Source organism: Diadema setosum, chromosome 1 (assembly GCF_964275005.1).
Source record: "Diadema setosum chromosome 1, eeDiaSeto1, whole genome shotgun sequence".
Lineage (NCBI taxonomy): Eukaryota > Metazoa > Echinodermata > Echinoidea > Diadematoida > Diadematidae > Diadema > Diadema setosum.
Genome location: NC_092685.1, coordinates 14295489 through 14424766, shown reverse-complemented (window position 1 = coordinate 14424766; position 129278 = coordinate 14295489). Strand labels below are relative to the sequence as shown.

Sequence of the window (129278 nt, the reverse complement as noted above, 5' to 3'; positions counted from 1 at the left end):
AATGGCATGGCATCCCAACTTCAGAGAGCAAGCAGAGGCACACTTTGTTACTGACTTAACAGACACAGGAGGTGCAAAGTCCAACTCTCTACAGATGACATTGAGCATTACCAAAGACCTACGGAATAAGGCCGACACCTGCAATGGTGGGTGGATGCCCTTCCTGGTATGGACGGTTTCCGAGGGGATGGCTTCTGTTGAGGATTCCACGGTAAGTAGTACTTCAGCGGTAGTCACCGGAGACTGCTCGTCCGAATCTGACTGAAGATCTCCAAGAGTCATCCAGACATCTACAGGGTTAGGCGCAGGATCTTGGCTGGCATCATGGGAAGAGGGAGTTGGTTGAGAGCTGAACAAGGATGGAGGGTCGGTTGCTGAGGGATCCAAGGTGGACGATGACACAATGCTGGAGTGTTCAGAGATGGACTCTGGTGTGTCGGATGTGACGTCAGCTGATGAAGAGGACCAATAAGCAGTAATGACATCGTCTGTGGAGTATGAATCTTCATAAGTATGTGTGTCAGAAGGGGTTACCAATGCAGCTTGGTCAGATGTAGACTGGTCAGTGGATGATGATACCATGTCCAAGTTTTCAGAAAAGGAAGGTGTGTCAAATGTGACATCATCTGATGAAGAAGACGAGTAACCAGTGATGACTTTGTCAGTCGAATACGAATATTCATATGTATGTATGTAAGAAGGGGTTGACGTTGAAGCTTCATCAGATGCAGATTCGTCAGTGGACGACAATACTGTGTCCCAGTGTTCAGAAAAGGAGGGTGTGTCAACTGTGATGTCATAGGATGCAGAAGACCAATAAGCAGTGATGACATCATCTGTGGAGTATGAATCTTCATAAGTATGTGTGTTCAAAGGGGTTACCAATGAAGCTTGGTCAGATGTAGACTGGTCAGTGGATGATGATACCATGTCCAAATTTTCAGAAAAGGAAGGTGTGTCAAATGTCACATCATCTGATTCATCTGATGAAGAAGACCAGTAACCAGTGACGACATCGTCTGTCGAGTACGAATATTCATATGTATGTACATAAGAGGGGGTTAACATTGAATCTTCATCAGATACAGACTTGTCAGTGGATGACAACACTGTGTCCCAGGGTTCAGAAAAGGAAGGTGTGTCAAATGTGACATCAACTGATTCTGAAGACCAATAACCAGTGATGCCGTCGTCTGTAGAGTACGAATCTTCATACGTATCCACGTAAGGAGTGGCCTCGGATATGGAGGAGATGGGTTTGGAACTTGACGTTGATACCGATTCCCAGAATGAGTTGACTGGCACATCAGATGCACTGACTTTGGGAGAACTGCTGGTGTGTGTTCCTGTCTTTTTTGGGTGTGCAGTACTCATCAAGGGATTGAGGGGCAGCTCATTTGATGGTGTGGTGGGAGAGGGAGACTTGCCTGGGATGGTACCTGAACAATTGTACAATGGGAATGCATAATAAATGGGCGTTAGTTTACATTCTGGAGGTACATAACATGGAGGAATACAATTGTACAAATGAAACATGGTCTAATGTGTGTGTTTGTGTGTGTGTGTGCATAATTGTGTGTGTTTGTGTATGAATATATGGAGAATTGAACACACACACACACAAACACACACACACCCACAACCTCTCACACAATGCGGTGATACCAGAGTCCTGTGCATGAAAAAGAAGCATCTTTTGTAATATCTTGTCTTGAATATTTCAGTACAGCAAACATTTGGGGATTGCATACTTTTAAGATGGATCAGAGTGATGAGCATCATAGACCTATTGTGTTATTCAGATAAATGGCCTGACCCCTGGCACGCCTGGGCAATGATTTGTATATAGCCCATTTTTAGTATTCCTAAATTATCACAAAAGCTGCGATCACGGAAACTGGAAAGTATGTGTGCTCATTGAAACTTTATGATCGCTGCTGAAATAAAGCAAGGAAGAATTCCAGACCAGTTAAACATTAGTTTGAAAAGAAAAAAAAGAAAGAAAGAAAAAAGGTGGGTTCACAAAAACAACTGTGAAAAAACAAATGTATAAAAGGAAATCAGATATAGGGAAGCTGTGAAATTGTGAAGTTTTGTTCATTTTCTTTCATTTTCTGTAACACTTAATATGAATATGCAAATGAGTGAGTTGAAGATGTCATGGCATCACAACTTGCCATATGTGGTTTGTACATATAAATCTGGAAATTTCCATTTTTTGTTGCTTCTCATTGTCAAAAAAAAAATGCAATTATGCCCAAGTCTTGAATCCTAATATTCTGACTAATCATTATTTCGAAGGTACTCGGCTATGAATAACTTTGTTTTACGATTTTATTGCCAAAAAAAAAAAGAATTTTAATCCAAATTTTTCTTACATGGTCAATTGAAAATTAAGAGATAATGACATCAGCAGCTTGTTTACTGTGTCTTGTACAGTGATATCTTTTGTAAATATTACCGAATCTTAACAGTTAACATGTTCCTTAGTTTTAATCATAGTTTGATTAAATTTTCATGTTTGTGCTTGTAAATTATTTCTTCTTTTTTTTTAATTCAATTAAGTTATTTTTGTCCTAGAGTTGCATGGGTGCATGAGACTGACTGACATCAACCAAAATGATATTCGATAAGCATAATGTTTGAGTCCCACACAGTTCAACAAAACATGCATACATACAATGGCGCAACTGAAATTTCATGAGAAAACTCCTTAATAATATACGCAAATGGACAGAAGGCACGCAAACACAAGGCAGGATAGACAGGGATAAGGGAGAGCAGTGTGTTTGCAGATCATATCGCCTGACCGTATTGAGCAATGATCTGGCGTGAAGCAAACGCGATTCTTTGACATCTCCGATTAATGGAATATACGGCCCCCTTGTAACTGTTAATAATCAGCGAGTCAGTGCAAATTTCATGCGATCTTATCTTGTGAGCAAGTCAAACAACCCTGGACAAAATGACGCTTATAATGGTCCTGATAGTATCCGTATCCACATGGTTTACAATACTGAATGACAAACAGAAATTTACTTTATGATGTGGATATACGATACCGCCACGATCTCCATTGGACCTTTTCTCAGTCCTGGCGTGTTTCCGTATATATATATATATATATATATATATATATATATATATATATATATATATGTAGTATATATATATATATATATATAATAATATACATACATGTAGGCCTTATATTATAATACCGCATCTTTTCCACTAATCTAATGACATCGTTCTTTCCATTTCACAATACTGTGTGAGTACAGCGTATAAACCGATAACCATCAAAATGACCCTCTCCATATTAACATACAGATATTAAACGAGATCGGAAGCGTGCTAACAGATGAAAACCTGTGTTTAGCTCAAAAGGTGATGTAACTGACGTCGCGATATACTAGTAATGTGAAATTATGGAAAATGACAATAAACTGGAAGATGGTGGTGGCGATATTGATAAACTTTGAATGATAAAAGAAGGCGATTTTACCAGCATTACCATCATTTTTCCTTGCCAGAATACAGTAAGCAGACATTGCCATTTACAGTGCATTTACGTAATTTATCTATAACTATGATACGCTGCATTGAAAATGTCATGGCGGACAAAATCAATTATGAAATATGATTTTATTCTTACCTTATAAAAATAGAGCATGTGATAGAGTGTTTTAGTGAGCCCTTAATTGAAATTGTTTACAGCGGAAGTAGTTGAGAAACTCGAGCATATTTGTTGGAAATAATTACATGTATGATCAAAGAATAAGAATGCTTTTCACAGAATAATAGGCCTACGTATCCAATACTTGCATGACGCATTGACAAATTGTGACTTCGTTTCATCGGTTTTTCCAAATATCATATCGTGACGTGTTAAAGGTAACTGTTACGGGTGATGTTCGGTATTCCAAAACACACAAAATCCCTGTATAACTATGGTTCGTTAATTCTGAAATGACAAAGCGTTCGTTAACCCGAGCATTTTTGCGGCGTTATTCCAAAGCTTCGGTAATCCGAAAATAGATTAAGGTTCATTATTTCGAAAGTTCGTCAATCCGTAATGACATAAAGTTTGTTTATCCGAAAACTGAAAAGAAGATGCGTAATAACGAACTTACGGAATTACGAACCTTATTTCGTTGTCGGATTAGCGAACCTTCGTAATAACGAGGCTGATTTCATTTTCGGTCTAACGAACCTCCAGAAAAAAACAAACCCTGGGAATAATGAACTGTAACCACATTAAAACCATAGTTATATGCTTCTTTTCGTTTTTTTTTTTCATTGTACGTGTGAGTTGTGAAAAGATAATTACGACGAACAACGATGATTCGTTTCATAACTATACACAACACTGATCATGACATGAACGACTCAAAATTGAAACTTGATGTTAAAGAGCAAGATAAACAAGTCATTACAAGGTAAGCATTATTATGATATAATAATTAGTCCAGGCTAGGCTCCATAGAAAGTGCACTTAACCTTGTTTTTTGATATATACAATGTTTTTGATGGTTTCTTGTCAATTCAAGGGTGCTAATTCCAAATCCGATTGATGCCACTCGCGTAACCTTGAGCATTTTCGGCAAAATGCAAAAATCCAAAATGGCCGCCAGATATGCTAATTTGGCCATGATAATCCCAGTTATGTCAATTGTATGACCAATCATTCCATCATTTTTTTTTTCATTTTTGTTCCTTGAGTGATTCTACTTGCACATGTAAGAAATTTTTCATTTGAAGAGGTACATTTAGTATTTTAAGCTTATTTTCAATTCAAAATGGCCGCCACTCCTATACTCATGTACTTGTTTTATAGCAAAAAAATATGCATAGAAATAGAAGACGAATTTTCAGTCACATACCTACGCTTTTATCAAGTTTTGCATGTGCAATGCAAATCTGATGAGTGCCACTAGCAAAACAAGGAAACAAACAAGCAAACAAACAGAAAATTTATTGTTTTTAGGCTTATTATAATTCTTCTTAATACAAAACTTCAAAAAGGATGACACTCATATACCCCTGCTCAATACGAACGGCGTACATGGAAAGTGTACATGGAAATAAACAAAATTTCTATTTTTTTCCCCTGTCACTCGGGTACACTGTTTATCAATTTGTGTGCTGATTATAAATCAGAAGGTAGTTAGTAACAAAAGCTGTTTTATTTTTTGATGCAAACATCCAAATTTGCTATATAGGTCAATCTGAATTTTTCCCTAGGAATTTGGAAAAATCCACCAAAGCTTGAATTGACGCCAACATCAAGATTGTTTATATGGACATTTGATACTTACTTGCCATGAGATGTTCAACATCATAATATTCACTCTAATTTACCAAATTAAAAGGCTGAATTCTAGATGATGACACAAATGAAATTTCCAATTACCTGTCCTGTTCTACATTATCTAAAAGCTATAGTATACAAACTTTTCAGTCCCTTTCATCAGAGAAAGAACATGAGGCAGGGGAAAGTGGAAAAAAAGGGACCACCTCACTTCCTGTCGTCAAATCTCTGAAAGGAAAACAATGCCCAAAAGTTTTTCATATTAACCCAGATGAATTATATATGGTAGATGATTATTTTACCACCAGTTACAACTCCTTGCTGGAAAAAAAAAATCTACAATGTAAAGGGTTTTTAGTTGTGTCATCAATGTCCGATGTGTTTTTGTCTGCAACCATGTATCTCTGCACTTTATATGATTTTTCTGTACTTTGTTAATATATGGTTCAAGGGGAATGCATATTAGAAGCTTCGCTTTCTAGCTTCCCCTCCATTTTCAACATTATTTGATAAATACCATGCATCTAGGCTTCTTAATATATTGTGTTAGTATTACATTCTTATATTCAACCTGCATGTAGAATATGATGGTATATTGATTTCTTGCGAGACGTTTAGTGAACGTATATTCGTTGTTGAGACAAAATGAAATATATAAGAAATTGTGTTAAACATCGTAAAGTTTATGAATATTAAATGCTCAAATATACATGTAGGCCCTCTATATTGTAAGTGACACCCAACATATTTGTATTACACATGCAACACTTTATGACAGCACAGGTACGGGACTGGAAATACAGTAAATTTGTTCTATATTTCCATGCATATGTTTTGCCATTCACATAGTACATAAGCATAGGAATGGCGACCATTTTGAATAAAAAATGAGCTTTAAATACCAAATAAATCTATATGAAATGAAAATTCTCTTGCAAATGCAAATGGAGTAACTCTAGGAACAGAAATGTACAAAGTTTGGTGGAATAATTGGTCATATAATGCACATTATTGTGTTTATCACGGCCGAATTAGCATATCTGGCGGCCATTTTGAATTTTTGCATTTTGCCGAAAATGCTCAAGGTTACGCGAGTGGCATCAATCGGATTTGGAATCAGCACCCTCGAATTGACAAGAAACCATCAAAAAACATTGTATATATAAAAAAAACAAGGTTGGGTGCCTTCTAGCCTGGACTAAATTATATTATTGCGACAGAGCGCATGGAAACTGATTACAAACAGTGAGATGGCTGAAATGTGAAGAAAAATAATGAACGGTGTATTCCTTATAATTCCACTTACAACATACATTTGATTTTGGTTCTTGTTGGTTCTGTTGTCTTAACTCTGAAGGGAGCAAACAATTCGAAATTGACGGACGAAAGGACAATCAATAGGGTCCACCTTTTCATCAGTAAAATCCCAAATATAAAAAGGACGCTTAACACGATCGTCAACATCTATGAATTGACAGTGGAGAAAGACATCAAACTGAAACATTAAGACAGAATTTCACAAAATCGTCGATATCGACTTGCTTGCTTCTCAAGTCCCTTCTCCAAAAACATATTTTAGAATTACTCATCCACAAGCTGTGATAATGTCGAACAGAATAAATTATTAAGGATAAACTTATATACTTACCAGTTAACAGTAAGAGGAAGCAAAACACCGAATGATGTTTGCCTGCCAGAACGTCCATGATTTAAGTGATCTTGCGTTGTTCTTTGGGAGTGATGAGTTCACGCGCAGGTGTCAAACATAAATGTTGCGATTAAAGTTGGCTTTGCAGAATAATTGTGAGATTCGGTTGCGTTACGTTGCGACCGTAGATATGGCCCTCCAGGTTTAGCGGGAGAGCCCAGCAACCAGCAACGCAGTAATTCTTTTGGAGCGGTATCCCTCCCCGTCTTCAAACATCAGCAAACTCTCCCCAGTTCTCTTTTTGTTACGACTGATGAAATTGAAGAAATTCATTAAATGCTTTCTTGATCTCCCCTAAGCGTAAAGCCGAATGGAAATCGTTCTCTCCCAATTTCAATCCCAAACTATACTTATCACGATAATATTGTATGTTACAGGAAAAGCATCTGTTCATTTAAACAAAATCAATACTCGCAGTTCATCGACTATACTAACTAAACTGCCAAACTGTTGAGTGGTGGTCGCAACTGCAAGTTCGTGGGCACAAGTGACACTGAGAGCATGTACTTGATGCTGCTGCTGATGGATGCTTATGATGATGACGAGGATGGTGACAACGACAATGATGATGATGGTGATTGTAATGATGAATACGTCTGGTGGCGCTATTCATGTTACTACTACAGTGCTTATGTTACTATGCTGTTAGTGCAAAATAATGTATTCAGCTGAAAAAAAAAAATATTTGTAATGTGTCTCGCTAATTCATCACAGAAAGAGCGCATGGTCCTGCGACAGACTGATGCATTCCATTTCAGTTTTAACTAAACTTACACCGAAATCAACGTTTCATTGACGAAAGTCGTGTTTAGGAGTCACAAGTCCGATTTCACACCGTCATTACTCCGGCGATGGTGTTTACAGGTTGTGTAGGCTAGCAGAAAATATCGAGTAAAATCTGAGCAGACTATTTGAGTGTATATTAATATACCGTATTATACCCAACAAGGCAAAATTTCGTGTTCTTCGGCCGTTGATGAAATTACGGCATTATCCGATGATATCGCCATTAGCAAATAATTCGCTAATTGAGAGGGTTGACGCAAACGTATGCATCGCTTGATTATACCCTTCTTTAACAAGATTATCCAAATGGGTCATTCGACCTGCCAATTAAAAAGTTGGTTTGTCAAAGTCGGACTTGTATGAAATGCATGGCTTCTTTCTACACTGATATTCATATAGACACATAAATAATGAAAAGGATTCTTTAGAAAATATATCAATACCGAGAGGGAGCATTTTAGTTATAGATCATTAATTTGTTCGATTATTGAAATTGGTATAGTTTATTAACGTCTATATGATACGCTTTAGTTTGTGTTTCTGTGCTTCTTATTTCTAGATCCAAAGGCATAATAGTCTAGATTAGGATTTGCCATCTGCTCTCTCGTATAAGTATTACTACAATGTCAAAAAAGTATAGTCAACTATAGTCATCAGCAACAGTACTATACAGTAGTCGATAAACACTACCTCATTGTGGCTATTGTTAGCAACGACTATTATCATCTCATCTGTCATGCAAAATGGTGGTTTGGAGCAAAAGTTTCTCAAAACACTTCGAACTCTTGCTGTATACCCACGGAAAATATTACATGCACTCAAAACAAGGAGAACTACACACAAAACTTTTGCGTGAAGAATGTGAGGTATTCAGATATTGCCACCTTTTTATTGAGCTCATTTTTAGACATGATTATCATTTTTGGTATTGGATAATTGATATTATGATCCAGCTCCCTCGTGGAGGCGATAATGAGCTCCCTCGTGGAGACAATAATTAATGAGCTCCCTCGCGGAGACATAGTATATTTAATATTCTTGTTTAATATCTCTAAGATCTATCATGTTTGTTTTATGTTAGTATTGTCTGGGGCAAATTGTTTGTATATGGCCCCAATTTTTCTCACTCTCTTTATTTTTCTTTAAAACAACAACAACGTATTATACATAAAACGATCCAATAAGCCAGTTCGGGTCCCACTTTGAGCAGATAAAAAAAAAGTAATTTTGTACCAATAGGGCATGTTGGTTTTTACATTCACTGAGATAAGCATCTGTAAAGTAATGATTATTCTAGAATGGTATTGAGCAAAAAGAAAGGTCATTTAATTTACTTACATATTGTGCACTACATGTGCACATGAGCTGACTTATTTCTCTCCGCTGAAACGGAAATTCCGAATAAAGGATGGTAACTGCATTTTATCGCGGATGTCATCTTCAGAAGACATAGGGCCTATTTACACTATTATCATAGAGTGCAAAATGCAAAGGAAAAGATCATGTAATCGCTCATATACGTAGCTCTTTCCTCTTCTTGCAACATTTTGAAGATAAAGTGTGAAACTAATCGACCGCATGCCCTAATATGATGATACAATCGATTATAGGAAGTTACATCCATTTGCTATCTTTCTTTCTTTCTTTTTTTATCGTAACTTGGTCTGATAAACAAAATACAATGACAGCTGAAAGCCACATCCTTGATCTTCAATTTTCCATGAACTGTCGGCATCTAAGTACAATGTAATTATCTTGTAACAATTTGAAAAAAAAAAAATCGATCCTTCTGTATAAAGGACATCGAGAAAAGCTTTCTCTGCGAATGCAATGCTGTATTGAATGTATATTTGAAGGAACTAAGACTTGTTATTACATTAATAATTATTTTTAAAAACATAATTCATTTAGAAAATTCTGGATTGAAAAAAAGGACAACTTAACCAATAAATAATACTAGTCGGGACTGCACAGGTGTCGATATGCGTGTACATTATTATTTAGTTCTTTCTTTCTTTCTTTTTAAACTATAATTACGCGAATATCGCTAGCGTATCACATATCAATGTCAGACAGTTTATTATGAATTTGGGAAAATATCAAACGAAATATGATCATCTCATTCTCGGTGAATCATCACATGACTCATAGCAGCCACTTCAAAACATGTCTTGGTCACAATATTTTGTGACGTCGCTTTCACGATTTTTCGTATTTTTTTCATTCTTCTGTTCTGATTCTTCCAATCGTTGGCCCCGCAAAACAAAACAAATTTGAATCAATGGATTTTCTTTCGCAAAAAATGCAATTTTGTAAGGGTGACAAATATGATAGCTATCTGACCGTGTGACCTCAACTGCAGCAGTTTTGGATCCGTGTATGACTCGTATACTTATACTGGCACTTAACAATTTTGATTAGATATACTATAATTTGAGCAATGTCTTGAATCACCTCGCTTCGGGTTTTTCTTTTATATGCGAGCAACGCATTGTTATGATGAGCAAGTACAGAATAGAGTCAACCGTCATTCGCAATCTTGAAATCAATGTCACTTTCTGAATTTCACAACTAAAATGTTGGCAGCATCTTAAAAAATATTGCTGAAAATGAAATGTATTTAGCCGGTGTGTTTGGAAGTGAACATCCAAACTCCCTAATCTTTACTTTATTTAAGAGACCGCCTAAGAATCCCATGGGAAATCTTTATTTATTATGTGTATGTCATGTTATAAATTCAATAATGTAATTCATTTCAACCAATTTGGTTTTGCTATTAATACAATTTTTTTGTTCCTCATGGAAGGAAGTTATCACTGCTACGTTTATCACCGACGGCAAGCCTTTGCAGCCTTTACTGTGACAACCATAACATTCGCACCCTCTGTATCTAGCACATCAGAACAACAGACAGGTCTGCTTGGCCTGGGGAGGGTTGATTGGATTGGATGAGTCATCGACGGATTCCCATTGAAGCTGCGCGTGCGTCGTATGTGTAACAGAAATTCTCCGTGAATGTACACACACGGCGACAGCGATCGGGAGAGAGAGCGTGGGATCGGAAGCGCGAGCGAAAGTTGACATTAGGGAGTTTTCGATTGGGTGAACGAGAAGGACGTGCCGCCGAGCGCAACCGTACGTCAAGGCGTCACGTCTGTACGTTGACCCGCTGCTAAAACACATTTCGATTTCGGGCGCCGGCGTCACGTCTCGTGGCGTGTGCAGGAGGCAACCAGGCCCTGTGCCTTGCGTGCATATAAGCGGAATTTGTGACTCGTTTCTGTACTTGTAATATTTATTTTGTCTTTGACTAGATGCGTATCCTGGGAGGAATTATGTGGATTTTAAAACATGATGCATGGTAAGACTACCTACTAGGCAAATGCACTGACTGCACTAGCTAGGCCAAAAGCACCAAAATCTGTTTGCGTACAGCATTACGTGTAAATGCATGTGTGGGACTACGGTAGGCAGTTGCAAAGTGCGAAACAGTGAAAACGGGCAAATAAAGTAGGTACCAGAGGCTGTAGTTTGTATGTCAGCGCTGCTACTGTGACGTATCAAGATCATAAGCTTTCATGTAATTAGAATATAAATATTCTCTCGAAAGAAAAAGGAAAACAGGTGAACTGAGAACGCATTTCCCGAGAGTCATCGTGCTCTTTCGCACGATACCCGAGAGGAGTGTGACGTCATAGCAAGGGTGGGTTGAGCGCGGCGCAACCGATTTGGGTGGACGGTGATAACCGGGGTGAACGCGTTCGAAATTTGTGCGATGAGCCGAGGGTCGACCCTCGCGCATGCGCAGTACGTAAAAACTACGTCATAACAGGGTGACGCCTGGCTCAACGTGCAAATCGAAAAGTCCCTATTTGTGTACATTCCCGACTCGACTGGAGCTGTGTCCTCAGTTGAGGGACTCCGCTAAATGATACAGGTAATGCTGTATTTTCCGCATCCCCTGTCTTCCTTCTGGAGAATTGAGCCTTGCAACCCGCATAGTCCGATAGGAGTATAAAGAACCGGTTTGATATTCAGGCACACATCTACATTGATATTTTTCTCGTTTTTTGGGACTCAAATGCGCAAAATATGGCATCGCACACCGTGCGAAGTGCGGGGTCGGAGAGCTCTACGGCCTCGGGAGGGGGCCAGCCCAGCGCAGAGAGCGGGGTACCCCCTGTTGTAGTCGGAGATGTGGATTGGAAGGAACGGTGTAATACTCTGGAAGGACAGTTGGAGAAATTCCGTCTGCAAGCCACCAAGATTCGATCTGTCCTCGGTGATCGGGTAAGTCTGTCGGGCCCTCGAAATTTTAGATGGTGCTCGCAGAGCAGAGAAATATCATCTTGTGGGAATATGATGAGGAATAGCTGAATTCAGTGGACTGTTTACTTATATGCATGCTGTTGGAAGTGTTGCTGTGCTAATTGGATGATGATGCAACAGTGACAATGATAATGAGGACAATAACAACGGCAACAACAAATGGCAATGATAGTATTGAATTTAGGCTAATACTTTTTTTTAATGTTTTAAAGTTTTAATGATTTATAAACATATAGATTTAATGATATAATTCTGAATAACAATATATCATGAACAACAATGATGATTCTAAATTCTAATCAATATTATTGTTCTAACAGTTTTTGTATTATTGTTTAGATAGGCCTATATGCTATGTTATCATGATTGTACATTGTGCTAAAATAATATAATGATTATAAATTACGATGCCTACAACGACATACTTATATCTCATATTTTGGTCTCTTCTATGGCTTTTTAATATGGATGCATGCTGAAAATATGTGAGGGGAGTTTGTCAACTATGATTTCAGTGTATTTAACTTGACGAGTATAATTACATACCCCTTGTATTATAGCAGGTTAATTTGCCTGTTTACAGCCATTTACATGTATCACTACACAGACCTGGTACTTAACCCATTTAATATTAGACAAGTGTAGGCCCTATATTATAAGGAAACCGATGTGACTGATCATGATGGGACAGGTGCACACAGGGGGAAAAATACAAACAACCATTTGATTCCCTCCCCTCTCCCCATAAAATTCACCTGACTTAGGTACCAGCAACTTATAATGCTGTGATCAGGGAACTACTGGTACAGTACTGACTATCCCTACTCTAATGTGATCAAAACTGCCATTGTGGGCCTGTAGATCTAGTTGCTGGTAGAGAATGGCACCCCACCATCCATATCCCGTATCAACAAGACGAACTGTATTGTATGTACTTTTGCTGCTGAGGTAGGGCGTCACATGCTAGTGTAGACACGGTGCTTCATTTTGGTTTGAAGGTCGCTATCGTACGAAGTAGTGAGAAGATGTGCTTGGTAACAAAATCATGATAATGAAACTCTATAGGGATATCAAAAACTGAAATAGTCCCGATGTACTTGAATCACTCTTGGAAAGCATATCCTATGTCAAGAAACATTTAAAGAGCATGTTTTGTTTCTGAGAGTGTGGTTCTTGTGATCCCAAAGGTCATTTTAATTTTTTCTTAAGTTGTTGTGCCCTATGGGATATGAAAAGATAATGTTGTCTTTTCATAGTATTATGTGTTATCATGTAACAACCTGAATGTAATTATCATTCTTGGTTATATTTCTCTTATATTTGTTTTCTCCTATAATGTTTGTTTTTTTTTAGATTAATATCAATGCAAGGTTTAGACTCATGCCAAAACCTGTCTTTATGCCTCTTATTCCTCCAGGAATGATATCAGAGGCAGTTTTATCTCTCCTTTTTTTTTCTTTTCTATTTTATTTATCTCTCTTCATGCAGTCATAGATGAACTGCAGTATTAACACTGTTGATATAAAAAACGCTGCACACTGGCACTGGTCCGATGGTCAGGACCAGTGAAAATCACTATCGGACCAGTAACTTTTTCAATAGACTTGTAAGAAATGGAAAAACTGGGTACCTACTGGTCCGATAGATGGGTCAGACCAATAGAAAAAATGGGTTAGTGTGCAGCCCTGTATTGTAGTATGAAATTCATTGAGGAATATGTAAATATATATTCAATAAAGTGCATATTGGCCTCCAACACATAATGGAAAAAAGAGTATGTGTGTGTGTGTGTGTAGGATATTAATTAGGAAGTTAATAGGAATAAAGACGGAATCAAATACAAGAGAGAGAGAGAGAGAGAGAGAGAGAGAAAGATAGAGATGAATGATACAGGAGATTAACTGCTTGGTACAGTGGTAACGAAAATTGTACTTCTGCCATAATAGAGGGAACTGCTGTGTATACTCATACACACACTCTGATTTATACATTGGCAGTATAACATGCAAATAACTGTTCTATAGTACGAATTGTACCTTGACCATAATTTCACCCTGTAAGTTTATCCCCTTTACCTGTTTAATGAGGTATAGCATGTAAAGTTTCTTGGTGATTCCCAGATGTGCATGAGTGATCTTGTGACTTCTGAAACAGACATGGCTGCTAGACTGGGTGCTGGTCACCCAGCTCTGTTAAATCCTGGCTAGCAACAGAGATCCATCCTGCCAAGATGATGTCATGGCTGGGGGGAAACATGGCCTACAGCTATTTGGTTGATGAAATATGAATACATGAATTTTTTACGAGGTTGCCGCAGGCAAACACAATCCTATTGTATTCTCTTCTGCTGTGACGGGGACGTGTTTTCCGGTTGCATTCCCTGATGCGGAACTTGGTCAAATTATTCATAATGTGGGGTTATGTATGCTGTGGAGACTAGGCCTGTATTTTGTAAACCACAGTATGCGATGATTAGAAAGCCCGACTGGTCATTGAAAAGTGCGATAAAAGGTCAGGGCTGTACACCTAGTTTTTCCCCGTATACATTTTCAACTTCATTTCTAATGATTATTTCTTTATTTATTTTGACTTCAACGGAGGATTGAAAGAGAATTGTATACAAAGTACAAAGTGTAGACTTTAAAGGACAAGTTCACCTTCATTAACATAAGGATTGAGAGAATGCAGCAATATTAGTAGAACACATCAGTGAAAGTTTGAGGAAAATTGGACAATTGATGCAAAAGTTATGAATTTTTAAAACTTTTGTGTTGGAACCGCTGGATGAGGAGACTACTAAGGCTTGTGATGTCATATGAGTACAACAGTATAAAGAAAATGTAAAGAAAATTCAACATATTTTCACTTTTTTCGCGTAATAAAAGAGTACTTGACTTGCCTCTTTCTAAAGGCAGTGGGAATAATATTACCCATAACATATGTCAGTAATGAGTCAAGGGAATGTGCACTTTTTTCAAAAGATGAAATTTTGTGAAATTCTCTTTATATTTTCCTTATATGGTTGTACGCATGTGACATCATACACTGCAGTAGTCTTCTCATCCAGCGGTGACTGCACAAAAACTTCAAAAATTCATAACTTTTGAACGGATTGTCCGATTTTCCTCAAACTTTCAATGATGTGTTCTACTAATATTGCTACATTCTCTCAGTCCTATTGTTAATGAATTGTCCTTTAACAGTACAAAGTTCAAGATATGCTTTGAAAAATACAAAACTAAAATCATGGAAAGGAGAAAAATCTGAGAATTACCTGAACACTTCTCCCCAATGACTACTGTTACGTTTATGTTTGGTGATGCACTTTGTACAATTTTCTGTTAAAGGCATTATTTGCCATTTGCAGATGAAACAAAAACCCAGCCTTTAAAGGACAAGTTCACCTTCATAAACATAAGGATTGAGAGAATGTAGCAATATTAGTAGAACACATCATTGAAAGTTTGAGGAAAATCGGACAATCCGTTCAAAAGTTATGAATTTTTGAAGTTTTTGTGCAGTAACCGCTGGATGAGAAGACTACTGCAGTGTGTGAATAACTTAGATGTCACAACAATATAAGGAAAATATAAAGAGAATTTCACAAAATTTCATCTTTTGAAAAAAAGTACACATTCCCCTGACTCGTTACCGACAAATGTTATGGGTAATATTATTCCCCCTGCCTTTAGAAAGAGGCAAATCAAGTGCTCTTTTATTATGCGAAAAAAGTGAAAATATGTTGAATTTTCTTTACATTTTCTTTACAGTTGTACGCATATGACTCACAAGCTGTAGTAGTCTCCTCATCCAGCGGTTCCAACACAAAAATTCTAAAAAATCATAACTTTTGCATCGATTGTCCAATTTTCCTCAAACTTTCACTGATGTGTTTTATTAATATTGTTGCATTCTCTCAATCCTTATGTTTATGAAGGTGAACTTGTCCTTTAATAGTGCTTTAAAATAGTTCTAAAGTGTTAGTTAGGGATAGAAACAACCAAAGTAAAAAAGTTAATCAGTATTATCAATGTTAAGGATTGTTAAATGTGGATACAAAACATGAACAATAGTTATGATAAAATTGCTTCTAGAATAAACCATCTACATTTATGGTTTATTGAGAAAAATACTGATACATCTCCTTATGATCATTGTAGGCTTTAATGAGAAAAATGTTATATGGTAGGATGTTTTGTGATACAACTGACCCACACATATGCATCGAATTTGATAATTTGAACATTTTTTAAAGGTACTAGCCCACATTTGCAAACCCACGAAAATCAAAACTGCATAAAACAGGTCCAATATGACTTCAAGTACAAGTTATAACAGTAACATACCTCACCTGTTGCTCTTTGTCTATACCATTCGATAAAAGAGGGAAAATCATCGTTTTAAAATCAATTTTCAAACCGGGTCAACCCGACCCAAAATCGAATTGCGAGTGCGGGCTAGCTACGTACATTAACTTACACATGTAGCGCATGCATGTAGTACGCGCGTGGACCGGAGCTAGCGAGCGTTTTTATACGCATGCATACGGTGCATTTTCATTTATTTTTATGAAAGTAATGGACTAATTGGAACGAAATTTTGCACAGGTGTTACTGCAATCATACCCAAACTCCATGCTAACTATGAGACCAATTGCTGCAGGTTTACAAATGTGAGCTAATACCTTTAAATCACTGTTCCCAATGATGATTAACTGTACCTTTAACATCCCATGCTATTTTTTTTTTTTTTTTTTGTATCATGCTATTCCAATTAGTTCCAGAAAGTGCACTAGCTCTACTGTCTGTAACATTCAATTTGTAGTTCATACTTCACTGTGAGAATGGCATTGATACTCGTTGGCACTGCCTGAATGTGTGTCTTGCGTAGTAGGCAGTCATGCACTGGTGTCCTTTTGTTTCACGAAAGAAGGACCTGATGCACCCATGGTTGAACATCCCACAATAATATGTGGGCGGCGGGATGCATTCCTCATTAGCCAGTGAGGTGTTTGCCAAGCTCATAGTCACCTACGGGCGAGTTTGGAGGTCACGAGCATAGTGTGTGCCGATTATGTCACACCCTTGCAGTACAATGACCTTATTATGTACTGTAACTTGTCTGTATTTATGTGCATCCATGTTCACAAATTCAATTAGCTTGATTTTAATTTACCTGCATATTTTTTTTTTCATTATGCAGTGATAAATTTGGAGAGAGAGATTTCAAGCAAAAGGTTGTTACACTTACACTTTCAGTATAAAGATTGTCTTGCAGACCAATTATGTAAACTAACAAGTCTGAATTATTTTGGTTTTTTTTATAGGTTTAGAAGTTACCAGACCTACAAATCTGACCTCTGGAACTTTTCCAGTCTTACATTTTTTGTTAAATTTGCCATAATTTGTGCAAATCTTATGTTTCCTGGGCACTAATATCATGCATACATGATCATATACTAGGCACTATAAGTTGTAGTATTCATTCAAGAAGACTATGTGCATATAGTCGTGTGTACATGTATAGTATGTATGTACAATATGTGTTCGTTATATAGTTACGTGTGAATACATGATTAATGTATTACCAAGGAGCTGTGTTTTCAAGCTCCTTGGTATTATGTACTGTATACATGTGTTTTGCAGACCTGTATGCTGTATGTATGTATGTGTGTATTGATGTATGTAGATAGTTAAGAATAGGGTTAGTAAAATCAAATCTAACTTGCTGATATTTGTTTTCATAAAAGAAAAGAAAAGAAAGAGATGAGTACCAACACTTTCAATGCATTGACAAAACACAGTGCAGTTGTATATTGTAGAGCTTTTAATTCATCTGCCATATTCATTAATCTTCATTTCCAGGCAAATTTGAATATTTTCTTTCTGTCGATATCATTGTGAGATTAATCATGAGTTTGTCAGATCAAAATGCTCATTATCAAAATGCTCATTATACATGTATCTAAAACACTGTCTCTTGAATTGCTAGAAGGGATCTTGGTGGTGGGTTATTATTGATCAGTACAGAATAGAGGGTTAAAGGACAAGTTCACCTTCATAGACATGTGGGTTGAGTGAATGCAGCAATATTAGTAGAACACATCAGTGAGAGTTTGAGCAAAATCGGACAATCCATTCAAAAGTTATGAATTTTTGAAGTTTCTGCTCAGTCACGGCTGGATGAAGAGACTACTATAGCTTGTGATGTCACATGAGTACAACGATATAAAGAAAGAATAAAGAAAATTCAACATATTTCCATTTTTCTCGCATAACAAAAGAACACTCGACTTCTCTCTTTCAGAAGGCAGGGGGAATAATATTACCCTCAACATACATCAGTAGCAAGTAGAAGAAATGTGCACTTTATTCAAAAAGTAAAGTTTTGTGAAATTCTCTTTTTATTTTCCTTATATAGCTGTATGCATGTGACATCATACACTGTAGTAGTCTTCTCTTCCAGCAGTGACTGCGCAGATCCTTAAAAATTCGTAACTTTTGAACGGATTGTCCAATTTTCCTCAAACTTTCACTGATGACGTGTTCTACTAATATTGCTGCATTCTCTCAATCCTTATGTATATGAAGGTGGACTTGTCCTTTAAGGGTTGTTGTGGAAAGATGTGCAGAGAGGTATCTGTACCAGAGTAGATTATGAATGGCTAAGGGTGCTTAACCCATTGAATACTAGTCCTGATTATACTCGGGCAGGTGAGGTGGGAAACACACATTATATCAAACCAGCTTGTCTTCAATAGGTAATAGAACAGATCTTGGGAGAATGATGAAGAGTGGGCCTGAAAAAGGGGTAATGAGGTTCATGATGACATATAACTTACAGTGCAGAAGTAAAGAAGACACAAATAATGGAACTCTTATAAATTTCGGCTGTGGCATCACAGTGAAGGGATGGGGGTGGAATGGTTGGGAGGTATAAAGTAGAGTCGATGATGTCATTCCACAGAGCAGATGTAATGAGGCCATGGCATGTTATGGAAGTGTAGGGTTTGCCATTGGCCGCTCTCCATCAACATCTGCTTTGACCTTCTCCTTACTCACCACTCTCATTGGTCTGGTCTTCATGCCAGTTTTCGGAGGAATGGTGCCCCGTGGTACCGTGTAGCCTTTATTCAATGGCTGCAGCTGTGTGTATGAGTGAGAGAGTTCCAGAAAGTGATCTGCCATGCAGCTGAATCCGTTAAATTGCATACTTATGAGTGTATGAATTATGTTTAGGGTTAGGGAAATCAGAAATGCATGTTGTTAATTTTCTTTTTAAAGATGCATTGGGAGAAAGAAAATCATGTTGATACTTTGGTGTTTAGCATTTGAAGTAGACTTGATGTTAAGATTTTTGTTTTATGACATTGAATTCTTTTGGTGTTTCACACAACACTCCTGCATGAATAGCCATCATGCTCCTGTGCTAGCATGTGATGTGAAAGCTGCAGACTCTGCAGAATATGGATGGTAAAGTCTTGAAAGAAGACTAATGCCTATGAAATGAGAATGATGGCTCTGTCCATCTGATGGAGCAGCAAAAATAATTTGACGGTGAAAAAGGGGAATAGGAAAGGTGTACGTTGGGTTGCCATGTGTGATCCAGTGTAGGGCAAGGGCCTGAAGCAAAAATCATTGTGAAATGATGATAGAATTGTCAGTTTCAGCCTTTTTGCAATATACTTGTCACCTTGCACACTTTCAGGTGAATAAATTATATTTAGAAATGAGATTGTCAATGGAATATATGTGGTAAAAACCTCACATGAGAAATTCAAACCACATGAGCAGACATGTACACACAGATGTGAGAAGCTTGGTAATATAGAAATATGGAGACTATTCACATCCCATGTAATGGAAAAAAAAATTCATATAATATTCATGCAATAGTACAACTGGCTGATGTCTGTGATTACACAGCGACATGAGTCATAGATGTGCGAATGTGATTTGTAAGCATTGTTTAATTAACTGCGTCGTACAATCATTCCATGCAAACTATGTGACATGACTCAGAGTGGTCTTACAATGTTCATAAATGACATTCAGTCTTTCCTTCATATAAAATAAGAGGTTTGGGGTTTTTTATGCCTCTGCCATGAAGTGTTGCCAGAGGCATAGTGTTTTTTTTGGTTGTTCGTCCGTCCGTAATCGATTTTGTAGACACCATAATTTCAGAACTGTTGAGGTATACATCCAAATGAAATTTGGCATATGCATATCAATATGTATAAGAGGATGAAATTGTGCCTATCAACTTTCAGATGTGCATGCTCAAGGTCAAAAGTCAAGGTCAAATTCTTAGATTTTCACTGTTTTCCCTACATTGTATATTTATGCAATGCCTGAAGGTGTTTTCATGAAACTTAGCGTATAGGCCTACGCATGAAATGCCAGGTAAAGATTCTTTAGAGAAAGTTTTCGGTCATGGGTTCAAAGGTCAAATGTCAAAACTAAAGTCAAGTGAAAATGCTAAGATTAGGCCCACACTGTTTTCTTCATACGTGTATCTTGGAAATGGCTCATGTTATCGTACAGTAAGCATGTACTCTTGAAAATTGGGGGGAAAAAATAAAATTGTAATGTTGTGATGTCACTTTTTTCCCCATATTTTGGAAATAGCTCAAAGTATTGTCATGAAAATTTGATATTACCAGTTACAGTCAGTCCGCAGCACGTATGCTAATGAGTCGATCCGGCAAGATTTATTCAGCACTCTCGTTGACGATCTTTGCGTTCGAAAAGTGTCTCGTCGTGCGAGATTTTGCGAGAGTTTGACAGGGCTATGGTTTTCACAGTGTAGCGACTTGTACATACATCCGTCATGGCTACAAGTCACGGTAAAGTGTTCTCCAGACTTTGATCTTTATTTCAATACTAAATTTGCGTATAATATCGGATCTTATCATGACGATATAATCAGTTGAATTTGCGTAAATTTTACCTGCTTTTCACGGAAGATTTTGTAGTCTAAAGTTCGTTTTTGGTTCCTGACCGGATTAAGAAACTGTTGTTTCTGATTTTGGCTTTTTCGTAGAGAGGAAATTTAGAGGCTCATCATATATTGGAGTCAAGGAGACGCAAGCAGGATTTATACTAGTTTTTCCGTTTTGAAATGTCTGTAAAATTCACTCCTAAGCCGGAAGTATGCTCCACACAAAGTGTACAGTGGCGCGAAAGAGCTCTCTCATTGGACAGCGCTTGCATTCGTGCGCGCTGTACCAAGCTTCTAGCTTCTGTCCAAAGTACAGAAATCTACACGCGTGCCTATGCAAGCATGCGCTCTGCACGCACATGGCATGAAACCGTGAGCAGCGTAATGACGTAATGCAAGTGCTGAATGCAAGCGGCAATGGTGAAGGGTCAATTGAAAATGCTCAAATTCCCAAATACTTGCTTCTTGAAACAATTTAGCCATCCAAATGAAATACGATTCAAGGTACATGCAGGTATGCATAAAAACAATGAACTTATTTAGGATTCAAAACATCAAACTTTCCAACATGTCATTGATTTTTTACCAATCATATGAAACTGTCATCTGTCACTGTCAAGATGTACAAAGTATACAACAGACCTGTAGTATACATGTGAGGGAGAATAATGCAATATGGAGGAGGCATCCCAGTCGCCATAGCAGCATTTTTAGTTTTAGAAATGAAATTTAAATACATTGCACATCATCCTGTGATTAAAAATAATACAGTTCTTTGATCACATTATGGATGTAAACACTATTACTGCATAAAAGAGCAATCCTTGTACTAAACCAAGAAATGTAGCATGTGTCTTTATTAGAATGTAGAAGGTAACATCATCAAGGGAAAAAAAGAGAGAGTTCATTGTAATGAATGGATGGCAGGACTTCAAGATGATTGTTTTGAATATGATACCATTTGAAACACAAAGTCTAGAGTTTGTTAGACTCTAAAATTAGCTTTGTGCACCTGTCAGTGCTGTGGCCTATCAAGCCGATTATAACAACCACACCTGGCCAATGTTAGCTCGGAAGCTAAGTTTAGGGAAGGGTGTACCAGCCTCGTTATTTATTTGCCGTTGTTGTTACCTTTTTTATATAGTTCTGTTGTGTCGAAGGACAAGGCTTTCCCCTCCTACCAACAGGAAACAGGATATTGGTAATTGCACCTAACATGATGAAGGTGATAGATTGGCTTGCTTGAATGGTTACCTTTGGTCCTGCGGAGGTGGGGAAACCCTCATTTATTTTGAGGTTGATTGACTGTATTGGGCCTTGTGTATAGTGAAAGATAATCGGAAGCTAATCTCTCTCCATGGCAGTGGTGTTTTATCACTGTAGTTCTGTTTACACGTGATCTCAGACTTTAAGAAATCTCATGCATCAGGTTTGAGACTCACACCTCAGAGCTCTTTCTCATGCACACACACCTGAGAAGTTTTTTCCTCACATCTCACAAGAAAGAACAAAACAAAACAGAACAAAACAGGGATTTCCAGCAACCCAAAATAAAGTAACATTTTGGGAAAAACTTTTCTTTTTTATCAGAATAAGTAAAAATATTATATGAATTATTATGCACTAGTTCGTATGATCAAAATCCTGAATAATGCTTCACTCACTCATGTGCCACAAAACACGCCTACATGTAACTGCTCTCTGGCCGTGGTATCTGTATAATATAATAGGCATGTGCAGAAAGCATTGATTAGTTAGAAAGCAATGTGCAAAAACTTGGCCTTTCCATCTCAGAACTTCCAGTTGTCCACAATATTGTTTTAAGTAATTGAAAAGCAGGGTTGAGTACTAGTCCTGGATACCGACATTTCTGTCAGCACCTGTTAATGGGCTTTCCTGTGCCTTTGTTCTGCAGCATAGTTTGATAAAGTTTATTTTAATTTCTCTTGACGAGATGATTTTGAAAAGGAAATCTGCTGGAGGAGCAAATTCAGTGGTTTCTCAGAAAAATAGGTTCAGGGGCCCGTTGCATAAAAGTTACAACTATGGTAACTTTGCCATCCAATGGTAACTTCCATGGATTTCTTGATTTTGATTGGCTGTTGAGTATTGTTGCCATGGTAGTTACCATTGGATGGCAAAGTTACCATAATTGTAACTTTTATGCAACGGGCCCCTGGCTTCCAAAGCTAAACCTGACCCTTCCGACCAAAGAAAGGCTTAGGGGTGTAGATGCTAAAAAAAAGCATTGCATTTTACATTTTCATTGATAGTAGGGAAGATGGTATAATACAACTAAATGAGGATTGTCTTTGCAGCTTTTATCACATATATGAGTTCTTTTTATTGTAAAATTAAATAAAATATGAAAGCTTAAGGAGTATACCTGTTGCAATATCATTCCCTATGTCTTATACATTGTAGCTGTCAGTGTACAAAGCATGCTTCAGTGAGATTCTTCCTCTTTTTTTGTTGACTAATGGCTGGCCTGACAAATAACAAGTGTGAGGAATCGTGTGGTATGTACTGCATGGTAAACCATCCAGAACACATTTCAAACAATAATTCTCACTACATGTGATGTGTAAATCACAGTAGTGTACAACACAGCAGCGTGATGCATTGCCAAGGGAAATGGTGCATTCACATGACAAATTGAAATGGCGACTTTAAAGAGATTGTCACCTGACTAAAAGTGGGGTGGTATTTTATCAAAATGATGGAAAAGAGATAGAAATTAAATAACTAGTCATGGTTGGGAGCATAGAAGACCAACCTATTGTGTGGATTGCTGTCACACCTATCATACATCAGTGAAAAGTATGCCATAGTATCATAATTATCACCTTTCTCTACCAATTTTGCTGTTAAACTTTCTGTAATTTTGCTTATTATATATGCTTGATGGCTTTGTGCTTCAGTATATATGTGTTATTTCCTGGGTATTCCCTTGTTATACTGTAATAGACTTATTTGTTTAATTGTATTTGTATGTTTTTAGTGTTGATATGTAGCGTGTTGTTTAGATTAAAAATATTGGGAAATCTCCTTTGTGTTATGACTTAACACACCTTGCATATTCATTGTAGTGTGGGCTCAAAAAAAGTGGAGTATTTTATTACTTTATACACCAGTAAAGGCAGTAGGTATACTGATATAATGTGCAGTAACCTCATTCAATTAGTGAGCAATTTGGCTGTAATTAGATCAGAGAAATATTTCCCTCGACCCATTCCCCCATGGAAATCAACGTTCGGAAGTACAATGTATGCTTTGTCAAAGAGCTTATTGATCCACAGGCATGGTCATTATGCTTTGACCATGGGTCATTGTCCTTGCACTGACAAGGCTGAGCAGAAACAAAGGGAGGTAATCATTGCTGAAATTACAGAACATTTCCAGTATCCAATTACCTACCAAGATGAATGTGACCATGCTTGTTGTAATTCTCTCTTTTTTATGCCTCCGCCACGAAGTGGTGCCGGAGGCATTATGTTTTCGGGTTGTCCGTACGTACGTCCGTACGTCCATACGCCCGTCCGTCCGTCCGCATTCGTTTACGCGATAACTTGAGAAATATTGACTGGAATTTTACCAAAATTGGTCCAAGTATAAAGTATGATGGGGCAATTACTTGATTAGATTTTGGGTGAAATTGGCCAAAGGATAAAGGTCAAGGTCAAATCATGAAATTGTATCCGTTTACGCGATAACTCAAGACTGGATTGAGCAAATTTCACCAAACTTTGTCTGAGGATGATGTTTGATGGGACAATTACATGTTAGTTTTTTTAGTGAAATCGGACAGAGGTCAAAGGTCAAAGATCAAGGTCAAATCTTAAGATTTATCTGTTTACGTGATAACTCAAAACTGGATGAAGTATACCTTTCACCAAACTTGGTCCAAGGATGATGTATGATGGGGCAATTAGTTGAGGAGATTTTAGTGACATTGGCAAGAGGTCAAAGGTCAAAAGGTCAAGGTCAAATGCTAAAAATGTTGCTATTTCCCCCATATCTATGCAATGCCCGAAGGTATTTTATTGAAACTTAGTGTAGACATGTACTACTGCATAAAGATTCTCCAGAGAGAGTTTCATGTCATAAGGTCAAAGGTTAGGTGAAAATGTTGCAATTTCACTTTTCTCGCAAATGGTTTAATGTATCTTCATAGAACTTGGTACATATGCATGTACTGACTGGCAGGGATTATCTAGGGAATTTAGGGGTCATGGGTCAGTATGTAGTCAGGGGTCAAAGGTCAAGGTCAACTCCTCAAAATTTTACTGTTTCCCTCATATACTAGTGTATATTGCATTATTAGTTTTAAAACTTAATATATACATGTTGTATTACCTAATGGAGATTCTCCAGGAAGTTTCCAGAGGTCAAAGGTTAAGGATCAAAGGTCAGGTTTAAATGAAAAAAAAATCTATTTTGTACTGTAATTACACTCTTTCTTCATACCTTGAAAAGTACTCAATGCATAAACTTATAACAGGGTCGGTCAGAAGTCAAGTAAAAATCCTCAATCCCCCAAATATGTGTACCTGCACTCTTAGACAATTATAGCAAACCCAGTTTGAGGAAAGTGAACATTCAATACATTTCTGACAAACCTGTCATATCAGTATTTTGCCAGTTATGTGAAACTGTCATCACACATTGTGAAGACATTGTACTATACACCTATTGGGAGAATCATGCATTATGGTGGAGGTATCAGTCACCATAGTGACATTTCTAGTTTAAAATGTGATTTTCAGGGTATTGGTACACTTTAACATAAATGCACAGGAAGGATAGTACACTGTTAGCACAATTCCCGCCATGGTGTCAATCTTATGGTAGTGCTCTGATCCAGCACCTTACAATGCAGCACATCTATATGAAGGTCTTGGTTTCACTTTATTCAGACTTCGGGAATTTGTGATGATGTGTGCAAAGGAAACAAGCCAAATAGCTCTAACACACACACACACACACACACACACACAAATCCAACTCAATAAATTGTTGATGGTTTTGCAAGCTCTGTTTGATAGCCAACTGTATGTTTTTCATCTGAAGAGGGCTGCATACCTCTACAGAGTTCATAATAACAAGCAATGAGTCATTGAACTGTACATGTCTTTCAAGTATTGTTCTTATGGTGAGATCTTTCTCCATTGGCTGGTTCAATCAAGTAGCATACTGTACACATGAATGTATGCCATTTATACATGCATAAAATTTGCTATATATGAATGACTGCAGATCTGACACTGTAACAGTTAATGCCTGATCACATTTATATATTCATATATAATAATATTTATATTCACATACATTGTATATATTCATATATTCATATAATCATATATTCATATATTCATATAATCATATAGTCCTATATGGAGTATGGACCTGTCGATCATTTGTGATTATTTGCAATTATTTGTAATTATACAGTTACAGACAAGCCTGATTTCACATAGACCATGTACAAAATACAGCCGGGCCAAAGGCGGGGCCTAAGGCCGGACCCAAGGCCACGGGCCTTAGCCCGTAACCAGGGGCCCAGAGCCCAAGTGGGCCCAGGCCCAGGGGCCCATAGCCCAAGTGGGCCCAGGCCCAGGGGCCCATAGCCCAAGTGGGCCCAGTGGCCCAGAGGCCCACGCGGCTCACGGGGCCCAAGGCCAGGCCGAGGCCAGGAGCCTAAGTGCTGGCCCAAGGCAGGGGGCCCAGCCAGGGGCCACCAGACTGAGACCACTAAGAGTACCAGTCATGACTTGCTGTGATAATGATGTGACAGGCCTGTGCATACACATATTATGTAAATACACTGTACAGGGCTGTGCATATTATGTAAATACACTGTACACTAACTATACACAGTCATGACATGCTGTGATAATGATGTGACAGGCCTGTGCATACACATATTATGTAAATACACTGTACAGGGCTGTGCATATTATGTAAATACACTGTACACTAACTATACACAGCCCAGTTGCTGTATAAATTGCGACAGGGCTGCACCTGAGCAGCCCACAACACAGAGCAAACACAAAGCAAATTTTACGATTGCATTTAGTTTTGATACTTGACATCATTTTTTGTCACCTCAAATGCATCAAAGACAATCTTTATTAATGAGACTTCATACCGTACCTGTTTTCCTGGGGTTATTTGTGGGAATTCTCCGATCTGGGTACTATTCGCAAATCTAACAACATGTGAAAATATCAACATGCATGTGTACATTTCTGTGTTCACTGCTGTATTCCATGAACATGAATTCAACAACTACTGTTATCCTGTAATATGAGCTGCCAGGACAAAACTCACATATGCTCTGATTCTGTATAGCAATCACTTTCAAAGCAATGTATTGATACATTTCTGCCAGCTAAAAATTCTTAAATGTCGATTCACCCATGTGAACGGGTACAGAAACTGAAGCCTAGGTGGTGGGTTAAGCAGAATTGCTGCTGTCCTTACAGTCCCACTCATATGTTTTCATGTTAGTCTAATGCTAGTTTGTGGCAATAAGAGAGTGTGCCAAGCAGTTTGCCTAGCAGGGATTCAGCTGGATGTCGAAAGTGATTAGCCATTCTGATACTTGAATTTAACAATACCATTTAACAATTCCATACCACCTAAAACCCCAACCCTATCAAATTCTTTAGAATTTCTGCTATCAAAACAGTGATAGGATAATCTGCAAATAAAGTAGATTTTTTCTGTCACAAATCTGCTGTTACTGTGTTATTACCTCCGCCCGGGGGAAGGTTATGTTTTCGTTGCCGTTGGTTTGTTTGTTTGTTTGTTTGTTTGTTAGTTAGTTAGTTTGTCTGTGTGCAAAATAACTCAAAAAGTAGGTAACGAATTTGGATGAAACTTGCAGGAAAGGTTTAGATTGATACAAGTAACAGATGATCAAATTTTGGTAGTGATCTGAGAATTTTGGAGGAATTTATGAAGGATTTTGGATATTTTGGCAGGTAGGGTCAATGAATTTGGGAGTTCAGGCTGCGCGTATTTGAGGTTTGCATGCGTGCACTAGTGCGTGCTCTAGTTTCTGCAAGGGCGAGGCGCGCCGTGCAGCTGAGGGTTTATGATGTAACAAAGGCTTCTATATTGGGAAATTGGGCGACTTTCAGCACACAATGCTATAAGTATGTATGGGTGGAAATCACTTCTATGGAAGAACAAGATCAGTGGTGGAAATGAGCTGCATGCTTGGCGGAGGTCTGCGCTCTCAGAGTGCTTCTGTAGTTTTGAATGTCTTCCTCTGTGAAAAATGTGAAATCAATGAAAGGAAAAAATATGGTACCTGGTAAATATTAATAGCTGTGCACATTATTCACACATGTACTATACAATGTATGACAGTAGCATATATTCACTCACAAAAAAACAATGATACATGTAAAGGAGTTAAAGAATCAGCAGACATAGTTTTACAAGATGTATTGCAGAGTTCAATTAGTATTATTGTTATTATTATTATTATTAGTAGTAGTAGTAGTAGTAGTAGTAGTAGTAGTAGTACACTCTGTAGTAGTAATAGTAGTAGAAGTAGCAGTGATAATAATAATGATAATAGTGGCTACTTGTATAGTGCACAGGTCCGCTTTTTAGTGCTCATGGTGCTTCATAAATGAAAAGATAGATATAACACATGTTCAAGCATGACAACAGAGAAGAAAATGGCAAACAACAACAAACACATACCAGATAAAGAATACAATTGTTCCGAACATTATAGACTGCAATTATAGTCCTCAGTGTGAGAGGAATAGGTAGCGTTTTTAAGTTTGGATTTGAATGTTTCTGTAGATGACAATTATAGCTGTACACACAGAGAAAATGTTCCAGTTAAAGAGGAACGTAGTCATACAAAGTGTATGTATTTCACATTTTTCAGTATTTTCAATCTTTCATATCCATATGCAATGGGCATAATGGACTCATTTGCATATCATTTGCATAGTATGCTATCATGGGGTGTGAAAGTATGCTGAGTGTTGACATATAGGTCATCCACTCATTGTATCCCCCGAACAGAGTTTGGAGGAGGTCAAAGGTCAAAAGGTCAAAGGTCAAGTGAAAGTGTTGAATTGCACTTTTTCCTCCATATCTCAAAAGTAACTTAAGGTATCATCATGAAACTTACATATTTATGCATGTTCAACCTAACAGTGATTCTCTTTGGAACTGTGAGGTCAAAGGTCAAAGGCCAGGTTTAGATAATGCTATTTTCCCATTTGATACTGAAATTATACTTTTTCTCAATACCTTGAAAATTGCTCAATGCATAAACTTATAAAAGGGTCAAAAGTCAAGTAAAAATCATCAGTTCCCCAAATACCTGCACTCTGACATTTTTAATCATTCATCCAATTGAACCTAGTTCTAGGAAAGTGAACATTCAGCACATTTGTGGCAAACCTGTCATTTTAATATTTTGCCAATTGTGTGAAACTGTCATCACACATTGTCAAGACATTGTACTATAGACCTATTAGGAGAACCATGCATTATGGCGGAGGCATATCAGTCGCCGTAGCGATATATCTATTTCCCTCTTTTTTTTTTTTTACTGATTATTTGTGAGTATGATACTTTAGCCAAGTGTAATGGACATACGAATACACTATATAAAGATGTAATTAGTGTTCTTTAATTACACGTATCAAGAAAGGATGAATCATATAATGGGAATGTTAACAGTATCTGATATGCCAATTGGAATATATGTCATGGAATATGAATGCAAAATTAAATTGTTATATTCAGGCAAAGACATACATGTAGGTGTTTGGGGTTTTTTGTGTGTGTATAAGTGTGTCTGGTAGGGCACCTAATTGTAGTTACTCAGAAGCAATATATTTACTCTTTAGGAGGCCCTCTGTAATGATGTGCTCAACCAAAGAGGGCTAAAACCAACACATATCTGGTGGATCTTATCTGTCGAATGGCATTTCACAGCAAGGTGTGTGTCTCTGCTGAGAAATTCTCTGAGTTTTAAAAAGCAAGCTAGAAAGCAGCTTGGGATACCTTCGTCATTTACACACACCCTGGATGCAAATAATGCTGAGGAGGAGACGAGATGCTGAGTGCATTGGTAATAAGGAACAATGGCAAGGAGACGGTTGCTAGGCACACACACACACACACACACATATATGAGCACACACACTTCATGTATGTGCGTATCAGTGTGCTGCATCTTCCAATGTGTGAGCAAGTGTGTGTATATTTATATGCTAGCATACATGTTAGATGTACTATCAGTCCTGTGTGTGTGAAGCCATCTGCTGCGTTACAGTGAACACCTCTGTATACAATTTCACAAATGAAATGGGAAGTGGCGAAGGATTGGGGGGGGGGGGGGAGGAGGGAGGAGGGGGAGGGGGGCTGGAATTGGGGTGCAAAGGAAGGCTTTGTTCTGTTATTGGCAATGCATTGTGCTCTGTGTGGCAGGATGTTGAGTGGTAAATGGAATAAAATGGTCCATCCTCTCTTCTCTCTCTCTCTCCACCTCTGTTGTGAGGGGTAAATGGATGACAGACAGAGCATACATAATTCGGTCAAACACGGTTCACCTGGAGGGCAGAGTGAAAATTGCCCGAGGGAAAAAAACTGTGCTTTCATTCACTCATGTCTCATGTTGAGTGAATAGCTTATGCGAATGATGTTCACATGGAAGAGTACACATTGAAATAATGTGGTGTTTCTGTAGCATTGCTTGTTTCATTCCATTCGTAGTCATGACCATTATTACTGATTTTTGACAACATTTAAAACTTGAAAATCCTACAAATTTTAATATGCAAATGTCTTGGTTCCATCAAAGTTCCTAGTTCCACCTTTCTCATTATTTGGTCTTTATTAATTTATACTTGTCATTCATTATAGCAATATTGAACGTGGGATGGAATTACACTGAAAGAAAGGAAATCTTGCCAGCCCTTATTGTATCTATAGACCTATGTGTTTTAGTCACTATGTGTACCCTAACACATTCTGTGTGTATGTGTGTGTGTGTGTGTGTGTGTATGGAAGGGGGGTGGTAATTGGTCATGTGTGCCCTAAATGCACACACACACACACACACACACACACTAATTCCTTAACCGGTATGAATGTATTAGCTGTTAGCTCTGAAATGTTCTCAAATTCAATATTCCATTTTTGTGTAGCAAAATGTGATGATTTTTTTTTTTAGTTAGTATTGATTTTATGTAGAATATCTATGACTGAGAATGAAGAAAATACAGTATAAAACAGCATTACAAATGTATTGTATATCCATGTAGAAATGCAATGTGTTGACCTACTATCAGGCATAATGATGAATATACTGTTAGATGCAAGGAGATGATTAATTGCTTTTGTGTGCAGGGGGGGGGGGGAGCTTTTTATCAAAAATGTTGCTGAGCATTTTTTTCCCTTTTCTCCCTTGTAACAGTGGGATTTTAAGGAGTACATACAAAGCCCATAATATGAAGCAAATCAAACATGTTGAAACCACAGAATGAACCTTTTAAGCCACATAGTACTACAGATTCAGTCGTGCATATCACATTACAATTCAATGAAAAAGAGGAGCCCAAATTTCCCACGTTTCCGTCAAGAATGCACTAGTTTGTGATACCACCCACAATATGTCATATAAACTTCCTTTCCTGTCACATGTCATTCATTCTTTTTTTTTTTGTCTTATATGCTGTGTGTCTTTCTCTTCTTTACATACACACAATGAGATATATACATACACGCACATGTATGATAAGGGCCCCAAAAGGAATTCCTGTTTTTGAATGGCAGCCTCCAAAAGTTTCATTTCCTGTTAATACATGTGTCAAGTGCTTCCTTGTACCAAAAGATTAGTATAATTCATGCCAATCGAACATGAGAAGTGATTTGGAGTGTCGTAATAGCAAAGACTGAACCAACGATCATTCTTTGAATCTTCCTGACAGGGGAAAGCAATTATACTATTATCACCCTCAGGGAAATGCAAATGTGGTGAAAACCACGATTAGTAGAGAGTGAGTTTAATCCATCCAAAAGATGCATTCTCATTAACTGTGGTATTTTGCACCTTGGAATGTAATATGAACACAAGTACACCACAAAATATGTGTACATTTTGAAATACCATGCTATTTGGGGTGGCAATTCAAATTCTGCATGAAATGTGCATGTGAGATTAGTAGAGTGTGAATTGCATCACAAAATAATATCAGTCACACAGCAATGTGTTTCTCACATGTTCAGACTCACTTCCTTTCTTTTACCTGGTATCGTGGGAGATATGCATATGTATGCATGCACATCGCTTACCAGAAATAAATGTGATATTTTATAAAATTAGAATGGTACCGTGTGATTTACCACAGTATCTATTGTACTGTAATATTTCGTCAATGAGAATGCTGCTTTAGAATTAATGTGGTATTTAATACTGATGTAATTTAAATGTGAATACACCTTTAATCTTTCAAGAGGGTTAATCTCTTATAAGTTTGTCTTAAAAAAGAATAAAGTGGAGCAAAATTTGTCTCATGACCCTTTGCTGCTTTCCACTAACCTTTGAATGATTCAAAATCAAAATAGCTCCATTCTCCTTCTTGTCTGCCTAAAAAAGTGGAAAAAAGAAAAGTTATTTTCAGTCCTTTTTCTGTACTTGTCTGTATGTGACCTTCAAGGTAGAGATTATAATGAGTAGGGTCAGACCAAAGATGGGTAAATGACTGTTACACACGTGCTCTGGTCTTCTTGCCAGTACTGCAGACAGGTCAGCATGCAACCTCCCGCCATGGAGGTCCATGCTCCCGCATATTTTTATTTGTGTAGTGGCTTACAGGATTGCTGTCACTCCGATGTCATGGCATTGACAGGCTCAAGGAACATGGAACTTAATCCACTTGCTGCTAAAATTATTGAATTCCCTATAGACTTGACACAGGACAACATACGGTTCTGGCAGGCAGTGTGTTAATGCCATAGTGCATGGTAACACACAAGAATATTAAGTTTTTCTCTTTTTTGTTGTTGTTTTAATTGAAAAGAACTAAAGCGCTGCTTTAAAAAACACATCAAAACTTTCCTGATCTACCAACACAACAATACAATGTACAGTGAAAGAAAAATAATCATGATAATGATAGATAGATAGATAAATAAATAAATAAATAAATAGATAGATAGATAGATAGATAGATGGATAGATCAGATAAATGAGTGAATAAATAAATAGATTAATTAATAAGTTTTCTTTAGTGGAATGCTCTGTCATGGTTATGACACAATGTTACAAGTCATTTGTGAGAGAAATGTGTCCAGCTGCTAGGAATGAACAAAATTGTGCTACACAGTTGAATGGAGAGAATAAGTGATATATTTCTCATTGCCAGAATCAATATGCTGATTTAAGAATTATCTCTGTTGTGCAGCATAAACCCGTACTGGTATACGGATGTCATTATCTGTGATCAGGTACCGTGTAGAAGAGAAAGCATAAATCTATCGGATTAGTGAATGTAAGATACAGATATTCCGCATACTGTCACTGCCAGAGTAAAAAAGGAAAAAAAAAAAACCCTGTACATAGGAATTTTTCTTCTTTTTCTTTTTAATCGATATAACCAATGTGGTGAAAAAGCTGCAGGATTACTTCCTCTTTTATCCGCATCTGACAAAATGTGGGAAATCCTGAAAAACCACCAGGCCAGACCCGCAGAAGCCTACTATCGGGACCAGGTATCGACCAGCGTTACAATGATGGAAGGTTTAATACCCCGTCTTTGTGTGAAGCTTTGGGGGGTTTATGATTAGCACAGGAAATATGGAGGGCTCTGCTAATTACAGTGGATTTCCGAGTAGAACGTGTACCCTGCTTTGCATGATCTGAAGGCTAGGGTTACATGGTGGACTTTTATGATCCATATTATATTTCTCTTCCTATGTACATGTACCAAGATAGTGATTTTCCCTAGAGTCACATGCTTGGAAAAGATTGCATGAGATTGGGTAGCATCTTATGCCTCACACAGGAATGATGTGATACAGCAATACAATGGGAATGAAATTTGGAGATTGGCAGGAGTTTGTACTTTTTATGATAATTTTTCTACCACGAATCCTTGCAGAAAAAAAAAATGTGCATATTGTCTGGAAAGAGAGAATTTAGCACATTGGGAAACACAAAAAAGAAGAAGTTTTCAACTATGTTAGTCTAAACTCTATTATCAGTGCATTAAAAAGTAGCATAAAAAAAAAGAGAATATATCGGTAATACCTTTCCATAAACAGTAATACACCTATCATTTATCACGTCAGGATGATCTTATGAAGATTGAAAAGAATTAGTGCATCAAAATACTGTAGATATCACATTAGTTTGAATAAATGTAGAAGCATCAAACTGGTTTTCTGCCGCGAGCTTTTGAACGAGTGTGAACAAGGGTGAATGAAACTTCCACTCAGAGTTTCATTCACCCTACTGTCTCCTCCCCCTCTACTCTTTCTCTCATGTACATTGATGTATGTACATTGTATGATATTGTATGTATGTATGTATAGATAGATAGATAGGGTGCGTTTATCAACTCTTTTTCTCGGCAGAAACAGGTTTTTCCAAACGGCTTTCAGGGAATTTTTATGAGATGATAAATGCAAAGCTGTTTTGATTATGGGGTTCAGAAAGCCTTTGAAAGCCGCAAATTTGTACTTTCAGAAACAGGTTTCTGGAAACCTGTTTCGGAAACCTGTTTCTAGAAGCCCTTTGAAGCAAGATAAATGCAAAGCTGTTTTGAAACTGCTTTGTACTGCGATTACAGTATATGACCCCTTCTACTCGGGTCAAATTGCGCGATGCAACTGCGAAGAGACAAGGCCAGTTTTCGTGTTCGCGATGAGTTGATAAACGCAACTATTTTGGAAGCCGTTTCTAAAGGGCTTTGGTAACGGCTTTTAAAAGCCATTTCAAACAGGAAAGATGATAAACGCAGCCATAGGTAGATAGATAGATACACTGTAGATAGATAGATAAATATATAGATAGATAGATAAATATATAGATAGATAGATAAATAGATAGATAAATATATAGATAGATAGATAAATATATATATAGATAGATAAATAGATAGATAAATAGATAGATAGATAGAGGTATATACATACTTACACAGGGATAGAAAGAAGTAGATGGAGTTGAATATATCACAGAATGAGGTAACAGTAAGAGCTTGGTCAGCAGCGTCAGAGTGGTTCTGATGAAGCATGCTACGGTATATGTCACATTGTGGACATAGTGTTATCTTCCCTCACGTATCAAATCGTGTTTGTATTTAAGCCTTTACCCCACAAGGGTGCCATAGACATCATTGGAATACTGACAGATATGTACAATGTGTGTGTGTGTGTGTGTGTGTGTTTCCCATGTTAATATTGTTTGCACTATACTCTTCAGGCATGGAATAATAATATGTAAATATTCTATCAAAACCAAGTTTGTTTGTTTTTTCACTCCATGATATAAACTAAGGGCATCATCTACTGAAATTGGGGGGGGGGGGGGGAATATCAGCGAAATGTATTCTAAATGATTAATTCATGTATGGTATTGTGGAAAAGAATTCTTTTTACTTCTAAAGCTCTGGATGTTAGAGCCTTATTGTCATCTCTTTGTTTGCTATAAGTTGAGATTGAGAAAAATATGTAGCTATCTGCGTAGATATTTAGAACCATTCAAGGCATAAATCAGGCAAGGTACATGTACATCCACTGTAGTCTGCTATTTCCATTATGAGAGCATGGCTTCCATCACATTCAGTGTGTATTATCATTATTACAGTTATTACTACAGGTATTTTGGTGCTGTGTGCTGTTGTGAAGTCGCAATTGCAGCTATCTGCTCAGAAATTGGAATCGCTCTGCTGTCCAGATAACAATCAGGCAGTGGTTTCTGCCGCAATCTGATATTTGCAGTGAAACAGCTCGCATCACATCCTGCGAATATTAGAGCTTCCAATCAAGACTTCATATCGGCGATCGATCGCTAGGCCTATTGATTTCCGGCTCATTGCGATGAGAGAACGGGGAAAAATCTACTGTTGACGATGATTACGAGAACCGAAGCTTATCCTCTTGTGTGGCAGTAATGAACCCCGACAGTAAAACCTCTTGTCGTCAGCATCACTGGGAGGATGCAGCTATTGGGCTCAAGCAGCCTAGCACCAGTGATTTTCTTGCCATACGCCCAATTAGGTTCCAGTGGCTCACATCGACACACACATGGGTTTACCAACACAAAATCAGTGGTCTGTTTCGGCGGAGGGAGCGCCATGCAGAACTGAGTGATGCTGTTGATGGAAGTACTTCCTCTTCCAGTTAAAAATGTGTGAAAACTACAGAAAATACATGTTTACTGCAGAAAATACAGAGTACTGTAAGTACATTGTAACTTGAGACCTGTATAGTCTTCCTTTCAGGCAGAACTATTGTTTTGCAGTGGATGAATTACTGTGTGAATGATCTGCAAATTATGAGTTTGACAGTGCAGGGAAAAGAAAATTGACTTTTTGAATTCAGAGTGATATCACATTATATGTACGGACAGAAAGATGATATCTTGGTACTAAAATTTGACTTGAAATGTCACCAAATGATATCTTTAGGAGATAACATATGATTCTCCTTGTCATACAATATTTTTCATTTTAAAAGATCCATTAGCGTGGGGAGATCATCAATCTTCATTCACTGCCCACCAAGGTACATTTGAAAAAGTCTGTGAATAATGTCCATCAGTGAACATGTGCATCGAGGTGTCCACTCATTCGTAATGGTTGACTCCACAGTCAAGATTCTGTGTGTGTACTTACATAGGCAGCAGTAATAAAGCACTTCACAATTTTTTACAGGGATTCTCAATATATTCAAGCCAGGCTAGCCATTCCACTCTATGGTATCCCCATGCCACCAGATCTCTAAACTGTATAACAGAAAAAAAAATAATGTGAACATGTTGCACTGGAAACTAATGTTGCAACCATCAACCAAGATTTTAACATGTACATACAAGTAAAGTGTGCAGTGTAGCCAATCATGAAAAATAAATTTGAATTTGATTTGTGGCGACATACACTTGTAGAAAACAGTGACATGATTGTATGAATTGCTCCAAAGGCATAGCGTACATCTCCAGAGGTTAATCTACATTGCAGACTGTTGCCCGAAATAGCTCCGAATACCGCAGGTGACAAGGAAGTCTCTTCAGGTCTCGGCTCTGCCGTGCGCGCCCCACCTTTGTCAGAATCCGCGCCTCGAGTGTGTGAAAGTGATAAGCCTAGCCAGGGCTGAAGTTAATCTGGTCCTCACGCAAAGTATGCGTCCCCCTCTGTCTCCTTTGGCAGTGCATTCCCATCGCATCCCCTATCCCTACCCTGATATGACACCGCTCTCACACACCACGATATCATACTTGCGCAAATTACACTGACAGTGAAATATTGCAACGTTATAGAAAACTTCCAGCATTGCGATGAGTGGCACCAATGCAATGCTTTCAAAATCCATCAGAAGCTCTTCCTGAAATATTGCACACAAATACCGCAGTCATTTCCCCAACTGAATGTAAAATATCCTGCATTGCAATATGCAGTGAGAACCAACACTGCAGAAAATGTGCTATTTGTGTCAGTCGACTTTCACTTGCTGTTTGGATTGCTGGGACCTGCACTCACACTTATGAAATGCATCTGACCAGCCAGGGTACCCACAGTACTGTTAATACAACCAAGGAGGAACTACATTTGTAGGCAAGCTTGCCTAGCACATCTATAAAAGTGTATGTGACCATACGCAGACTGCCAAGCCATTCACTCGTGTGTATTACTGTTGCAAAAAAAAAAACACAAATTATTTCTTAAATTTTCTTTCTGTGGTGACATTGCTGATATTTGTTGCAGCGTCAATAGAAACAATCAATTATTGCAAAATTCACTAAACTGAGTACATATTTTTTTTTTCCAGTGAGTATGGGCCATATGATAGCGTTTTCATCCACAGCTTTTATACATCTGGCCAATTCTAACAAAAAATATATACATATTTGTTGCCATGAATCTTATCATACCCTTCATGGAAACATTCCTATGTCATGATATTTAGGAAAGTTTGTATTTTTTTGTTCTTCTTTGTCTACTTGTAAATGTGGCAAGGTTTAATGTGGTCATCACAATCCAGAAAATCACAGCCTACCTGTCAGTGCATACGTATTGCTTGTAGAGGTAAACCAGAGATATATATGTCAATTTGATGTAAGAATGAAGGGCACAATGAACAGTCACACTTAAATTGTAGCACAAGCTATTTCAGTTCAGCTGCTGCTTCCTAGCTGAAAGTGTATCCTAATCAGCAGATAAAAACAGAAGAAATAATTTGTATATTACACTATGCATATTGTGTGTCATCCATGTGTTTGACTGCATTTGTACTTACCTTTAGACAATTAAAAACACAGTTGTATTAACTCTCCATGTCTTACCTAACCTGCCTTCCCCCCCCCCCCCCCCGAAAAAGACCAACAATGACGCATTCCTTGGGGATGTCCAATTTTGGTCGCTGGTCATACTCATTTTCTGTCTGTTGTTTACATCCTGAGAGTGGTCAAAAATATTGTTTTGATCTGTCAAATCAGTACCTGGTCCAGTCTTTAAGTTAATGAGCAAAATGATCAAACCTGCTGACTTGGGGCTACAACAACCTTCAGACCATCAGCCAAGGTCTTTCATTGTTTGTATTACCAGATGTTTTTCCAAAACAACAATAACTTCTGCACACAATTTTCTCATTTCCTGTCACTTGCACTTCACACCTCTACCGTGCAAGAGGGTCAGTAAATTCAAAATTGAGTTTTATATGTTGTTTGAGTGTCAGTGTGATGTTTTTTTGTTTTTGTTTTTGTTTCTTTGGGGGGAGCAGACAAGATGAAGAAAAATTGCTGTAAATAGCACAGTCTATATTTCGTATCAATTTGAAAGGGAGCCTTGTGTTTCATGTATCTTCTACAAGAATCAGCTTCTTTCTTTTTTTTAGCTCAAGATCAGCAGTTTGATAATCATCCAATGGGAGGGATGGGATTCAAGTGTGCATCAAAATTACAAAACATATATACTTGATGAGCATGTTATGCTTTCAAGTTTGTTTCCAAGCAAATAAAGTGTGAATGCCCTCTCCCCTCCCCGCTTCCCTTTCCAGTTGAGTTTATTTCAGTATTAACTTCTCAACTCCTCTCTTTCCTTCTGCTGAGCTGTGTGCCTTTAATCTTTGTCAATATTTTGATTCCATTCACCTGGACTTCCTGATAGCTATCAGATAGGATAGACTTGTTTTGGTTTGTTTTGTTTTGTTTTTACAGTGTGTGTGCTCTAATCTTGCCATTAAATGGAACAAGTTGTGAAGGAAGCTCTGCCATGTTGTAATGGTAAACAAATGATAGCATGTGTACTGTGTAGGTGTGAAGTAGACTCTTTGCAATAGCATGCAGTATTGTTGCACACATCTAAAAGGCATGGCTTTAATTAAAGGCCATGGAGCACAGGGCTATTAAAATCAATGTCTGTCAAGATTGCAACAAACAGTTTGAAGCGGGTGTTGTTCAGTGGAGATGACGTTCAGGAAGATATGGCATTAGTGTGCAATTACACTAGGTTTCTATAGCAGAGTTTATGAAAAGGAAAGGGAAAGAAATTGGAACTATGATGAAGAAGTGAATAGAAACATGTATGTGGAAGAAATAAAAGATTGTAATATTGATATGCATTGTGAGGGTTATTTTTGTAGTGTTTTATCCTCTGAAATACAGAGCAGTTTTCTTTTTCCCGTGCTCAGCTTTTTGCACTTGCGATGCTATGTAGCTCATAATGCAGTAACTTTGGCATAGAGTCATCTGCATCAGTTTTTTTTTTCTTTTTTTCCAGGAGAATAAGCCTGCAATACCCTGATAAAGAAATAAGTTCAATCTCTTGGGAAAATAGGCAGAACAGTACCTATCAAATTTGAGATGTGTAGACCTTCCCTGAAACAAAAACATGTTGGCATGAATTATATCCCAGACACGCTCATCTGCATGTGCTAGTGATTAATGTCCATTACGCTGTGTCACTTTTGGACAGCTGCCATTAATATTTGATGACAAGAATCAATAGTCTTAATGATGCGAATCTTTGGGAATATCTGTCAGACTTTTATGTGGAAGTGAGCATGGTTGTATCCTTTGAGGACCACGAGAAGAAAGTAGGTTACTGGCGATGAGAAAAAAAAAAAATCTGGTTTGTTGTGGCAGGGCAATTTCATGATGCTGCAAGAGTGCAGTCACTGGACAAGGCAAGTGGACTTCCACTGAAATGTGGAAAAGTGCATGTCACCTGCGTGTCACTCTGATGGTGTCAATGACAACGCTCTGTCGGAATGTGACAAGCGGTCATTAATATTTAATAAAATCAATATATGCCAATATACACCAGGGCATGTGGTAGATCTTACAATAACATGCATTCAGAAGGGTATACTGGCAGGGTTTGGCAGTGGGCTGGGGGGGGGGGGGGAGTTGAAGTAATAGTTGAAATTTAACTAGAAATAAAGAAATGTGATGTGATATTCATGGTCAATATTTTCCAGAGTACAGCAACACAGATAACCTCAGACATAAAGAGAGCAATATAAATGCTATAGGGCAGTTTGTGATTTGTGCAGTAACACACAAACTGAATTACTCTTTAAAAATTGAGAGATCAATCATTATAGCTAGGCCTGTAAAAATAGGTTGTAGTTCTCATCATTCACCTTTGTGTATCTTTCATTGCGGCAACAAATTACATATTTCTGAACAAAAAAAAGTTCTGGGTGATTGACTCTATTCTCCTCAAAACAGTCTTGTGTTTGTTGATTATTTATTTATATCATGCACAGGTAAATCCACATTGATTTTATTTTTCCTGGCATAACGAAGACCTGAAGAGGGATAACTATGACCATCTGCAAATTGGCAACTCTTACAGTACTTACCAGACAGTTTTTTATGGTATTCTGACATTATTGACAAGTAGATAGGTGAATGATGCTGTGCCATGTATGAGTGACTTTAGTATAACACAATTTACACACCAGCTGCAGCAAATGATTAATGAATAATAATAATAACTAACATTTTTACAGTGCTTTTTCTATACAGACTCAAAGCGCTTCAACAGTTTTAACAAAATAGAAGAAATCAACAATATTTACCAAACAAAACAGAGAAAGGATGAAGCAAAACAAATTAACAATGACTTTAATCTTGTCAGATCAATTATATATTCAGTGCCAGGGGTCAAATACTATGCCTTGACCCATTTAGGCAGTGACAGTCAAATACATTGAAAGTTGGCACATGACCGAGTTTTTGATTAAAAATCCATTCCAGTGCAGGAATATGATTTTTCTTTTCTCTAGTATACTCGCTGCCTCTGCTAGAAGGATTTATATAAATGATGCTAGACGGATTTCAGATCTGGATATAATAGTCATATATGCTGGTTTCACAGATGTGAAATTTAAATGTCTGTTTTGTCAATGGAATTCTGCATTTTGCAGAGCTGTTTACTGATCAGTCACCAAAACACTTGTGAAATAATAGCCACACAACAGCAGAGAATGTTTCTAAATTTTGGAGGTTTTAAAGTTTTCTTCTTGCAATTATGATTGAATGTGTGATGGAGTTACAAAGAGCTGATTGCTGCGTATAATCAATGCACCTGTTAATTCCAAATCACCCTAATTGCGCAGTGCTGCAACCATTAATATTTCAGATGTCGTCACTATTTGATTATTGCTGATCAATACTGGCGCATCCGGGGCCACACTATAGCCAACCCCTCCGAAGCTATTATGGTCGATTCCCGGCGTTTCCTGACGTCGCTGCGCATCTAATGTATGAGTAATGCAGCCGACTGTTGACTCATTTCATTTTTTATAGCCGGCCAAGGCAGGTCGGAGATGGCAGAGCATAAAGATCGAGACTGGGATGATGATGATGATGATGTTGATGATGATGATGATGATGATGGTGGTAATGTCTACGATGACGATGACGATGCGCTTGTGGAGACACTGGTAATCATAGCAGAGTGTGTCATGACGCAATCCACCGGGCAGATTTTCTCCGTGGCCCAAAATATCTCTCCCTGTTGGTTTAATGTGTCTTGGCCTTGCCCACAATTTCCTGACGTAGAAAGTGGGCAACTAATGAAGGTCTGTAGACAGGGACGACACAAAAGTATTGTTTGCAGTCGCTGCTGCACTGCACTAATTAACTCATGCTATGTGCTCGTCATAGTATGTTTGGTGGCATTTGAATAGAGTCTGTGCGTCACTTATTGTGTACAATCGGGATGGGGTGGGTGTAAAACATAAATTGCATTTTCCATGACATGTTGAGACATTTTTTTTCCTCTCTTCCATCCTCCTTATATCTCCCTCCCCCTCCCTCAAAAAAAGGTTTAATTTCCTGCCGAGATATCTCATTTCTCAATGCTTTTCACATGAATGTGTCTGACCAAATAAATAACAGGGATGGTAGACAGAATTTCATGATATCGTGTTATCAGTGGGATGTAAGTGCATATTGGAACATGTGATGATTCTTATATAATAAAATTATGCACTTTTAAAGGGACTGTACAGTACTGGTTGAGGTGGGGATTCATGTTTTGAACATTCCTAAGTGAGATAATGAAAAGCCTCTTATGAAATATGAAAGAGCATGTAATTTTAAGAAGGATTCAACGTTCATTTGATGAAAATTGGTTTTCAAATGGCTGAGATATCCAAAAAAAGTGCTAATAATAAAAGGCGACATGCCACAACTTTATTAGGATCTCTTTGTTTCACCTTGTTTTTGGATATCTCAGCCATTTCAATACCGATTTTCATCGAATAAACTTTTGATACCCCTTAAATCTGCATGCTCTTTGACATCTCATAGAGTGGTTTCTGAATATCTCGCAAAACGTTAAAAGCTAAATCCTCACCTCAACCAGAACTGTACACACCCTTTAAGATATGTAGTATTCGTGTAAGGGTATAATTATTGAACCTTGTAATAATATTACACAGTGTGTAGTGTCAAGATGGAGAAGGCATGTGAGCAGTTTCTGTGGACTGAAAAAGAAAACTGCTGTTTTTAGGTAAACATATTGCAGCATGAGTAGTAAATCTTCTACACTGTCATTCCCTTTACTTTAGATTATTGTTTAACTCACACAAAATAGGAACCAGTTATATTACTTTCTGTCTTAAAGGTCCAGATTACCTTTGGGAGCAGTGATTTCAAAAATTTTCAAGATATCATATTTGATGCATATGTGTAGGTCTGTTGTATCATAAAACATCCTACCATATGAAATATTTGCAATAAAACCTAAAATATAAGGAGATATCAGGGTTTTTCTCAATAAACCGTAACTGTATACGGTTTAGTCTGGAAAATTTTTTATTATAACTATTGTTCACATTTTGTGTATTTAACAACACTTAACATCGATTATACGGATTCAAATTTTGACAGCGGTTGTTTCTATCCCTAACTCACATTTTAGAACTATTTTATAGCACTAATGCTTTCATCTGCAAATGGTAAATTATGCCTTTAAGCACAGATCTAAACTGGTATGTGTGTGTGTGTGTGTGTGTGTGTGTGTATGTATGGCCGTTTCACCGTGATGCTCTCAGTTTCCAATGTGAAGTGACTGTACATTCGGCACGCAGGGGATGAATGATGCTGGTAAAAACAGCTGAAGGCAAATAGACGCATGAGGGAGGACTGCACCATGCATTTATGCACCCTCCATGCATAACATTCTCAACCCCATACACTGCAGCTTCTCTATGGGCCGCAAGTGCAGATGAAATTGAGATCAATCGAAAGATGGGAGGAAGAAGGGGGAAAAAACACACACACTAATATTCTCCAGTAAACCTTTCTTTCTTGAATCAACAGCTGCGCATCTTTCGTTTTTGGAATCCGCCTTCGCGGAAGTTGTTCACATGCAGGGAGGAAATTGAGGTTGCCAAAATTGCCGGTAGCAAGTCGACACAGTGTGTTACTAGTGTGACAAGACAATTAACCTTTTGATCGCCATCATCTGAAAAATTCCATTGACATGGCATTGAGATTGCAAAGAAACAGGCTGCTGATGGTTATAGTGACAATTAAGTAAGAAAAGCATGCATCTCTCTCAGACAATTACAGTGTGTGTGTGTGTGTGTGTGTGTGTGTGTTTGAGTAGGGAGAGCTGCCTTTTACTATCATTCTGTAGACATAGTGGCCCAAATTCAAGAAGGTGGTACAAATGAAACCATGGTCTAAAACATGGACAAAAACCATGGAGCGCCAAGTGTCGCATGGAATATTTCGTCACGAAATCAGTCATTTCGTCGATGAAATGATTATTTTGTTAAGAAATGACAACATTTTGTAACTAGATGAACATTTCGTCCACGAAATGATAATTTCGTTAACGAAACGATCATTTTGTCGACGAAATGATCAATTTCGTAACGAAATATTCCGTGCGACACTTGGCGCTCCATGTTTTTTGTCCATGGTTTAAGCCATGGTTTCATTTGTACCACCTTCGTGAATTCGGGCCAATATGCAAGCATGTGTCTTCATTAGTGTATATACCCACATACAGTACTTACATTGTATGATGAGGCGGGTCTTTGGGGGGTCGTTTTTGCATCATCGATTCTGGATATTTAGATATCCATTGTCTGAATGAAGAGATCTGTGGATGAATATTATAGGTGGGGAAACAAAGTCATATGTGCATGAAAGCGGTACATGAGTTGTACAAATCACATCAACTGGCAAATGTAGACAGAAGTTTGGGGGGGGGGGTTAATTCAACTATTAAAGGTAAGATAATAATCAGGAGACAAGATATAAGTTGTGGCAGTTTAGAAGCAAAACAAGTTAAAGAGAGCTAGACTGCAGTGGGACAATGGAAGGCTTGCCATAAAGGTAATGGCCGCAGATTTAACATCATCGTAATAGTTCTTTAAACGGAATCAATGCACTGTATCCTGAACACTGCAGCTCTCCTGAAAATATCATATTGTTTGCTTCTTAAAAACAAAACAGAACAAAGCAACAAACTTGAAAACATCAGCAGCTTACAGAGCGTATGATCCTCTCATCTAAAAAAGAATATGATTTAAAGCTTTCATCTTTAAATCTATTCATTTTGAATCATGAAGTATACAAATTTTATATGAAACCAATTGTTTGATCTTTGCCAAAAATGGGTGCATATGTGCCTGTTTTGATGGGAGCAAGATATATATATATATATATATATATAAGAGAAAGAAAGTGAGATGGTATTGGTAGAAAACAAAAAGTGGACTGATGGAAAGACAACCAACAAAATGCAGACAGACAGAGAAGGAATGAAAAAGGAAGGACGGAAGAGTGAAAGGGATGGTGGCGGAAAGAAAGCTGATCGATGGCACGGAACACTGGATTTGGCCAAGCTGCAGAATCTGTTGACATCTTGCCTAGATGCCTGCGCCCCTAATGAGCTCGTAATTCAGGGGTCAGGGGAGCTCAGCCGATCGGAGCCGCTTCAATTTCTCCTTCCAGCGTGCATCCAAGACAGATCAAAAGCCCTCCGGCTGCCGCGACCAAAGTGTCGCTCAGCCAGAATGTTCTCCGGGTTCCGATTCCTCTGCCGCGAGACTTGGAGCCCGCGTCACTCCGAATTCTCGTCTTTCTCCCCCATCTCCATGAGCAATGGCTGCAGTATCCCAGTATCTATCCTAGTGCATTGTGAAAATGTAGTGGCTGCACTCCCACCTTTGAACGCATTGCGCCAAGCCACACGCATCAGTTATGTTATACAAACTTCATCTAGCAGACTTTCAAAGACTGTAAATTATGTTAACTTGGAGAGATGCAATTTAGACATGGAACTCGTGGTTCTGATCTTTCAAATGTGCAACTGCAAATCGTATGTGAAGGGCTGTCAAGTGTGATAATTATGATCATGTTCAAAATTGCAAATTCTCTACAGCATGTTGCAAAGTGAACTACACATTGTTTTTGGTGTGTGTTAATTCATTCAACTGTTACTAGTTGTCCTGCATGAAGGTTAAACACTTTGGCTGTGTATCAAACATCATTTTTCTCTTTCCTGTTCAATTGACAATTTACTGCTGATAATCTAATTCTTTTTATGTTTTTGCAAACTTCTTAAAAGCTGAAAGATTGTGCTGTGTGGTCATATCATTATCATTATTTTTGCAACCAAGTTTCATGACAGAAATGCTGGTATAGGCCCTGCTTATGAAGAATTGAAGAGACTATTCACACACCTCATAATGGACTATCTGAGTCTCAGTGCAATAAATGAATACAAACAAAGGTATGATTGAACTATCACAGTGTAAGCTGGTCACAGGTTCAAGATGCATGCCAACACAGGCATCCTGTGGACCATACAAATAGCTAATTAATTACTTTTCTTCAGCTCTGCTATTCATATGAGGCTATAAATCATTTGGCATGCATCAGCTATTCAGATTAGTAAAGAAGAGGAGTAAAACAGCAACCAAGGAAAAAAATTAATGAAGAAAAAGAAGAAAGAAATAGGAGGAGACTGAATTGAATTAATGATTAATGTGCATTGCTTTTTCAACTCAAATTTTGGGATAGCCAGGTAACATGGCTTCACTCATTGATGCATACTCTGAGTATAACTTGTCATATAAACCGTGTTGACTATAAGTGTTTTATTGATGATTTACGTGATAAATGACTGTACTATCATTTTATCAATTTGATATGGCAGCCTGGCTACATGTAGTTTCAGCATAAACGTGTGTACCTTTGCTTTCTTTTGTAAAAATGAGTAGCACACTCAGACTCTTTCTCTTCTCATACTAAGTCTAATTATATCTTTATTCTAAGTTTTACAAAAAGAAGTTTATACATCAAAGTCTCCTTCTTTCATTGAAAAATCATCTGTAACAATAGCAAAAAAAAAAGAAAAAAAGTGACATGCCGTACATGCATGAGGATATGCACCTTTTCCTTTGCAGCAGAAAGTTAATACAGCCTGCAGACTTCAAATAAACTATTCTTTCATCAAGGCCCAGTGAATGGAAATTCTTGGATCATGAAACGTTAATTACATAGTGTTTCACCATTGGAAGCATTTATTTTCTTGCAATTTGAGCAGTTTGTTGATCTGATGCCCCCCCCCCTTTTTTTTTTGGGGGGGGGTAATTGTGAGTGTGTTGGATTGATTGTTGTCGTGGCACCATTATACATGAGTTTGCTTTCAAAAATGTTTGATTGTTTCACTGCTCAATTTGACTCCCTTCCCTTCTTTCAATCTGCCCTCAGTGTGCAATTAAATGTAAACAAGAGCATGGGAATAGACTATATAGCAGCATACCTAAGAGATTGTAGCCCTGTTGAGAGAAACACACGTCATGGGCGTAATGGGATATTCCTCAAAGGGAATTCTGGGGCTTCGCTAATGAATTAAAGGGAAGGAGAGAGGGGAGGGGTTGGGTTTGACAGAAGAGACAAGAGACAATCGATAGAAAGAGAGATAGATAGAGAGATAGATAGAGAGGGGAGAGAGAGAATACAGATGATCATTATGATCGTTTCCATCACTTAATAGATGGGAACATGGTGTCTGTTCGCATTTGACTGTCCTAATTTGATGTGATGATCCATTCAGAATGATTTTTTTTTTTTTTTTTAGTCGGCGGCCTGACGTGACTGCTGAGTTGAGTTGGCTGTGGCACACGGCTGCCTCACTGTCTCCCTCTCTGTCTCTATCTTTCTCTTCCTCATCCTTTTTTTTTTTCTTCTTCCTTTCGATTCGTGGCAGTTGAGGGAAGATAGATGGCTTGCTATCAGTATTTGAACTTGTCAAGGCAAATCATTAACTCTCGCCGAAGATGAGATATGGGCTTACTGCAAGACTAGACCATATTTTTTTTTCTTTTAATGTAGGGTGGGATGGAAATGGACTGACATCATCTCTTAATCTATGACGAAGCTAGGCATGAGCTCTTGAGTGCTTCTTCCAATCTGAGGCGGGATTCACGGGGGAAACGAACAATTTATGAATGTTTACATGTCCCGGACATCGAAAATGTGAAGTTGCTGGGAAACAAATTGTCTTTCCTAAAAAGGTGTTGTCTTGCACTACCGCTGGAGGAGGTAGAAAGGAGAAAAAGTCTTCTGCATTGTATGAATTTCTGAGTCAGTTTCTGATTACTGGCAGAAAGAGATTTCCATGTGAAGAAGGAAAAAAAAACCAGAAATCAAACAATCAGATGACAAGAACATTGATTGAATTGATGCAAACCTTTCATGCACATTATTCAAATGAGGGAGGAAAAATCTCTGCTAGATGTTTAAAGGTCCCCTTTACCTTTGGGAACAATGATTTAAAAAATTTTCAAGATATGACATTTAATACATATGTGTAGGTCTGATGTACCACAAAACATCCTATCATATAAAACTTTCGCGATAAAGCCTAAAATTACGGAAATATCTGTATTTTTCTCAATCAACCGTAACTGTAGACGGTTTAGTCTAGAAACATTTTTATTATGATTATCTATTTTTCACATTTTGCATATTTAACAATACCTAACATCGATTTTACCGATTCAAATTTTTACAGTGGTTGTTTCTACCCCTAACTCCAATGTGAGAACTATTTGAAAGCGCTAATGCTAGGTTTTTGTTTCATCTGCAAATGGTATATTATGCCTTTAAATGCCTGTTTAACCCTCTGCATGCTTTGAGTGCCATTTGGTACAGAAAACCCTGTACACAGCGTAGTACAAACTGTCCGAAGTCCTGGCACAGAAAGGATTAATAGTCATATGAAGTTACATGTTTGATGCCGCTCCTTCATGGGCAGGAAGTATTGTTTTATGTGTAGTGAACAAAAGCATCTCTTTGAGTGCTTATTTTCCAAGTGCTTTATATAAATGTGCATCTATGTGTGCACAGGATCTTGTAGAGTGCATCCACTTGCCAGATTGTGACTAATGATATGGCTCAAAGAAAAGAGAGCCGGACACCCCCCTCCCACTACCCAACAATAGTACACAGAATTCTCTGCTTTCCGTCCTTTCATTCTTTCTTCTTGCTCCACTGATGAATTTCATTGGATGATATATTGCCATGACTCCTCGGATGCAGGTGATGATGCGATATTCCTCACCGGTATAATGGCTCCCATCATGACTCAGGAGGTTGCTAGCTGGCTGGCTGGCTGGCTGGCTGGCTGGCTTGATGGCTTGATGGCTAGCTGAACAAACCTACAGAAGCCTCCCCGCTGTATTAGAGTGCTCGGTGGCTGGCTAGGAGGGGTGTATTGTAAAACGCAGCGGACGAGTGGCAAATGTTTGGATGACGTTAGACGATTAGACATGTGATCAAAGATTCCTGGTAATTGCCGAGTCCCAGTGAGTCATCAGCCATGTAGACCATTGGTCCATGTTCACACACACACACACACACACACACACACACACTCACATGCAGACGCATGCACCTACATGTGTAAACACACACACACACACACACACACACACACACACACACACACACACACTCGCTCTCATCCACCACCCCCACCCCAGGCATAGTCTTCCCCCTTTTCCTGTCTACTTTGACATGGAGACAAAAGAATGAGTTTTCTCAATCAATAGAAAACTGATTATCTCCTTACCCCTCCAATCCTGTTATCCATTTTTCTTTTCCCCACAACCCCTTCCCCCCCCCCCCACACACACACATACACACGGTCCATTTCTGTGTCATCATCCAGATAGACAACAGGTTACATCTGGAATCTTTCCCCTTTGCATCTCTGTATCTATGTCAATAGGTGTGATAATCACTTTTTGTGGTAGCCTGCTGACTCAGCAGATGTCGTGAGAATGAAATAATCTTATCATTGTCTAGTAATTCCAACAGGGTAAGACAAAGGAGTGCTTTCAGGCCTTGTCATTTGCATTGCTACTATATGTGATATGCATTCTCCATCTGTGAATTTCGGATAGTACAGTATCAGTAATATAGCTGTTATATCTTAGGTAGATGAGAATGTATTTCTTATCTCAACTTTGTATGTGTTTCTTATTTTGAAGACATACAAATCTAGTGTTCTCTCAAACTGCTCTTAACCAAGGTGCAATTTGTCAATATTCCTGAATAAAATGAGGTGGGCTAGTTTGAATGTGTGCCTACCTTCCTTAGCTGTTCAATAGTTTGCATATGACACATGTGTTTTATTATAATTCTTGCCCATAAGTGACAATGTTTATATAGATCATGTCTTGTACAGTAATGCAAACATAAATGAGATATGACAAGTATCACCATGATATTGCAGTCATTTTATACATTATTAAGTCTTTATTTCGTATTCTTTGTCAATATTTGCATATAGTTTACATGGCAGCATAACATTTTTAATCAGGTGTGTAATTCTGTCTGAGGAGAAGAAATGGAGAAAAAGGGGAACAGATTTTGAAAAAGATACAGTACATAAATGCATGAAGTGAGAGTGAAAGAAAGATATTGAGTATCAATGTGTGTGTGTGTGTGTGTGTGTTTGTGTTTGTACATTTTTTTTTTTGTTTATCATTCCCATCAAGACACAATGGATAGAGCTTGGATAGGGAGGGGCAGGTGATATTAGGCATGGATGGGAAGGGGTTGGGGGGGGGGGATGGGAGGTTGGTGAGAGCATGCAAGGAGAGAAAATTGCCTGAGATGGGAAATAGTCTCAGATTTCACGTTCGTATGTCGTGGTGGACTTCGGTTTCGCAGACAATGCCCCCTTCAAGAAATCAATCCCATTCACCCCCAAGATGCCTGATGGGGAGCGTAACAGGGGTGATGTAGGGATGAATGTCTGTTCCTGAAGTCCGTGCAGGCTTCCCACTCTCGTCTCCCAATCCCACCCACTCAGAGTCTGGATGTACTCATTCCCTCTTTCTTTCTTTACTCTCTTAGGATTAATTTCTCAACTCCGATTTCTCTCCATCTTTGTCTTCTAAATTTGCTCATTTTTTACCCTTTTTTTTTCCTATTAAAGTCATCCACTCTTCTACGTTTTGCTGTCTTGCTTTCTCTTCTCTGTAACCATATCTCTCTTATGGATCTATTTTTTACGTACTAAATGTCCTGTAGGACTGTGCAAACGGATGTACTGTATGCAACATATATTTCTTAGGGTTTTTATTCTTACAATCTTTTGAATCAGGTGCCATTTGCAAATTTAACAACATGCGATATAAATACCATGTGCACGTGTTCAATTTTCCGTTCATTACCGTACTCCACGATCATGAATTTAACCACTCACAAAATTGTTTGGAAATTTAGTTATCCCAACCATGAAAAATCACTTGCTGAATATATGTAGTATACAGTCATTGTCATTTGGAAATCACAGGCACCAGCTATTTAAAGCAGACTATTTGGATTGATAGAAGCTTGTCCCATATATGCTTATTTCTCTGGGGTATCATCTTTCTAGTATTCAGTCAGGCTTTTTTTCTAATATCTTAGGAGCATATGAATCCCTCCACTAAATTGAAAGCAAAAGATGAAAGAGTGGAAATGATACTATTCACATATACTCATGGAGCTTTAGTTTTGCAATGTCTAGATCAAAAGCAGTGACTAATGCATGCAGATATTTTATGTGGTCACAGGTCTTGAAATTGATACAAGTTTAGAATCATCAAAGCTGTATGCTATTTTGTAAAGCATTGGCAAAACTTTATTTCATTGCATTTACTTTGCCTATATTTCATATTTGCAGGTATACAATACTATCACAGCCAGGGCATCATAGTGCAATCGAGAGTTATACCACACAGTCATGTGACTTTTTATGTAGGGTTATTCTAGGACTTCTCAATATCCTGAGACAGTCTGCCATATATTGCTGGTATTGTGTGACTGGTTGCAAACACACAGTGATGGTATCAGTAATATTCACTAGCCAGGGAGGAGTCCAACATACTCTCCTCTTACAGGCTCTGTCTCTCTCCCTCACTCTTTTCATTGTAATGAGATAGACGGATTAGATTTCTTCTGCTTCCCTTTCTGTGCCCCACTGCGTGAACCAACACAAATTGCAGTATGTGGGATCATGGGATTCCCATGGGTGTGCTTGGATGATCTGAATGCAATATTCATTTCGACGTCCTGCAGCGTGTGACTAGAAGGGGAAGGAAATAATATGCGGAGGAGTTGAGAGAGAGAGAGAGTGAACGAAATAACCTGATAGCACGTTGTAGATCATATTGTCAAATCTGCTCAATGCATCGTGAAAAATGATGACCTTATTTTACAAACACAACAAGCTGAAGACAAACATGCAGGAGTTTGGCTGCATCAGAATTTTGAAAGACATTGACTGTTTTTCCAGTAGTTGAAGGTTGTGTATTGAGCTCTGTGATATCAAGTGTATTTTATCTGTGCTGATTACAGGTTAAAGAAGTACACCTATTTATGATATCTGTCAAATGATATCCATGGTAGCAAGAAAAGGCTTGGAAATAGTCGCGTACAGCATGACATTCAATGCATAGTTCAAATTATTTGCCATTCATGTGGTCAGGTATTTCTCTTTGATTGTTGAATACATAACACAAACCCTAAACATACATAGAATATAACATTTAGAGAACATTATTTCTCATTGGTTTCAACAAATGAAGCAACATAATAGGCGCGGTCAGACTGGCAAAAGATCAAGAAGTTTAAGATCACGAAGTTTGGACCATTGGTACGCACGCAAGCAAGAGTGTGCCGTCTGATGGCTAGTGATTGTGACGTAACAATGCACATCTGTACATGACAATGGCCTTACGCTTCGGAGGCACTGCCCGCAAACAGATCGAGAAGTTTTGTGGGAAGTTTGCGGTCACACTGGCAAAACTTCGAGATCTTAAACTTCGCGATCTTAAACTTCTTGATCTTTTGCCAGTCTGACCGCACCTAATGTTACTACTGTTGTAGTGAGTTATAGAAGGGAAAGTATTTGACAACATGTATTTGATGTGTTTTGGGATTTGTTAAAGGCAGTTGCTAATTTCAGTGACCATAGGAAGTGAAGAGGCTATTGTTTCAGAGTGGTTGGCTCATCAAAATGTCATTTGAAGAGGATGATTTAGATCTTCTGTTCAAAACATCTTTCTTGATGGGGTCAGGAGGGAATATGGTAGAGAATATTCCCATTAACCCCTTCCCCTCCAAGACATGATGCTCACCCATAGATTTCATGCACAGACTACCATGTTCCCCAAAGCATTGGGTTTATGAGCAATATCATTGATATTTTGTGCATGTGTGCACGTAAGTATCTCACTAATTCATTGCTTTGTGTGGAATATGAACACAGAGCAATGGAATGTCTAGTAGTCAATATCAGTAGGCCAAGGAGGTGTTGATCATGCCTTACATGTACATTGTAAAACACAGTCTATTTTTCTTATGACATATATCTCAACTGATCTCAAATATAATTTAATTTGTCTTCTATCATCTTATTGCATGTGCCTCAAACATGAGCAGAGATGCCAACTGATGCTTTAATGCACAATACTGGGGTTTTTTTCCTCCAAAAAGAAGATTGTATTACTACACAAGTCTATTGCAGGAAAAGAGAAAAAATACTGTGTTTCCAACAAATATCTGCCTTTTCTGCTCTTAGAATACTGCAGTGTTGGTTATGATGTTGGCCTGTCTGCACATGTTGACTGGACTTTTTGGCATACTGAAATCATCTAGCCATACTAACTTACAGTACTGCTATTCCCTACAGGGAATCTGAAACCTAATGTGTACTTTACATCAATGATGCACCAGGTCTACTTTCAATGAGTTGATTAATGTATGTGTATCAAATGTACTTTTCAGATGCAAGAGCTGGAGGAGAAGGTGCAGATATCAACAAAGCGAGCTGAGCAAGCAGAAAAAGAGGTAAGATCATACATTTTTATTTTTTAATTGTAGGCCCTACAAATATCACAGGTTGAAAGTTTTGACATAACCTTTTAAAAGTATACAGACAGTTGAAGTTCCCAATGTACAAATAGAAAGTTTGGAGATAACCTTCTGAAAGTAAACAGAGAGTTTAACTTTCCAGTTTACAAATGAAAAGAAAATGCTTCCAGCCCTCCTGCTTTCTTCATTGCAGTCTAGTCTATAAATGTGTTAATATTTTGATTGATGCATTCCCAGAAGTTAAAGAAAATGCTTTAAACTGTTCTTCTTGCTATGATATAAATCAATCATTAAATGTTATAATCTCTTGATTAATGCATTGCCTTTGTGTGCTATGGACATTATCAAGAAATGAAAGTGAAACAACTGTGTGGGATTGTGTGTAAAAACAAAATGTATGACTGCAGCAAATACATAACAAAGGTCACTCGCAGTTGTTTTGAATGTGAAGTCATTATTTTGACGGCGACTCACAAAGTTGCTGACACATATGTCAGACTGAACCAATCGTTGCGAGGACGACAAGATGGTGGGACAACCGAGTGGCTCCTTCGTGTCAGTTGTCGTGACAACTTTGCACTTTCTGCCCCTGATGTCAGGTGCGTGGTGGCGGACAGGTGGCACCAAAGTTGGTGCGGTTACAGTTTTGCCCCAGACACTCTTCTGTAGTACACAAATTTTTCATTAAGTAGGAGAGAATCTGCTAAACTGTTAAGCCGTTTCAGATGGTGCAGCATTCAATGGGTGCAGTCGGGTGCTGTTTAGGTGGCAGACCACTGGAGGAGCTAGCTGATGAGATTTGGGGTTCATATTTTCAGGCTAGGTGATTTTCATTTTAGCATGAGTAATTTATTATTGATAGGCTAGAGGATCTGCCCTGTTTATTTTATGTAGAGATGAAAAGGGAACCAATTTGGTAAGGTCCAACTGAAAAGAGATACAAGGATCATCAGTGACAAATGCAGAGTGTATGTTTAAACATGCAAGGCAATATACGGGAGATATTGAGTATATTATGCTACAATCCCCCCCCCCCCCCCCAACAAATGTCAGCATTGAAAACATGAGGATGGGATGTACACCCGTACTGTATGCTGGAAGATGCTCCCTCTCTCCCTATCCATCTCTTTCTGTGCCATCTTGAGTATGGGTTACACCGGTATCTGGTACACTAGCTTGTCTTCCGACTGTTGTAGGTCAGCTGTAACAAGCATCCCCCTCTGGCATTGAATCCCCTAAGTCAGCCTTGTATAGCCTACCTTCCAGTCATTCCTTTGATTTGGGGAAAGTCAGTTTTGGGAAGATGAGAGGCTGAATATGGTTTGTGGAAAGGAGATGGAAAGGGAGAAGCTGTTTCCAACTTCTTGTGATTGCAATGAATACTCATAGGTAATGTTTTTGTAACTATTGTAACCTTGTTTGATTTTTAAATGCATGTTTGCGCCCTATCTAATTTTGGAATGTTACTACAGCGAACAGTATTAATGCAAGTTAACTGAGAGATGTACCAATGTGAATTATTTTACAGCTACAACAGCTACTATACAGACATGCATTGCGAGTATGTTACTTTTCCGAAATGAGAGAAGGTGCATGAAGAATATAATAATCATTCTTGCATAAAAAAAAGAAATGAATCACTACTTTTGCTTTGGAGGGTGTGGAAAAGACTTGAAATAAAGTCAGCATGTAGGCTGTACTCCAAGAGCAAGTTTGATTATTATTGGATAGACAATCAAGCAAGGCTTTTAATACAGAATAAATTCTTGCTGCTCTAGGAGAAATATGAAGAAGCTTCTCTCCAGAGATAGACGTTACAGATAGGGGAGAGAAAGAGAAGGAGAGGGAGTAAGAAGCAAAAGTGAGAGAGGACTGCTCAGGGAGTCAAGAGCGCTAAAGTTTCCCCCTAATGATAGCCCCACTCTCTGCCAGCGTAATTTAAAGATGGCTGGCGGTGCAATAAAAATGCTGTCCATGCCCTCGCCGACTACATGGTAGAAACATCACCCCACGTTCTCCTTTGCCTGACTGTGCAGGCCGACTCTCCGAACGCCTTGCCATTCCATTTGATTCTCGCGTGCAGCAAGTAATTCTGCACAGAAAACAGGTTCTTCCTATTAAACACTTTGGAGGCGTTTTTTTTTTTTTTTTTTTTTTACATCAGAGGCATTAACGTAAGGGTGGTGATAAGATGTTGTGTGACAGGGATTGAATATATTGCCTCGGAGTTCTCTTGTTTTCGACTCGATTGGAAAAATTCAGGATGATGTGAAAGTGATAGAGATATTGTCGGACTAATGATAATTATCTCCTTGAATCAAAAGATAATAAAACTGAGTGATAGGTGTAGGTCAGTGTGTATTTTGTAGTAGTTGTTCTGTCTGAATTGTGCCAGGAAATAAGATTGCCATCTATTAAACAGCGCATTAAATGTTTTGATCAAATCATATCAGTTCAGAATTATTTGGGGATCGGGCAAAAGTTTACCATGACTAGTGCATTGTTTTCATCAATACGATTACAATTCTCATCATTTTAGTCTTTTCTCTTAAAGGCCAATTCTGTGAGCAAGAACTTCTGGAAAAAGAATAATATCTGGGGCAAATATTCCCCCTCCAAACTGTTACTGTTGTAAAGATTCCTGGATAAGTTCTTGGTCCCATTTATTTAAAAACCTGATGAATATATTTCTTAATCCATTGAGGATGGGCTGATTTTGCTACAACACGCATTTACCACAGACACCTGCCCGAGTATACTCGGGGACTTGTCTTTAATGGGTTAACCATGTTTATATCAAATTGTGGGACTGAAATATTTCATTCATTGATGGGCATTACGCATGATATTAGCGCACTTTTGCTTATTACCGGTACATGATGTCATATTTCACTTTGTAGTAACAGATTTTCGTAGGAGAGAAAGTTTTTATAGACCCACATTTTGAAGGACACAATTTGAAACCAAGGGGGGGGGGGGGGGGGGGGGGGAGTTGATTCTTCAGTGAAAGTGAACTGCCATCGGCTTCCACTGTGTCATGTTTCTGTGGAGCTTGCAAATTGGTAGGACACTAATTTGTAAAGTGGAGACAGTTTCCCTTTTCTCCCTCTCTCAGGGGACAGTTGTCCACATTCAGTGAAAAGCGTCTTTATTCAGACAACGACAAGAAAAGCGAGGGGTTGAAAATGACATATATGTCTCCAGTAATCTTTGTCCAATATCGCTCTCATGGGCTGACTGGAGATAAGGCAGAATTGGAGAGAGATGGTTCCATGTGGTGTTGTTGGTTTGTTTTGGTTTTGCCTTTTCATCTAATGGATACTTCAGAAACATGAGAAAAAGGAAATAGGAAGGACCTGATGGCCATAAATACACATAAACCTTGACACTACAAGGCCCCAGTATCATGTTTTATGAAGATTAGACTCTACTCCTCTTTCCGCATTGAGCCAGTAGGCACCCAATAAAATCCACCTGACAGTGAAAATCCTTGAGGACTTAACTCATGTAATATTCTTCTTTGTGCTTTTAAGTTTTTAATTAAAAAAGAAACCCTGCTCCATGCAACCATGCAACCTTGGGTTGCTCACAGCGATGATTTGCAGTGTTGGTCAGGAATGAGGAGGACTCCCTTGTGAGTCATGTTCAGACCCAAGGACGGACTGTTCTCTTTCTTTCAGGAGCGCTCTCTCTCTCTTTCTCCCCCCCCCCCCCCCCTCTCTCTCTCTCTGTAATGTGGTGACAAGAATTAAGAGGTCTTGTTTGGTATGACTTTAGGGCAAGTCAAGGCCACTTATTTGGTTCTTTTTATGCCTTCCGCACCTCCTCCCCTACCCCCCCCCCACATTTTTTTTTCTTTATGATCCATCTGTCTCTCTGTTTGTCCAGATATCAGAAACACTGTCAAAGAAAAATGATTTCTTTGTGAGGTGTAGATGAGCTGAATAGGTATTGCCAAAATGTAAGAGGTCATTTGAATTTGGGCCAAAAATCTCATATTCTTGGACATAACATCAGCAAGAAATGTATAGTGGTATTAAGATTTGGTTCAAGGAAAGAAATAAAGAGGAAATTGAATTGTTTTACTATACATTGTGATATTGAGGGGCAAAAAGTGAAAGAGCAAAGTCCAAGATCCCTTCAGTTTGGCAAAGGATGCCATTTTCTGACTATGACATCAACTATGATGATCAACACTGGACTGCGATTGACCAACAAAAATAGTTATGAATTAGGGGATTTAATCTCTTTCATCTAACCATAGATCAAGATTAGCAACACCATTGCAATCCAAACAAAAAGCTGTGTTTGTGAGTTGGATATAATGATAACTTGATATGATGAAAGCAGTTGGTATCTCTCAGAATCGAAATGAATCAAATGAATCGAAATTGTTCTGAATAAAGTAAGAAGTTGTAAAGAATTAATCATTTTGATATGATAGTGATGTCCAGAGAATGTAAAAAATGAATGTAATTCCTTTTTCTTCTTTTACTTCTTCTCTATTATCATCACAAAAAAGGGATGTTACCTTGCAATCCAAAAGACATGATAATACAAAATCTTCTCCACTTGTGGCAAAGAATATCAGATAAGATATGTAATTGCAAAATATCAGTCGAAGATGTGGGTATAGGCTTTAAAAGCAGTGACATTAGTGCCTCGCCTAATTTACATATAATATGGTGGTTGAGAACCAATCAGGCTGCTTAAACTTTTAAAATCCCTGAACTCCCTTGTTTTAAGTCCAATTTCAATGAAACTTTTTGCTATTACGTTTGTTTGACTCTGCTTTACTTACCAAAAGTAACTTGAACATTATACAGTGGCATTTCACTTTAAGTCCTGCCCTGTGGTTGAAACATGGATATCTCATTTGGGTCCTTACGTGGCAGACCAGACGGGACTGACTGCCTGGATTCGTGGGGAAAGGTTAACTTAATTACCTGACTTGGCCCTGCAGACCTTCTCGGCCCTGCCGCTCCTTGTGGAAAGTGCACCTGCAGAACGATATTTTCTGACACCAATTTCAGGCCCAAAATAGGTGCTCTGATTATTCTGCCAATATTAGCCCTAGCCAGTGACATGCGATTAAAAAAGAATTTTTCAAGAATCAGGATTCTAGAATATTTCTATTGTCAGATTACAAATCACAGAAAAATTTTCCTCCACTGGCATACATAATGGAAATGATAAAAAAAAAACAGCAGTAACAGACTGTTAGGAATGAAAATACATATACTTATATTAATTCATACTATAACAATGCATTCAAAAAATATATATTCATTAAATCCTTGTTTTCCTTCCCCTCCCTGTCACCCCGCTCCCTCCATTCCATCCATCAGATAGTGTAATAGGCAAGAAAATAAACAGAAGTACTCAGTATGTAGGAACAGAGGAAGGGAAATCAGTGAGACCTTAATACTGTGAGTGGGTTGTCTCCTAGAGGGGGTTCAAAAACCTGCTTGAAAAAGTGGTCTCTTGTCTGTTTGAACTGTGTGAGCTGATTTTACCCAAAGCAGGCCCTAGTATGCTCTCGCAGGCCCTGCAGGTTCCTTTCCAATGGTAACTGAGTTCCCCTCAGTCTTTTGAAATCATATTTTACATAACCACAAATGTGATTGAGCTAAAAAATGTGCAAGTTGTGCAGCGTTTGTCATTTGTCAGCGGTGGTTGGTCATGATGGCTGGGCTGTTTACGTGAGCTGACGATATCTTCAGTGTAACTTCTGGGATGACAAAAAAGCGGCTTCTTGAACCCATCCCGTTAATACTGCAGCCAAGGCTCTTCGAGGCTGCCATAGCAGGCTCTGAAACCACCCCATGGAAGTGGTTTCAGAACCTGACCTGACTGGACCTCCTTTTCTGAATTCTGTCTGTTTATACTGAGCTGAAAGGCTGCATGAGGCTGCTGTAGGAGGCTTCAGAACCCCCCTTTTTTGGTTAGTATGAATGGGGTATCAGAAAGAGAAGGCAGAGGAAGAGATGAAGGCAGAAAGAGGGATAGCTGACTGTGAGAAAGGGAGATACATAAAAACAAACTATAAAGGGTCACTAACCAGCCACCAAAGTGTATGGAAGCAGGCAGAAAATATGCCTAGTGAGCAAAGGAGCAGGGATATTTTGGTTACAAGGCTTGAGTCAGCTGTTTGGGTATAGTTCTGGAGGCAAAAGAAATAGTGAAACATTCACCTAATGTGTTCACGGCTGTAATCAGGGACTTGTTACAGTTAAGAGACTATTATCGTTACTTCTGAACATTTTCATCACAGTTACATGTAGCAAATTAACTACTAGCCATCAAAACCAGTCATAACAGAATGGTAACAAAATTGAAATAAGGTGGTTCTTTATGGTGAATGTTAGACTGTGTTTGAAATTAATAGCTGTTACCAGGTATGAAGTAGATAATGCATACGACTTTTTCCAGCAATTACAGATATTCATGTTAGGACTGTACTATATCACAAGTTTGTATGAAATCACTTCTCTTTATTTAGGCCTAACAACTTTGTATGAAATCATTTCCATTTATTATGTGTAAGAAACAACAGTTTGTTTTGATGAAGACATATCAATTCTGGATATGGTGAGGAGATGAAGCCCTGTTTGCCCCCATACATGAGGAAGAGGATGACGAAACAAGAACACCTCGTGTGGAATGCAAAGGTCACAGCGATTTGGTGACATCATCGCCCAGGGATCACTTCAGCCGCTAAGTGCTCTCTTCAGTTGTCATTTGTAATCCACATGACATGGAAACATAAACTGAAGTGAGCGCTTCGTTCATCACCTCCCATCTTCATGGGCTGGACATCCCATAACAGAGTCTCCCTGTCTGCCTGGCTTCTGGGAGGCGCATGACCCCTGACCCCAGCTGGGCAATTAAAATTCAGTAATGGCTGACCGGTTATTATGACAGTTGCGGCCAAACAACATGGGACAGTTGCAAACATCCAAAGAAACTCTGGAGGATAAAGCTTGTTTTAGAGCATGGAATGTAGAGAATGCAGAATGTCAACACATTAAGATAGGGCTTTTGGACAGATGAGAGCTGCTACTAGTGGCATGTTGTGACTTCTGTAAAGGTTTTTTTTTTTTTTGAACAACTGAAACTTTGCATTTTCTGTGCTTATGATGGGCAGCCCCCATTAAAGCTTTACGACAGGCGAGATCTATTTCTACTGTCCAGTGTATGCCATATATGATACCAATCGTCCCTTACCCCACAAACAACTTAAAATGATAAGGTGTATTCATGTATTTCAGATAATGATGATAATAGCAATAACAACATAATGATTATAATAGTAACTAGTTTATTGTCATTATCATTATTGTGAGACTATGCCAAAGATATGATCTTGCTCCCAAACTGCTGTGTGAACTCCCCTAAAGATGACTGTCTCTCCCTGTCTGGAAGGAGGTAGCTGTTTCTCGGAATACCACCCACCTTTTTCAGCGGTCCTTTCCCCTGGCGATAGCACTTCATCACATCCTTCTTACCCTTCCACGTTATATATATATCTCTCCCTCTCTTTCTCCTTCTCACTCTCCACTTTTTCATCCCTCTACTTGCTTTGCTTATAATTATTAGTTTTTGTTTTGTTTAGTTTTTTTTTTTTCCGGGACCTGCATTATTGTCAAGCATATCAGAAGATTTTGCAGCGCAGAAGAATAGCTATGTACATAAGTTTTTCCACTTTATGAATTGATGTCATGAATTGATATCATAAATGTTATCTTATTTTACGTATACTGCATAGATATTGTGTGAAAGCCTAACAGCTGGGGTGAAGGTCATTCAGAATGAAAGGCTTCCAAAGCTCTTTCCTTTCAGGAATTTTTCCTTTAAATATTATTGATTGCTCCAACAAAACATATACTCTACCATATATTTATCCCATCTGTTTTAAAAAAGTCTTTTTTTAATAGTCACTTGCTTATATGATGGTAGCCACTATCAGAGGTCACTTAAAACCAGAAATGTTTACATGCATTTTCTTTTTGATTTTGTGAATTTTGTGAAAGTGAAAGACTGGTCACATGATTGCTTTTGGCCAATGATTTGAATCGGACCCAGATCCCCATTTTATAACATATTTTATGTGATAGTTAGGAGAGGGCTAACCATAACTGGGAAAGAAAAAAAAAACTAAAACATGACAGTATTTGCTCTATGTAAACAACATTAATCAGTATCCATTACACGAAAGGAAATTTGGCTCGATTACAACGATTTAGAGGAGCGAAACAAACCAGGGCCCAGCCATGGGAAGTGAGTGCCTCCTCTGTGCCAATGAGCCGCTGCATCCTGCATATAGGCAAGACGCGTGAGCTTACACTATACGTTAGCAGAAACACGTGCGCAAGCATGCCGTTTCCCATACGGCACACATTGCACATATGCAGCGTGGCTGTGCAGACGATGACGTACAATGGACATGGGCAGGAGACAGCTCAGGCCTACTTCAGGGCATGCAACAACAGAGATGCCAACTGTTACTTTTTTTTTAGTTTTTTGTTGTGTTTGTTTGTTTATTTGCTTGTTTTTTGCTCACAAATACTGCAGATTTCATGGAAAAATACTCTTTCCCAGAATGTATTACTGAACATGTCCATGGCAAGAAAAATGAAAATATTGTTTTTCCAACAAAATTTTTAGTCCTCAGAATACTGCAGTGCTGTTGACAACATCAGAGACTCCAACTCTCCTGTTTTCGACGGGAGATCTCCCGCCAAAAGCCCATTTTTGCACAATCTCCCGTTCTCCCGTTTGAGATTTGATTTCTCCCGCCCTGGCTCTCTGTGTCTCCGGTGGAAAGGATTTCTTACTCATTTCTATCATATGTTGAAAAAATAAGCCTTAGATAGCACCAGAGAACATCTAGAATCCTAGGAATTTCGCGCTTCTCACACATCAACTTGGAGTCTCCCGTTTGCTAGGGGTTTCGGGTGGGAGAATCTCTAGATCAGAAGGTGCTTGGGGTTGGAGTCTCTGCAACATTGGCATTCATGTGATAGTATGTGTCTTTGTGTCTTTAAGATCTGATTGTCAGGAATAGGGTCATTTCAAGATCCCCCATAGTTGCTTCTGAAATAAAAGTTCACGAATTCCTTGTTTTAAATAGAGTAATACAACATGAACACGCAGTACATGTACTATCATCTTGATTTTCAAAAGAATGAATGATTTCACAAAAGAAAGATATTTAGTCACAATGGTAAATGGAAATGACATAAGGGAATGATCTCATCCCTTTACCAGTTTCCCACATTGGGTTGCCACATCCATTGTTACCAAATTTCCTGTTAATAAAATCCCTTCATGGAAGTCATTCGATGAAATCATTCTAGAGTTTGTGACACTGGTAACTTTTCAACAGGATTGTTGATATGGTCACTCTATCAGAGACAAAAAATAATTAATTTGATGGCGTTTTCATATTCAAAATAGTGGGAAAGTTGTATAAGTGGATGATGTTATCATTTCATTTGATTTGCATGATAATAATGACCAGTGGCGCTGTTTCATTGTTACATGTGAAACTTTAAAGGACAAGTTCACCTTCATATACATGTGGATTGAGTGAATGCAACAATATTAGCAGAACACATCAGTGAAAATTTTGGGAAAATCGGACAATCCGATGATGGATGAGAAGACTGCTACAGTGTATGATGTCACATGCGTACAACGATATGAGGAAAATGAAAAGAGAATTTCACAAAAACTTCACTTTTCGAATAAAGTGCACATTTCTTCGACTTGTTACTGACATATGTTACAGGTAATATTATTCCCATTGCCTTGTGAAAGAGAGAAGACGAGTATTCTTTTGCTAAGTGAGAAAAGTGAAAATATGTTGATTTTTCTTTATTCTTTCTTTATATTGTTGTACACATGTGACATCATAAGCTATAGTAGTCTTCTCATCCAGCCTTGACTGAGCAGAAACTTCAAGAATTCATAACTTATGAACGGATTGTCCGATTTTCCTCAAACTCTCACTGATGTGTTCTACTAATATTGCTGCATTCACTCAACCCACATGTCTATGAAGGTGAACTTGTCCTTTAACTGTTCTACAACTTGTTCTGTATCCAGTCTAGTGAGATTTTTTGTTTTTGATGCAGCTTAATTCAGTTTAACTTTGTGACAGTTTTAAGCAGAATGAATAAATTTGCAAAACTATTACATCATGTGATCAATGTAATTTAAGGAATTTAGATTGATTTTCATGAATATCATTCTTCAGGTTATCGCAATGACAGTATTGTAATCTGGAGAAAATGTTTGACTTTACTCTTGATATCAAAGTCAGCTGGAACATGGAACAGGTTGTGTACATCCCGTTTTCAAATATAGGTTCTGCCTCATTCGGGTGTATCTGTCCTTTAAGTTTGATTGTGGGAGATAGGGCTTGTTAAAAGAAATCCTTGTAATAGTTGCTTATGCCTCTCAATTAAATGCAGTATTCTGAAATGTATAGAAAAAAAAATGAAAAGAGGAGAAAAAAAAGAAAGAAAAACAGCCATGAAGAGCCAAAGAGTAATTATATTATGGCAGATTTAGTTTGAGAGGTCTGCTGGTAATTTGAAGATTCGGGTTGGCCACGAACAACACTTCCTGCAGTAACTGATTTATCACTCATTGAATCCAGCATGGGGTAATGTGCCAATTTCCCGTCAAAAAGATTAAAGTCCCTATATGGTCTTCAACACAGGTGGTTGAATGAAAAAAAAAAATATGCATCCCTGCTGTCTTTCAGCATATTTTCTCATCATCTAAAGCACACTTTCCCCTAAATGCTTCTCTCAAAAGACAGATAATGCTGACAAACACTGCATTTCAGCACCATACTTGAACTTGGCTTTTAACCCATTGAGGACCATGCCCTAATATACTACGGCAGGTGTCTATGGGAAATGCTCGTCATAGTAAAATGAGCTTGTCCTCAACAGGTTGATAAACAAGAGCAAAACCATGTGAACCAAATGGTAAAGGATTTGGACATCAAAATTAGAACCTGAAATTTGAAGAAAAAAAATGTTAGGGAATGCTAAAAGTTTTCCATGTCGACATGAGTCAGTGATTTTAGTGGCAACCACACTAACTTCATTAAATTTTCTTTTTGACATGAAATTACTAAGACTAAAGAATAAGATGTATCCTGGATGTTCTCCCAAGTTAATAGCATGGGAATTGGAACAGTTCAGACCGGCATCCGTTCCACTGTACCACAGTTTCTCACTAAGACTAATCATGTTCATTTGTGTCTACCTTTTTTGGGATGTTAATAAGGACACTTGGAATATACCAACCTATCATTTGTAGCTTTCTATGTGCATGTACTGTAGATGAATGAAACTAAACATCAGTTTTCTTATATATTTTTTTCTCCCCTCCTTGTGTGCCCAGGCAAAGGAGCTGAAGAAGAAACTGGACCTGCTGACCAAGGGAGAAGGCAGCCCGACCAGCCAGGAACAGAAGCAGGCGACCAACAAGCGCATCATCGCTCTGGAGGGACTGTGTCGGGAGAAGGAAGACATCATCCAGCACCTGGAGCAGCAGCTACGGGAACAGGTGAGGAGAGAGATGCGGGCCAACTAGGCAACAGAGGGGAGGTGATGGTGGATGGTAGTGTCAGCTTTGGTGGTGTTGGAGTCTACGATCGGCAACCACGTGCAAGGGGTCAGGTGGTCAGCCAGCAAAATGGAAGTGGCAGGAGAATTCAGCTTATTTTACTGCCGTTATGACAGCGTTTGTACCATGTTGTGTCAAAGTATAAAGCGACATTTGCATAATATCTTTGTAACTCTTAGAGGAAGAAAGCTACTGCTTCCAAGCCTTGAAAGTGCACAGATCAGATACAGAAAAGAAAAAAAAAATGAACAAATTCTGATGATGCTTGTATGATGAGTTCATGCGATTTGACAGAAATGAGAACAGTCATCAATCTGTGGCAAAATATTTGCGAGATACAGAAGAACATCCAAACCTTGTCCCAAGTTTAATTCTGAGTAAGCCTCGAGGGTAATGTGCACAATCTATTTCATACAAAACTTCCTCTACGTGTATTTTTAGCTGGCGAGAATTGGCACCTGCAGGTTTGGTCTCGTTTTACCTGCCAACTAATGAGGTCTAGACTGCCAAACATGCCCTCTTGTTGGCTCTGGCTACCCCCATGTTTTTTCAGCATAAGTAGTTTTTATTGATGGCACGCGTGTACACATTTCATTAAATTTGTTCGTCTTGTTACCCCTGAAGGCATCAGCTACAGCGGCAGGGTTTCAAGTGTGTTTTCTTCTTTTTTTTTTTTAGCTCTCAAACACAAGAGTGATGTTAGTGATCTGCTTTGATGAAGTGGATGCGGGTGGGCAGGAGGAACAGTGATGCGATCCTTCCAGGGGAGATGGAGTAAATTACTGGTAGCATGGGTCAATAAACAGAAGACCAGCTTTTGATTTTAAGGGCTAGGAGAAGGGGATGGGTGGAGGACTTGAGTGTAAGACAAAGTGAGAAAGTTACAGGAGTTTGCAAGTATATGAGAAAAGGCCAGGCTGAGAGAAAAGGTGAAGAGTTTCAGTGTTTCCCCCTCTTACAATACTATGATGCTTTTTCCCCGCTATCGTTCATCCATTCCTCCCCTCCTCCTCCTCCTCCTCCTCCTCCTCCTCCTCCTCCTCCCCCTCCCCCTCCCCCTGGTCCCATCGGTGACTCTCTCCTCACATTATGGAGTAGGGAAGGGCGTCACTCATCCCAGTGCAGTGAATCTGGACAGCTCTGGTGAGCCAGGAGGATGTTTGATCGAACAATGCTGTCTCCGGCTGTGTGCGGAGTGATTGCACTTTAAATTCATGGCCTTCCATTATAGATGTGACGAGAGAGAGGACAGCATTAAGGTCAGAACTTCTAGAAGATGCTACCTACTCTCAGCCCTAACCCTTTCTTCTCTCCCCCCCCCCCAACTCCTTCCCCCTCCCTCTTCCTTTATGACTCTGCCTTTTGTCATTCTGTCTCTTTGGGGTAGAGGCATGCAATCGCCATTAATGTCAATCATGTCAGTTGGCTATTGCATCCTTTCCATCTCAACTACCCCCCCCCCCCTTTATGGGACGGAGGGGGGGGGGGGGTAGTTGCAGACAAGAATGGTCTTCTACATTTCCAAACTCTTTGGGACAGTTTATGAACTGAATGTGTGTATAGAAGACATGATTCATATAACTGTACGAACTCCTGTACACCATGTCCATTGTAGGAGGGTAAGCATTGTCTGACATTTCATATTAATAAGGTGCTAGATGCATGGAAAGTGGAAAGAATGAATTAGAAGTGAAGCCGGTCCTCCCGTCCAGTATTTCCAAACTCTGTGGTTCATGGCGTGCTGCACTGGGACTCATTAGTCTGATTCATAGTGATTACCATGTTGAGGGCAACCATGAATCATACACTCTCGCTGTCAAGCATCGGCGCGGTGTTTATACGGCATGCTTGTAACTATTCCTGGACGAACCCGAATGTGAGCTATAACACAACAGGTGTGCTACTCAATGTGCTGATGATCTTCCTCCCCAATCATGATTAAGCTTGGGGGAAAGAGGAGAAGGAAGGCCCATGATTTAACAGCGCTAGCGCATGGCTGACAGGGATATGTTCTGAGACTGGGAAGTGTCAACTTTTGATTTTTTGTCCGTGTGTATGACAGAGCTCTCATGAAGGCCAACTTGTTCCCTATTTTTAGCTGGGTCAAGGAGGTGTCGGGATGCGGTAATGTTGAGCTGAAAATGTCCACCATGTTCTACCTCTGCATAAAATTTGTCCAGACATTCATAGTTGAAGTTGGAGAAGATGCACAACATTTTTTTTTCCTCCTCTGAAATGAAAAATGAAATAACATGAGATGCAATGTGAATTTGCTAAAAATGTCTACCTTTGTTCTGTGCTTTTAAGTTGCATTTCATAAAAGAAATTTTATAATCTTAAGTTAGATATTGTAATCAATATAAGAAAAAAAAAAACTCTCCAAAAGCTGAAAACCAAACTGACAAACTTCATAGTAGTCTTTACACATGTTAAATTCAGTTACATACATGTTTATGATTCTCATGCCATCATAAGATAATGTAGCAGTATACATCCATGCCACATGATTGTACTTGTCACTATCAGCTATTGCCCCCTTTCCCACCCCCTTTTTAAGTAAGTGGGCACATTGTTTGATAATTACTAGGAAACTACTCTTTAATGTCTTTGTCCCAAATATCAGCGTACCTTTATACATCAGTGCAATTCTAGGTAAAACTGCACCATGATGTCAGTTCTTGGAAGGATTAAGGGAGGAAGCATGCTCTGTTTCAGGTACAGAGCCAACATCTGTGTATTCCAGATAATATGTTAACGCCAGCAATGTGGTGTGGCAGATCTATATTATTATCTGCAACATCCAGCCAGGGAGGGCTCACTTGCATTCATCTTTGGATGGAGCTGGCATGCCACTTGACTCCATCACCTATTTAATCAACCAATCACAATGATGGAGCTTCCAGATCGAACTTTTGCCACTCGTAAACACGTCAGTCCAGAATGATGAAAGGGAAAGAAGAGGAACAGATATTCCTGGCAATGCCATCACTTGACTTCCACGCACATACGTACTGCTCTGTTTGGAATTTCCTCCATTTGCATGAACGTGTTTGTATGTGTGTGTGTGTGTGTGTGTGTGTGTGTGTCTGTGTGTTTGTGGGTCCGTGAGTGTATCTCCCCTCGCCCCCCTCCCCCATGCTTTTTTTTTTCCCCTTTACCCGACAGTAACATCCTGTTGTACAGAATGTTTTCCCATCAGTGGAGGAGTTGTCGTGGAGATAGATGGCGATGTAGCGATGGAGATGTGGAGGTGATTGAAAGATGGGTGGTAATGGAAGAGAGCACTAGCTACCAGGAGATCTGGACAAGTGCACTTCCCCCTTGTCTCGCAGAGCATCTCCGGCTCTTTAAATTGGCAATAAATTTTTACTACTGATTTGCGAGGGAGCCTCCATGCTCTGCCGCATCGGTGCTGAGAATGAAATTGGAATGCGGCCTGACGTTTGCCTTCCTCCATTCCAGCAGCATTCCGCTGTAGCTAGCTGGGATGACACATTTTGTGGACCGCAGGGTTTCCTCAAATGTCTTTAGCACAATTATAGCTCTCAGCTCACTGCAAAAATAATGCTAGGGCTTTCTGTCTCATGTTCTTCATATAGTGTTTTTGTTTGTTTTTATTTTTTTATTTTCATAGCAAGCAAACTAGATACATTACAGTGTTTGTGGTTTCTGGAGTTCGGGGCTAATGTCCAAAGCAGGTACATCTAATGGCTAAAAATTGAAATTTGATCAGCCCACCCTGTCAGAAAGGCCCCCACGAGGTAATAAGCACAAGAAAAAAAAAAGGGGGGGGGTTCTCTGTACACCTTAGTATGGAGGGAGAGAGAGAGAGAGAGAATCATACAGACAAGAGGAAGGATTTTGAGTTCAATGACACGTGAAATGAACCAGTTGTTGACGGCCAGCAACCGTGTGCAATTCAAATTCATGGTATCTCTCTTGAGAATGCCATCAGTAGATAATTATGATAGCAAATTTATTGTTGTTGTTTGAGTCATTGCATGTTCGTATCACTGTAATCTGATTAACAGTAAAATGTATGTGTGCTCTGAGAGGGTCTGAATATTTTCTTGTAGTCCATATATTGAACCTGTATCATAGCAACAGTTAGGATGCACTTAACTTCATCTTCTAAAGATGTGAAATTCTTGACATGGTATCAGTATGTGGCCTTAATGCTCTAGATTTTACTCATGGTTTGAGAAAGATTGGTGCATATATGAGCACAATAGTTTCTATTCAATAGAGCAAATTTTTCTTTGTTTTGATAAATGTGTACTCTGATTCATTCCAAAGGGGATGTTCCAGTTAAAATGTGAATTTCTATCTGCTATCGGAAGGGAATATTGCTTTGGGTTTCGAGATGTGATACATTAAATCTTGCCTACCTTGAATCCACAGAGACTAGGCAATATCCCTTGACTTATAAATGTGAATTTCAACTTGCACAATAAAATGAACAGATGTTATATGTTCATCTGGAAAACAATTTACCTCTGACTTGGCAAAGTTTCCAACTAGTGCAAAGTCAACAAGGGCAAGTTTGACAGTATGGATGAAAGTTTTTTGAGGAAAATGTGGATTTCCAGAATACCTTTTTGACCCTCATTGTATGTGATAATACTTAATCTCACTCTCATCTATAAATTCAAATTAACATATTTTTTGTGTAACATTTGGAGATATGGTTTGATAAAGAGTTCAACAAAAATAAAAAAAGAATGATCTGTTAACAGTTCTACAAGTTTGTATTTGTGAATTCCTGTAACTGCAAGCATGGACAGTTTGTGGAGAACTGTTGCACACAGTTTGAGTAGGACAATACCTTTCCATTTCATTCATCCAGTGATATAGAAAACTCATTGATCAGCAGTACCTCAGCTGAAAAGAATAGTTTACAAAAACGATCATCATATAAAGTACTCGATGCATTTTTAACAAAGGGCATGAACCCAGGGAGGTAAAAGAATATAGACAAAAATGAAAGAACAGCAATGATTTCAAGCTAGCTGTTATATCTGTGTGTGTTTGTAATTTAATTGCAGTACATCAGTAACAAAGTTGCAGTAAATGGGAGGATGTACAGTACAAATTGTCAAAGATACAGGCAATTTCCCTTTCTTTTGCACTCTGACTCTCAGAACAGTTTTTATATGGGTAACATTCTAAAGCCACATGAAGGGGAACACAGGGCTAAACAGTGGGCAAATAGCCAATATGAAGCCTTTCTAGGTCTCCTGGCTGTGAGATTTGGCACATGATAGACAATCTGCGGTTATTTGGGCGACTCGATGAATTAAAAAAAAAAAGGGGGCAGGATTTTGGGTATCTAACTCAGATTTGGTGTTCATCGTTTATCTTCATATCACATCAGTTTCATCATTGTGTCTGCCTTGTTTAGGTATGGGGGATTTTGATAGGGGTCAGGTTTATCTGATGACATTTGGGTGTATTCATGTGCCTTTCTAAAAAAAAAAATAACTGTATGATTAATGCAGTATGCATAGAAGTGTGTCCATTTCCACTAAAACTTTATGAGCCCACATTATACCCCAGCTATAACAACATGAGCAGTAATCTGACCGAACAAGAAGTCGGTAAGAGCACATGCAGTGCAGGGCTTAGTATGTTGTTATTACCTGCTCAATTGCTTGGCTTTCTTCCTGAATAAATGTGATCTTTCTGTCTATTCAAACAAGAACAATAATAACATACTGGACCTTTTTTGTTTGTTTAAATGTGTAATAAAGAAGATGTGAATGTTCTACATCTTCAGTCGGGTTGAAGTACAAGTGTATATATCTAGAAAATTAAGTTACTCACTTGAAGTGAAACTTTGCATTATACTTCTTATGCAGATGTATTTCCAGTTTTGAATATTGACCATAGATATCTACTTACATCTTGGAGAGACAACTGTCATGGAAAAACAAAACAAAACAGCAAATAAAAAGGAATTAAGGAACAGAATGAACAAAGACCCCACGTATAAGAGGCAAATATCCTTTATCATGCAAGCCTGACTGTTTTAATAGTACCATTGTCTGGAACTCATCTTGCACTGTAAATAGATGATGTCAGAGTAGTTGCAGTTTCATCTTTCCTCCCCCCATGAAATCTGACAACAGTGATTTATGCCTACAAGTGACCAGGGCTGTAATTGAGTTGGGATCTAATTAAGGTTTCAGACATTCTTTTTTTTTTTCAAACCATATGTCTGGTTGCTGAGGAATCACCAGTCGCTTTTCCATATTATATGTATTGTTGCTTCATCTTCAAAGATAGTAGCATCTCCGTGTTCTAAGACATTGTTTCACATGGATCAGTGGAATGTGATTCTCATGTACATCTGTGATTTGCAGATGAAAAGACATTTTTGGGGATTCAATTACTGTAAAAGTGGAAATTTTTTGCGCATTTCGCGCAACCAGAAACTAGCGCGAAAAATAAAAGCACGCGAATATTTTTGCTTGCCATGTGTTCCAGTAGCTGATGTCTTGATTCCACGTAGTTAAAAACACGCGAAACTCTTCTTACTCGGCCAAGCGCGAAAAAGTAGTCACGCGAAAGTATCTACTTTTACAGAACATAACATGCCATTTTACGCCCAGGTCCCCATTGCAGTACTTGATAGTCACTGAAGTTTTTTTTTTTTTTTTTTTTTTTTTTTTTTTTTTTTTTTTTTATGTGAGTACTAATTATTCTGTGTAAGATATCAACAAGTATCCACCAAATACAGAAAACTTTATTCCCCAGGAGAGCGTTTCTCATGTGTTATCGAATGTGACCGTGTTTATTCATTGTCATTTGATTATATACTGAAATATGATAAACTGTAGGTTGAAGACTGCCATTCGGCAAGAGTTTATCACAAGCATTTGTAAGGGATGCCTTTAATGGAGGCTTGCAAGATAAGCAGCAGCATCATCATTGTTGCCATGGCCTGATTAGCTTGACATCCTTTGGAAATATTAATGTCTGTCTTTGGGGAAATATGAAAAGTTCTTGCCTGCTGACTGGCCCATGAATGGAGAGTGCATTTTGTCTTCTTTTCCATCTCTCTCTTTTCTTTCTCTCTCTCTCTCTCTCTCTCTCTCTTCTCTCCCCCCCCCCCCCCCCACCTTCCATAATCATCATGCTTATTGCTATTTGGAATTAAAAATAAAGAAATATTAAATTCAGATGTTGACTATAAATTTCATACAGTTTGAAATGATTTCCATCAAAGATGAGAGAATTCTGAGGATTTTCAATATCATAAGAACCAAAGTCAGCATTATCTTATTTTGAAGTAAAATATGAAAGAAACAATTTTCACTACCTAGGAGTGTCTTATATTAACCTGTTTAAGACTAGTCCTGAGTATACTGTAAAACACAATATTTTTCGTGGCATGAAATTTTTGCATGTAATCAATAGTACCACAGTAGTTAGCCACATGATATGATTAAAAGTCCTTTGAATACATAACTTTAATGTTCTTTAATCACGTCTTGAAGTGGAAAGTCCTCTGAAAATGTGTGTGGGGGAGGAGCAGGATTGGTATTATGAGAATATCTGCAATGTTATCATTATTATAGTAGTTCATCCACATCAGCTTGTTTTGCTTTCATATCTGTATAAACTCAGCTGCCACAAGTCTTCATCCCAGTGCCAAGTCAATAAACTTTGGCTGGTAACAAAGAGGAGTTTCACACTTTCAAGAAAAGCGGTTTGTCTAGTCACACTTCTGAAAATGTGTTTTTAAATTGATGTGTTTGGAGTTTATGCTACCGTATGTTTAGATGCAGTAATGAGTCTCCACATCAACTGCTTACTGCCAACAACATTCTGCACAACAACTGTATCACACGTTTATGGACTGGCAATTCACACTGCAACTTGTCACAAACTTTAAGCAAAATTAAGCAGAATTACAAACAAAAAATAAAAAAGAAGGTCAAATAAACACTACCTCCTCTTTAAGGGTTTTAGTGCTCAAACCATTCAGATTGCAAACATCGACTCAGAATTTGGCAAAACTTGATTGAAATACATATCTGGACCATGATTGTCAAAACATGATTTCAGAAACGTGTTTGGAAAAAATATGATTTGACAAATTTGCTTCAAATTTGTGCTAAAAAAAAATCGCTCAATATGCATGAAAAGCATTTACAAATACACTTACAAATCAGGTTCTTTGCCAGTCTGAAAGTGCTCAATAAAAGCACATAATTTCCTGCTGTCTGATACCAGAGAATCCATATCCGTTCTTCTTTCTTTCTTTCTTTTACTGTTATGAACGAAACTGCACCCTTCTTTCCAGTGAGAAAGTTCTGTCATAAAAACTTGGGAATTTGGAGAAGGAAAATGAATTTGGGAGGGGATTGTGGCTGGTTATCTCTAGAAAAGACTGAAGGAAGAAATTGAGCATCTGAGACCCAAGTAGAGTATTTTATATTTTAGTTGCCACATGCTCTCTTCATGACTAACTTGACCATAGTACATCAGCAAACTTTGGGTTCTCATCTTTTTTTTTGTCTAGTATATTTATTTTCATTCTATTCAAAATGAATGCTCAGCCTGTCATCAATTTACGTGTTGAATATTTCATCAGCAGTGGAAATAGCACTGATTTTTTTGTTCCAGTTCAAAATAATTATGATCTTATGGAATAGATAAAGGAAGCCAGTTTAGATTACCCTTCTCATTTACAATTTCAACATCCCTTTTTTATCGGATGTCTTTTTGCAATGTCTCAAGACAGCTGGCTAGTGAAACATTAATCATGCTGCCATACACAGAGGAAGTGTGTGAAAGAGAGTCCCTATCATGTTGCTCAATGTTTTCATAGTTCTTTAGAGGTGCTTTTATTGACATCATGATACCATGGTCAGGCGCGCCGGAAGCAGTTTTGGATTGGGGGGGCAAATATTGGAGGGGGCTCACTATAGACCATACATATGTTACACAATATACACATATACACACACACACACACATCTATATATATATATATATATATATATATATATATATATATATATATAGATGTGTGTGTGTGTGTGTGTGTGTGTGTGTGTGTGTATGCATATAAAGTGGCGTACGATGGGTCGAAACATTGGGGTTGGGCACCTTGTGGAAAAGTAATTTTGACGGTGTGTATGCTTGTGCGTGTGTGCGTGCGCAATAATGGGACTACAATACATTACGGAATGTGATACATTCAACAACGCAGTCATTGAGGAACATTGTAAGTTTTCCTTACATGGATTATGGAATGACGGTGTGAAACCACAACTTATATACTGTCAGTAACATCAGGAGAATTGCATAACAGTAAAATGCGAGCGAGCGGAGCGAGAGAGCTTCAAAATTTTGACATTTTACAGTCCAAAAACTGCCGTTTGTTGCTATATCTTTCGCTTAGGAAATTAAGGGGGGTATCGGGCGCAACTGCTGGCAATTACTGGCGGCAACATTAGGAGAATGGCATAGCCATTCAATGCGAGCGAGCGAAGCGAGCGAGCTTGAAAATTTTGACATTCTACAGTCCCAAAACTGGCGTTTGTAGCTATAACTTTCACTTTAGAAATTAATGGGGGCGCATCGGGCGCAACTGCTGGCAATTACTGGCAGCAACATTAGGAGAATGGCATAACCATTCAATGCGAGCGAGCGAAGCGAGCGAGCTTGAAAATTTTGACATTCTACAGTCCCAAAACTGGCGTTTGTAGCTATATCTTTCGCTTTGGAAATTAATGGGGGCGCATCGGGCGCAACTGCCGGCAATTACTGGCAGCAACATTAGGAGAATGGCATAATGATTCAATGCGAGCAAGCCAAGCGAGCGAGCTTGAAAATTTTGACATTCTACAGTCCAAAAACTGCCGTTGTAGCTATGTTTTTCGCTTTGGAAATTAAGGGGGAGGCGCACCGGCCTCAACTGCTGGCAATTACTGGCTGCAACGTTAGGAAAATGGCATAACGAATAAATTTGACGATTAATTTTGACATTTTACAGTCCCCGAACTGCCGTTTGTAGCTATATTTGTTTTTTCGCTTTGGAAATTAAGGGGGGGGGGGCGGCCCAGGCGCAACTGCTGGCAATTACTGGCAGCAACATCAGGAGAATGGCATAGCGATTGAATGCGAGCGAGCGGAGCGAGCGAGCTTGGAAATTTTGACATTTTACAGTCCAAAAACTGCCGTTTGTAGCGATGTTTTTTCGCGTTTATTCATTTACATACATATCTTTCTTATTTTATCTATTTTTATTTATTTGTTTATTTATTCATTTTTTTTTGGAGGGGGGCTTTTTGGGGGGGCAAAAATGCGTTTTGCCCCCCCACTTTTTGGATTGGGGGGGCGGCCGCCCCCCCTGCCCCCCCACTTCCGGCGCCTATGACCATGGTAGATTGCAGAAGTTCATTGTGGACGTGCAGTTTTATTGTAACTAGAATTTCGTCAACTTTCACCGCTTCTACCACAATTACTGTATGTTTACTTCAACTCATGCTTGTTATTCTCCCATTGTACACATTATAAACCTTTATGTTAGTGATATTTTTCTCCCTGATGATCATTTGTAGATATACGTATATACTCTTTATTTTAAGCACAAACATCCAGTGGATCTTCAATTTCATAGAGTGATATTACGTTTTCTACAAATATAGATTAATGATGTCATTCTGTAACACCATTTCACTAGTGTCTAATCAACTAACTGTTTGTACTGAAGTCACTATGAAATCTGGAGTGCATATATTTAAATCTGGATATTTATTTTCGCCTCCTGGGCACAAATTTCTTGCCCCCCCCCCCCCAAAAAAAAAAAAGGTAAGTGATTAGACTCATTCATTATTCATCACCATGATATCACCTACTGTGAAAGAAAAAAAAAAGTTGCTCACAAACAAGTAGCATTGATCTCATGTTTATCTTATAGTTATGTGCTTGTTCCATACTGAATGCCTTTTGCATAGTTTGGTAAAGTGGCAGTGGGTTACTCTGATATATAGACCTGCATCAGTTAATAACTTTTCATGGAGGAAATTTTCTCTCTTAATAGTTGGTGTCTGGATCAAAGACTGTCGATAAAACAGGTGAATGAGTCCAGAGTCACTTACTGGCTGAGTTGGTCATGTCAGCAATACAGGGAGTTATGATGGTGCAGACTGATATGTATCTATAGTCATAACAAGTTTGTGTCAAGCTAACCCTAGCTATTCTCCAGTTATTTCTCTCGGGACGGAGTGGCAATCCTCATCCTGTCTCCCCCAAGAGAATAAAACCATCACCTCGGCTCTGGGTCTCCCCATCCCAGAGAAAGAGGGAGGGAGGGAGAGAGATGATGGTGTGTTTGATGTTTGGGCAGTAGCCAGTGGTGGTAATCATGTTGGAGGGAGACAATCTGATCTAGGGGAGACATGAGGGTTTATTATGTCCGTCCACTGGGTTATCCCCAGTTGGGTTGAGGGGAGCGATCCGATTGTTTAGGCTGGGCTGGAGAAATGACGGAGAGATGTGTTTCACGAGCCTGATAATGTCAATCATGGGAGCCATGAGTCATATCTGTCACAGAGGTGCGGGTATATTTCTCTTGAGGGGGGGGGGGGGGAGGTTGAGGTGGGGGTGGGGGTGATGGGGAAAGGCACACTATAGCAATTACATTTTTAGCCTATGGCACAATATGACTGATGTATAGGCCTCAGTATTTGAAACTGATTCCAGGTTGCCCTCGAGTGCAAGAGCTCATCAAATATTATGGATTTTTAAAGAATTACTGATGGATATTATCTGCCTGTCTGACAGGATGACATCAATCAATACAGTTTTGTGGGGGGTTTTTTTCATTGGAAGGTTTTTATCTACATTTTGAGATATGTTTTGACTTCAAAGTAGCAGACTCATCACAAGGTGCAATCACTATGGATTACAAGATTTATTTCATATTCGGAAGCATTATTTGTCAATTCTCAAGTCCTGTCAAGTCTGATGTGTGCCAACTCATGGCCTTATCGCAGACTGAATTCAGAGATTTGATTCACTTTAAAAATATCTCATTATTTGACCACTTCCAAATGACATTCAAATGGATTGTCAACCAAGAAATTGTCAGCGAGACAATTGTTAGTGAGTTATTCCTAATGTAAAGCAAGTTAAGTTAGAATTAAAGTAAATAATGCAAGAGTTCTATGGCACCATGGCACTATGGCACAAACTATGACACCTCTGTACTCCAACTCCAGAGAATTTAATTAATTGTTCTTTATGCTGAATAATTCACATCGCTTTAAAATCAGAATGATATTTCAACAGCAGTAGACTTGTCAGATTTTACTATCATACATTCCGCGTAAGCCATATCCGTGCACTGCTTGTGCCAATGATTATTCAATAATGACCACAGCAATGTGACAAGAAAAGACGTGGATGTGACTGATGCATTTTGGGAGCACACAGTTGTGAAAAAAAGAGGGATGCTGGAACGCATAGAGGAACGAGTACTGGTGAAGTGTAATGGGAGAGGACATGTGTTCTGCAGTGCACCATTACAGATTCTTTGCAGCATACAGTTATGAAGTGGCAAGTGCATTTCGACTTTAATAAGGTGTTTTTTTTTCTTCTCTGAAATCCATTCCTGTAAAAATCTCCCATCCAGATAGAATCAGGATTTTAAACATATACATATATGCAAATTTTAGTCTGGACGAGAAGTGATCAAGAGGCTACTGTGAAGGTTATTATTGCGCCACTGGTTTGCAGACTCGATGGAGATTAGGATATGGATGTGGACATGTTATCAGTGAAAGTGAATTAGCAAGATATTCTACACGTTCCAGTGACCTCTGCGAGGCATATTTATAATTAGCAGCATGACAACCAGTAGGCGTTAGATTGTTAGTTTCAGATTGTATATACTGAGACCACATTCAGTGTTAGTGCCAAAGGGATGACAACAAAAATTATGAGAGAGATATTGGTTGCTTTATGCGGGAGAGATTATTTGATAAACCTGTTTATCAATATATTCAAATTCAAAGGTATTAGTTTCCAGGGACCTTGTAAAGGCAAGCTGCAATGTACATGATATACCTATTCATATGTAATCCATTTTGCAAATCTTGGTGGCATGTAACAGCAATTGCTCTTTATCAGGTAACTGTACCATAGTGAGGAACAACCTTCATTGTTATAACATTCATGGACTATGTCTGTATCATATTGTTTTAAACCAATATATTCAGGGGTCATATTCAAACTGTCTTTTGCCTGTTGTGAAACAGTTACCCCTATTTCAAACACTATGTACTTCCAGGGCATGTATGCAGATGAGGCAACCATAAGAAAAGTGTGCATTATGGCAATTTTTCCTTTTTTTGTGTGTTTTCTAGACTCTTTCTCCCTCAAATTATGGCTTTCCCAAACACCTGTCACTGGCAAACTGAACAAAAAGAACATGAAGTAGTGAAGAGGACAAGTTACCCTTAGCAACCCTCCCAAACAGTTAGCACTTTCATGATCATCATCTCTGCATTATCATGATCTCAGGGCAACCCAACCTGGTCAATTGCTTTGAAAAGGATCTCCCTCTCAACATTTAAACACTATCTATTGGAGGTAGTTTCTGAGGCTGAGTGGTTCAGGATAGAGCTTATAATTGCTTGTAGACACTGTGTGCATGGGAAATTCACACGTAATGAAATTAAACTTGCACCCTGAATTGATATGAGGGGCCTGGATGTGTATATACAGCATGTACCGCTTTTCGGAAAGGCCCTCGAAACAGTTCAAAGAGACTTGTATCACGGGCTGTGCCTGGTAATTAGTGAGACATGAGATGAGTTCTGTGACCCTGTGGGAATCAAGGGCCAGAAAAGGATACCCCTGATATCATGGAAGTGATATACCTCTGACAATTTCCTTGTGTAGATTGATATCCCGCCCTTTTAGATCCACTGATATTTACTGATAACTCTTTGAAACTATGCCAAATTCACAGTTGTCTAGGGGTTACTGCCATTACAACTCGAGAGGTAATTGCCCGGAGAAGCTGTATACTAGAAGGAGGCAATTATAGATTTGGGAGGTAACTTGTCAGAGAAGAATATTGTCATCACAAGGTTCTATAAAATGTCTTAAAAGGGATTAGGCCACTTTCATAGGGCATTTGAATGTCATGCACAGTTCCCTAAAGTGACAAGTATCTGAACTGGCCAGAAATTAGTACAATCTAGCAGTAACTTATGTATGCTGCATGAAGTCCAGTGTCTTTGGATGAGAGAACTTCAATTACAACATGTAGTGGTTGTGGAAGTTGTTGTTTTGAATGTCGGCAGGATGAAGCGTGCATGCATGTACGTTATGTATGAAGTGTAATATGAGATGTAATTACAAGATGAGACTATTGCATCATCAAAGGGGAATGCCCTCGTGGTAATAATGCTGATCGAAGCAAATGACCCTGGAATATGATGTCATAGAACTCACACTGGTTGGAGTTATGTCTGACACATTTGCTCAGTGCATTGAATGTCATAGTTCCTGTGACCTTCAGGAACTTGGTTGTCAATCACACATATCATCAAGGAAATTAATACTTTGATCTCTATAACAGGATGTAAGTATCTATAGCAAAAACATGGTGGTCAACTTTCACAATGTCATGAATTCCATTTGACCAGCGATTCCACTTCTGAAACGAAGTGCATGTCATCATTCTTGGAAGCGAGCATTTGGTAGGCAAACACAGGATTACAAAGGCATGGGGATCATATTATGTCCCTGTATCCATTCACTGTGGTTAGAGAAGAATGGACTGAGCCAGCAAGCATGACTGAGTAATATGCTGGGGATTCCATGGGGCTGAGAAAGCAATTTAGCGTCGTAAATATTGACTGATCGTATTTGTCGGCAAAGTATGGACAGACTCACTGAAGCATGTTCATGATCATGTCCCTCCATTGACGAGTAACTGTCATCGTACATCACATCTGTTCACTCATCACTAGAGAGGAGTTAAAGGGGGGGGGGGAGGGGAGGGGAGGGGTATAGAGTGAGGGTGAGGAGGGAACCACCCCAAGTCTTGATGAGTCGGATGCCTGGCACGACTTTACCCATAATCATCGGCTTTGGGAGGATTTCCTCCTCGGACTTCAAAGTTATCAAATGTTGATGCAGCCAGCCGTAATTGGATTACACAAAATGTATATGATATCATCTTCCCAGCTCATAAGGGAAATTGTATCGAGTTGGGGAGCGTAAACTGAATGATCAAACCCGCATGGGTAGGAATCTGCCCCTCACAATGACTGCCTGACATGCAACTGGGTTCGTTGACTCACATTTCACAAACTCTGGCAATCAGAGCAAAGGAGGAATGCTAATCCCGATCACAGAGTGAAACTACCGAATATTAATTTGAGCTGGAATTGAAAGATGAGCCTCCCCCTTTATGACGGTCGACACAAAGTTTCATTAAAATGTGACAAGATTCTGCAAGAGACGAGGAGTCATTGCTATTAGAATGCTACAGTCAATTTAATGAGTAGTGAAATGAAAGTAAGGGATCAGCAGAGATTTTGCCAAAATTAACTTGATATTTGAGTAGGTAATAGTGACTTGAATTATAACGAGTTATAAATCCGACTTCGTTGGGAATCATCATAAAAGAGTTTTTGCTGTTGTCAGGACATCATCATCATTGTTATATCTCGGCCTTGTTTTAAAACCTGAAATGTCATGCCTTGCATAGTCTTGTGAAAGAAATACTTTCTTCATTATTCCATTGGAGGTATTATTGGGTAAGTGTTCTTCATACTCAGCATGCAACCAAGGGGAAGTCTTGGCTTTCATGATAAATGTTAAAACAAAATCATGTACTATTGAATGAAGAGTTCGTGCAAGAGAAATAAACATGGCAACAAGACTTTCACATGAATTAGACAACCATAAACTATATGTGTTAGACTTATAAATAATTATATATTTTTTCTTTTCATATAAGTAAAATGCAATTGTATTTGCTGATTTCATAAAAATTTTCACAAACCTGGTGCTTTAATTGCCACTTCCTGCACTGATACCAAACTCTCACTGTTTGGGGCCAGGTCTTCTGTCAAGCCTGTCTGTACCAGAAAATTTGGACAAATGTACACAGTATATAACACTACAGAGTTTTCTGAGCTAATCGACACTTAACTGACACAAGGGTTTAAATGATGTCTATCGAGAGAAAATATCAAAACTCATCAGTTGGCCACTTAGAGCCATGAATTTCACCATTTTTTTTATGTCTGTTGCAAGGCCATAAATTAATTGGATTCCTAGCTGCTACTTTAGGTAACTATGGAGACAAGCAGTATATTTTTTATATGCATGTACGTCCTCCAGTTATGGCAGGAGTTACAGGTATAGCGCAATATCCCACTGAGAAAGTGTCTTGGGAGAAGAAGATAAGATATGACCGCTTCTCAAACACTTTTAACCTTTTCATCTTTGGCCTCTATCCATCTCTTGGCCTTGAAGGCCAAGCTTGGAAAGAAAGAAAAAAAATTATCAAAAACCAAAGCAAACTTTTGGCAAGCGTACAGCTTATTAAAGTGTGAGCATATATTAGAGATGAGGTATAATATAGTGACAATGTCCTCTCCTCCCCCTCACCACAACAGTAAAATGAACAAATCCATGACTTAACATGAGACTTCATTTAAAGGTTCCTTTGAAGATCTTCAATCATCACAGGAAACACTTAAACGGCAATTTTTTGCACCAAGGGACAATCTGATTATGTTAAATTCAGTGAATATAAGTTGATATACACTGTAGAAGAAGAGAAAGAAAATCTTAATTTATCAGCTACATATCTTCAAGTAATCATCAGTTATTACTTTCCCTTTATATTTGCCTGTCTTAGAAAAATTATTGCCATAAATATTGATATCTATATCATAATGCATGCTATATTTTCTGGATAGTATACAAAATATAGAACTGAAAAATGAATGCGAAACTTTGGCATTGCTGTGGTTTTGGGCAGAAAAAAAAAAAAGATCAGTGTTAATAGGTGCAAGTAAGTTGCTATTGATTGTGAACATGTAAAAGCTGTCAAGCTCCTGTGATTTGACAATCACATGGGGGCAAAAAAACAAAACAAAAGCAAAACTAAAACAAAAACAACCTGACATGGTCATATTAGATTTGTTATTACTGTCAACATACTAATTACAGTTTTGGAAGAAGAACCAATTGTTCTTTGTCATAGGTTGCCATAAAGCTGTGCCAATGTCCCTAGACACAATATTTGTTTTTCTTTTATACCAGGAAGTGCAGATGACATTTTATCTCAGAAGCATTAAAGGGAAACTCCACTCCATGTTCAGTATTAATCAATCAGAAGGTGCAGTGAAAATTACCACCTCAAATGGAAAAAAAAAATTAGGAAGGGTATAAAATGGAATATAACTTTCTCATGTCAGAAGAACCCTGAAATAGGCCACACTCCATTGTAAGGTAGTTGGAAAGACAACAATGTTGTCCTTTTTTATTTCTCCCAATTGTTTATACATAGAAAAATAATGTGATGAAATCATATCTTGGCAATGAATCAGCAAATATTTTTTCCACTACACACTAAAAAAGAAAAATGTAATTACTGAATTATCACTAGTCAAAATCACTGCAAAGCAGATAGTTACTTCTTTTTAAAAGTCCATTTCAAAAAGGGAAACTTAATAAGGGTTGTGTGTAAATCTGAGAGAGATTGTCAGGCACTGATGCCATCAGCTTGTATCGCTTGCATTATGTGATTATGAGAGATCAACAAGATAAAAGCACTCTTGTACTGACACCAGTGAAACTGTGTTGTTCAATGTTTGATTTTGATGTCCAATTTCATTGTTCCATTTGTTCCCTTTTATACTCTGCGTGAGGTATCGATGATAACTTCAAGAATGGAGATAATGGAGCTGTTGATCACTCTAGCTTTTCCCCCCATTGACCATGTCAGAGTACTTTCCTACGGTACATGATTGCCGAGACAGTAGTTGCCCAAAATTAAATCACCTTGATTGTTTGTGTCCTCCTGTCATGGACTACTAGCATATAATGGAAGGAGTTTGGATGAACCCTGTTCAGAAGGACCCAGAGAAGGTTGGGAGACAAGAGGAAGCGAACTTGGCTGAGCTCGGGAAGGATGGTTGCCTGGGAAGGGGTTGACATTTAGTGGAGTTGGGATTGATCTTTTGTAGTCACTGTTACCTGTACATGTCATAGAGATGACAAGATACAGAAGTTGAGGAAGTGTGAGGAAATGTGGGTGTATTTTTCAAACCTCACTTTCCAAAACACTTATACAATTACATGAATCAATACAATATATGCGTATACAGCTCTGTATGGTGATATAGCACTTGGTATCGTAATTAGATCCTAACCTGCACTAGACAGTGAAAATATTCCTTCAATTTCCTGTTTTTGTTCTCAGAATGCTGCAGGCACTGAAGGAGGTTTAAAACAAAAGTGTTCTATCTGTTGTGTGTGTGTGTCCTTTTCATGTCATAGAAATGATTCTCGAATTTGTAAGTTATAAATCTGATAATTGAGGATATTGTTACAAATAAGAGTTCAGTAGAGCTATCAAAGGTTGCACTTAACAACTCACTTCTGGTGCAGAATCGAGGTTTCCTAACTACTTTCAGGGATTTTTAGGCAGTTGATAAATGCAAAGCTGTTTTGATTATGGGGTTAGAAACAAGTTTCTGAAATGCTGAAAACAGTGCAGTCAGAAATGAAATGCGTTTGAGCCAGAAATGCATTTCTGGAGAGTTGATAGATGCAAAGTTGTTTTGAAATGCATTTATAGCTCAGACCTGCCCTCACCAACCACTGCCATCTACACATTAATCTGTTCTTCTGGTCAATCTGTGCAATGGAGCTGTGCAATGACAGGGCCTCCCATGATTAGTTGATAAATGCAACATTATGCAAGAAACGTGATCCAAAATATGTTTGCAAACGTGTTTTGGTAGTGGGTATTGAAACATGTCTAATATCAGAAAAGTTGATAAACACAGCAAAAATCTGTTTGAAAATCCTCATCAACATAAATTGAGGAATGGAAGTATCACCTGACACTGAAAGTGAAAGGCTGGATATCAATTTCTGTGAAATTTCAGTGTTGTGTTCATCAACAAGATTCATGCAGTAAGTAATTTTGAATTACCTGTTGAATCAATGCTTTACAGTAAGATTAAGTTTCATGGATGTCTCAAATACAATGTATATCTTTTCTCTGATATCTGGAGCGGACTTTTATGTGAAGTTAGTGATAGTTCTGTATGTCTGTACAGTCTTAAACTATACTACTCTATTTCTGCAACCCTGAGACAGCATGAGCAGTGATATAGTTTATGATCATGTTTGTCGATGCTATGGATTGGATTCCATCATCAACTAATATCGGGGGGGGGGGGGGGGGGGGGGAGAGAGAGGGGGCGGCACAAAATTCAAGTCAATCTTAAAAATAAAGATCAACTTCAAATTATGGCATGCCATTGGTTTCCCTATTCAGTTTTATCAGCCTTTCAGAATCAACTTCAAATTGTTATCACAATTTACAGATAAATTCCTAGTTGTCACTTATTTTATTTTGTATATTAATAGCTGCATGAAAAATTCTCCAAAATTTCTATTTTTATTATTTAGAATACCAGTGAATACTCACACAACATATCATAATTTTAAGTTGATCTTAACTTTTAAGACTGATATAAATTCCTTGTGAAACACCCCAAAGGCCTCAGTTTCTCTTTGGTTAATCCACTAAGTCCTGGGAACCGCAATTTAGTGATTTGTTGCTGCGTCTTTTTATTGTAATAATCAGTATGAATATAGTTAGTGTTTAGAAAGCTAGAGTAACAGTTTTGTACGTCATTGCAGTCATTAGTTGTTCATTTCTTTGTTGTGGTTGCTGACTTTTCAAAAGCATCTCAATTTAGTTAAAATCTGGAACAGATTCCCAAATTGGCAACACATTTTAGAAGATTGGAATTTCCTTTTTCTCTTTCAAATGAGCAAACTGTGGACCTTTCCTTCTGATTATGTGTAGATTTAATGGATTTAATCATCCCATGTAATCTCTCTTTGATATATCCTCAGCTGAGAACCAGAAGGGCGCTATCGCATTCGAAGATTTGAGCATAGATAAAAGCGAAACAATCAGTTTTCATGAAATAAAAAGGTTTATTTAATAAAAAGTGGGTAGATTTATAAGCATTATTCCAGGTATCTGGTAAAATAGTGCCCTTGTTGTTTTGATTTTTTACATATTACTGAATATGAATATAACATTAAATTGGCACCATACTGTAGCTGAGATCGAGCTGTACAGTGTGATGACAAGATGATGTAATCTGCTGTAAATTCTCCAAGGCTTGAGAGGTAAATCAGCTGCACCAAATGATTTTGTATCATCAATAAGAATCCCTGTAATACAGGATATATGGCAATTCACAGAGAATGGACTGTTGCTAGCTGAACGTGAGCGCCATGTTTTCCTCTTCCTCCTCAATCAACTTAATGGGTCTTGCCAGCCAAGCGTAAACACGTCACTCTAGAAGGAAGAGTTCTGCCGATAACAAGATATTCATACTTAAAGGAATCGTATAGTTTTGATTGAAACCTAACTTCAGATTTCTATAAACATTTTTGGGTGAGGTAATGAGAAACCTCTTAAGAAATATGAAAGAGCATTAAATTCCAAGAGGAATCCAATGTTTATTTGATGAAAATTGACTTTGAAAAGGCTAAGATATCCAAAGAGAGCAATCCTAATAAAAGGTAGGTGGGTCCCACCTTTTATTAGGATTGCTACGATCACTTTGTTTTACTTTGTTATTGGATGTCTCGGCCATAACAGAACCGATTTTCATCAAATAAACTTTGAATCTTCTCAGAATGGTATGCTTTGTGCTATTTCATAAGTTGTTTCTTGGTATTTTGCAAAAAGTTAAAAGCCCAATCCTCATCTCCACCAATACTGTACAATCCCTTTAAGAGATTCAGCACACAGACAGATTTCGTTTTAACGGCCTCATAAGTTTTATAGTTTTATGATGAGTGCCCCCCCCCCCCCCCCACACACACACACATACAACAAAGAGCTGGCATCGTGCCAAGTTCAGCTTTGACATAAGGAAATGATTTTTCTTAAACTGGTTAGTTTCTATTCTTGATGTTTACTTCAGTTACTTGAGACTTAATGGGCAGAATTCACAAAGCTAGTTCAAATTTAGTCCATGGATCATACTTATTTTGTCTGCCTAGATGTACTTGAAAGATCACAAATATTACACCAACCAAGGATGAAAGTGTGTTGATACGTGCATGTGAAAGGTGGACATTATACAAGATCGATTTAGTCCATGGACTGAATCTAAACCATGGTTTTTATTTATTTGATCGAGTTAGATTAAACTACCTTTGTGAATTGTACCCATTGTTTCTGGAGTATAACTTCACTATTTTTTTTTCATTCAACTGATAAACATTCTCAATATCTGAAGGGATTGAAAGGTGCAATAATGCACAGATACTTTTGGTACAAGTTCTACCGATACTGTAAATGCTGGTATGGTTTATCGATGTAAAAAAGAAGAGAGAAATGGTGTGGGAGTTTCTATGCAGAGTGGAGAAAACTGACATCGTATTGAACCATAAAGTAACATTAATATTTAATATGTAATGCTATCATGCCCTAAGCTCAAATCACAATCTGGTGGGACGTCATGGAGGCCGATGAATGTATGCAGCTATCAACTCCATAATCACATGAACTGATGCAGTCATTGTTAGGGATCCCTGATATGTACATTTCTTTTATCACAAAGAAAAAGAGGACCTTTGGAGCTGTTCAATGAACTTGTTCCTTCTCAATGCTTTTCAACAATGCCTAAAATCAAGTTTGCATGCATCATATGTTGCTTTGATTGGCAAGATTTGGGCAGGCAAGCCTTCTGATTGTCAGTTTTGACAAGATATATTGTAAAAGCATGCATATAATTTGAATAACTCATTGGTTACTGAGATATGGATCCCTAGCAAATAATTATGTTTCTCATTGCTTCATAGAGCGTATAAATAAGAGCAATCATTAGCATTCACCTAACCTCCCCCCCCCCCCGAAAAAAAAAAAAGATAAATAAATAAATAAATTATGAAATACTGCAGAACAGAAGGAGACTTGCACACACTTTGGCTTCACACAATAGAATGTCCATCTGCCTATATGGTTCCTATGCCTGCTAATTTGAAAGGAAATTCCCATTCAAATAGGTTGACACACTTCTTTGGAAATATTTCAGTAATTGAAGTATCCATGCAAAATTAAAGAATTGTTGTCTTTTTTTGCTTTGTTTTCTTTGAAAATTGCAGCAAGACCTTCAAGCCCAGGAGAGCCTGCTTGTGGAGGGCAAAGTGGCCAAGATAAAGAAATGGGTGGCAGCGACTGTCGGAGAGGTAAGAATTTCATATCGGCACGTCTTGCCATTGTCCACCTTCAGTCTCTGGCTCTGTGATCTACTGCAGCATGAACTTATACGTACATTATTATTCATTTACGGCTGTACTTGGGATAGTAACTGAGCTTCTGAGTATTATCATACAAACTTTCATGATGATCCACATGCATATTACAATCTGATTCTGAGGTTTAGAAAGTGGACAAAATATCACTGCTATTTGAGCTAAAGTAAAAAAAAAAACTCAAAATCTGTAATACGTATGTTGTTTTGTTAATATTGACTCATATCCTGGCTGTACGCAGTGAATACCTGATAGCCATGTCATCACACAGTGATGATTATTACAGACATACATGCAGTAATCCCAGCAGTCATAATTACTTAAAGTATTTTTACAAGTACAGTACAATTTGTGAGCTTATCACTGCATTGGTATGCCCAGCCTTGCTCTTATCCTCACATTCATAAATGCCTACAGTTGTCAGAAATTCATCTGAGGACAATTCCTTGCATGCATTGAGACAAATTGATCCCACCAGTATCAGTTTTCTTGGCACTTAATCAACTTAATGTCTTACATGTGGGTAATGGCCTAGAAGTTGTGGTTCATGTTCAGTAAGAGCTAAAAAAAAGGACTGGTTTCATAAGCTTCATGTGATTGATATCTTTGTATCTTTGTATATACATTTTTATCTATGTATGTTTGTATGTATGTACATAAATTTATGTGTGTTTGTATATGTCTGTAATTTGTTTGTATGTATGTGCACACATACATATGTTTGTATGTTGGCCTGTGTGTGTATATTTGTATGTATGTATGTATGTATGTATTTATATATGTATGTTAGTATTTATGTTTGTTTGTCTCTAATCATGGTGGTTTTCTTTGTAGCTTGAAGAGGAAAACAAGAGGCTTGTCATCTTGAATGAGGATGCCAACGAGACAATCAGGAAGCTGCAGCTAAGACTGAAAAGTGAGTGCTCCTCTTTAAGTGGTGTCATTCTATTAAGTGCCCCCCCCCCCCCCATCGTTCTTTTGTCTCGAAAGAAATTCTGCCATTGTGGAATGTTGTGCAGGATTGGATTATAATCTGTCTGCCATGCTACTCTTGATTATCTGCCAAGATATTTTATCTGCCAAGATATTCTATCTTTTTTATATCACGGGCAATGAATTAGTGACTTTCTCATTCTCATTTGTAAAAGAAAAATATGCCCTAGCAAAGACATCCAAAAGGGAAGTGTTTTTCCTGAAAGAATACTGTGCTTTGCTTGGTTTATTTATGCGTAATTTTTCCTGCAGTTATAGATATAATATCAGTTTAGCATTGTATTAGTAGTAGACAACAACTGTTAAGGTTGTCATAATAACTAGTCTTTACTAAAACAAAAGATAGAAAGCAGTGTAGGGCTCATGGTTCACAAGATCACTAAATCTGTCCTTGAAAACTCATCTGAGAAAAGAAGGCTGACAATTTTTTTTTCTCCACCTCTTGATTCTATTTGCCTTGGCAGATCAAGAGAATGGCCAGTATCATGCAGACATCTCTGTCAATCGAAAGGACCAGAGGATGCATTGGCAGGACGACCCGCCTCCAATACATCCGAAGAAGCGCCCCTCATTCCGGCCAGACCCACATCATCCAGCATCAGGGAGCACCTCATGGGCATGACCGCGGAAACGGAACTTAATGGAAACGAGATCCACCAAAGGCAGGAGGTGTCATCGTCAGAGATCTACGACAATGTGAACGAGGAATCCGGTGATCTATACGCCCAGGGCTCATCGCCCCACTCACAAAATGGTGATACCAAGAAAGAATGGAGGACTAACAGGAATGAGGCAAATTCAAATGATGATAAACTAGCGATGGGTAATGGCCACGCCCTGACACCTGGAAGTGAAATGTCCGGATCGGAAGAGGACAACCTCGTGGACAGTACCGATCTTGACCATTCCATGTCTTTGCTGTCAACGTCAAGTGGCGGTCTTTCCCCAGATATACCAGTGCCAATTCTTGCCCCGCCCCCGACACCATCAACTCCCAGTGGAGTCAATGGGGTCAACCTTGCTCAGAGCCTTGCCAAAAGACAGGAACAGACTCAGGAGAAATCCTCGCCCAGGAGGTCACCCAGGAATGACGAGGAGGTGGTTCCGTCCGCCCTCTCGCTGATTGCAAACTCGGTCAGTGCAACTGCAGAAATGCTGCAGAACTCTGGCAAGCCCAAGGAACATGTAAAGCTCCAACTCAGCAATGGGGAATCTCTGGACATTTCGCTCCCCACCGTCGAGAGGACTGCCTCGAACGACACCAACCCCCTGGAGCTCAGCTCCACTCTGGGGGAAGGACTCGACGACGATGTTTTCCTTGAAGGTGGGCTCTCCCGCGACAATGACTACGTTGAACTGCTCAGGCTGCGCTCCCTGAGCCAGCAGTCCGGAAGTGACAGTAGCTACCAGAGCCTGAAGAAGATGCACATCAAGAAGATGGTGACTGGAGTGTTGATGGAAGGAAGCCATGAGCTGAGCGAGCTCCCGGAGCTGCCCTTGTTAGAGGAAGGTTATCAGAGTCTGAGGAACGTCCATGAACACTTTGAAAACCTACAGAATGATCCTCCGGTCATGTCTGACCAATTGCCTGATGTCTGTGCCTATGAGGGGGGTGGGGATGAGAAAGTCAGCCCTCCCCTTGACCCAGCCTTTGATGTGGACTACGATGAACCTCCCGATGACGATTCACTCTTCATGGAGGAAGCAGCCGAGAATGAGAGGTCATCAACCTCCGGCAAGCCACCACCACCACCTGAGAGAAAAGTGCCATCGTGGGTGAGTTATGTGTTTCTCTCAGAAATAAAATTTTGGTATTTGACAGACTGATTAGCTGAATTACAATCAATTAACTTCTTGCTCTTCTGTTTATCATTTCATCAGATCATTCTTTTTTTTTTCTTTTTTTTTTTATCTGGTGGCTTACTGATGTGTGGTTCACAAGGATATATGAATGATTTTATGGTTGCAATTAGCAGTGTACTGTGTGCATATAGTAGAGAGTTTAGATAGCAGTTTTATGTGTCATTATTCAACCTAATAACAAACTGTACTACATGTCAAGCATGTCAAGATATGGCTTTATTTGTGAATCAAAATAGATAAGTGTACTGTAATATGCACTTGTAACAAATTGTGCACTGAAATCCGTTCTCTCTTTGAAGATACTGTAGGATATGGTTGTTCTCAATGCAATTGTTCTATGTAATTCTCAATTTGTTTTGTAATTCCCAATTTGTTATGCTTGTGGTCAATGTGATAAAAATTTTGTGTGTCCCTGATCTAGCTTTGCACTTGTACTATCATTGTAAGAGTGGTATTTGTCTCAACTTGTATGTATAGACAGTCAGAAACTCAAGTACACATTTCATGCCAATTTCTAATCTTCTGTTTTTAATAGCCATGTTGAACCAGAATCAGGAATGTGCACACAATGCAGTGCACTCACGGAAGACTGGAAGAATGATACGTGTGATTATGATAATGCATTAGCTGCTCCTGAGTCACACTTGCAGACAAACCACATGTAATGGTGTTTGTGATCCGGGGCGACAGCTGGAATGACTGTGGCCACTTTAGAAAGGCTTGTTTTTCTTGTCATCCTTTCCTCATGAGGTAGTACGATTCTGTGCCTTCCATTCACAGCAATTTAAGTTCCCTTCCAAAGTGCAAAAAAAAAAACACAAACAAACACCCAAGACTGTTGATGATGAAAAAAAAAAATCACAAATTTCTTGTGCTGGGAGTTCTATTTATGACCTTGTTTTGGAGAAGTAGCGTAAGGTGCAAAATGATTGTTATGTATGTGTCTGTCTGTCTGTCTGTCTGTCTCCACCCCAGGAAACTCGTATCTACACGCTCAGTGACAAGGGCCTCAAGATGTCGCCCAGCGTGGCACCTGTCATCGATTCCTCAATGGGTAGGTATGACTTCATAGCCAGCTGTTACCATGGCAACCATTTGTAATGTGCTGTCAGTCAGCAGAGAGAGATAGAAAAGAGAGAAGAAGAAGAAAAGCAAAAACAAAAACAGATGTATGCAAGATCATGTAGAGCATGAGTTTATAGACGACCAAACCGTCCAGGCCAGTCATTCAGTTACAGGCAGTAGGTGAAGTAACATACTGTAGTACTGGATTTTCCCAGGGAAGGGGGCTTGGAATCTGGAGGGTGAATCTGACACCCTTTCTTGGAAATATGAATGGTGGCAGAAATACTGAACTTCCTCTTTAGTTTTCACCTCAGTAATAGTCCTGCAAAGCAAACAGACACTTTCTTCACTTCAATCTGATCGAAAGAATTGCCTTCTGCAGTTGGCATTCTCTTTCAAAACAGCTACAAAACTGTGGTACAACATTGCCCATGTGTGTTTACAATCTGCTGTTAATATTCACTATTGTAACATACAATTTGGGTTGAATGCTGAAATAACAAAAGAACATAAACGATTTTAGTAGTGATTAGATGATGATTATAGCATTTTTATGCTTATTTTTTAGTATATACCCATATATAGGCCTATCATACTTTTTTCTGGCTTTCTGTTTTGTTTTGTTTTTTGCTTTTAAAGTCTTATCATTCTACTTGAAGGAATGCACAGCACATGTAAGAAACCGAATAATAATATACTTTTAATACATGATGACATAAATGGTATCCCGGGGTACCAAATAAAAATCAGCCATTTTGTTGAATTATTTATTTGTTTTAAAAGGTTGTACCCTGGGTTGCCAAAAAGTGGAAATTATTTTGGTGCTGGAGCTAGCACGCGCTACTCTAGCCACTACACTGCGCACTGCACTGAAGTACACGCTATTGCCAGCACAGGGTGCCACGCATGGATGGTATAACGTGCAGTGGCATGGGAATGACTATGTACACGCTCACACAGTGCATGCATTCTCTGCGCCTGTTCTCGAGTGGACGTGAGGTGAGGTGGTGCTACACAACGTGGTACCCCGGGGTAACACTTGATGCATCACATAATGCAGGATTAGTTTTGCAAGAGAGCTGAAAAATGAATCCTCACATTAGCCAGGTATGTTAAATATACATATAAATGATCAGTACAAATGATCTGTTGGTCATGAGTAATTATTTGGCAGGTTTTGCATGACATACAGGTAGCATGCAAAATGTCATATCACAGGCAGATATGCTGGATAATTTCACATGAATTTCCAAAGAAATCATCCTTTATAATGGGTCTTCAGAGTCGGCATAAACATATTTCTCATAACTGTTTGTACTCGATGAAGCGACATGCAGAAACCCCTGCTGTTTATCAATGTTTAAGACATCTTGCAAGAGACATGCATTTCACATCCCGCATGAAATAAAGTAGTGTAAGCTGGTGCCCCACCACCACCACCATCAAGTGGATCATAGCAAACTCAGAGATCCTACTCGCTCCACAGTTATAGCTGTTAGCTGCGTGTTAACGAGAGCAACTCCACAGTTATCACCGATAGCTGCGTGATAACTAGAGCAGGCGGGCATGCAGGACATTGCATTGACCAGCTCATGGTCTGGCATGCCAAGTATCTACGGAGGTCGCGGCACCGTGCGGCCTCTGTGTGCAAGCTGTATGTGATGCACAGTCTTGGATGGGGCACTGGAAGAGGGCCTGCAATCAAATGTATGCCCTTCATGTGGAGTATGGTGGCTCTGGTCCAGAGAGACAGGGAAAAGCAAACTTGTTCTCATCCCAGGAGCTAAACCAAGGAGATGACTATTAGCAGAACATTACATTTTTCAAGAATTATTGCCAAAGCTCTCTCATCACAAAAACAGAAAAAAGGGGCCGTAGTTCTCATGTCAAAAGAACTCCATAGAGCATAACGGCCATATTGTTGAGCTGAGTAGAGATTTTGAAATACACCTAAAGTAAGGTTCTTTACTCTCAGATCAGAGATAAGATGTTAAACCATTTCCCACAGAAGGGTGGTGGATCCTGTCATCAGGAATATCTCCTACTATAGGGGATGGCTCAACCCTCTCATGACTGCCACCTTAAAATCCTAGTGACATTGTACTCAAACATGTTGCAGACAGAACTGAGGGAGTTCAGATGAAATTTGAATTGATTTAATTTGATTTCTTTTTTTCATGGTAAATATGAATAATGATGAAATAACACCAAAAAATGAAAGATAAAAAATAGATAAAGCATATCAATGATACATAATATACAATGCATACATGCATATACACCAAACAGTTCACAAGAATGATGCTTCATGAATCATGACATGTATAACAATTTTGCAAATTGATGAATTTACACCGAGTGTCATGGTGACAGAATAAGAAATGAATATTTTTCCCTGTTCAAGAGACAACTGAAGTGATTTCCCTCCCGCGAAACGATAGTGCATTTGTGTTACAGGAGGTATAATGTTCTTTCAGGTTATTGATTTTAACAAAAATAAAACACTGCCAAATATACCACATAATTGTGTGGTACCTGTCCATGTGCTTGTCTGTCTGTCTTTCTCTCAATTCTCCTTCTTTGTAGCCATTGCATCCTATCTATCTTTTGTTCTGTCCATCTTTCTCATACACTTCATCTCTGTCTATCTCTTCCACATTAAATCTACTATGATAATGGTTCAATCGGCTGCCTCACAATAGAGGAAAAACGTTCACAAAACTAAACATCACTGAATCGTTACATCAGGTATTCAGTACAGGATTCCTTATAAATCATGCATAGCATTCCCTTCCAGCAAGTGAATTGGAATTTTCACCGGAAGCATAGATGATTGATGGAATGTGAAAGCTATAATAGGAACTGCCTTCATTTTCTTTGCCAAACTACACCACGTTGTTGTGGTTACAAACCATTTCCTTTCATCCCCAATGTTTTTTTCCCCCTGTATTTTGGAAGAAAAATATTGTAAATGCATTGCTGGCTGTTTGCCAGAAACTGATTGCGTGATTGAGCAAATTTCTATTTGTGCTATTGCACATTGACTGTGTGTTGCATCGGCAATGTTGACATATGACAATTTAGACCAATCTGCGTATCTCTATCTCCCCCCCCCCCCAAAAAAAAAAAGTTAATGTTCCTCTTGTCTCTAATATGATAGTAAAGTACTATTAAAGAATCATATTATTTTGAGTCTGAGTTGGGAGCAAAAGCTTTCAGTATTAGTGTTACTTGTACTCTGAAAGTGCATTTTTTTTTTGCACTCATGAAAAATTGTTAGATTGGATTACTGGCATTTTTACTACAAATGATTTAACTTGGTGAGAATTTTAGTCACTGTATTATGTGATTCATTAATTATTTTTTGATGGTAAGGAAATGCCATTTCTAACTAAGGGGAGAATATTTTTACAGAACAGCCACTTTTCATAGAATGTCATTTTAGTATGAGATCATCACATTCACATTTCATATATGAGTTTTATTCACAACTTCATTGAAATAGATTCAGTCAGACAGGAAATTGCGATTTTCCTCCCATTGATATTCGTTTTCACCAATGATTGAGAGTATGTGCTATTATACCCACAATGCATCTTCTTTCTGATTGTGTAAGTCATTTTAATTTCTTTTAATTCCCTCTGTATGTGATGTGGAAATCTTGGCAAGTAAAAGCACTACAGTAGAATTACCAATTAACATGCCTGTACATAATTTCAACTAGTGGAACTGTTCAAAGAGTGGTTTACATGTTTGACAACCAGACTTGAACAATTTACAATGAGTATGAGGAGGGTTTTTTTTTTTTGCAGCCAGGACATTGCAGCTTGTTGAGCTGCAGGATAGCTCATGCATTTTTCCGTCATTGATGTCAGATCAAGAGAAATGTGACTAATGTTCTTCTCTGTACCCCTGTGCCCCCATCCTCTGTCCTGTCATCCCCCCTCCCCACCCCCTCCCTTTTCTCTCTCTCTCTCTCTCTTCCAACAGTCACACCAGTGCCGGTGTGCCTCGTGGAGGAAGGAACCAGCACCAACTCTCTCTTTAGGGATGCGGATGTGCCCGTCTACACAACCCTAAGAGGGGTAAGTTTAACGGCTCCCAGGGCGACCACCTGCTACATCCTGACCACCCTCTGACAGAAATCATACTTCAGTCTCCAATTCAAAGCCAGCAGAATATTAATACCAATACATTCCCACCTCTGGCTATGAAAGATACAGGGCATTCAGACGCAAAAAATTTATACTAGTTGTATCGCTATACCAAAACGGTACAGATATATGATGAATTTATGAGTCTGAACGACATATAACGAAACGACGTATGGCAAAACGACGGTCAGAGCATCATTTCGAACTACAACTTGTTAACGAATCAGCATTCCTTGTGCGTCTGAACGTATGGCGACCATAGAACAGTATAACTGGGCGGGGTTCAATGGGAGTGCACACCAAAGTGACCTACAGCTGTCACTCATGACTACAACAGCATGCGCAGTGGGAAACTGCACATCTATACGACGTTTCTCAGAACAGTCGAAATTAGTGTCTGAACGGTCTGTCGGTTATACGATGATTCTTTATACGTCGTTTCGTTATCGAGTTTCGGTATTAAATGGCATGAGTCTAAATAGGGAGTTGCTCTACTGGTTTAAGCCATTGTAACCCTTTACGACACTTGTCCTTTGTTTGCTGATTTAGGTTGCATCTGCTAGCTCTCTTTCTTTCTTTTAACAGTCTGCCAGATGTCCCCAAAATAACCACAATGAACAGGGATTATGTAATCCTCTTAATCTGGATTGTGTCTGATAATGGCCTTTGTGTGGTGACCAGTCAGCATTGTTACCCCGGATTGAGGGATGGGGTGTCTTGGTGGAGGGAAACTGACCCAATAATCCTTATTAAAACTTAGAAACTCACAGCTATCAAAAGTGCATGAGCCTTGAAAGATCATCTGAGCATGCAGTGTGCAAGTACCAATCCATCGTGATATAGTACATAGTACTCGTCTATGTTGCCTGCCCATACCTTTGGCATTAACATTGCTCTCACCTCTCCACATCTGTAGTGATACATGTATGTCTTGTTTATTTTTTGTTTATTTTTTTTTTGGTATGTTTGTGTTTGTCAATTTTGTCGTTTTTATGTTGTTCTTGTTTTTGGTGAATCCACCTTTCTCTAGTAAATCTTTGTGGTGTTCGCCAAGAGAGGATATATAGCAATGATTTAAAGCCAGGGATGAAATTTATTACATCCTGTTTGTCACAAAAAAAAAAAGACCAAGCAAACAGTAAAATTCAGATGCAGAAATAAAACACTTTGAAGTGGCCTGTGTTGGTATTGTTTTACATACTGTCCAATTAAGATTGTGGCAAAAACAAACAAACAAACAAAGGACAATTCATTCAGAGAATCTGACCAAACATGGTTCCAAGCAGCTCATAGTTTCAATACAGCATCTTTCTGTTATTATTATTTTTTGTTTTGGCCACCTAAATTTGAAATAAAAAGATTTCAGTGGCCTGAACAGGCCACCAGAGAAAAAAAGTAAGTGTTCAAACCCTGTAAATTATGATGAAACTAATAATAATGATAATAATAACATCAAAATATTGTAAAATAACATTATCAATATATTTTGAAGAAGAGACTGTGAACACAACTCCACTAAGTAGGATGCTTGAGGGTGAGATTATTGTTTTTCAGTTTTGACTTATTCCCTGTTCGAATCCGATACCTCTCAAAAGGGACTTGAATTTTACAACTTCATCAAGCCTACTGAACAAATTTGTATGCAAGATCATGGACCTATGTAGACCCATGGTTAGACAAAACTGTTCAGAGTAATGTGATTATAATGGCCTTCAGGGCATTCAACCAAAGTGAGTGGCCAATTCTTCAGTTTAGTTTTTTTTTTTTTTTTTCTTAGAGACTTCAGGTCATTCTATTTGTATTTATGCGTATGTTTATCCATGCTTTTTATATCCCTCATTTCTATGTTTGTCTATGTATGTGCTTTTATACTATCTTTGTTTCTTCATCTTTAGTGCGCCATTGGTTTGGGGCTTGTTTGCCTTTCTCGATCTCATCAATAAGATTTGCCATGTTTCTGACTCTTTCTTTCCAAGCCAGTCAGATTTGCACAAGAACAAAACTATCTTGACTCTCTGTCGGGAATTAATCTGTGAAAATAATATCCCAGACTCACAGATGTCTTTATAATGGCTTTCAGAAATCTCTTGTGACCCAGAATTCAATTTGATATCAAAGTGATGAGATTGACATTCGTTTTTTTAAAGCTGAAAACTCTTTTAATGGATGTCTTCCTGGAATCAAAACAACACTATTTCACTCTTCAGTACTGCATTCACTGTCTGCAAATCATTCACAAATTTTCCAGTAATTGATCAATCCACGTCACACCTGTTTTATTAACCTGTCCATGTCAAATCTTTTTCTGCAGTCAAAGTCAGAAATCAGACAATTGCTCAGTCTCTATGACTCACGTCTGGCAACAATGGCAAGTCCTTTTTGCTTTGTGTATTCATTCATTCGCTATGTACTATGTATTTGTTTGTGTGTGTGTGTTTTGTATTTGTAATTTATGTATGTTTTTTTTCCGCAAGATTGTATAGTCCCACTCATTTGTCATCCTGCTGCTTATGGTGCTGGTTGATATACTATATGGCAATGCATTTCTTTTGTATTAGCTATACTCTACAGCTCTTTCCCCAGCCCATGATTTACGTAAAGGCACGGCAAGTCCAGACACATGTAAACATCCTTGTATTGTTATCTACAAAACTTGACAGCCATCGAAAGAAAGAGGAAAAAGTACACAGTGTAGCCTAGGGATGAGCTGGGTTCAAGTTTCACAATAGATTGTTCAGTCTGTTGCCATGACTACAAGCCTCTTGTTTTGATGGTTAAACTCAAGAGGGCCTGAGAGTTAGGTGGAGGGAAAACAAGGAAATCAGATGTCATAATTGGTAATTGGTTCTCAGCTGCGGAGTGAAGAGTTATATCTGTCCCTGCCGGCTCTTCTCTGCTTGAAAATCATGTCTACAAAATGAGACCTAATTTCAGTCTTGACAATATAATATTTTCAGAAAGATCAGTTTGTGTTTTGTTTTTCTCCCCAAGTCATTTTTCATTGACTGATACTGTAGTTTGGTGATGGGGGATGGGGGGGGGGGGGGGGTGGTCGTCAGCAGTCTTCGATATGTTTTGAAACTGGCAGTGCTTTTAAAAATTTGTGTAGCCAGTTGTGGCTAATATTCCTGTTCCTTTCATGAGTGAAGATTATTCAAAGATCAAAAAAAAAAAAATACTGCATTTATATGTGTGTTTGTAGAATGACAGGCAGGCAGCCCTGAAGTGTACCTACTGCTGTTATTCCCACAGGAATGAAAATAAGATTCAAATTCCTTGAATCCCAAGGCAAAGAAGAAAAGGGAAAGAAAAAGTCAACCACACCCAATTGAGTATGCAGAGCTTTTCATGTCATGCTCTTCATGACAGTGTCATGTTAAATGTACTGATTAGCTGTATGTGCCTATTGGCACCTAAAACCCTGATAACATTGTACACACTGTCCAAAGTCCTCATCACAGAAAGGGTTAATGTCAAGACACACATAATGTTTGAATAGTTTGTCTCGAGGGTTTTGAAGAGCAGATGCTATGTTTCTTGGTTTCACTTCTGTTGAAGTTTCCCAAGGGATGGTTGTGGGATCAGGTTTTCAAAGAAAAATAGTGTCCATTGTTCAACTTCCCTTTAAAACAATTGCTGGTATGTAGACAAATGGTCAGGATGAAAAAGACAACTGTTTTGTGCTGTTTAATGCCTTCTGTATAGTTTATCTTTTGAAGAATATTGCTTTCTTTGTCAGTTTTGGTTGGTACGTTTCAGGGCTCTATCAAGGCTTGACTCCACTCTGAGCTTATTCTAAATTACTTGTCTAATTTAAGATGAAATGATGACCCCATGGTACATCACAGTGCTTTTGGAATATATTCAGTGATTACTAACTGTCAAGCAGATGCTGCAGATGTATCATATGAGACACTAACTCAAAACTGTGTTGAAAGAAGGGGGCTTCATATATATCATCCTTAAACTGCAAAATCTTCTCGTCCTCTGGCAGCGTTTGACTCTGATCCGCTCCACACCCTTCACCGGCGAGTCCTCCGATTCCTCAGACGATGAGTCCAGCTCTGGCAAGCCGCCCCCTCCCCCTCCACCGGCCTCCCAGTCCGGCCACCATGGCTCCCTGAAGGCCACCAAGGCCCTGAAGGGCACAGGCGGGAGCCTGAAACTGATGGGCTCATCGCTGGGAAGCCCGAAGAAGAAGCTTCTGGCGGGATCGTCTGCCACGCTGCCCGCTGCAGGGCTGAAGAGAGGTGAGATTGTAGGAGACACTCCCAAAGTTAACAGAGTTTGAAGATTGATATCTATATTATGATGGGAAAACTGTTCATTCGTGTGTGGTGGACCCCAAAAAAGATTGACTCTCAAGATAAGCATCGCAATGGAAAAAATTGGTTCATCTTGATTTTGTTTATTTTAACCCTCACAATAATTTACCCCGTGATGATTTGGCATGTGTGAAAGCCACTAGAGGAAATGATCGATTTTCAGAATCCAGCCATGCAATTTGCCACACTAAGTCCACACACCTGGGTGCCCAGAATCATGCGCCAGTCATTGTTTAGGTATGCTGATGTGTAGTTTGTTGATTGAAACTGCTACATTCGAAGCAGAGTGATTTGTGTGTGTTTGTGTGTGTGTGTGTGTGTGTGTGTGTGTGTGTGTGTGTGAACGGTTTGCAAATAAATGTGTTCATTGATGAGATGCTCAATTCACTGTACATTTACTTCATGTGCCACAGCTGATTAATCTTCTTTGTACTTAAAGGTCCTGTTTACCTTTGGGAGCAGTGATTTGAAAAATTTGCAAGATATCACATTTGATGCATATGTGTAGGTCTGTTGTATCACAAAAACATCGTACCAAATGAAATTTTCGCAATAAAGCCTGAAATAAAAGGAGATCTCAGTATTTTTCTCAATAAACCGTAACTGTACACGGTTTAGTCTGGAAACATTTTTATTATACCTATTGTTCACATTTTGAGTATTTAACGTAACATGGATTATAAGGATTCAAATTTTTACAGTGGTTGTTTCTATCCCTAACTCACATTTTAGAACTATTCTAAAGCACTAATGCTGGGTTTTTGTTTCATGTGCAAATGGTAAATTATGCCTTTAAAGTGCCATAAGGTACACATAACCCCATCACCTTGTACACACTCTCCAAAGATTGTAACACAGAAAGGGTTAAAACCGATGAAACAAGTGTAACTCATAGAGATGAAGGAATTCTTTTTATCTGGAGAGTGGACTTGAGAAGTATAGAAAAGAAGAAAACTTGGTTTTAGTTGAAATACTTTTAGCTGATGCAAAGAACTCTGTTATATGCCTGCATGACTGGGAATGTGAAATCGCAAGTATTTTCTAATCAGAGAATTTGACCAATCTCCTTCTTGTCCTCCTGTAGGTGTGTCTGCCCACTCATCAGCCTCAGACGCGGACTACTCCATCCCACCCGATGCAGTCAGGGTGCCGTCCCACGACGGCAACAGCTCAGACGAGCCCGAACCCAGGGCCAAGCTCCTGAAGACGTGCAGTCTGGACAAAGCCTCAAAGTCCAGCTCGGACTCTCTGGACAAGTCAGACAAGGTGTGTCATAAGTGTCGAGATTCCTCCTCCCTCTCTTTGTGAGTCATGTGCAGGACATGACATGTGAGAATGTGTCATTGATGGGAGAATATGTATGGAGTGAGGAATCCAAGAGAAGTGAAATCACTTCTCCTTAAGCTTGTCCTCTTTGGCGTGGCTTTATTGATTGCAAGCTCCCCCACAAACAAATTACTATAACCTCCATTCACAAGCTCTCAAAGAATTCAAAATGAGGCAATGTGATGTTCAGCATGTTTGACGGTGTTGATGTTGATGATTTTGTAGAGATTCCATGGTTCAAGATTATAAATCTTACAAAGGTAAGGAGTATCGGTGATATGTTTATCTTGTTTTGATATAGCAAGAGTGAAATAATTGGGCTGATATCAAATTTTTTGTATCGTACATAAGATTTGGGAAATATCCATACATGAACATATTTGGTAATTTATTGTAATCATATTACACCGCACATCCTAACTATTCAAATCAATGATTCTTGTGTTGAATTCTTGAGCCTCAAGAATCATTAATTTGAAGAAATATGCAGTGCCTGCTGTACAAGGGATCACAGGCATCACTGGCTATCGAGCGGAAGCTTGGTAGTATGGTGGATATGATTCCTGTCTAGCAATCAGGTCTTGGATTCGAATCCAAGTATGTATGCCCATCTTTTTTCATCATGGCTATCAAATGCTATGTAATCTGTCTTAATTTACATCACTGAAGAGTAATTTGTCAATCAGTTACACCCTTACTAGTTGTTCCAATAAATAAGCCTCAGCTTTTTGGTTGTAAACATGTTTCTCAGGAGCCATCTGAAAAGTCTGGCTGGTTGACGAAACTCGGAGGGCGAGTCAAGACGTGGAAGAGACGCTGGTTTGTCCTGAAAATGGGCCAAGCCGAACTCCTGTACTACAAATCGCCGGTAAGTGACCGTGAAGGCAAGGGTGATCAGAACAGCTGGCTTAGGAGAAGTTGTTGAAGGGGGGGGGGGGGGGAGAAGCAGAGGAGACCTTATACCCCCAAGGGTGCCAGCCACTGGGCGGAAAGTGAGTCGAGGTCTGCTGCGCTAAGATTAGCGCCAAAGATAGAGGCTTGCAATAGACAATGGATGATGTCACCATGCAAGGCGCAGAGCCTCGCCGGGATCGGGGAGATTGTGGTGAGACAAAAGGGAAACCACAAGCACTTGCATCGACTGTGATCCACGGAGTATGAGGCGCTCACTCAACAAACTCCAAACTTCATACAGCATTTGAGTCAGCTGCAATCGATGTTACATCAACTTCATTCATGAAAGTGTGTATTACCAATTGGCACCTTAATCTGTCATTGAGGTGCCTATGAAAATGTTTTAGAAAATGTTTTTGATGCCATCGTGGACAGACAGTTATACATGAAAGGATGTTCAGCTAAACAGTGAACATTCCTGACTTAAAGTACTGTGAAAGAAACAACTCAAGTAGGTGTGAACAATTGTATTACATTAAGATAATCTGTAATTTGTTAATGTACCTATCCATTAACCCATTGAGGGTGGGCTGATTTTGCTACAACATACTTTTTCCATAGACACTTGCCCGATTATACTTGGGACTTGTCCTCAATGGGTTAAATGAGTTATCATTTATCATAAAGAGTACAGCTCTATGGTAACAAGAGATAAAATCTTATTATTTTGTGACAAAATACAACAATTTTTTACTTAGCATTGTTAATGTTTGAATCATTGTTGCAAAACCTGAAAACAACTAATAACATTCTTTGACACAATAAATTATATTTTTGATATATATTTTTATGATATGCATTTATAGGTATAAATGAGAACATAGTGAAAGAGCTGTCCATCATGGATAATGAAACAAGACATATGAGTGTATATATAGATGGCAAAAAAAAAAAGAAAATTCACTCGCTCTTTTCTTCCTTTGAAATTGTGTCCTGCATTTGCAACCCACAGAATGACGTATCCAGGAAACCCCGCGGTCAGGTGCCACTAGACAAGTTCTGCAAGATAGCCCCATCTGAGGGCTTGCAGACTTTTGAGCTGGCCACATCGAAGAGGACGTACTACCTGACCGCAGAGTCTCCGGCCGTCATGGAGGAGTGGATCAGACGTGAGTTCAGTAGACTCTCTCGTACTTGAAGAGATTTTGTTTACCCCCCACCTCAATATATATATGTCTATTTTAATACCTTTTAACTGGTACTGGTCGATATTCGAGAAGTGATGATGTATATCAGATGGGATTACTCTGAGATGAACTCCCTACCTGTGGGACAAACCAAGGGAAGTGTCTGTGATATTATACTATTGCTGTGTTTTGTTTTGTTTTTCTAGTAGCACAATTTTTAAGAAGTTAAAGTGAGCAATTTTTTTTTCTCTTTGTCTTCAAGCAAAGCAAAGTGTAAGTCAAACTTTGAATTTGAAGCATAGTCTATAGGCCAATAAGCAAATAATCAACGTTGGTGAAGGTGATGGGACAAACTATCACTTCTGAGGCGATCTGGATGTAGCTACCTTTCCGAAGCGCAGCTGAGGAAAGATAGCGTACACATTCAGATCGCCGAGGAAGTGATAGTTTGTCTCATTGCCCGAAACAAAAAGTTGATTACGTGTATTTGCTTTATATTCCACATCTAGGGTCCTAGATATTCCCATTTTATCCCACATCTGAAACCGTTTTAGCTATCTTAGGGTATTCTCAGGGCTTAATAGGCTACGTAGTTTACTTTAGACGGATGCAGGTAGATGACAATGAATTTGCTCTGCGCCCCGCGCGTGGCACCGAAATAAAAGTGTGTTGCACTGTGGTCTATCACTTGACCCAAGTCAAATGATAGACCACAGTGCAACGCACTTTTATTTCGCATGTACTAAAATTGTAAGTTATATCACGCGTTACGACTGTTTGGACTAAGAGATCAGCGAAATAAAATGACTATCATCATAGAGTGTAACAAACTTTTCTTCTCAGGTGATGTGATGGGCAAAACTATGCTTTATCACGTGATCAGCTTTTGACCAATCCTATAGCAAAATTCTTAGTATGTGGAATATAATAAGTTATAATTGTATTCAAACTTTACTAACACTTCCTCTCCAAAGGGAGAATCCATTGCAATCCCATAGCTTGTTCAATTCAGGCTTGTCTGGAGCTTTACTGACCTAGCAACAGCTGTCAGACGAGAACCATCTGAAGTAGAAGTACCAAATGATTCATTTGCAGTTAAAATGCTGGGCCCAGAATCATTCATGAGTTAGGAAATATTGATATGTTTGTTTCTTCAGATTGAATTGCCCTCCCCCTCAGTAGTCAAAAAGTCAATGATAAGCATTCATGCACGTATACTGTAAATGTGGAAATTTCGCGGTGTGGAAATTTTCACACATTTCACGCAAACAGATTCAGTACTAGCGCAAAAATTAAAGCATGCGAATATTTTTGCTTGCCATGCATTCCTTCAATTAAAGTCTTGATTCCATGGAATAAGAAATATGCAAAAACTAATCTTTCCTGACCAAGTGCAAAAAATTACTCACATGATAGTATCCACTTTTACAGTATATGCAAATATATTTTTGAGATCAGACAGTGTTCAAAACACAGTTGGAAACAGCTGATCACAGAGAAAGCTGGAATTATCCAGGGGTAGAATAATGACTACAATAATACCGTCAAAATCCACTAATTGCCTCATGGTTTTGGATATGTGTGTGTTTTGGCTGCAGTGATTGACAGGGTGCTAGAGAAGTACCGGAAGCCCAGCGAGCTGCCCCTGGCCCTGCCCCCAGGGGTCACCATGCAGGGCTGGGTCACCAAGGTCAAACTGGGCAACTCCAAGAGGTGCTGGTGTGTTCTGGCTGACAGGAACCTGAAATACTACAAGGCGGACAAGGAGAAGGTACAGTGTTTGACACTCTGTACTCACCTGTTCACCACAGCTGCCATGTCTTCCTGATCTTGCAGGATGCTCACTGAAAACTTATACAGTCAAACCTGCCATAGTGGCCACCTGCCATAAATGGCCACTAAAAAGATCCCCCGTTGAAAAGCTATATTAAAGACCATATCCATAGCTGCCACCTGTCTATAATGACCAGTTTTGCTTGTTTGTTTGTTTGTTTGTTTGTTTTTCTTTCTCTTTTTTTTTTTTGTTGTCTTCCTTGGGTGGCTGCTTCAGACAGGTTTGACTGTTTATCACCTCATATCCTGAAAAGAAAATATAAAAGTCTTCCTGATTTGGGAATTTCTAACGTTGCATTAGGGCTTTTTTTTTTTTTTTTCTTTACAGTTTTCTAGTGATATGCTGTAGGCCTGATATCAAATGTGTCAAATACCTTGTTAAGCACTTCACAGTGACAAATGAAGTCATATCTTTTGAAAATGCTCATGTGGTGATATTATGAATTTATGGATCTAGATAGATAGATAAATTGGTAGAGAGGTATAGACAGAAAACTACAGAAATAGATAAAGAAGATAGCAGATATCGAGGTAGGTGGACAGAAAGTTCAACAAATAGAAAGTTGGACAAAGACATAGAAAGATTGACAGATAATTAGATAGATGAATGAATAGATTAATATTTGGAGAGATAGAGAGATAAGTAGACGTATTGAATGCCAAGCTTAGAACAAAGAATAGACTTGCAACAATATGCAATGTCTTTGCTCTGCTGCTGCAGTCTGCACTTGGCACCATCGACATGAGAGAAGCTTCCGTGGCTGAGGTGGATCAGTCGGCCGTGTCGGATGATGAGGGAGATGACAGGTCGGAGCCCACCAAGTTCACCCTCTCCATCATCTCTAAGAAACCAGAGAAGCAGAGCACCACTTTCCTCAACTTCACCTCACAGGAGGAAAAGGTTCGGGAAGAATACAATGTTTTAAGATATAAGAATTGCAATGATATGATGTCAATTTCTGATAGATATCCATATCTGTAAACTGCGAAGAGTGTACAGATGCAAAATGTATTATTCAGTGCATTCCGTGTGCCAGGCAGAGAAGAAGTCGCTGTCGTTTTTGAGTGTTTCTTTTTTCCTCATTTTTATTGGATTGCCATGTTTTGATCTTTGCCAAAACCTACAAGATAGGGCAGTGATTTGATGGATTTCTCATGACATGCTGCTCATCTTCATAATATTTACTCATCTTCATAATTTTGACTTCCATTGGCACATCTTAGCTCCACTCCCTCACACAGACTAACAAAGAAACACACCCAGAGGCATATGAACACAGACATAGAAAATGAAACTTAATGAGTAGTGCTTTTTTTTTTCTGTTAACAAAAAATTAATAAAACCTCTTCCCCCCCCCCTTCTCCAAGGACTCCTGGTTATACCACCTCATGGTAGCCAGTGGTGGAAGCGGTGGCAACTCGCCGGATGGCGGCACAGAGTTTGAGAGCATCGTCAAGAAGCTGATGAGCACGGACAGCCCCCTGGCCAGCCCCCTCTGGAAGCACCCTGCCATGGTCTTCTCCAAAGAGAGCCGGGACCGCCCCCTGACGACCCTCCTGTCGGATGCCCTCAGTCGGGAGGCGGTCAAGTTTAGCAAGGTAACAAAGTTTTTCAAACACGGATTGCTGCGACAAAGTCAAGAGGAAAGTTGGGTACTGTCAGCTGAATAATAACAAAGGATGGGGAGCTCCAAGCATTTTTGAAAACAGACCAAAGAAATCACCACAATGTTTGGAATATCAACTGACAGTAGAAGTACTGATTAGAAGTCCAGGACACTTTGTTCAATTTTGTCACTTCAAGAAAAGGGATTGGCTATGTAAGATTTGACCATTTTTATTTCAAATAAATCTTTGCAATGAAGAATGATATTTTACTGAGTACTCGCTTTGATTATGCCATGCAAAATGACAGGCTCATTCTTTTGTACAACTAAGAACTACTACAATTTGTTGTGTTTTTTTTTTTGTCCAAAGAATAAAACATTGTTATGTGCATTCAAAATGATTCGGTATTTCCTGTTGTATGCCATTACACTAGGATTATACCTCTTGGTGTATTTTTAATATATATTTACAGTAGTTTTCTTCTCAGATTTTTTTTTAAAATCAAATTGTATACATTTAGGCTTTTTAGGTGCAGAAATCAAGTCAGAAAAAATTGAAGTCTTGGAGAGATAAATAATTTTTTTGTATTCAACTTTTTAAAAAAGGACTCAGGCATTCGCTCTCTCATGTCAGTGTTTATTCTGTCTCTGCCCTCAGACGTGTAACCTATTTATCAGTGCCTCCCTGGACATGCCTGCGGTCGACTATCACGTCAACCTGGCCCAGAATGCATTGCAGACAGGTCTGTCACACACGGAGCTCCAGAACGAGATGTACTGTCAGGTGATCAAGCAGACCAACCACAGCTCAGCACTGCCTTCAGCGGTAAGTTGTCACGAGACGTAGAGATGCCAACTGTTACCTTTTTTTTCTTTCTTTTTTTTCGCTGTATATCGTACCATTTTCCCCCAAAATACTGCAGGTTTCATGGAAAAAAACACTGCTTTTCTCAAATTGTAGTACTACATATGTCTTTTGTACAAGATGATGTTTGAAATATGGAAAAGTCTCATGATTAAGTATCAAACCATCATTTTAGACTGTTTCTTTTTGTTTGTTTGTTTGTGTGGTTGGTTGGTTGGATGGTTTTATTTCTGCATTTTTCAACATTTTATTTCAAAGTAACATCACTGATGATTTTTTTTTCAACATTTTCAACAGAAAACAATGTAAACAGAACTTTGTCATGAATGAGGACGAATCAAATGTCAAATAGTAGGAATATTCACAAAGGAAAAAATGCAGCAGACCACACGTCATAAGTGTGTGCTTGAAATGCTTTCATTAAAAAAAAAATTGAGAATTTGATTTTGGGTTTATCATTCTCTCTCCCCCCCCCCCCCCATCTCTTCCCATCCCATGCAGAGTGGCGAGGAGAGTCCTCGGACCAGGGACCAGCGGTCAACGGGCGGTGAGCACACGGTCAGCCAGGCCTGGCAGCTACTGGCCATGATGTGCCAACTCTTCCTCCCCTCCCACCAGTTCATGTGGCTCCTCCGCAGACACCTGGAGAGATTCGCAGACACCAAGTAAGTCCTCTTTACTGCACTCCTAAATGCACTCCTCCTCAACGGGGTAAGGACAGTACTAAAAAAACTTGTGAAATATGGCATCCCAGTGATTCATTGACTCTCTGTGCTAGGGACTTCAGATAGTGAATACAATGCTATGGGGTTTTCTATGCCACACAAAGGGTTAAAGGTATTGTTTACCTTTGGGAACAGTGATTTTAAAAAAATTAAGATATGACATTTAATGCATATGTATAGGTCTGTTGTATCACAAAACATCCTATCATATAAAATTTTCGTGATAAATCCTAAAATATAAGTACATATTTGTATTTTTCTTAATAAACCATAACTGTAGATTGTTTAGTCTGGAAACCTTTTTATTATAACTATTGTTCACATTTTGTATATTTAACTAAACGTAACATCGATTTTACCAATTCAATTTTTTACAGTGGTTGTTTCTATCCATAAGTCACATTTTAGAACTATTTTAAATCAGTAATGCTGGGTTTTTGTTTCATCTGCAAATGGTAAATTATGCCTTTAATCCATTCATACACTGATGTTCTTCCTCTTCCCAGGACAGAGATAGGAAAGTACGCCATCTTCTGCCAGCGGTCAGTGGAACGGACCAATAGGAACGGCAAGAGGGAGGCCAGACCATCCCGTCTGGAGGTCCTGTCCATTGTCCAGAGACATCCGTACTATCACTCCAAACCAATCAGCATTCCAGTCCACTTTGCAAATGACACCTACCAGGTGAGGCCCCCTCCCTTTTCCCTCCATTAGGCCATTTGTGATATTCCTTACAGTTACCATGGTAATTAAGAGAAGGGAGGTTTAGTGATAGTTAATGCTTTGAAAATATGAAATACATCACAAATATTAGAGCTGAATTCCATTCAGGGATATGTCAGTTGAACTGAGTTTTCTTCTTTTTTTTTTTTAATCAAGGCTTATATTGAATGAAAGTTTTCTTGACAAATTGTGTATTATGTTTTGAGTTAATCATTGATTGTCACCTATGTACGTTGTTACATTTGTCTCTGTTCTGTGAATTAATTTTCTGCTGATATTTTGCTGTAACGTATCAGGTATTACATGCATAGAATGCAGAACTGAAGTCCATCCTTGAATGAGCAAGCAAACCAACAAAGAAAAAGAATTTGTGCAAGGTATTGATCATCTTTTTGTGCATTGCTTCTTCTCTCGTCAGGTTGTCGGCTTTGATAGTTCAATGACGGTGAAGGAATTCCTTCGTCAGTTGAACCATCACAGCGGCATGAGGACAGAGGAGGACTCTGGGTTCGCTCTCTTTGCTGACGATCCTAGCAGCAGGCAACTCAAGCACTGCCTACCGACCAACGTCAAGGTAAGAACTCTTCCCAGTAGTTGTACCCTGTCAGCAAATCAATTTTACTATTCAAGAAAGTGTGATAATGTGGAAAGATGTCCAAACATGTTGTCAATGGATTTGCAATTTGCCAATTTAAGCCATTGTTTTCATCTTTGTCGACATATTTAGTGAAAAGCTTTGGTCAATTGTGGCCGAACTATTTCATAAACATGCAGCAAGGTCCTGCTGCATTTAAAGAATGTTTTCATGTAAATTGTAGATGTTGATGATGTGTTTCCTAATTTTATATTAGGAAATTGGATTTTTTTGCAAGATGAAATGTAGCTTGTGACTAGAGAAAATAAAATTGCTTAGCCATACATTACCTGATTCACTCAAGATATCGATAAGAACAAAATAATTCAGAATAGATATCTAGATATTTCTGACACATTTAAATGTTAATATTGAAGAGAGATTAAAGACAAAGGATAGAGGAAGAAAGGATGCCACTGAGAAAAGAAAAGGGTAGGGAAAAAAGGAAGAATAGAGAAGGTAAGAGAAAAAGAAAAAGGAAGGAAAAGAGAAAAAAGAGAGAGGGAGGTAAACAGTAGTTGTACTTGCATTACACAAAGAAATGAAAAGGAGATAAGAGATAGTGAAGGAGGTGACTGACGAAAAATGATCTCTCCTCTCCGGACCAGATCTGTGATGTCGTGTCCAAGTGGGAGCAGGCAGCAAAGGAGTCGAAGGCAGGCAAGAAGGACGGATCAAGACTTATCAGACTCACGTACAGACACCGGTCAGTTGAACCCTTGGCCCAGACGGCCATGGACCTCAGCACAGTTTTCATAAACCTTCTCAACAACAATTTGTAATAAACAATAATTGGCAGTTGCCACTCTACCCAGCTGGCTACCAAACCAGTGAGCTGGAAGAGTTATTGGTCAGTTACCAGTGACAACTGTGAGGAATTTGAGTTGCAAATAATTACAAGACCTGTTAAAATTTAAGTTGTTTACATTCATGGTTTTTTTTTTTTTTTATAAATTGTAATGATGATAATGAAGATTGCAGACAGCATTATGAAGCAAGGTCCTCAAAGGTTTTGACAATGAATGGATAATGCAATAACTTACAAGTTCTGTTGCAAAATGGGTGTAGAAAAAGAACAGTTTTTTTTTCATATGCATCTATAGCTTGTGGTTTTCATGGGTAACAACTGCCCATTGCAAAATGTCTGATATTAAGAAAGTTACAGATGTGAAGCTTTCACATAAGTCTAGTTTTAGCTTTAGTATTAATGGCAGTTTTTGTGTACAAACATTGATAAGATGTTTTCTTTTTTTCTGACCATTGTGTTTTTTTATGCCCTATCAATCAATCAGTGATTGATCCATATTCATCAAAGTTCATGGTGTGCAGTGTCATATGTGGTGTAAGGTATTTTACAAACATTGTTTTTTTAGTGGTCTTGTGTATGAAAGATTACATGCTCTTGTATGCTTTCAGACATGAGCTGCCATGCTGCAAGCTTTCATCTGTATTCATGCTAGAATGTTTGTCTCATCATAAAACTTTTCTGCAGGGAGTACCATCGTCATGGCTGCCAGAATGAGACGGACAGGGAGCGTCTGCTGCTGGCGTACCAGGTCAACACCGACCTCGTAGCCGGCAGGTTTCCCGTTAGCAAGGAGATGGCGGTAGAGCTGGCATCGCTCATGGCTCAGGTATGTCTGTCATGTGACTGCTTTTTCTTCTCAAACCATCAGTAATGCCAGTAATAGTGAGCCCTCTTGTGTCAGTATGTAGACATCTTTGGCAGTATTCACAGTCACCTTTCAAAAAATCTACATTGAAGAACAACAACAGAATCAAAACCACTATCTGCATAGCTTTATACTTGAAGCAGTATGCACAATATTTGATACACTTTGAAGTGTTGTCTGCTGGGCTTACAATGGGACAAAACCTGCATCAGTGATTGTTGTGTTTTGTAGTGCTATACAGCTGTAGTAATACCTTGTGAAGGCAAACTTTTCCAAGATCAGTTAACCAGCTGTGAAGACAACTTTAGTTCTGCTTATTTCGCATGACTGTGACATGCTAAAGGTATCTGACAGCTACATGTTGTTGTCTTCTTTTTGCTTGATATATATGAAGGATGAAAGAGTGACCACTTCATTATTTCCCATGAGTGGGACTGCACGGAAATTGTTAACTAGCTGATATTTAGTTTTTTGCTACTATAGTGTAGTACTACCCTAGCATTACAACTGTTTCAGGAGTGACTGACAAATGAATCAGGGGGGCATTTCATGAAGCATTTTGTCCGACAAATTTGTTGGACAAATTTGCTCTCGGCCAATCAGATGCAAGAATATCAGTAGCTGGAAACAGTTTGTCTTAGAAAATATCTGACAAAACACTTCATGAAATGCCCCCAAGATTCCCAGACTTCCTACTTCAATCCTCTCACCTGGTTACGGTCAGATGAAGACACTATGATTGTGATTAGAACCTCCACCCTATCTCTTCTTCCCCTTGGCTCGGTCCTCACAACTAGATCGACCACGGGGACTGCAAATGTGCATCCACGTCGGACCTGGGTTCGACCGGTGGGTCCACCAGCTCACTCTCCTCCCAGAGCGCAGACTCCGTCCTGGAGAGGTTCTACCCAGTCAGGTACCAACCGGCCGCAGAAAACGAAAGAAGGTGAGAGGTGGGCCACCCATATTTAGAAGGGATGGGGGAAGGATGGGAGAAGGGGGACTGGTGGAAGATGTGATAGGTCTGCCAGCCTTCTAAACTGACCAAAAGTTTCGCTGGCATCACGAAAGTTTTAGCCCAACAATCTCTTGTCAAACTCTTCACATCTTATGCAGTGAGAGGTCTCAGAATTTGTGAATATCCATGTATTTGGATTGAGTAGATAGTGCATATGTAGTCCTGTCATCACAAGTATTCTGTTTAATATTTCTCATGCTGTTATTATTTGCATACAAGGGATAATGGTTTGTCATGTTGACAACCCGGGGTCGCAGTGATTTCAGTTTTGTCCATGGTATGCAATACGGTTAACTTATACCTTGCAAAGTGATCGGGGCTCATCAACTGAATATTTTCACTGTAAAATCACAGCAAATTTCAAGCACCTGCTGGAGACTGTTTACTTTGTGGAGCATCAGTGGGATTTAGGGAGTAAAGGTGCCGTAAATTTACATTTAGAAGACAAAAATTGTCAAAACTTGGTATCTAAAGTCAGTATTTCTTTTTTGTTGTCTTGATCTTTCAAGTACTTTTGTAAGTTCTTCTGTCAGATGGTCTTGCTTGTAATGTGGAGTGTTTGAATACTTCTTTTCTTTTAACACTTGCCCCTTTGCGCAGAAAACTGAAGCAGAACATCTGCGAGAAGTGGCTGGAACTGCGAGGTCGCAGCCAGACGGAGTGTGTGCGTATCTACCTCACTGTGCTCCGCAAGTGGAAACACTTCGGGGCCTACGTCATTCCCGCCACTGTGAGTCTCTCCTTTGGCACTTTTCTCAACATTGAGGTAGGGTGTTTTCTTGTTTGTTTGATGCTCCCCTTCTGACCCTTTTTTTTTTTACCTCGCTGACTGACATCTGGCATCGCAGCATCTTGCGGGAAAATGTTCAAGCGGCGTAGATAGAGGGCGTCCCGTGCACTGACACCTGCAGGGCTACCATGGTGACTGGCTTGGCTTTGGGAGAATAGTTGCAGAGAATGCCGTTTGTAACCATGCTCCATTTTAACACACTTGTGTTTAAAGAGAAACTCACTCCACACCCAGACTTTCTTGTAGTGACTACAGTATAGGTCTAACAGGCAAAACAGTAAAAATGCACCAGAATCTAACAGGACTAAAAATAAAGACTGTTTAGTTCCATATGTCTCTATGATTCAGTGATGTCGACCACAAACATATTTACAAATAGCAAATCTTAACTGTGTCAGTTGGTTTGTACGTCAAAAAACTTTCTGAACTGATTTTGGTTTTAGTTTAGCATGTAAACCATAAAAGAAGTCATCACAGTTTAATCATGACAACTTAGTGGTGTACCTAGAAGGATTTAGTATCTTTTTTTTTGTGAAATTTATTTCATGACTTTGTAAATCATTTTTAGAAAGGGAATCTGGTAAAGATTTATATGCAAGTCAGATGAACACTCAAGAGGGCTTCAATTCAGTCCTCATCTAATTTTCTTACGTGATTGCTGTGTTTCTTTTTCTCAGAAAATGAGAAACTTTGAAACATCCAAATATCCTATTTGTTGACCAAATGTGATCAAACATTTTGACCTTACGCTCCCACCCCCATAAAAAAAAAAAATCCCCTTGAGCATAAAGTGGAGTTTCCCTTCAAACTTTCATACCCTGTCATTCAATTTCCCTCTAACATACTAATATTCCCCTTTAATTCTTATTCTGCATTACTCAAAGCTGTGTATTCATGATGGCTAATTATTGTCATTGTATTTCTCTAAAGAACATCATATTGGAATGATATTGTTACCAATTTGATGAGGCCAGTTTCCTTGTGTATTCATATGCATGGATATTTTTCTTCTGAGGATGTGGTAACAGTACATTCCATTCACCCTAAATAATTTATACTCAATGCAATTTAATACTTGGAATGTACTTATATGTAGTTGTAGCTATGTTTGGCAAGCATGCTCTTATTCAGGGAACAGTGCATGTTATAAAGGTATGCATAAATGTGAATATCTTAGTATTAACTGTTCTATTACAGTTGTGTTTTGATAAAGAGGGCCTAAGGGTGACAAATATATATATATATATATATATATATATATATATATATATATATATATATATATATATATATATATATATATATATATATATGTATGTATATATATGTATATATATATATATATATATATATATATATATATATATATATATATATATATATATATATATATATATATATATATATATATGTGTGTGTGTATATATATATATATGTATTCTTTTTTTTTCTTCTTTTTTTTTTGCCAGTTATTGTTTTGAAGGCCCAAATGTTTTTCAGCCAATTCTTGTAAACATGCTTCTTCTTTTTTTTAAAAGATATTTTCGGCTATATCCTTGTACCCTTATAGATTTTTTTTTTTTTAAATCTTGATTCGGTATGAAGAAGCATCTGTAGATACAACCATGAATTTACGCAAATAAAGTGTTTAAAGATATGGCAGACTGGCGTATATGTAGATACGAGGACAAATATCAGCAAAATGACATTTCAGATTATGGCTTCTTTATATATTTCCATGGTCTGCTGTGGATTTTGGTCATATTCAGATGTTTTGAACAGTCTGTTAATGTCACTCCAGTGCCTGCATTAGAGACCATGTCCCCATCAGTTATAAATGAGCTGCACTTACCTTTCCCCAAAGCAAATACATCTCAGTAATTACTGAAGTGGCAAACAATTCTAATGGTATCAATCTTGAGGATTTGTGTCTAGAAATAGGCCAAAGCGCCTATATACTGTATTCTAATTTGCATCAGTTGCCCCTTCAAAGGTTGTGCCATTTAGGGCTCTGTTTGTCAGGGAGTCTTTAATGATTAAGTGGTGTTTTCTATACTGCTGAATTGCCCTTTTGCAATACTAGTAGTCAAAGCCAAAGTAAGATGTAAACATCTATTTGATATTGAACAAATATTTTGTCCATTATCGGTGAGAAAAAAAAAAGATTGGACATAAAAAGTTTATGATAAACAGGGCTGATTTGTTTAAGTATAGTAGAGTATGATATTGGAAATTATTCTCAATAGTTCTGTTAGACTAAGGGGAAATGAAATTTGAATCAAATTCTAGCTATTATGAAAATGGATTACTACGATATTGTCCCTGCCACCTGTTAATTCTTTGTCTAATGCATCCATGTGGTAAAAAAGATTTGTAGCGAGGAAACTCATTTCTGCCCATTTCAAACATGCAAACGCAAGGTGTGGTAATTCTTTGATGAACCAAAATGCCAAATGTACATATATGTAGATGTGTAAGAAAATAGAAATCAAATAATTAAAATCAGACTAAAGATGGTTTTGTGTGACTTTTATCATGAAAAGAACATGATGCTGTTTTGGGGATCTCCTTTGCAATTTTGTCATTAACTTCGCCTGTGGTTCAGTAATATTTCTTCTACTTTTCCACAATCGTACTCTACTCAGCATATCTATGGCCTGTCACCATGAAAACCAAAGTCACCAAAAATTTCTTTTCTGAAGCCATTAGGATAAAATCTGTGGATTTGAAGCATACTGATAAAATATGACCAGCCCTGCTTCACTTTCAGAATTTCATTTCAGGAATGGTGAGAAAGCTGGCTGCCAGATACACCGAATTTTGAGATAATTAACTGTGATGTGAAGATACAGTCGAGCACACAGTATGTCAATTTAAAACAGCAGGATAAAAAATTTCAGATCCCCACAAATTCTTACGGTAGACAGTAATAAGTTGAGATCTGAGACTTTTGAATTTTTGACAGATATAAAAACTTCTAATATTTTGCCAAAGTCAACCTGCAGTTTTTCTGACTTTGATGCCCGAGACTTTATGCCCGAGTTGTCATGGTGATGGGTCACATGTGCAGTTTGAGAACATAACAAGCATTTTCCATCTTCCTTTTCCAGCATGAGTCTGCCTTGTTCCATTTATGTGCTAACTGCATATTATATACTTTATTCATTGAATATGTATATGACACTCTCTCACCCCCTGCTATAACCCATCATATCTGCCAAGATGTACATTTGTAATAGTGCAGTATAAATCTCAAGATTTCTGACATGCTTGAATATTGAGGGGATTGAGATGGTTGTATAGGTACCTCTGCAAATGCCATGTTGACGTAGGGGTCAGTGAAGGCTACAGGTTTTATCTGAAAAACTCCCACCACCAGCAAATTTGCAAGATCTCATTGATGCATCTCATGTCATGAATGATAATCTCAACATCTTTTGCGCGATGAACGTGCTTTGACAGTAGCTGACAAATCTAAAGTAATTACAACAGTGGCAATGCCCAATCAGCTTGTAGTATTTCTTTTTGTTGTCATAGTGAAAATGTGTTGTTTTAAGAAGTTTATTAAGCATGAAAATTTCCTTCCAAGATGGTAAAGGGTGGTAACTGGTTTCTTTTTTTTTTTCTTTTTTTTAAAGACCATTCGTTGGTAATGTGCAGGGCAAGTGTTTAATTCATTACTTTAAATATTTGAAAGCAAAATCTATTCTAAGTAATTTTAACTGTCTACATAGATTCTGATATCTACTGAGACTTTTGTGTCAGTCAGACTTATAAAAACTGTGACATCACATTTCTCAAACTGGGACAATTTTTCTAGGGCTAGGTCTCAAATATTTATGGAATGCTCATCTATCAGGCTTGTCATGTTATTAACTGCTTATTGCTTTAATACCATTCATGCGCCATGTACCAGTGAAATATTTACCACTTTATGCTGATGATGTGTGCGAAGGCTGCCCACATTTTGCATCTCTTCCAGAGATGCTTGGCTTTCTAGGTCTCCGTCCTTTCCCGTCTGGAATTTCAACAAATTATCTAGCTGGAATAAGGGATTTGAATTCCAAATCATCAAAGTTGTTATGATTTAAGTGATTTACCAGTCAAAAAAAAGAGTTTGATATCAAATATTTATTAGCACTCAGGATGCTACTTGCAGCTAAGTCTTATACATGATTTTTTTTTAAAATCAAAGACAAATTCTTCACTTTCTGACTTTGTGTTGAATTGAATACTACTCCTGCACTTATTAAATTGGATATTCTGATTTCTAGTGGAACTTGCGGAGTGCAAACATCCTTGGATAAACTGTTTAACCCACAATATCAATCTTGATCCAGATTTTATATTAAGGTTGACTGGAAGTGCTTGGATAGTGATGATTGTGAGACCTTTACGAAAGGGCAGGAAAGGCATCGAATTAGACTGTATTATCATAATTGTGAAATGGAAATTGTCTATAAATTATGTATATGTTGAATTAGTGTACACTGAGATGATGCGGTCTTAAAGTGAGTAGGCAAGTTTAATCAAATGTTTATAAATATTCCCTTGATTTTATTTCAGTGCAAGTATGGCAAGCAGGAACGAGTGTGGCTCACTGTCAATGAGAGTGGTCTGAGTATATTGGACTTCAATTCACTTGTGAGTATAATATCATGTCAGATATCATTTACCTAGGGTGCTGGAGGTATTATTTTTAAATGTTTTTGCTTTAACCCTAACCCTTCAACATAAACTGCAACTAATCATTCATAACTTCTGAAATGGAATTTTTTTTTAAATGTTTTTCTTTTGTCTTTACTCATCACATGAAATAGCAGGACATTATGCATATAATTTGCATAAATTATGGTGTGCATAATAATGCTATTTTAGATTTGTAGAGCTTGTTAATCTTTTTTTGTCATTCAAGTTTGCTTTAGATCATTCCATGATGAGATCTGCAGTAAAAAGTGCAAAAGCATTACATTTGCCTACATAACATGTACTTAATTAGTAATACACATATTCATTAGTACTGATTTGAAAAAGTGTATCATATCATTCAAACATGAAAAAAAAAAACATAATTTGACAATGAATACCTTCCTTTTACATATAACAACTTTGAATAGGGATTTCTAAACTATATACTGGACACTCAAATAAAAAAAAACAACAAATTTTTCCAAAAAATGCATGTTTGCATAATTAAGAATATCAGAAAAAAAAAGAGTAATAATATTAATTCAACTATGCATTCATGTACAAAACATAATGAACTATGTGTACACCAAATTTGGTTGCAATCAGACAATCAACAGCCAAGATCTTGGGGGGGGGGGGGGAGGGGCTGTAGGGGCCCCTCCCAAGTTTTTTTCAGCCTCCAAAATACCCCAGTCTTTTTATGATTAAAGAGGAAGTTTAGTACATTATTCATATATCCTACACAAATAATCTAATATGCTTTCTGGTATACATGTATCTCACCATGTGAATAATATGTCATACAATATCATGCCATGATATAATCTTTGCCTTCTAGGTTGATCTGAAATCTCTTATTCAAAAAAAGAGAATGGAAGTAATTACAAATGATTTAGAAAAACTGTTCAAGGAAATGATAGGTAATACGGATCTTAATGTCTTTTAATTTCTAGCTTTTGGTATTTTTTTTACTGTACTTGTAACTGTTCTTGCTGGTCCTCACTGATCAAGTGCAATCAATCTCAAGATGCTACAATCAAGTAAAAAAAAAAAAAAAAAAAAGGATGCAAGAAGATCTGAAAAATGATGTGATTGAAAGTTGAGTTTGTTTAATACATGTTACCCAAGCAATATCATGAAATGTGTGTGTATATACAGTATGTATTGCATATTTTAATTTGTTTGTGTATAAATGTATCTTTGGTAAATTTGTTTGTGAGTACGTAACTGTAACCGAGTGTGTGTTTTTTTTTACAATGTATGATGTATTTACATGTTTTTCTGTATTGTCCTTTGTCTTTGCCTTGTGCCTCCTGTTCAATCCAGGAGACAACCTTGGCCTTTCATGTTACATTGTTTATTGATATGATAAAGAATGCTGAACAAACAAATGTTTTTTTTTTTCTTTGTATTTCCAGGAGGACAAGGTTTCGTATCCTCTGGCGTCCATTGTTACATTTGGTGGTTGCCGTGACGACTTCATGCTGGTAGTGAGGAAGCAGACGGAAGACGATGCAGACTTCACGACGGACAAGCTCATGTTCGACATGACCAAAGCAAAGGTAATAAATCCTCGAGATCCTTGACAAACTTTATTTTTGTTTGTCCTTTTCTTGGCTACTTCACACTCCGGGAAGAAAAGTGATACATGGTAGACCTGAAATCACCAACATTATGCCTCTCACCATAGAATCCTCCCAGGAATACATTAATTTTGTTTTGTTTCTCATTCTACTGTTTTGACCCGAGACATTTCTAGAATGTAAATGTGGACATAGATATATGTGTAAATGCTGTAAATGCATTCACTTTACAATTTCATGGACTGTAATGAACTTCATGATTTTTAGATTTTTAACAATGCACAATGAGGTATTTCTTGAATTAGCTTGAAATTCAATGCAGGTGGTGGTGACAGAACTTTCTTTGCAAAAGCTTTGTTTTTCATCATTCTATAGATGCATGATCATGAAGATAAAGCCTTTTGTGAAAAAAAAAAAGAATGTTTCTGCTTAGAATCAGCTTGTATTTCTAATGTTGCTCATCATTGGAAGCTTTACATGTGATCAGTTGACAATGGAGATACTTCTTTCTTTTAAACTATGCCAGTAAAACTGATTTGTGCATAGGGTGTAGGTCATATTTAGTGAGGACATTTAAAAGTTCTTGGGATCCCCCAAAATTTGCATGACTTTTGAAATACACCTTTTAATGGTCAGACATTTTTCTTGTGATGAGATTTCAAAGTGATCTAGTTCTGAACATGCATGAGGCAGCAAAGAATCAGATAATTGACCTAATATTCAGAAAAAGGAAAGACATGTGCAGTTAAACATACACTGTATTTCTGCATTTCAACTAGTCAGATGACATATTTTTTCAGTTTCTTTTCAATGTCATTTCTATGGAAGAGATATTGACTGCGTGGAAATCTCATAATATTGCCTCTAACAATCTTCAGGCAGTCAATATTTCTTCCATAGAAATGACATTGAAAAGATACTGAAAAAATTTGTCATCTGACTAGTTGAAATGCAGAAATATAATGTATGTTTAAGTGCACATGTCTTTCCTTTTTCTGAATATTAGGTCAATTATCTGATTCTTTGCTACCTCATGCATGTTCAGAACCAGATCACTTTGAAATCTCATCACAAGAAAAATGTCTGACCATTAAAAGGTGTATTTCAAAAGTCATGCAAATTTTGGGGGATCCCAAGAACTTTTAAATGTCCTCACTAAATATGACCTACGCCCTATGCACAAATCAGTTTTACTGGCACAGTTTAAAAGAAAGAAGTATCTCCATTGTCAACTGATCACATGTAAAGCTTCCAATGATGAGCATTAATACACTTGATTCCCAAGGTTCGTCCTGTCACTATGACCCAACTTAAGCAATGGATTTTTGCCACTCTCAATATTGCACCACTCACAGGTGTCCCAGCTGACACAGCTAATAGCACACTTCATCCGGACGATGGTGCACCAGAAGGGGCTCGCGCCGCTGCCTCTGGCAGACGAGAGACACCGGAAGCCTCCACAGCCGAAACAGACGTCCAGCACCAAGTCGACGAAGACGGCGGCCACCGTGACCACCGCTGCGACGTCATCCCTGAAGGCCAAGGAAGTGAAAGATGGAGCGGCTGTCGGCAGCAGTCGAGCGGTTTGAGAGCCCCTTGAACACGTATTAGTAGGGTGTGCACCCATCTCATCCCTCCCCCTCCTCCTCCTCCTCCTACATCCTTCGTGATGATGGTCACAAGCACCCTTGTCTGCCGTGCGAGTAGAATCGTGAGCATCAGTAGATGAGAACTTGGGTAGCCGGGATGGGATGTTGTCTCTTCTTCCTTTGCCATCTCAATAAGAGGATGATACTTCAACCTGTTGGTCCTTTGACATCGATTCTTGGCTGACATCACACCAGTTATCACTGCACCTCTCCTTGATGCAACATCTGAGAATTCTCAATGTCACTTTCCAATGTCTACCCCCTACTTCATGCACCGTGACGATGTCGTAGCCAGCACAATATGCAATGCAGATTGTCATCATATTTTCTTACCATCCTCTAGTGAACATTATAGATTTGTATTAATCTGTGCTGTGGTATGGCATTGTGAATGGATACCACGTGTTGGAGCTTCAGTGCAAATTTGCAAAATCATCCCGTAAGATACTGAAAATAACCTGACAGTTGTCATCATGGAATTAAAAAAAGATACAATACTGATATCAAAAAGCTGAAATTTGTATGAAATTAGTTCAAATACAAAATTTCAACCATGAGGTCATATGCAGTGTTACACTTTTCATTAACAAGAGAATCATTTGACTAGAAGTGTGCAGTACTACATTCATTATGCTTTCAGGAACATTTTACACTATAGTTGAAGCAACGGTGGTCCATGAATGCCCTCACTGAAAATAGGTTTATGATTAGCAAATGAAGCAGATGTGATTTTCAGGAAATCCATAGGAGGTACCAAAATTAACTCAGTTTTCTCATCCTTCTTTATGGTGTTATTGGAAATATATGAGCTGTCCATATGGTCATCCAAATTCATCAAAATTGCATCATTTGCCAATAAATGTCTGTGAACTAAGTGATCAAGCCATCCATCCATTAAGTCATCAATCAATCGATAATCAATCAATCAATCAATCAGTTAGTCAATCAATCAAGTGATTAATGAAGTGATTACTCATCCATTCATGTAGAAGTCAATCAGGTGGATAATCAATTTGACTCGATGAGATGGCGTCAATCAGTCAGCATCGACACTTCCACCAACCTCTTTGCAGTCGGGGTGATCCCATTGCTATTCTCAACCATCTTCCAGTGTTCCTTTTGAAACATATGTAAAGGAGGTGTGTTCTGATGTGTTTAACTTTCATGTTCTTGCCAAACTACTTTGTGGGCATTAGATGAATTCCTCCACAAATTTAGCCATGATTATGAAGTTATGAGTGAAAAAAAAAAAAAAAAACAGCCCACATGTGAAACACCTTTGAAATGAAATAAACGAATAAATATATATATATATATAAAGACCAAAACCCCACGTGATCGTTTCTCACAAAGGCCGCTTTGGATCAATAAGGATTGGAAGAATTAAAGTAATCTCCTGTTTGTGTACCATTGTCTCACAACTCCTGCGACAAATCTGTGACAGAGGCGAATAAGGCTTCCCAGTGGGATGTGTGGGTTGGCCAGCAGAAGCACAGTGAGGGTTCAAACAGGAATTGGAAAGTTGTTTTTAACACAGATGTATAATCAAGAGGTGCCTGCAGGTTTTCAGATGCATTGATCGATCAAAAAGTGACATTGTGGCATTCCTGTGCCGTGAAAGTTCCAGAAACTTGAGAGTCAGTTAATGCCGCATACCATCTTCTTCTTGTTTTACACCTGTGACATGTGTGCATTATCATAATTATTCAAAAGTTGCAAAGTAAGGACTGCTTGCAGTTGATTGTTCTAAGTAAGAAGGCAGTGTCATCAAGTTCCTGTTCGTTATGCAAAGCTGTGATATGCATTTTGTTGTTGTTGTTTGTTTTGCTTTATGCATTTTTTTTCAACTCTGACTGCAATATGAAAATGAATTATATATGAACTCCTTTTTTTTTTTTGCAATTATAACCATCTTGGTCTTGCCATGTATTTCTGTTTATTTGCACTCAACTACATCTGAATATAAATGTGGATAGATTTAACAAAATCCTTGTGAAGTCTCCTCCTGGACCTAAGGAGTATTAGGTGTATGCTGATTTGTAATGAAAAGAGAGCTCTGTGTAAGCTGTGCATTTGGAAAAGCAATCAATGGTAGCTTTAAGTACATTCTAGTTAAGACTGCAGGATAAGAATTAATCAAAGTCGGGGGCATTAGGTATAAATTTCTTCCACATTTTAACCCTGTTTTCTTCTTGGTAGCTTGGTAGATTGCATTGTTATTACCCGCTCCATTAAAGATTCATCTTGGTGGGATAAATCTTATTGGAACGCTCTCCATTTGCTTTAAATCGCGTCAGTCTCAGCATTGATCTTCTGGAATGTCCAGATTTCTGACTCTTTGCAAATTTATGTTTATTGTGATGACTTTTCTTAGAGTTTGTTTTGATTGTGTTTACTGTGGGGGGGGGGGGGGGGGGGAGGGGGGCTTTGGGGATCACATGTAATCCCCCAGGATCTAGGGCATACGCTGGAATATTCCAAATTTGATGTAGCGGTACCATTAAATAATTTTGCAATTCAATCAATCACATTAGTAATCACTTGCAATGAGGGTAATTTAAGCTATATTCATATAAGTCATTAAGATAGACACATACTTGCTTCTTGATGATATTTGAGCGAAATATAACACAGGGGTGCACTGACTATAAAGGAAACACCAACATGGAGTTTGACGTGAGTTTAAAGAACAAATTGAAATAAGAGCTTCAATAGAGAGAGTATGGGAGAGAGAATAGTACACAACTTTTTTTGTGTGTGTGTGCGGATTACATATTTTCGGGGATATGCTGTAGTTTTTGTCTTGACATGCATTTTTAACCCATTGAGGATGGGCTGATTTTGCTACAACGCACATTTCCCACACACACTTGCCTGAGTATACTCGGGACTCATCCTCAGCTGGTTAATTCAATCTGTATTCGTTGTTTTGATGTATTGTTTTACCACAGTATCAGAATTTAATATGGCATGTATGACAACTGGGAAAGAGACAAGAATGGAATTCAAAGAGTATACCTTTCAGAAATTATGTGATATTTCTTTTGAGGCGTGCATCAATGTGAGAGAAGTACATTTCAGTATTATGTTAAGTCTTATGCTTTTCACATATCCTTGGAACACCTTGTCCCATCTTTTGATATCAGAAGATATGTTATGCTAAAAAGAAAAAAAAATGTTACAGGGGGAATTTCTCACATCTGCTCCATTGTTGAGAGTAGCTGCAAAATTACCGGGGTGTCAAAATGACCATATTTCTCATGACAGGTGGAATAGGCACCTAATGTGTTGTCTTGTGTTGTGGCGTGTTACAAATACCAGCTATTTATGGCTATAAGATTAGGTGAATGATTTCAAAGTTGTACAGATGTAAACAGGCAAGCTGGACATGGGAGTGTGTCTAACTTTGATCACAGAATTTTTCACGTAGCACAGCAAACAGATTGTTTTTTCATGCATGTACAGACACTGTGGAAGTTCAAACCTCTACCTTAGGCACACCAACCGCTTATAATGTCTGAATGTAGCATCTTGGGTCAACAGAATATCATCATTTCTCTCATACAGAGAAGAGTAATTTAGCTTTGGGAGTATTTGCGATAAATGCATTCCTGGAAACAATTGTCAAGTATTATGTAGATGAGTGTCTGAAAACAAAATTTGGTGTAATCAAAATGAATATTAATTTTTAACAGATCAGATTCGATTTATGAGGGGATAGAAGGAGGAAATAAAGTCACTGTAGATCTATCTCACAAAAAGAAGCCTACCCTGTAAATGACCTAATATTCAAAGGGTTAATTACAATTCTACACATCAATTGTTAACTATCTGCATAAGAGTGAGTACAAACAGCTTTGAGATTATGGTACATGGGGGAGAGGGGGGAGGAGATCATTGGAAAGGAGGAATAATTATGGAGAAATTTTATTCTATGACCCCGGGTATTCCAGATTCTCTTAAGGCAACAAGCTGCTTGAATCGGTATTGTAATTGCAGCGGCAAGTCGGATACAGATTAGCATCAGTAGCTGACACTTGCATTCAAGTCAGAAAGACAAGTGGCCCTTTGTTTAGCCTTGTGAATTTTACCGTAAACAAAATCAGTTATTGCTGGCACAGTCCCCTCGTGCGACTCCGTCCAGGGAAAAAAGAACAAGAACAAGAAGAAGAAGAAGAAGAAGAAAAGTAGCTTCCAGATCCATTCGATAAGATGCCTCAAGTGTAGTGTAGTAAAACTACTGATGATTCGCTATGCATTTCTTTAATTCCCACTACCATCCCCCCCCCCCCAAAAAAAAAAATAAAATGTTGCCATGGTACCAGGAAACAAAAGAATATTCACAGTATCTTTTTTTTACAAATTTGTGGTTCACCTAGAAAACAGCCAACTTCCTCTACACCCTATATGAAGCAAATGTAAGGTTTATTGAAATTTGTAACACTTAGTATTAGGCAGTATACTTTAAAATATAGAATTGTGTTTTTGTTGGGGGATTAGAAATGGAGGCATTGCAGGTAAGGGATTGTCAAGCCTTTTTGTTTTTAAGGATTTGCTACTATTGTGTTTAATGTAGTGTTTGAAGTTATCTGTAAGTTTACACTGTATGGTTGAAATCTGAGTCTCAAGAGCTACTGTAAAAGTAATCTGCTCTTGATGTACAATCAGTAGTAACATAAACAATCTGCTCTTCGTCAAGAGAGGGTGAAAAATAAGAGCAAGTAAGATGAAAAGCATTTGATTGGTCTGCCAGCAGCATCTGTTATTGCTGTCTGGCAATCTTGTGTCCCATCCATGGTTCCCCCCCCCCCATTTTTAGTTTTGTGCTCCATGCATTGAGTGTCTGTGACTGCAATTAGTCTCACCGATCAATGTCGCCCCCCACCCTCCTCGCCACAAAATGATTTGTATGTATGAAATGCATCGTAGCAAAGATTGCAGAACCAAATGGTTGTTGATACAGCCTGAATTTGGGAGCCAGCTGCTGCAGAGAGGGAGAGAGAGAGAGAAATGAGAGTGAGAGGAAATTTGGCATTTGTCATGGCGACAGCTAACGATGGAAGAATACACAGATGTAGCGTGGCTCCTCATCAATTTTAGAAGACCAGCCACCACAGTATTCCGCTTCCGCTCTGGAAACCTGACAGTCAGTTCTGTACATTATATTGTTATGTATATTGTGAGCTCTGCATATTATATGTGTGACATGAGGCGTGAGTGGATGAGTGAAGAACTCAATATCCGTGTGTCGCTCTGATCTTTGATCTGACCACTTTAAAACTTCAGCTTCCAGCCTCGAGAGGCAGTGTTGGCATTTTGACACCCACGAATGAGTTCAATAATGTGATGCGGTTCTGTGTCGACGACATTGCTGCAGCACGGTTCGATGACCGGGAGCCCAGCGACACCTGTTTTGGTCTTTGTATATTCGGAGCCTCTTCTTACTTCGTTAACAGCAACATACAGCAGGAAACACTTTGCAGATATTCATATTTTTGCCCTGCAGAGAATCCCAAACTGGTATCAGCATGGATTATAGACCACCTCCTCACCCCCCCCCCCCCCCAAAAAAAAAAAATAATAAAAATCATGAAGTACTGTAGTTATCTATATTTTTTTGTGGTTGATGTGAAAGGCACCCTCATTTGACCATCAGCCATTGGTGTGACAACTTTGGGCTCTGGGTTATGTACACGTGTATTCAAAGTCTAACAGAGCACGTGAATATTTTTACTCTGAAATTATGCTTATCAAGTAAGTCATAGTGTAGAAAGTATAGTTATGTTGAATGAGCCTGACGTGAGCCCAACTTCAGTCTGGTTTTTCTCTCTCAGAATGAACGTTGTGGACAGTTCACAGGGAGAAAGAATGTCCTAAACATACTTGAGTGTTCATAAGACGTTTCAAGATGGTGTGAAATCTTTGTGGCCTCTGCAGATAGTGTGATATACCCAGTGAGATCATATTATTTTGTACTATATGTCGTTATCATGAAAGCATAATTGATATTTGATATGCATTGTAGGTGTATATAAGGCACTATTCGATTTCGAGCATAATTATAACGATGCTAAACGCGATAATTATCAATATTGTACTGACATGAGTGTAATATCATTTGTTCTCTTTTGTAGTGCAATGAAAGGTTTTTATATCAGTTGGTATTTTCAGTGTGTGTGTTTGTTTTTTTCATTTTGTATACAAATGTCAATATGTTTCTTTATGTGAAGTTTTTATCCGTATTCTTATATTTTCTATGTGGATCATCTCGAGGCTTTTGTATGTATTCAAATGTGTTTTGACACATTGTTGTATTAGATTTTGACCTCCGAACACTTGCTCGGACAGATCTATCAACAGATCAGGGGGATCTGTGGAAATCTAAATTATCATGCCATTTTGAGTGCGAGAGATTTCCACGCATATGCCGTATTAGTGTTCTAATATTTAAACCAATCATCACGGAGTCTTGCCAATGTCGTCATTATTGCCGTTTGTAAATATCACAACCTGAAATAAATCTATGCCCGTTATTTGGTCGTGGAAGGAGCGGCGGAGCATACATACACAATATTTTGTGTGCTATAAAATGCCTCTCTCAATCGAAACGTGTACACACACTCTTACTGACGAGGATTTTAGGATTGCACCCTTCCGAGCTTTCAGTCTGTACTCACCGCTGTGACAGCAAATTTACACATTTTTTTTCTCTAAATGTTCCTCACTTTTGTGCTAGAAGTTTTTAAAGAGAAGGGAAAAAATACTTCACTCACATACTCTGTAGGAATATGCATAGTAGTTGGCTGATATATAAATGGTACATGTACCTCAAAAATATGCTGAAAGCCTTGGTCTTCATTTGGGAGTAAAAATATCCCATCAGAACAAATTTACAAATACTAAAAAGGAATAAAAAAGAGGCAAATAGTTAGACATGTCTTATCATTGTACTCCTTGTCTATGGAACCGATGAGTCATGTAAGGCGTTTGTGGACATTTCACAATTTATTGATTTGTGGTCACAATGTAACAATGACCTGAATAAATGTACCATTTTATTTTTCACTTTACGCAATGAGAGGATGCTAGTAAGTTTTAGGAAAAAAACAAAACAAACACATCAAATGCAAGGAGTACTTTCATTCTTCAGTGCTAAACGTTTTGAGTGACACGGATGGTGAAATTCCATGCTTTCGATTCTAGCTCCCAGCGTGACCTTCAGACATGTATATTCAGTGTATGGGTAAGACGAAAGAGTCGCACAATAGT

General features: G+C 38.5%; 1 protein-coding gene across 1 annotated transcript; it reads left to right on the top strand.

Annotated features, from left to right (window-relative positions):
• Window positions 1-11847: 11847 nt before the first annotated feature.
• On the top strand, window positions 11848-122058 carry LOC140227212 (pleckstrin homology domain-containing family H member 2-like). Its single transcript, XM_072307643.1, is given in 27 exon segments — window positions 11848-12098; window positions 54109-54171; window positions 65620-65784; window positions 88264-88347; window positions 89248-89329; window positions 89871-89903; window positions 89906-91182; window positions 92245-92323; window positions 96325-96419; window positions 100483-100738; window positions 101898-102079; window positions 102891-103007; window positions 104046-104202; window positions 105819-105991; window positions 106775-106954; window positions 107422-107652; window positions 108319-108503; window positions 109053-109190; window positions 109757-109934; window positions 110392-110547; window positions 111216-111313; window positions 112100-112241; window positions 113078-113226; window positions 113899-114064; window positions 118655-118732; window positions 120196-120339; window positions 121716-122058. Coding segments are annotated over 27 exon segments (5040 nt in total). The 5' UTR covers window positions 11848-11900; the 3' UTR covers window positions 121950-122058.
• Window positions 122059-129278: the final 7220 nt, after the last annotated feature.